We start from the raw sequence: 128,390 nt of genomic DNA on the forward strand, positions 1-128,390 counted from the left end.
GAGGAACAACCCCATGTAGCAGCACAGGCTGGGGGAACCTGCTGGAGCAGCTCTGTGGAGAAGGATGTGGGGATCCTGGGGGACAAGGAGCTGTCCCTGAGCCAGCAGAGTGTCCTGGTGGAGTCTCCTCCCTGGGGATATTCCAGAGCCCTCTGGACACATCCTGTGCCCTATGCTCTGGGATGGCCCTGCTGGAGTAGGGAGTGGCACCAGTGACTCACTGTGGTCCCTCCCAACCTCCCCCATCCTGGGATTTCATGATCAAGCACTCGTTCGACAACAAAAAACCCCATAAATCTCATCTTTTAATTGTGCTGAAGAAACCCCAATGATTTTACCAGATTTGACAGAAAGCTCCCACGCTAAAAACGTGACAAAAAGGCACAGGAACAGTTAAAAATAACAATGGAGCCAGCTCAGACAGGACAGGGCAAGGGAGAGCCACCACCACGCAGAGGATGGACACAGGGCTGGCAGCAGGACATGAGACAGCTCGTGACAAAATCCAGTTTTCCCTGCAAACATTCGGTGGGTGAGCCCGGCACTGAGGGAGGGGGTGGTGGCAGCACCTCTGTCCCCACGCTGGGCACGGGGACAGTCCCTGCCAGCACGGAGTGACACAGCTCCCCCAGCACCCCGTGCTCCACCACCCACCTGCGGGGGTTTACACCTTATTTTTATTTATTTTTACTGCACAGACAAGTCACAGCAAAAAAAATCAAGTGATTTTTTTTCTACCCGTTACACAATTCCCCCACACTGTGCTCCAGTAACACATAAATTATTTTGTAAACGGGTCAGATCTGCTGACCAATGGGACCTGTTCCAGTCTTGAGGTCCTGTTTGGTTCAACTGATTCTCCAACAAACTCCAGGCACAGTTTGCCATTTTGTTTGTTCTGCAGAGGATTATTTGCAACCATCTAAAATTATTCTGAATTTTAAATTATTCAAAAAATCATCCCCCAGAACGTACCAAGGCACTAGAGACGGTCAGGAACATGAGACTAAAGACTCAAAGCATCATGTGCTTGTCAGAAAAAATAAGATTTCACCTCTCCTTAACCATGTCTCAGCTGCTCTTCAAATATACATAAAACTGACTTCTTTAAGTAAAAAATCAGACATAAAAAATTGGACCCAAGTTCAACAAAATGCTTCCTACCTCCGTGTGGAGTCTTTAAACCCTTTGGGATCTGGACTAAGTGCTTTCAGAGCTGGAATTCAAATATTTTAGCAGGGATTTCACCTCAATGGAAATTTGATTCTCTGTCCAATGCTGAAATACTTTATTAATTTGCACATCAAAGAATACCATTATGCCTTAGCTGACAGAACCTCTAGAAAATAAAATAGACAGGTGCAATTATGCTATGAACTAAATATATATATATATATATATTAAATATTTGCCATTTTACCCAACCAGAGGCCTTGCTTTTAGCACTGCAATGATCACAAAGGAAAAAGCAAGGCTCAGAATTATTTCCACTTCAGATAGAATTTGTCTGAAATTGTAAAGATCAGGTTGATTTTCACACGAGCAGTCGATCCTACAAAGGCTTATGAAGATGATGACCCAGTGTAATTAATTCTTGGGACTTAACGAGGTCATTCCCAGTACAAAGCCTGCACTGAAGACAGGACTCCTCTTGTCTGTGCCAGCAGGGAAGTGCAAACCCTTCTAGTGTGGAGAAACACACCAATACTGGAGTTACATCCCTACTGGAGTCCCACAACATCATCCTACACCCAGCAGGACAAATTCAACCACGAAGATACAAAGCCCCTGCAGGGCAAGAGCAGCACAGGAGTATTTGCATCCCAGCTTCAGCAGCTTAGCCATGGTACTTAAAAAAAAAAACCACTTAAAAAATGTGAATTACCTCAAGCATTGAATCACTTTTCCAAAGCAGGTGGAAAAAACCCAACCCCCAGCAGAAGATAATGCCCTGAAACAGATTTTTGCCTGAAGAGTTTCACCTAGGACTGAGCACAGGCTGAGTTCACCAACCTCAGCACAAGGAAGGCTCTGGGCATGGACTGGCTTAAAGCCAGGATGTTTTCCTGCCTGCAATTCCCACCTCTGCTCTTCAGCCCCACCAGCAGCAGGTTTTAACCTCGTGGCAAAAGGAAGGCAGCAGCAGCAGAAGTGAGCAGAGACAAAAGGGTGGCTGTGATTTCTCCCAGGAGGGAGCACCCTCCATGGCTGCAGCTCTGCTGGCCTGGCTGGGACAGCCAGGTGTGGACTGAGATTAAAATTAGACAAAAACAAACAACCACAACCCCAGAAATCCCCGGCACACAGAGCTCAGCACAGTGGCTTGTGCCACACTCACTGTGGACAAAGGCACGACACCCTAAAGTCACAGTAACCCCTTAACAAAAACACCTCCAGGTTCATCGGCGGCTCCTGGGCAGCACCAACTCCTCCACAAACCCTCTGAACCCTCTGCCAGCCCCAAACCTGGCTGAGGCTCCTGGGGGGCCCCCTCACCCAGCAGAGCCCCCAGCCCTTGTTCTCCCAGAGGACTGGGGGGAGTTTGGGTTGTTTAACACTCGCTTTACTGCCCAGGAGCTTTGGCCTTATCAAAGCACGGTGGAAACGGAGCAGCAGGTCACCTGGAACACCAACACACACAAATCCTTCTGTTTACAGTCCCTATTCTGTGCCTTGCAGCAAAACACAAAAAAGAAGCATCAGGAAGGCAGAGGTTGGCCCTGCAGTGAACTGGGAACAGGTGGAGCTGCAATGGCTTAAAGGAAATCAGCATCACTAAATCACAGGTTGGCAATGTCAGTACAAACCCCAAATAAGCACCGCGTGCCCACTGCCCCCTGTCCCTGTTCTGGGAAGTGGACTGAAAGTGGTTTCCATGTCAAAGCACTCAGACAAGTGAAACATTTATCAGGGCAGCTGCCACGTCAGGAGGAGCTGCCACTGCTCAGCCACAGCAGCAACACACGAGGAAAAAAACAGAGCCTGGCATTCAGCAGGAGAGCGCTCAAGATTTTCATCCCAGCTGAGACTGAGAGTGTTCATTTCCATAACGCTCTGCTGCTGTCATTAATGAACGTGCTAATGATCTCTTAGTTCTTCATTTAGTCTGATATTTGCTGGTTGGGACGTTTGGGAATAGAGATGAACTGATTTACACCATCTTCCAGTCTGGCCTGGGGTGCTGAAGGAAGACAGATGAATAACCCAAACCCAGTTGTTCTGAGGGCCCCTCTTCCCATAGTTTACAAATTCAGGGGATGAGGGAAGGCACAGAGAGCAGTGAGTATGGCAGACTTCCCCTTAAAAAACCTGGCACGTGCTTTCCACTGCTCATTTAAAACAGCAGAAGGCAGGAGAGCCCTTTGCAGGACAGTACAAGAATATCACAAAAGCATAAATGGATTTATTCAGCTGCTGCATCCATTACACAGCAATGTAATGTATATGAATATATGGAATTCCTTTAGAAAACAAATCCTTTGGAGCAAAAGCTTCCAAGCAGTGATCTCCAGTCCCTAAAGATAAAACTGGAGTGCTTTAAGGGGTCCATAAAGAAATTCAAGCAAAACGTGCCTCTTGCCAGTGGGCTCAAATCAGATTCATGTCACTGCTAAAAAATGGTTCCAGTTCTAGAAGGGAAAGGGCTGGAACCCTCTGCTTTAAGAAATTCCAGCCATAACAAGCTCTAATCTCCAGTTAATTCCCAAGAACTCCCTATTGCACTGAACTCTGGCAAATGGCATTTATTTCAGCTCCCTTTTAACCAGGGCAGTGCATTAATACAGACTTATTAATGCTGTGACCCCTGGATGTTACTTTAAATAAGAACATTGAAAGTATTTCTTTTGGTTGCCTGGCTGCTTTTGCTGTTGCATTTTAACAGTTTCTTGTGTTTTGCCTGAAATGGAATTTGGAGGCTGCACAAACAGCGCTGAGGCCGAATGCAACGTGCTCCAGGTAAACATAAATCACTGCACTACATCTTTTAGCTATAATCTAATTTAATTACCTGAAAAATCATTTTATGGCTGTTTTATTGTGCTTTTATGTAATTAAACCCCCAGGAGCCACAAATAAACATCCCGCTAGCTGTGGGAAGAGTATCCTCCTTGTGGTTACCATTGCTACTCCTCCCTCCATTCCTGGCACAGGCAGGAATGGATCTGCAAAGCCATCTTTTAATAAACAAAGGTTTAGAATTTGGGTACACAAACCTGTGCATGGTCACAGCTGAAAAAAAAAAATCTCCACCCGGGCAGCACGGAAAGAGGAAAGAATCACCCGGAGCAGTTTTTATTCGACTTTGGTCCCACTCGTGGCTGACCTGCCCTGAAGTCTCCTGGCCAGCTGCTCCTTCCTCCTCTCCCTGTGTCCTGCCCATGCCTCAGGGGCGAAGGAGTGAGAACAAGTCGCTGCAGGAAGGCAGGAACATTTTCGATAACAAAAACAACATTTGCAACAACCACGTGCTGTCGGTTTTCATCAGCACTTTCAGTGCTCCTCGCACTGCTCTGCCCTCTGGCAAAACAGGAGTTAAAAACCAGCGTTTCAAAAACTCCATCGAGGCTTCTGTTCAAAGTTCCAGAGATTCTTTCTGATGCTGTGAACAAAGTGTGCTGCACAGGGACTCCCCCAGGCCATGGCACTGCCATCCCCGTGGGGACAAACCTTCCCCCCAAGGGCTCCGAGTGGGAACTCCACACAAAACAGGTTTGGTTAAAAATTACAGCAGAACTTCCACCCTGCCCTCCCCACACGGGCACTGCCCCCGCTCACTGCTTTTATACAGCTCAGCCCAGTCCTCCCTGGCAATGCCAGTTCAGTGCTTTCCACTCCCCGGACTGCACAGAGGATCCTCAGCCCAGAATAAAAACGTTCCTGCAGGAGGTAAGGGCAGCAAAGGAGAAATTCAGCAGAATTTGGGATTCATCCCCTGGCATAAACAAGCCTCAAGGCTGAGACAGAACAGTATTTGTGGGGTTTGAGTATGACAGACTTTTCTCTGTGACACACAGAGGCTCCTTTCCTCACCAGTGCCAGTTCTAGGACACGGAATGGGCGGATCTCAGTGAGGTTCTCCTTTCCAAGATGTGCTACAGCCACCCCTCACCTCCCCCAGTACTTCTATGCTGCTCTGGCGTCCTAAAAATGTAGTGAAAGTTCAGTCAGCACAGAAAGGACTCATCCTCCTGCTGCCTCGTCCTTCTTTGAGGTTCCCAGAATGAAGTGATGCATGACATTCAGCTTTCACAGAAAGAAGAGAATAGTTACTGGCCCTTGCTCAGAAAAAACACCCAAACAAAACATATCTTAGAAATATGCTAGAAAATTTTGAGATACCTCAAAATATCTATTTAGTAAACATGTCACGATTCCTATTGAATTGTATGCCTTTTTTGACTCCCGACTCATTATTTTTCAATTATTAAGGATGAGAATATTGTCTGTACACAGCACCTTTCCCTTTTAAAAGCTGTGAAGCACCTGCGAGATTCAGACTGTAAACTCCTCTGGGAGGAAAGCACGCTCTTCCAGGGATGTGTGCTATGTATAGCTGGTACTCAGGAAAACCTGTTCATCTCTCAGTTCTGCCTTCACAATTGTATTCTACTGCTGTGAGGAAAGAGAACCTCTTCCTACCCTTCTATTTCAGCATGAAGAACAGGCACTCTTCACTTCCACATAATTTAAAATCGAAGTAAAAAGTTCTATTTACACTGACCTGGTGAAATAAAGTTCGGCAAAGAATTTTCCTGCCTCCTTTTCCAATTGGTCTGTGCACTCCCATTGTATAAAGTCCAGGACAGAGCAAAGGGTTTATAGCCAATAAATCCTGCATTCATGCACAAAGTCTGTGTGACATGGACACATCTGGGCAGATGTTGGATAATCTGTTTGTCCCTTTTCACTTTGGTGCCTGTGATTCCATCTGCCTGGCATAAGAAACTGCCTAGAAGGGACTTTTTTTGGTTAAAATTAAAGAACTAGATATTTTCCATATCTAATGTTCACAATTCTAAAGAGCTCCTAAATATTAGGAAAACAACGGACTGCCCATAAGCATGAATCAGACTTCTAGAGAGTCATCTCTGGAAAAAAAAGAAATCATTAAAATCAAGCTGGAGAGGCAACATTTCCATGGGCACAGGGCAGTAAAGGCCTGAGGAGAAATGAGATAACCATGCCCTTGTGGCCTGGCTGAATTAAGAGGCAGTGCCAAAACCTCTGGAGGTGAGAGGTGCTTGGTTAGAAGATACTCATTAAGGTATCTTCCTGCATGTTTAGATTTGATTTCTCTACCTGTCTCAGGTTCAGGGAGGTTGCAAAACCAAACACTGCCCAGTAAAGACCAGAGCAAACAGTCCCTGGCAGCCATTCCTTGGCAAACACAAGGGTGTGGTGATGGAAAGGCAACACCAGAATGAGGGGTGAGAAATGAGTTGCCTCATTCTTCAGCCGGACAGGATGTCCAGAATACTCCAAAATCCCACCCCATCCACCAGGACAGGGTTGCAAAAAAGACCTGATCACAACTTAAGAGCAGAACTGAGACACAGAAAGTTCCAGAGAGGAGACATGAGATGAACGACCCTGTGAAAACTCAGATCCACAGATTGGCCACAATCAGATTGAGAACTGCCTTCATTCAGTACCTCCTATGGAATCACTACACCTGGCAGGAAAATCCAGAGAGAATGGCCAGTACCAGTGTGCTGACACCAGCCTGCCCTGCAGTCTGAGCACACAGGTACCACTGAGCACGCAGATTGCATAGACACACACACACGTTTTCCCAGCATTTTTTCCAGCTCCTATCTTCCCAAGTTAGTTCTTAGAAGCACCGTGCCCCTGCGTGCCCAGGGCGAAGTCCACGGCCTGGTGCACGCTGTGGAAGAGCAGGTGGTCCTCCCCCTCCTTGAAGAACTCCCCTCGGAGCAGGGAGCTCCTGACGGAAGGGTTGCACTGGGCCAGCAGCACGTGGACACCGATGTCCTCGTAGTCCTTGCAGACCTCCTTGAGCGTGCGGATCCCGGCCGTGTCCAGGAACTGCACTGCACAGCAGTCGATCACTATGGTGTGAAACCCCACAGGTCCCGACCCAAAATCCACAGGGACGCTGCTCTGGTTGTCCCCAGACCCCACCTCCTTCTCCCTGAGCATTCTTTTCGCTGCTTTCTTCTCGGCTGCCTTCACCCCCACGGGGTTGACCCCAGTTTGCTTGTAGAGGGTGGATTTGAAGCACTCCTTGTTGATGTAGTAGAGGGGGGCTTCAAAGCGAAACACCACGACCCCGGGCTTGGTTTGCAGGTTCTTGTAGGCAGAGAGGGACTCGTAGGTCTCTGACTCAGCCACCCAGCCCAGCAGCGGCGCCTCCGGCCGCTGGGTGCGGAAGATCACGCAGAGCATGGAGAAGCAAACCCCCACCAGGAGCCCGATCTCGGTGCTGATGAGCGCCGTGGCTGCCATGGTGACCCCCCAGATCACCGTGTCCACCCTGCTCAGGTGCCACATTTTGGGCAGGTCCCTGAACTTCCGCAGGGCTCCGCGGAGGTTGACGATGGTTATGACGGCGAGGACGCATTTCTGCAGGGAGTAGAACAAAGGTGCGATCACAAGGAGGACTAAGAGGATCACCAAACTGGTCACAATGCCGGACACTTGGGTCCTACAGCCCGTGGACTCCTTGACCAGGGTTTTGGCAAGAGCTGCGCTGGTTGTGAAGCAGTGGAAGAAGGAGGGGATGATGTTGCAGAAGCCAATGGCGTACATCTCCTGGTTGGCCCTCACGGAGTATCCGTGCTTCTTGGCAAACATCTCCGACAGGGACACGGTGATGGCAAAGCCAATAATGGCAATGGGGATGGCATCCAACGCCACGTTGGGAATCAGGGCCCAGTCTGGAGGGCGCGGCGGCAGAAACCCCGTTGGGATGTGCCCGGAAACGCTGGAGCCGTAAGTCTCCCTCAGCTTCCCAAAGTGAGACGCCAGAGTGGCTGCCACAACCACGAAGAGTTCCACTGGAATTGGAGCCTTGAGCTTGGATTTGAAGCGCTCGTTGAGCTCTTTGCTTGGGATGAGCACCAGGAAGCACAAGGAGCTGGTGATGAGGTCACAGATGTTGGTCCTGTGGATGTTTCTGAAGATGTTTATCCAGGTGGTGATGAAGGAGCCGACGCCCCCGCTCCGAGGAATGTCCAGGCCCAGCAGGTACTTGACTTGTGAGGTCAGGACAGTGAAAGAGGCCCCTGTGACAAATCCACTGAGCAGCGAATCCGAGAGGTACACGGAGACAAAGCCCACTTGGAATAAACCCATGGCCACCTGGAAGGAATCAACCACACACAGCACATCAGGGCACAAATCCCACGGGTTTTGTCAGCTGGGATAAAAACCCCAACATTGTGCATGGCCCTGGAGGACAAGGCATGGTCTGAGCATGGAGAAAAGTCTCCAGTATTCAAATCAGGCTTTTTGGGGGTCTCAATCCCCTGAACAAATGTTTATTGTTTGCTCTGCTAATTACCCTGGTGAGGAAAAAAGAAAAGAAGAAAACCGGGGGGGGAAAAACCCCAAAACCCACGTTTGAAATACTGTCTGCTTTTGCCATTTCTCTCTCAGTTCCTATAAACTCTGTGAACTTTGCAGGCATCTAAAACGTTTCTGGTGGCCTTTGTCTGCCTTACACTGGAGTTCAGAACCTGCAATAAACCCACAGCTTGGGTGTACCAACTGTCCTCTGCACGGCAGAGTTTGGTGCCTCTGACTCAGTCTGTGAGCTGCAAACTCCTGGGCTGCAGATCATAGAAACAGAGAGAACTGGGAACTCCATGAGAATCTCAAAGTATTACTGAAGAGAGGGAAGGTTTAGGATCTGGACTGGCTGAAATCAGCCCAGAGCTCTACAAAAGGCTCCCTCACAGCCTTGGTAATTAATTCAAGGTTGTTCTAAGTGTAAAACATTAACGAGCTTACCTCGTTAGGCTGTATTAACTGGTGTGAGAAGATTTGCTTTTTAGGATTTTATGGTAAAGTTTATGATACAAAGAACACGTGATTCTGATTGAAAAAAATAAGTTTGAGGGTGTTGGCCTGTAAAGAATATGCCTAATATTCAGAGGGACTGAAGATAAATTGATTTCTTCATACAAAGAAACTTAATTAAGTATTTGTACTTGCAAGGAATATGAAGTGCAATTCACAACTCCAAAACTGCATCCATCCAACAGGGATGAAACTCAAAACCCAGGGTACCTTGGGAGGCCCAGAATATTTCGGAAATAACTCAATATGAACTTGCAGTACAAAAAGTTCCAGCTTGTGTCTGAAACCCGTGTTTTAAAGTATCACAAATATGTTTTTTTTCCCCTCCTATAAATTTTGTCCAGGGTTGTCACCCTGGACAGATGAGAACAAATGAATGTGAACTCACAAACTCAAATACCACAGCTCTGCAGTACTGCTAAAAATCATCCCACTCTGGTTAATGCATGACACTCTAAAACATGGATACCTGCTTTAATTTAGGCAGGCAGTGACTTCTAGAGAATATGTAGAGATATATAAAATGTATTTTATCCTCAGTAGTATCCTTTCCATACAATGGCATTGTTTTGGCTTGAAATGGGCCAACAGCAAATTTTAAAAGTACAGTTACGAATAAAAAGAAACTGGGGATACTTTTACCGTCTAAATTTTTCTTTGTTAAAGGCAAATGATTAAAGACTGGAATTAGGAGCTGAGGCGCCGCATTTTGGCCCAATGAAATGGGGTCTAGTGCAAAAAAAATAAACAGAGCTTCAGACCACAGTGAGGAAGGTGGTGAGCAGACCTCGAGAGCTGGAGGTGGATGTGCAGGTCCTTACAGTCCCCAAGAGAGAAGCAACGCAGGCAGGAAAAGCTGTTAAAAAATAGGGAGAGCACCCAGAGGAGTTTCCTGCCCCACAGTGCCCTGAGGTGCAGATTGAGGACATGTGCAAGCCCAGCAGGATGGGGACAGTCCCCCCCAGAAGAATTACAACTATTTGCACACCACAGCTGTCTGTCCATCCCCCCTCACCTGGTAAACTCCAGAGATGAAGGTCATGGTGGCAGCCACGGCCATGGCATAGCAGCTTTTGTCACAGAGCGGCTGCGGTGCCGTCCCGTTGCCGGTGCTGTTCCCATCCCCTCCCGGGCCTGGCAGGGCACTGAGCACAGCTGGCTCCAGGTCATAGCCAGCTCTCTCCACTTCCCGATCCACCACCTGCCCCACCATCAGGCAAACCACCCCGAAGATGCCAACGGAGATGTGGCGGGAGGTGCCAAAGATGCAGTAAATGATGCAGGCGAAAAAGGACGTGTAAAGGCCATAAATGGGCTCCAGCCCAGCCAAGAGAGAGTAGGCAATGGACTGTGGGACCAGCAGGACCCCCACGATCACACCAGACATTATATCCCCCAGGAGATACTCCCCGAGTTTGTATTTAGGGAGCCACTGTAAGATGGGGAAAAACCCCAAAACACAATCTTTAATTTTGGCTGGGGTGCAGCTGCAAGTTTTCTTTGCTTGCTTAAGCAGCAGAGCCTTCATGCTCTTCTTCTCCTCTTGGGGTTCCAGGAACATCCTGTGACGGAAACCGCACTTGGCATCATCTCCTTCTGGCCCTCCTGTCACTGCGTGGATGTTGCTGGTCTCTGTCATTACTGCCATCACAAGGACTCACTAAAAACACAAAGAAATACCATTAAACCAAAAATGAATGTACAGTGTGAGACTTGAACACAGCATTTATGAAAAGCAAGGGCTGAAAGTCTCAGTTCAGCAGAGACGAAGCAATTTCCAGGCAAACTGGGAACGAGCCTCCCCTCTGTATCCCTGTCAAGCAAGGAATGACCTTTCCCAGGAGGGAAGCTGACGCCCTGTGGCATACACCTGCTGCTGGCAGCGTTGGCAAGTGGAAAGGAACGCAGCAGCACTGCCTTCCTGGGAGGCTTCCCTGAGAAAATCTCTGCCTGCAGCCTGTTCCACCTTGCAAAGCCAGACAGAGGGTTTATTGTAGAGCAGCAGCCATTCCAGTGGGACATTTCCAGGCAAGTGCAGCTCAGTTTACATCTCTTGTGGGTTATTCTTTTTCTAATGCCGTGATTGCACCTGCCAAATACCGCAAAGGTTTGTTACCTACGAAGTGGCTTTTTTACAGCCAATGACACACTGCAAAAAAATGCATCTCACACTTTGAAAAGCTGGTTTTACAAGGAAATTGCGCCTGATCAAAACAATGTATGCAAGTGGAAAACACACTGATGGGCATAAGGAAAGGTAGGTGGGACACTTCTGCTGGAACTTGTGCTCTAGTCCAAGCTGTCCACAGACAGTAAAGCAGGGTGATTATACCAATAATTTAACACTGGGAACATATTGCCTGACTGGGAAGGAGCAAAGTCTTGATGAGACAAACCCTAATGGAACTTGAGCATACCAAGTGACTGCCAGCACTTCCACTTTCAGAAAACATCCAGAATCCTCCAGAAAACTCCTTCAGCCCCAACAGCTGCTACTACCAGCACAGTGAGGCTGTTTCAGCCAGAAACTCACTGGTCTGGGGTGAGACGCAGCAAGAGAACCCTGAGAAGTGTCACTGCCAGGCTTCCCTTTCTGGCACTGCAGTCCCAGAGTGCCAGTGACAACATGGATTTTATGTGCTGCTCACGTCTTTTCCATGCAGTGCAAACATCAGCCAGACTTCTGTCCATGGAATGCTCACCACTGAATTAATTGCCCAATTAATTGTCCAATTGATCTGAATTAACTGTACCAATTAATAAATTGCTACTGGAACTGGCGGTGCTGAGGATGCCACTTGAGTTTGCCTCAGAATGTGTTCACTTAATCACCATTTCACAAGCAGCTACAACATCACAGAGCTGTGGAGTCATTCAGGTTGGAAAATCCCTCTGAGATCATCGAGTCCAACCGTTCCCAGCAGTGCCAAGGCCACCATGTCCCCAAGTGCCACATCTCCAAGTTTTAAATCCCTCCAGGGATGGGGACTTCAGCACTTCCCTGGGCAGCTGTGCCAGGGCTGGACAACCCTATTGGTAAAGAAGTATTTCCTAATTAAAACACTCACTGCTACCACCCCTTCAGTTAGAGTCTCCCAAAAACACGGGAGAGAGAAGTGAGAGAAGTGACTTTGTGTGGTACCTACTGTCTTAGGACAGCCTGAGCTGAAGGAACCCACAAGAGTTGAAGCAACTACAGAACTTAATATTCAGAATGGCTTCTTCAGAGACTTCTATAACCAATCAGAAGGTAATTCCACCCAATGAATCCAACTGTCCCACCTCACACCGTGGTGTCTTGTCCCTGGAGCTGCAGACCTATCAACACCCAGCAGATGCTGACAGAAAATACCAGGTGAGGAGTTTCTATTTTATCTCCTGCTCCATGCTGGGACTCCCAAAGGTGTTTCCACTCACCCCAGACCTAGACAGGGAGCGTCTCTTTGGTGGGTGAGCTCCTGCACCCTCCCAAATAACCAAACCCAGCCACTCTTTGCCAGCCTGAACTGAACTGGTACTGAAAAGAGGGTTTCAAATGCAGACCCCAAACCACGGACAGCCTGATGGATCAGCAGGGATGGGTTTTCTGTGTGACAGGGGCTGTATCCCTCCCTGCTGTAATATCCCAGGATCCCTGAGGCTGGAAAAGCCCTTCAGGACCATCGGGTCCAAGCTGTGACCAATCCCCACCTTGTCCCCAGCCCAGAGCACTGAGTGCCACCTCCAGCCCTTCCTTGGACACCTCCAGGGATGGGCACTCCAAACCTCCCTGGGCAGTTCCAAGGCCTGAGCACCCTTTCCATGGGGAAATTCCTCCTGAATCATGACCTATCACAACCACAGAGCTTGTGCTCTGTTACATGCTAGGGCAGACACCTGGTAACGATGAGCTTCCCTTGGCTAATCCTTTCCAACTCAGTTTCTTTAATGTGCTTTAGAACAATTATGGGCTCAGAAGAGCCACATGAAGAATTAGGATCTTTAAATGAAGAAACTGCACTGCAAGAAGTGGTAACCCCAAGATGATCCAGTGATCACACTTGGAGGAGACCCCCATTTCTCCCTTCCAGGTCTCCAATCTCACCCACCTGTACAGGACTACAAAGTGTGCTCAGGGACAATTTACAGCCCTCACAACCCCCCCGAAATACACAGTGAGGACCAAGTGACTATTACAAAAGCCTGTGTCAGCTCTAATTTTGCAAAAGCACTTTTTAGAGCTGTATTTGCTCACGAAGTTTTATTCATTTTACCAGCACAGAGTTACAAATCAAAAGGCTTCTCACCCACCCAAAGCTCAGCAAATCAACGCTGTGAAAGCTGAGGGGAAAAAAATCGACCCAGACTACTTTTTATGTGTAGCAATGAGTTTGTTCTCTGAGATTTTAGTGAAAATTTCAGTAGGGAAAATCCTTCTGATTCCTTCTGTCCCTCATCCAGGACTTGCAGGCAGCTCCCTCAATCCTGGGAATTTTCTTAAATGTGCCAAGACAAACCCCAGACAGCTCAGCTGACTGCTGCTGTAAAACATCTGCATGGGAGGGGGTGCCTGGGTTTCAGTTGTGTCCAGACAGTAGGGAAATGTTCTAAGTAAAAACCTTTTTGGCTCCAGAACTCCAAGCACATACTGGGTCTTTGTGCTGACTTGCATGACAGCTTTCTCTCCATGGCATGAAAAGGACCTTTCACCACACAGTTCCTGCCCCTTGCCATGTCAGGATAGTAGGAAATGACACAATTTCCAACACTCATTTCACCCTTTTCTGCCTCAAAATGCTGCCCTGTATTAATTTTGTAACCGTTAGCCCAGGCTTGTCTAATAAAACTGGATTTTGTTCTTAAACATAAAAAAAACCCCAAACCAACCCTGAGAAAACCCCCTTTGGTTCATGGCTTGGACACTGAAGGACGGTCTGTACATTTAGCTTAGAAAAGGAGCTGCTGTGGTTTTTATTCTGACAGCTGCTATTTACACACAACCTAGAATTCACTTTTATCACTCCTTTTGGCCTTTCAGGCGTGTCTCCTTGCCACAAACTCCGCTTCAGATAAAAAAAGTACAAGACAGAGCTGAGGAAATTTCCAGTATCTGTTATCAACCGACTGCCATAAAATAAAGATATGGGGAGGTCCTGCAGTCTGTAAAAGTCATCAGACCTCCAGACTATTTCTGGAGTCCATCTGGGCCTTTCTCTCTGATCCCATGATGTGGCAGCATCTGCCTGGCTTCTGTTTTTGGGGGAGCACTCCCTGCAGCCCAGGGCTGGCTTGGACTTCATTCCTCCGTGGCAGATCAGAGTCACCTTGAGAATAAGAGAAAAATGGATTGTGAAGCTCACTCACCTGCTGAAACAACTACTTCAAGTTGAAACTTTGGATGTGAGCATTTCAGAGTAGAAACTAAATCAAAAGTATTCTTTCTGTAAGACCCATCTCAGTTTTCCTTATTTTTCTACATTTAAATTGTCACTGCATGTGATCACCCCCCACCCTCAGGTACCCTTTGCTAGACAGGAGAACTTACATGCACTAAAAACTAAATCCATGATCTAAAAAGACATGAACAATTTCTGGAGAACTGTAAAGGAGAAGCAGGTGAATCAGAAATCCAAGTTCCACACAAACTGAACCAGAGCTGGGCCCTTAGAAAATGGCCCCACGAAGAATATAAAAGGAAAGTATATCACAGCATTTTGACAACTATATCTTTGGCCTTTCCCTTGTTGGACAACAGCCTTTTTCAAATAATGTCTTTATTGTTGTGGAGCAACAAGGAAATTCAATATTACCGTGATAACACCCAGATAAGCACTGGAACAACACTGCCTGCACCTTGGAATTTGACAAAATCCTTCATATCCTCCAACAAAACATTCAAGCCACAAACATTTACTTCCACAAAAGACTGAAAATAATGTGAATAATGAAAACCACGTTTAAGGAACCCATCTGGGGACAGAGCTGCCTCATTTTTGGCACAGTAACCAGCAGCCATCTGCTCATGAGGGAAAACCCACAAAGCCAGACAATAAAACCTCGCTTGTGTGATCTCCTCCTACTCCAAATGTCACTTCTCCCGAGCAGCAGCACTTTTGGGGAAGATCCCATGGAATCGGCTCCCTGCTGGCAGCCAGATATTCCAGGGAAGTTGTGTCACCTCCCAAGGGCAGCTGAGTGTGTTGGCTGCTCTGCCCTGCCCTGGCTGAAGCAGATCCCTCCAGCAGGTTCCCTCCCACCCGGATTTCTTACGGAGAGTTTGCCAAGAGGTCCTTTCAGCAAGTTATTCCTGTGTTCGGGCCCCTCTCCCACCCTTTCTGATAGCAGGGAAAGGTGGAGCACTGAGGAGCTGTGTTGGGCAGTGGGGATGGGCTGAGGAAGGGCAGCAGCTGCCAGCTCAGCCCAGGGCATCCCACACTGCCCACCCCGGCCCGGGCTGCATCCGCAGGGCTGGGAGAGACCCTCCGATCCCGATGGAAACCCACCGGCATTGCGCCGGACAACGCAATTGCCTTGGTTGTTGTGTTTTAATTAATAAAAATAAATAAAATTACTAAAAACCTGCAAGAAGAACTCCACACGCTGTGTACCTCCTGCAGCTGCGGGGTTTTGCTGAGCGCTTTGGAAGCCAAACCAACGCTTACACTCCCGGGAGAGCCGAAGGGAAGTCAGAGCAATAATTTAGCTTTAACGCTAGCTTTTAACATTCACTTTCACCCTCGGGGTCCCACTGCCTTCCTACCCAGCCTCCTTACGGCTTCCATGTGCATTCTCCTCTCCTCCTGCGGGCTCCTGCGAGCCGCTCCCGGGGGTGCGAGCGGCAGCCGAGGAGGCTCCGAGCCGGACCCCGCTGCCCCCCGAGCCCCTGCCCGCCCCCTTCCCTCGGCACTCACCGCCCGCGGCTCCCCGGGCACCTGGGGCAGCTGGGACCGACCGACCGACGGACGGACAGACAGACAGACAGACAGACGGACGGACGGACGGACGGAGGGACCGCCTGCCCGCAGCGGGCCCCAGCAGCACCGCCCCGCTCCGGGCAGGGAGGGCCGGGCAGAGCCGCGCCCCTTCCACCCCCCGGCCCGGGTCACTTCCGAATGATTCCGCGGGACCGCTCGTGGTCCTTTACTTGGCACTGAACCCTTTTAAATTGAAAGTATAGGGTTGATAATCTGCGGTGAAGTGAGATTAAACTTTGTGCAGGTGGGGAACCGTAACAATTTCTGGCCCTTTTTTGCTCTGGGGTACCACTGGGATTCATTAAAAGTCCTTGAAAGTCCCTCAGTGTTCTTTGCTCCAGGGTCCGGGTCTGTCTGGGCGGTACTTCCAGCTGGGAAGGATGAAGGATCTTTGACAACGTGGATTAAGAATCCCAGGTTTCTGTTCAGTGCTCTGCTCTTGTCTCTGGGCTGGAGGTTCAAGGCCGGAGGGGCCATGCCCAGCCTCGTCTGCCTTCCCTTCCCCGCTTGCACAGAAAAGCAGACATTCCATCTGAAGTCAAACATTGCCCAATATTTGCATTCCAGGTGGAACCCTGAGCTGTCAAAAAACCCCATTAATACACAGCCGGAGCAAAAAAAGCCAACTTCCATCCTGCAGAATTCATGCTCTTGTCTTTCAGTGTTAAGCAAATGCTGTAAATCTTACTGTAGAAATATTGAATATTTCCATAGAACACATTTCCCTTCTCCATGAGGGTTTATTAGATGTCATGGTAACAAAACAGGCAATTGCAAAGGAAATAGAAGAGCTCCCTCCCTCTCCCCTGACTGTCCATTGTTAAAAGCATCAGTGAGTGTGACTTCCCAATCCCTTTAGGGACTTCCACAGGAGTTTTAATTGAGTTTGAAGTATATGGTGCCTCCAAGACAACCAGAGCAAATCCTGGGGAGGAGTGACATCTATGACAAAAGCATTCAAAGCCTTTTGTGGGGGGACTCTACAGAATCCTAATAAGAAATCACAAACCCAAGCAACAGGTGCTCCAGCATTTTCATTCTTGTTCTAGAAGCACAGGCTGTGGAAAACTCGGATCATACAATACATCATGTCTTTATGGAAGAAACAGGGAAATAATATCTTCTTGGAACATGATATTAAAAGAAAAAAATCCCAAGCATTTTTTTTTCTGGACCTAAAAAACTAGGCTTTTTTCTTCTTATTTTTAGACTGGTTTTCTAAAAAATGGGTGGAAAAAATCCAAGCAATTATTTAAGATAATTAAATCATTTCACTTCCAACTGCTTTCCTCTTCTCGAGGTATATTAAGCTTTATGGTTGATATATCTCTGTGATGAGGCAACCTTTGGCCTGGGAGAAATGTGCCTCTGGGCTCCTCATGCTCCAGAATCTCCTGCCAAGGAGCTGGGGTTTGCTGACACACAAGTGCCAGTGTGTGCCATCTGCCCATCCCACTGAGCCTGCCTGGCAAACCTGCTGCTTCTCCAGATCACCACATCATCTCTGGAATAGCAAATCGCCACAGACCAGTTTGTCAGACTGCAAAATAATCCTGGAAAATGCTTTGTTCCACCGAGCAGGTACTCCTGGGCGGCCCTGGGAGCCCTCCCTCCTTGCCTTTTGCCCAGCAGCTCCTGTCCTGCCTCGCCGTGCCCTGCTGCCACCTGGCACATTGCTCTGTGGGCTGTGATGGTGTTATCAGCCTTCTGTCCATGAACCCCACAGGCAGTGGCTCTCCCTGGCTCTTCCCAGTCTTTCCCAGGTTCCCAGCTCTGTGTTATCACTCAGAAGATAAAGTCAGCCTGTGATTTCCCCTGGCTCTCAGCTTTGTGCCATCTGGCTCCCAGCCTTGTGTAAGGAGCCTCCTGCCCTCAGTCCCACCCTCCCTGGGCACCTCCCTGCCCCGTGCCCTGCTCCAGCTGGTACAGCTCCGTGGGAGGATGGCTGGGTTATGCTGAAAGTGGCTAAAAATGAATTATTTTCTCTCCTTGCCCTTCCCTCCCTCTACAACGGGTAGCGCACTGAGATTCAGGCCTTCCATTAAGTTTGGAGATGGAGAAGATGGAACTGCCTGGTTCCCATCTGTGAGTTCTATCAGAGCTGGGCCAAACCTTCCTCCTCACCCTGACCTGCTGGGCTTGGAAGGCCCTAATTAATGTCACACACACACAGAGGTCTACGTGTGGCACGTCTGACTTACTCAGAAACCCCATCAGACTAAGTAACAGAAAGAGGCCCATCCTAATGCTTGAAATGCATTTAACTGAATTCAGTAACATCATTCAGTGCTCGGCAAAACCAAAAGTTAAAATGAGCTGCTTTACTCTAAAGGCTTCCATCAAGGATGAGACAAATGCCAAGTAAAAATTGAGTGGTTGGAGGGGAGAGGGTGTAATTAGAAAAGGAAAGATGCAATGAAGCAGAGTTCGTATATAATCAAAATAATTAAGCCATAAAGATACCAAAAAGAAATAAGCTCTATCCGTATCTCAGGACTGTGCATGTCACAATTACATTGCTATCAAGAAAGAGTGTTCTCCACAAACATCTGTGCAGAACTGCTGCTCTCTCAGTGTGTGTCACGGTCCAAGATTGTCACCTAGAGTCAAAAAGTAATTAGGTGGTAAAATTTTCAGAGTGCTGATGTCTATTAGAAGGCTTAGTTAAATAATTGCTGGACTCTGCTTGTTTCCTTACGCTGCTTTCATCCAGTCTTTCAGCTCTTTGCTTCCTCAAGGCTAAGGCACAGAACATTAAAACAAGTCTCAGATTCCCAGCAGTCTCTTTGCAAACAAGCAAATGTATGGGGGAATTAAACTGCACCACCAGCATAGCATCTAACTCAGAAATCCCACCTTCCTAGACACCCATTTTCATCCAAAAGCTTTGTGAGGCTGCAGCAGGATTACAAATCCCACGTTTGAGTGAGGGTTGCTGTCTGCAGGGATTTGCAGCACTGCAGGAACTCTGCAGCAGCAGCAGCACTGACCTGCACTGGCTGCTCCCAGCTCCTTCAGCTGGCAGCCAGAGAGAAGCCCAGGTCAGGAAAGTGCTGAAGGACAGGCTCATTTCTTTTGCCTCATCTGAGGGGCTGAGAGCAGCTGCCCTTTGTGCCTTGCTGCCTTCGAGGAGGAAGGAATATTTGCAAGGTCCTCTGGAGCAACCACTGAGCTCCCAAAATTTGGCCACGCTCTTTCTGTTAGGCTGACAACTGATGGGTGCAGCAGAGCCAGGGCTGAGCACACAGCACAGCTTGGAGAGTCCATTGAAACCAGGAGGAGAGCTGTTACTCTAAATCTGAGATGGATTTCTGAGTTTATTTTCAATCCCTGAAGCCAGGTACGTGTTGATTATCACGAGTGACAGAACAGAGCTGTAGCCACAAGTCCTGTAAAAGCACAGAGAACTTTAGCCTTGATTTCCTGCGAGTCTACCCACAAACAGTGCTCTCCACAGCTGATTCCTGGTGATGGTATGAAATCCTGCAGCCATGGTTATGAGTAGCTAAAGCCCTGTATTTGGTTATCCAGCCACATAGTGACAACAGAGTCAGCACAAATCACAGTGCAAAAGCACAATTAGACCCATGAGATGATAGAGGCCACAGCTTGCAAGGCAGCAGCAGTTAGGAGATTGTATTATGTTCATGTTAATTCTTTGCACTTTTAAGAACAATTTTCATATGTTACAGAATTGATTTGAATGCAAGATAGGAGGGGAGGTCAAAACACTTGGCAGGTTGTCAGTATTAGAGGTAATTCTGAAAATTAAGTTTTTCTTTCCATCTCACTTCTGACATCTGTTTTTCACCTCTCCCTTACGTCTGGGCTTATGGGGGATGAGAAATTACTTTTTGCACTTCTGATTGAGCAGGTGCTGCTGTTTCCTTATGGTCTGGCGGAGCAATTCCAACGGATCTTTTTCAGGTACTGTAAAATAAAAAAATATCATCAGCATAGCAATAAAATATACTTGACAAGTTGCTTCCAAGTAGAGCTTTGCCTTGTCTCAGAAAAAAGTATTTCTTTTCCCTGACCTGTTTTGAGTGACTGACTGGTTCTGTATAGAGCACAGCCACTGACTGAGCTCACAAGACAAATAAATGGACACATACACTGATTAAAAAATGTACCTCTAGATTTGCTCCAGAAGTTAAAAAGCAGTGAAGAAACAAAGATTTTCTTTTGAATTTACAAATTAAGAAGAAAATCATTTGCAAACTGAACTTCAGTTGCAGCAATTAAAAGAACAATCTAAAAAAAATCTTTCATAGAACTTCTAAATAACCTTTATTTAAAGAGCTTGTAGAAGTGATGCCCTGCTGTGCCCAGCAGATACATATCTGAGCACTGGACTAGTGCAATCTGCAGAGAAACACTGTTCACACTTTGCCTATCTCCTGCAGCATTTGCATTTGTCTGGGAATCCTTTCAGGTACTGTGTTTGCTCCAGCTCCTGCTCTGTTGCTGGGAACCCCTCCGTGGTGTTTCCCTGGAACAGGCTCCGAGTTTTCCTGAGTGCCAAAGCAAACCCAGTGTCTCCCTCAGGCTGAGAAGAAATGATTTCCCCAGTGAGTTCCCAGAGATTTCTGCCCAGTGCAGACTCCGAGAGCTGTGCCCTGAGGCTGCACACTCTGGCAAGGACAGGAGATACATGCAACAAAACGCTGATCACATTTTTACGTGGGAGATCTTCTCTGCAAGACTCACAGCCCCAAGGCAGAGTCCTGAGGAATAACTGGTATTTTTGAACACTTACATCTGGTATTAGTAGCTGAAGTCCGACTGTAAAGAGACAGTGTTGAATGTTAGAGCCTTGTAAAACACAAATCACAGAACAAGAGATGTGAATAGATCTGCCTCCCTTCTTTTGAGATGAAGGACAGCCTTTGACACTCTGCTTAAGTCTCCTTGAACCTGAAGCAGGAAAGTGCAGGACACACAGTCCTTAAATGAACAACTGGAGAAATTTGCAGGGAACGTTTTGGAAGCAAAGAAAACGATTTACCTGCGCAGCTCCATTTGGTTGGCGAGTTTAACTAAAAAACAAAAAAAAATAGAGAAGAATGGTTAACAAAGCTGGCAATGAACTCAAGTTTAGGGCTCGGTACTGTCCCCCTGGATCTCATGGTCAGAGGGAAACCAGGAGGGGATGGGGCTGGGCAAACACAGAGGATGTTTCTTGACGGCGGGACCGAGCGGCCAGAATTTGGGAAGTTGATGGGAGCAGGAAACCACATCAGCCAGAGGAGAAATTGGCCTTACGCTGCTTAGGAGCAGACCTCTTCCTTGTTACCCACAGAAACCTGCCCCCTGCCCCCTCCCCAGCACTCCCAAGACCCCACATCAGCCCTCACGCCCCAGTGGAAGGAGCTGCCCCAGCCAGGATTGAGCTCCCTGTTTCCCACCGCGTCAGCGGGGCCGGGTCGGGGCCGCTCACCGCACACGTCCTGCAGCAGAGAGTCCAGCTGCAACATTAACTTCTCTCTCAGGGTCTGGCACTGGGTAATCATGCTCTGATCCAGCTGCACTTCCTCCACGTCCACCCTCTCAGTGTCCAGGTCCAGACTCGCAATCCTAGGGCACAGAGAGACATTGCACCAAGGAAAACCATCCAGCATCCAAAGGTAACAGAATTCTTCGCTAGGACAGAGTCTGCAAAGAGGAGAGGGCTTTGGCAACATCAGTGACTGGGTTAACAGCCCTCTGTGAAGGTTGAGTTCCAATTGTTACATACTGTTAGTTATTTGGCAATGCCTTTTGCTTACCAACCTGCACTGGAACTTTCCCACACTGACAGTGAGAGAGGAGGAGGTGTTTTGATAATCCCCGTGTGTGAATGGGGCCTTGACTTGCTGCAGGCAGGCGCTTACTGTTGTAGTGGTGACAGAACAAGAATGCCAAAGATCAAATGGGGTCCAGGTTTCTGGAAAATTACCTTGGTCCCACAGGACAGGATGTGACCCGTGGCACAGCTGTGAGTGACAGCCTGTGCTGCAGCCCTGAGGCACACGGTGATTCCAAGGTATCCTTACAATCCAAGTTTGAACTCAGCTCTAATCTGTTCAAGTTACAGAGGTGACATCCCAAATTCCAGGTAGATGTTTGAGGCAGCCCTTGGTGCAGCTGGGGCCTCCAGTGCTGCCGCAAAGCCTCTCGTGCATCTGGAACGGTTGGGGTGGCGTTGCAGCACTGAGTTACACCTGACACCCAGGCACCACACAGGAAGCAGTGAGTTATAAATTAAACGTATCACTTGCAAGAGAAGTGATAATAAATCTTTCTAGCTACCAAGCTTCTCCACAACCCAAAACCTTGGTGGGAAAGGAGCTGGTTACCTCTGCTGACAAAGGCAGAGGAACTGCCTTTGGGAACTCATCTGAGGGAGAGTCACCAGTGTGCATCCAAGACAGCGTTATTCTAAACACAACCCTAGGGGCTGCCGCTCTGATAAAAAACAGCATTCTGGTAGGAAAAGCCAGTGGTTTTCATCAGAATCCAGCCAGGAAACCAAAACTGAAAGGCACCAGTGCAACAGCAGGCAGGGGTCTCTCCACCCCTGTTCATTGTGTGGATGTGGTGCCCTCTGGCTCAGCCGGAATAGGGAGCAGCTTTGCAGCACAGGGTGGTGGCACAGAGGGGCACAGGCAGTGGGGTTTGATCCCAGTTATCAACACTGTGTTTTTTCAAAGAAGGAAACAAGCGGTATCAAGTGGAACATACCTGTCTGTGACCAGTTTCAATTCCTACCAGGAGGATTGCAAAAAAAAAAGAAAAGAAAAAAGAAAACAAAAAGGAAAAATATCATTAGTGTGATTTTCAGAAAGGTCACCTGGCTGAGAAATAGGCAGATCCATGAAGAAAAGCAGAATACCACTGCTTACTTTAAAGAAGAGGAAAGTATCTGGTTGCTCTTTTATCTTCTGGAGAGCCTGAAGATTCCATTCAGCCTGGTGTCTCTTCTGTTCCATTTTCTTCCTTGCTTTGGCAATGTCTGCCAGTTGGTTGTCCTTATTAGACTTAATGTCACTCAGGATCTTCTTCTCTTTCTGAACAAGCTCTGTCTTTATATCTTTAAACAGCTCTTCTAGCTGAGAAGTCACTGCTTTGGTATTGGTCTAAATGAAGAGATAAGAAAAAGGGGCACTCGAACTCCACCTTTCAGTTTAGTGCCTCTGCTGTCAATTAATATGGTATCTATCCTTTGCACTGCCTTCAGAAGGAAGCAGACAACAAACATTTGCTTAGAATATCTGACTGAACAGAGGCTTTGGAAAATTAATCCTGATATAGTAACAAAGTCAGATGAATTTCAGCTACAAATGTGAGAACTGAGTGGCACACACTGGAAATCCCACTCGTAGCTTTAAATTGCTTTTCTTTTATTAAACAGGTAGAAAACTTTAAAAATACATCATCTTATGTACAATCTGTGGGCTGCCAGTCCTGCAACCCGGTCTGTGCAGCCACAATAAAGGGTGGAATCCCCCAGCTGGTTCCTCCTGTGGAGGAGCTGGAAGGCTGCGATAAACCTTGGCTTCTGGCAGTTTCTCAAACCACTCTTTTCTCTTTCTATTCTTCTGCTTCTAACGGTACAGTTACCATCACTTACTGCCGGGAAACTGTGAAGGAAAGATGCTCTGAATTGGTCATAATCTGGATACCAACCTTGACCTGATTCTTGCTTTCCTGAAGCTCTTCTAGGGCAGTATCTAAATCACGTTTAGAGTCCTGCAGCTCTGTCATGGGGTCAGAGAGTTTAACCTGGCAGAAGGAAAGACAGCAGTGAACTTCCCAGCAGGAACAGCTTCAAAGCAGACTGGCAGTTTGTGGAGCTGGTGAAATGGCCACTGTCCCACACATCCCACTTCTGCTTGGCAGCCCTGCAATTCTGATATGTAACTTGGGAGAGGAAGTTAGTTTGCAATTCATGTAACTGCAAAGGATGCTTCTGCTAACTCCTGAGGAGGCTGTGACCTGTCCTGAGGTCCAGAGGGAGCCATTTCCTGCCCATGCTCTGGCTTCCTGCAGGCTTTTTGCTTGGGCTCCAAACTGAGCCCAGCCATTTCAAATGCAAGGCAGTGAGTGAGCATAGGAAATGCATTTTATCCCCTCAGCCGATTCTGGAGCATTTCAAGGACAGCAGCTGCACTCAGAGGCAGGAACACGGAGGCCCCATGTCTCTTGTATCTGCTGGGACACTGGCTCCACAAAATTTGGGGCAGAGGGAGGAATTCCCAAATCACTGAGGTTGGAAAAGACCTCCAAGGTCATCGAATTCAACCTGTGACCAATCCCCACCTTGTCCCCAGCCCAGAGCACTGAGTGCCGCATCCAGTCATTCCTTGGACACCTCCAGGCATGGCACTGCAGCACCTCCCTGGGCAGCTCCTTCCAAGGTCTAACAACATTTCCGTGAAGAAATTCCTCCTCATGTCCAAGCGGAACCTCCCCTGGCACAGCTTGCGGCCGTGTCCCCTCAGCCTGGCACGGGTTACTCGGGAGCACAGCCCGATCCCCACCGCGCTACAACACGGACAGAGCCCAAGGGAAGGAACTCGAGTGGGAAACCCCCTTCCCCACCCGAAGCTCAGCAGCAGTGGCATCCCCGGGACTCTGTGGAGGAAGGGATTTTCTAATCCCTGCAGGAATACTTCTCAATCCCAGCCAGGAGCACCCCGGCGAGGGCGGCTGGCAGGCCCGGGGCTGCACCTCACTGCTGTGGGACAGCGGAGCCTCTCGCTGGCTCTGCCACGTCCCACACCCTGACGGACGGACCCACTCTTGTCCCGGCCAGCCCCAAACACCTTTCTCCGCTCTCCTCCCTCTGCTTAGCTGTCCACACTGCTCCGGCAACACACAGGAGGCAATGAAAAGCAAGTTCCAGCCCTTGCTGGGGCGGAGAGGAAATCCCCGGAGCTGCTACCGGGCTGCCCCCACACCCTTCCCCATTCCTGTGAAAGCCCTTCCTGCGGCTTTCCCCCTTCCCCGCGGCCAGGCCAGGGGCCATGGGGAGGGAAGAGCTCCTTACCAGCTGTTTGTCACGTTCCTCCTTCATGGTGATGACCTCGTGGCCCTTGTGGGCCCCGGCGATGGAGCAGAGCACGCAGATGCACTTCTCCTCTTCCTGGCAGTAGCATTCCAGCAGCTTGCCGTGCTCCGGGCACCTCCTCTCCTCCGCCTCACCTGCTCCCACCTCCACCAGGATGTGTTCCTGCTGGAAACCCTTGGCGTTGTGCTTGCTCAGGTGGGCCTGGCACAGGGACGCCTCGCAGACCACGCAGGTTTTCACGGCCGGCTTGGGGCGATCCAGGCAGTACTCACAGGGAACCGCACCCGCCTTCCACTCATCGGAGCCTTCGTCCTCTTGTCTTTTGGAAATGGTTGCCAGAAATGCCTCCACGATGTTGCCCAGCTGGAAATTGCTCTGCAGGTTCAGAGGGTACGGTAGGTGGGCTCTGCACTTGGGACAGTAGCAGTTACTGTAATACCATTCATTTCCCAGCCTGTTCTTGATGCACTGCCGACAGAAGTTGTGACCGCAGTTCAGCGACACCGGATCCCGGTAGAAACCCAGGCAGATGGGGCAGGTGAGCTCGGCCTCCAGGCTGTCAGCCCCTCCGCATCCCTCCCAAGCTTTTGCCATGGCTGCAGGGACAGCGCCTCAGCGAGCAGAAACGAAACTAAACCCAGCAGCAGGACACCCAGCCCCGAGGCTGCAAGCTCCTCCCCTGCGAGCCCTTCCCCCGTCCCACGCCGGGCAGACGAATGTTCCCTCCCGGGCCCGCCCTTCCCTACGCCGTGGCAGCCACTTGGGGAAGGTTCCCCTCAGTCTCCAGCAGAGAGCAGGGAATGCTGGCGAGGGCCTGAGATGGGACAATTCTCTTCCAGCCCAGAACAAATTCTCCGCTCCACGGCAGGGGTACTAAATTAAAGATGAATCCTGGATGGGAAGAGTGTGAGCTAAGAATTTCCTCTGCTTTGCCTCCAGCTCCACAACAGCCACGGATGCTCCCGAGAGGTAAAATAGGAAGAACCCCGAGGAAGGTTTTCCTGGGACTTCAGACAGATCTGTCTGCAGGCAGCTGACAGGAAAGTAGGGGTTGCTAAAAGCTCTCAGAAACAGGAATGGCCCTGTGTGATGCCTTGCTTCCCTCACTTTGTGCCTGCACCGCCTGAGACCAGTCACTGCAGGGCCACTTGGGAGGCCCGACTCTACCTGCATGGTTTTCAATATCGTATCAAAATAAAGATGCCAAAAAGAAATAAGCTCTGTCCATATCTCAGGACTGTGCATGTCAAAATTACATTGCTATCAAGAAAGAGTGTTCTCCACAAACATCTGTGCAGAACTGCTGCTCTCTCAGTGTGTGTCACGGTCCAAGATTGTCACCTAGAGTCAAAAAGTAATTAGGTGGTAAAATTTTCAGAGTGCTGATGTCTATTAGAAGGCTTAGTTAAATAATTGCTGGACTCTGCTTGTTTCCTTACGCTGCTTTCATCCAGTCTTTCAGCTCTTTGCTTCCTCAAGGCTAAGGCACAGAACATTAAAACAAGTCTCAGATTCCCAGCAGTCTCTTTGCAAACAAGCAAATGTATGGGGGAATTAAACTGCACCACCAGTTTAGCATCTAACTCAGAAATCCCACCTTCCTAGACACCCATTTTCATCCAAAAGCTTTGTGAGGCTGCAGCAGGATTACAAATCCCACGTTTGAGTGAGGGTTGCTGTCTGCAGGGATTTGCAGCACTGCAGGAACTCTGCAGCAGCAGCAGCAGCAGCACTGACCTGCACTGGCTGCTCCCAGCTCCTTCAGCCGGCAGCCAGAGAGAAGCCCAGGTCAGGAAAGTGCTGAAGGACAGGCTCATTTCTTTTGCCTCATCTGAGGGGCTGAGAGCAGCTGCCCTTTGTGCCTTGCTGCCTTCGAGGAGGAAGGAATATTTGCAAGGTCCTCTGGAGCAACCACTGAGCTCCCAAAATTTGGCCACGCTCTTTCTGTTAGGCTGACAACTGATGGGTGCAGCAGAGCCAGGGCTGAGCACACAGCACAGCTTGGAGAGTCCATTGAAACCAGGAGGAGAGCTGTTACTCCAAATCTGAGATGGATTTCTGAGTTTATTTTCAATCCCTGAAGCCAGGTACGTGTTGATTATCACGAGTGACAGAACAGAGCTGTAGCCACAAGTCCTGTAAAAGCACAGAGAACTTTAGCCTTGATTTCCTGCGAGTCTACCCACAAACAGTGCTCTCCACAGCTGATTCCTGGTGATGGCATGAAATCCTGCAGCCATGGTTATGAGTAGCTAAAGCCCTGTATTTGGTTATCCAGCCACATAGTGACAACAGAGTCAGCACAAATCACAATGCAAAAGCACAATTAGACCCATGAGATGATAGAGGCCACAGCTTGCAAGGCAGCAGCAGTTAGGAGATTGTATTATGTTCATGTTAATTCTTTGCACTTTTAAGAACAATTTTCATACGTTACAGAATTGATTTGAATGCAAGATAGGAGGGGAGGTCAAAACACTTGGCAGGTTGTCAGTATTAGAGGTAATTCTGAAAATTATTTAAGTTTTTCTTTCCATCTCACTTCTGACATCTGTTTTTCACCTCTCCCTTACGTCTGGGCTTATGGGGGATGAGAAACTACTTTTTGCACTTCTGATTGAGCAGGTGCTGCTGTTTCCTTATGGTCTGGCGGAGCAATTCCAACGGATCTTTTTCAGGTACTGTAAAATAAAAAAATATCATCAGCATAGCAATAAAATATACTTGACAAGTTGCTTCCAAGTAGAGCTTTGCCTTGTCTCAGAAAAAAGTATTTCTTTGCCCTGACCTGTTTTGAGTGACTGTCTGGTTCTGTATAGAGCACAGCCACTGACTGAGCTCACAAGACAAATAAATGGACATATACACTGATTAAAAATGTACCTCTAGATTTGCTCCAGAAGTTAAAAAGCGGTGAAGAAACAAAGATTTTCTTTTGAATTTACAAATTAAGAAGAAAATCATTTGCAAACTGAACTTCAGTTGCAGCAATTAAAAGAACAATCTAAAAAAATCTTTCACAGAACATCTAAATAACCTTTATTTAAAGAGCTTGTAGAAGTGATGCCCTGCTGTGCCCAGCAGATACATATCTGAGCACTGGACTAGTGCAATCTGCAGAGAAACACTGTTCACACTTTGCCTATCTCCTGCAGCATTTGCATTTGTCTGGGAATCCTTTCAGGTACTGTGTTTGCTCCAGCTCCTGCTCTGTTGCTGGGAACCCCTCCGTGGTGTTTCCCTGGAACAGGCTCCGAGTTTTCCTGAGTGCCAAAGCAAACCCAGTGTCTCCCTCAGGCTGAGAAGAAATGATTTCCCCAGTGAGTTCCCAGAGATTTCTGCCCAGTGCAGACTCCGAGAGCTGTGCCCTGAGGCTGCACACTCTGGCAAGGACAGGAGATACATGCAACAAAACGCTGATCACATTTTTAGGTGGGAGATCTTCTCTGCAAGACTCACAGCCCCAAGGCAGAGTCCTGAGGAATAACTGGTATTTTTAACACATTCTGGACGGTATTTTGAACACTTACATCTGGTATTCGTAGCTGAAGAGGTACCAGTAGTAGCTGAAGTCTGACTGTAAAGAGACGGTGTTGAATATTAGAGCCTTGTAAAACACAAATCACATCTTGTTAACAGCAGAACAAGAGATGTGAATAGATCTGCCTCCCTTCTTTTGAGATGAAGGACAGCCTTTGACACTCTGCTTAGGTCTCCTTGAACCTGAAGCAGAAAAGTGCAGGACACACAGTCCTTAAATGAACAACTGGAGAAATTTGCAGGGAACATTTTGGAAGCAAAGAAAACGATTTACCTGCACAGCTCCATTTGGTTGGCGAGTTTAACTAAAAAAAAAAAAAAAAAAAAGAGAAGAATGGTTAACAAAGCTGGCAATGAACTCAAGTTTAGGGCTCGGTACTGTCCCTCTGGATCTCATGGTCAGAGGGAAACCAGGAGGGGATGGGGCTGGGCAAACACAGAGGATGTTTCTTGACGGCGGGACCGAGCGGCCAGAATTTGGGAAGTTGATGGGAGCAGGAAACCACATCAGCCAGAGGAGAAATTGGCCTTACGCTGCTTAGGAGCAGACCTCTTCCTTGTTACCCACAGAAACCTGCCCCCTGCCCCCTCCCCAGCACTCCCAAGACCCCACATCAGCCCTCACGCCCCAGTGGAAGGAGCTGCCCCAGCCAGGACTGAGCTCCCTGTTTCCCACCGCGTCAGCGGGGCCGGGTCGGGGCCGCTCACCGCACACGTCCTGCAGCAGAGAGTCCAGCTGCAACATTAACTTCTCTCTCAGGGTCTGGCACTGGGTAATCATGCTCTGATCCAGCTGCTCTTCCTCCACGTCCACCCTCTCAGTGTCCAGGTCCAGACTCGCAATCCTAGGGCACAGAGAGACATTGCACCAAGGAAAACCATCCAGCATCCAAAGGTAACAGAATTCTTCGCTAGGACAGAGTCTGCAAAGAGGAGAGGGCTTTGGCAACATCAGTGACTGGGTTAACAGCCCTCTGTGAAGGTTGAGTTCCAATTGTTACATACTGTTAGTTATTTGGCAATGCCTTTTGCTTACCAACCTGCACTGGAACTTTCCCACACTGACAGTGAGAGAGGAGGAGGTGTTTTGATAATCCCCGTGTGTGAACGGGGCCTTGACTTGCTGCAGGCAGGCGCTTACTGTTGTAGTGGTGACAGAACAAGAATGCCAAAGATCAAATGGGGTCCAGGTTTCTGGAAAATTACCTTGGTCCCACAGGACAGGATGTGACCTGTGGCACAGCTGTGAGTGACAGCCTGTGCTGCAGCCCTGAGGCACACGGTGATTCCAAGGTATCCTTACAATCCAAGTTTGAACTCAGCTCTAATCTGTTCAAGTTACAGAGGTGACATCCCAAATTCCAGGTAGATGTTTGAGGCAGCCCTTGGTGCAGCTGGGGCCTCCAGTGCTGCCGCAAAGCCTCTCGTGCATCTGGAACGGTTGGGGTGGCGTTGCAGCACTGAGTTACACCTGACACCCAGGCACCACACAGGAAGCAGTGAGTTATAAATTAAACGTATCACTTGCAAGAGAAGTGATAATAAATCTTTCTAGCTACCAAGCTTCTCCACAACCCAAAACCTTGGTGGGAAAGGAGCTGGTTACCTCTGCTGACAAAGGCAGAGGAACTGCCTTTGCGAACTCATCTGAGGGAGAGTCACCAATGTGCATCCAAGACAGCGTTATTCTAAACACAACCCTAGGGGCTGCCGCTCTGATAAAAAACAGCATTCTGGTAGGAAAAGCCAGTGGTTTTCATCAGAATCCAGCCAGGAAACTAAAACTGAAAGGCACCAGTGCAACAGCAGGCAGGGGTCTCTCCATCCCTGTTCATTGTGTGGATGTGGTGCCCTCTGGCTCAGCCGGAATAGGGAGCAGCTTTGCAGCACAGGGTGGTGGCACAGAGGGGCACAGGCAGTGGGGTTTGATCCCAGTTATCAACACTGTGTTTTTTCAAAGAAGGAAACAAGCGGTATCAAGTGGAACATACCTGTCTGTGACCAGTTTCAGTTCCTACCAGGAGGATTGCAAAAAAAAAAAGAAAAGAAAAGAGAAAACAAAAAGGAAAAATATCATTAGTGTGATTTTCAGAAAGGTCACCTGGCTGAGAAATAGGCAGATCCATGAAGAAAAGCAGAATACCACTGCTTACTTTGAGGAAGAGGAAAATATCTGGTTGCTCTTTTATCTTCTGGAGAGCCTGAAGATTCTGCTCAGCCTGGTCTCTCTTCTGCTCCATTTTCTTCCTTGCTTTGGCAATGTCTGCCAGTTGGTTTTCCTCAATAGTCTTAATGCATCTCAGGATCTTCTTCTCTTTCTGAACAAGCTGTGTCCTCATATCTTTAAGCTGCGCTTCTAGCTGAGAAGTCACTGCTTTGGTATTGGTCTAAATGAAGAGATAAGAAAAAGGGGCACTGGAACTCCACCTTTCAGTTTAGTGCCTCTGCTGTCAATTAATATGGTATCTATCCTTTGCACTGGCTTCGGAAGGAAGCAGACAACAAACATTTGCTTAGAATATCTGACTGAACAGAGGCTTTTGAAAATTAATCCTGATATAGTAACCAAGTCAGATGAATTTCAGCTACAAATGTGAGAACTGAGTGGCACACACTGGAAATCCCACTCGTAGCTTTAAATTGCTTTTCTTTTCTTAAACAGGTAGAAAACTTTAAAAATACATCATCTTATGTACAATCTGTGGGCTGCCAGTCCTGCAACCCGGTCTGTGCAGCCACAATAAAGGGTGGAATCCCCCAGCTGGTTCCTCCTGTGGAGGAGCTGGAAGGCTGCGATAAACCTTGGCTTCTGGCAGTTTCTCAAACCACTCTTTTCTCTTTCTATTCTTCTGCTTCTAACGGTACAGTTACCGTCACTTACTGCCGGGAAACTGTGAAGGAAAGATGCTCTGAATTGGTCATAATCTGGATACCAACCTTGATCTGATTCTCACATTTCTGAAGCTCTTCTAGGGCAGTATCTAAATCACTTTTAGAGTCCTGCAGCTCTGTCATGGTGCCAGGGAGTTTAACCTGGCAGAAGGAAAGACAGCAGTGAACTTCCCAGCAGGAACAGCTTCAAAGCAGACTGGCAGTTTGTGGAGCTGGTGAAATGGCCACTGTCCCACACATCCCACTTCTGCTTGGCAGCCCTGCAATTCTGATATGTAACTTGGGAGAGGAAGTTAGTTTGCAATTCATGTAACTGCAAAGGATGCTTCTGCTAACTCCTGAGGAGGCTGTGACCTGTCCTGAGGTCCAGAGGGAGCCATTTCCTGCCCATGCTCTGGCTTCCTGCAGGCTTTTTGCTTGGGCTCCAAACTGAGCCCAGCCATTTCAAATGCAAGGCAGTGAGTGAGCATAGGAAATGCATTTTATCCCCTCAGCCGATTCTGGAGCATTTCAAGGACAGCAGCTGCACTCAGAGGCAGGAACACGGAGGCCCCATGTCTCTTGTATCTGCTGGGACACTGGCTCCACAAAATTTGGGGCAGAGGGAGGAATTCCCGAATCACTGAGGTTGGAAAAGACCTCCAAGGTCATCGAATTCAACCTGTGACCAATCCCCACCTTGTCCCCAGCCCAGAGCACTGAGTGCCGCATCCAGTCATTCCTTGGACACCTCCAGGCATGGCACTGCAGCACCTCCCTGGGCAGCTCCTTCCAAGGTCTAACAACATTTCCGTGAAGAAATTCCTCCTCATGTCCAAGCGGAACCTCCCCTGGCACAGCTTGCGGCCGTGTCCCCTCAGCCTGGCACGGGTTACTCGGGAGCACAGCCCGATCCCCACCGCGCTACAACACGGACAGAGCCCAAGGGAAGGAACTCGAGTGGGAAACCCCCTTCCCCACCCGAAGCTCAGTAGCAGTGGCATCCCCGGGACTCTGTGGAGGAAGGGATTTTCTAATTCCTGCAGGAATACTTCTCAATCCCAGCCAGGAGCACCCCGGCGAGGGCGGCTGGCAGGCCCGGGGCTGCACCTCACTGCTGTGGGACAGCGGAGCCTCTCGCTGGCTCTGCCACGTCCCACACCCTGACGGACGGACCCACTCTTGTCCCGGCCAGCCCCAAACACCTTTCTCCGCTCTCCTCCCTCTGCTTAGCTGTCCACACTGCTCCGGCAACACACAGGAGGCAATGAAAAGCAAGTTCCAGCCCTTGCTGGGGCGGAGAGGAAATCCCCGGAGCTGCTGCCGGGCTGCCCCCACACCCTTCCCCATTCCTGTGAAAGTCCTTCCTGCAGCTTTCCCCCTTCCCCGCGGCCAGGCCAGGGGCCATGGGGAGGGAAGAGCTCCTTACCAGCTGTTTGTCACGTTCCTCCTTCATGGTGATGACCTCGTGGCCCTTGTGGGCCCCGGCGATGGAGCAGAGCACGCAGATGCACTTCTCCTCTTCCTGGCAGTAGCATTCCAGCAGCTTGCCGTGCTCCGGGCACCTCCTCTCCTCCGCCTCACCTGCTCCCACCTCCACCAGGATATGTTCCTGCTGGGAAGCCTTGGCGTTGTGCTTGCTCAGGTGGGCCTGGCACAGGGACACATTGCAGACCACGCAGGTTTTCACGGCCTCCTGGAACCCATCCAGGCAGTACTCACAGGGAACCACCCTCGTCTTCCCCTTCTCGGAGCCTTCGTCCTCTTGTCTTTTGGAAGCGGAGGCCTGAAATGCCTCCACGATGTTGCCCAGCTGGAAGTTGTTCTGCAGCTCCACGGTGGGCCCCAGGTGGATCCTGCACATGGGGCAGGTGTAGGGGCCCTGGGAATGCTGCTGGGCTCCCAGCATGTTCTTGATGCACTGCCGACAGAAGCTGTGACCGCAGTTCAGCGACACCGGATCCCGGTAGAGACCCAGGCAGATGGGGCAGGTGAGCTCGGCCTCCAGGCTGCCAGCCCCTCCGCATCCCTCCCAAGCTTTTGCCATGGCTGCAGGGACAGCGCCTCAGCGAGCAGAAACGAAACTAAACCCAGCAGCAGGACACCCAGCCCCGAGGCTGCAAGCTCCTCCCCTGCGAGCCCTTCCCCCGTCCCACGCCGGGCAGACGAATGTTCCCTCCCGGGCCCGCCCTTCCCTACGCCGTGGCAGCCACTTGGGGAAGGTTCCCCTCAGTCTCCAGCAGGGAATGCTGCCCCAGTCTCTCCTCACCTCCCAGGGCAGCTTTGCTTCTGCACTGGATGTGCAGGATGGAAAGAGGCGGCAGAGGCAAAAGCTGCTGCTTTAGATCAAAGATCAGCATTGCTGCTGGCTAGTTCTGTAGCAGTTAATGCTGTGCTGTCAACTTACAGATAAAATAAATTGCCATTGAGTTTTGCAAGCAAGTAACGTAACTTTAATAGCGTGAAGCCAACACAGTATTTGATACAGCTGAACAAAACTGAGCAACTTAATGGTATTTCCATTACGATAAACAGAACAAAAAAAGTGGAGCTCGTGCCGTAAGAAGCAGGGTGCTGTGATATACCCCCTGTCACAGCAGCCCACAATCTAATTTCTGATATGCCAGTTTAGCATAGGCCCCGTGCAATGATCACAATTCCTCGGCCTGGAAATACACAGCAACACCTTGTCCCCACATCACTACAGGAGCTTCAGCATGCTGATGGCAGCATGGATGGGATACTTCAAAGGGATGGTTCCTGTCTCTATAAGCCTGAAGTTCTTAGCAGGACCTCCAGCCTTGACAGACACATCATGAAAAGTGAGAGAGCCACTGTCCACTTCTTCGACCTAGGAACACACAGAGGTAACTGTGAGGCATTTGCAGGCAGCATCCAAGCCAGGCACAATTCCAAGCTTCCATCAGCTCTCGTTGCTGGTGTCCTCCTCCCAGCAGCTCTGGTTGCCCTGCACGTCTGGGATGGCACTGTGCATATTGGAGTCCTGTCCTGGTTTGGGCTGGGATAGAATTAATTCTCTTCTCAGCAGCTGGTACAGTTTTGGGTTCAGTAGAGAATAATGTTGAGAACACACCGATGGTTTGGCTGTTGCTGAACAGTGCTTAACCTGAGCCAAGGACCTTTCAGTGCCTCATGCTCTGCCAGTGAGGAGGTGCATGAAAAGCTGGGAAGGAGCATAGCTGGGGCAGGTGACCCAAACTGGCCAAAGGGACATTCCACACCATAGAACACCACGCCCAGTATATAAACTGAGGGGAGATGGCCAGAAGGAACCAATTGATGCTTGGGGACAGTGGCTGGACATCAGCGAGCAGGTGATGGGGGAGCAATTGCATGCTGTGCATTGTTAGTTTTGGTTGGGTTTTCTCTTTCTCTTCCTGCCTTTCTATGATTGTTAACATTATGATTGCCACTGACTTTGTATTTCATTAGGCTACTTGAAAGAAAGCCAAGGGGAAGATCCAAACGCAAACGCAGGTCCATGGTATTGTGTATTATTATAATGGAAACCTAAAGAGAAAAAACACATTATGATTAACAGGTAATTGTGGAGATTTGGGGTCTGCCTCTGTCCTGACCTGAGGCTCGCTGCCAGCAAGGGCTGAAGCACCATCCAGAGAGCAGCACCCAGGGAACCCTAATTTCATCAATTCAGTTAGATAAGTGTCCCCCTGTGCACAGCTCTGGGACTGTAGGCTGAGCTTACAAAGCATTGCAAAAGAGTAGAAGTATTTACACAGAAAGAGCAGGTTATTTATGTCCTAAGCAAACTCCACCCTGCTGCTGCTGTGATGAGTTCTCAACTTTCCCCTTGAAATAAAGGGATAGCACAGAGGTGTTGCTATTATCTTTTCTTAATCCTCCCAGAAAACTCCTGGGACTTCCAAGCCTCTTTGTCCATAGCCTGCTTTAACAAGGTGTATTCAGGGCGTGCCCCAAAGCCCTGAATCCCAGGACAAGCTCCCTTTGCTGCACACACACGTGCAAATAAGCACACAGTGTAAGGAATTAGCACTTCTAGAGGTACTCAGTGTACTTGGTGTCTCATTACAGTCCTTTCTTAAAGATGTTTTATCGACTTCTCCATCTCGCTTTTGACAAAGTCAAATGAGCACTTACCACTAGATGCTGTGAGCATAGGTGTAGGTGCAGGTGGTGGTGGCGTTGAAGGTGGCGAAGGTGGTGGTGGCGGCTTGTTAAAGGAGTACCCCAAAGGTGGCAGTGGTGGCTTAAAGGAGAACTCCACATTTAGGAGGAATTGCTGGAAAAGCTTCAGAATACCAGTTGTTGTTGATTTATCCAAACTAATGGGTGGCTTTGGCACCATCAAACCATCTATTCCTGGAAGTGGCTTGCGTTGCCTAAACCACGCAGCAAGAATCACAGAACCATGGAATCACTGAGGTGGGAAAAGACCTCCAAGGCCATCGAGTCCGAGCTGTGCCCCAGCCCCACCTTGTCCCCAGCCCAGAGCTCTGAGTGCCACCTCCAGCCCTTCCTTGGGCACCTCCAGGAATGGGCACTCCAAACCTCCCTGGGCAGCCCCTGCCAAGGCCTGAGCGCCCTTTCCATGGGGAAATTCCTGCTGCTGTCCACCCTGAGCCTGCCCTGGCCCAGCCTGAGGCCGTTCCCTCTCCTCCTGTCCCTGTTCCCTGCGAGCAGAGCCCGACCCCCCCGGCTGCCCCCTCCTGTCAGGGACTTGTGCAGAGCCACAAGGTCCCCCCTGAGCCTCCTTTGCTCCAGGCTGAGCCCCTTTCCCAGCTCCCTCAGCCACTCCTGGGGCTCCAGCCCCTTCCCAGCTCCGTTTCTTTCTCTGGACACGCTCCAGCCCCTCCATGTCCATCTTGCACTGAGGGCCCAGAACTGGACACAGCACTCACGGTGTGACCTCAGCAGTGCCCAGCACAGGGGACAGGCACTGCGCTGCTCCTGCTGGCCACACTACTGCTGAGACAGGCCAGGTACCACTGGCCTTCTTGCCCACCTGGACACACCTGGGCTCATGTTCAGCCAATGTTGAACAGCAATCCCAGGTTCCTTCCCACCAGGCAGCTTTCCAGTCACTGTTCCCCCAGCCTGGAACTGCACAAGACTGTTGTGACCACAGTGCAGGACCTGGCACTTTGCCTCACTGAACCTCACACTGCTGGCCTTGGCCTATGGATCCAGCCTGTCCTGATCCCTCTGCAGAGCTTCCTGCCCTCCAGCACATCCACACTAAGCCCAACTTAGTGCTGTGAACTTACTGAGAGTGCACTCCATCCCCATGTCCAGATCATCAATAAAGATATTAAAACTGAGGAAGAGCTTACCTGGCTTTAATTGTTGCAAAAGCCTGTAAAGACATTTTGAAAGCAGAATTAGCACAGTGCAGGCACAGGCCAGCCATGGAGCTGTGTGTCTCTGGGAAGGGAGATGCTGATAGATACCTTGGTGAAAAGAAGCATGTCCTTCTGATTTCTCAGAGCCTCCAGCTGACGAACATCATGGCTGGCCAAATCCTTCTCCCTTTTGTGATTATTCATCTCTGCCTGAATCCGAGAAAGTTGTTGCTCCTCGTATTCCCTGAGAACTTTCAGGACCTCTCCTTTTTTCTTCTCTAGCTGCAGATGCATCTCCATGAGCAGGCTCTCCAGCCGTCCCCTCCGCAGGCTCTCTTCAGTCTATTAAGAGAACAATTTCAAAATTGTAAGGAACATTTTCCACATGAGCTCTCACTCAGAAAAAAATCTGGCTTTGATCTGGGATAAGAGAAGTAACTAAAAGTTGAAGGTTGGAAAAATAAAAAAAAGCCACACATCAGCCACTCATCAGGAGGCACAGACTTCCAAGCTTAACTAAGAATGTACCTCCCAGACTGATAAGAAAGTTCCTCAAAGAAAAAAACCTCAAAAATACATGAGAAACCACCCAGGAACTAAAAAAGCTTCAGAATCCCTGATCTGGGGAAGGGTAAAATAAAACTTTATCTCCTCAGTTACCAGCATGCAACCATCCCTGAGGTGATATGGGACCTTGAAACAAACCTTCAGACCCTCCTTCTGTTTCAGTAGGTTTGCTATGACATTATCCAACGCAGCTTCGTGGTTTCTCAGGGCTTCCAGAGTTCCAGGAGAAGATATCTACAAATATAACCGGAAGGAGATATCAGGATAGGACTGGCATAATGCATGAGATCAGCTTATAGACATGGGTTGAGCTAGACTTGCAGAAGGTTTACTCATTGCATGCTCTTGTTGGAAAACATACCAGTTTAAAAATTTTATATATGTGACTTTAGCCACGTTTGTTCACCTTTGCCCCGGGGAAGGGAACTGAAGCCTCTTTCCAGGGCATTGTTTCTCTAGGTGGGCTCAGCATTTCCACAGACTGGGAGTAGCCCCAAAGGGATAACAGAACATCAACAGAACATCAACAGAACATCAACAGAACATCAACAGAACATCAACGGCCATCCACCAACATCTACCCCAGACTCTGCCTCTGGCAGAGTTGGAGACATCTCCTCCGGAAAAGACTGATAAGAAAACCAAGCGAAGAAATCCGGATCCAATAGGGGACCAAATACTAAGAACTACACAACTTGGGACCAATGAACACTGACCCAGTTAGTTTCTATGAGTTTTGATTGTATAAAAGATCTGAAAAATCTAGTAAATGTCCTGTGTTATGGAATGATTCTCTCTGCACACCCGGGCTATGTGTGGATGAGATGGTCTCTGTGGTACATCCTGGCCAGAACAACATCCTGGCCAGATAATAAAGTAACGCCTTGACTCGCTAACATTAAAAATGTTGTTGGAGGGTTTTTGTTTTCCCCGCAGTTTCGGTGACACTCCCAGGACAAATCAGTAGATAAAGGTTTACTGGAAGGTTTTATCCCTGAACGAATGCCACAATTACAAGCACAAAAAAGACAAATTGAAGCTGAAAACTATTCATGTGCAATAGCCACATATAAAGCCATTTTCCCTGTTGGCAGCTTTCCTTCTGTTACTCTGTCATTAATTTTCTTTGCATAAGTGCAGCTCAGGCTCATCTTCAGCTTGGAAGTGCACCAAGGATTAAAACCATAGCCACGAGCAGTCAGCCCCACCAGTTTGGCCAAACTCTTCCTTCAGGATGGGGAAAAAGCGTTTGTAACGTCTTGTTTTATATCTCAAGGGCCAAACCCAGAGAGAAACTGGGACAAAACTAAGAATAAAAGCCCAAGATTGCAATTTAGCCCCCACCCTGCGTTTGCAGTTCTGAAACTCGGGAGCTGCTCCAGCCCTGTGCCATGGGCAGCACATGGGATTTTCCTGGTGCAACCCACGCCTGTCCCACTGTCCCTGCAGCCTCTTACCTGAGCTTGGTCAAAAGCCTCCTCCAAGCTGATGATTCTGTGGTTCTTGTGGGAGAGGACGGAGCACAGGATGCAGATGCAGTTCCAGTCCGTCTCACAGAAGCACTCCAGCAGTTTGCCGTGCTTGGGGCACCTCCTCTCAGCCAAAACCTGGGCACCGCAGGGCTCCACCAGCACGTGGCTCTTCTGGGCCTTCTTAGCGTTGTGCTTGCTCAGATGGGCTTGGCACAGGGAAGCCTCGCAGCTCAGGCACGTCTTCACTGCTGGCTGCGGCTCCTGGAGGCAGGAATCGCACAGGATCACCTCCTCCGGCTGGCCCGAGCTTTCCCCCTTCCCCTTGCATTGCGCTTCCCGCTTCTCCTCCTGCCGGTGCGCAGGAACATCCATAAACTTCTGCACTATGTTGCGGAGGTGGAAGTTGGGCTGCAGCTCCCCGGCGGGGGAATGGCAGAGCGGGCACCGGGCAGCGCTCTGCTGGCACCGGAGCGCCTGCCTGATGCACTCCGTGCAGAAGCTGTGGCTGCAGCCCAGGGACGCGGGGTCCCTGTAAATGTCCAGGCAGATGGGACAGGTCAGCTCTTCCCTCAGCCCGGCCACTGCCTCTGCCCCGGCCTCTGCCCCGGCCTCTGCCCCGGCCATGGCGCTGCGGCTGCGGGGGAAGCCGGAAGCCCGGAGGGAAGGGAACAAAACAAAAAGCGGCCGTGACAAAAACAACCTTCGCCCCGTTAAAAGGTGCTGCCTCCTCCCCCTCGCAAGGGAGGGTCATCCCTCGCCTCTCTCCAGCTTCCTGCCTCTCGCTGCCACGTGGGCAGGGGCCGCGGCCGTCTCGGTGTTGAGAATAAAATTGTACCAAGTCGTGTTTAAGTCTCGGGAATTCCTTTCGCTTTAGCCGACTTTGCTTTGTCCTGTGTGCGAGTGGTTATCTCAGCCTTAAAGGCTGTGAGCCTGAGCAATGGTGATAAGAAGGGATATCCTGGCCAGGCCACGTCTCAGGGGTGCATTCAAAGAGAAGAAAGGCTTTTGGAGGCCTGTGACCAAAAAAGAATAATTTGAGGAATGGGATGTTCCCCAAACGACCACCCCAGACCCTCAAAAGAACTCTGCTCCAATGAAAATAAGCTCTGAGGAGTGATTTAAATATGCAGAAAATTCAGGGAGTGTTTAGCATATAGGTATGAGTTTTGGGAAATGCATTGAATATGTAAAAGTTACATGGATTTAAGCTGGTCTGTTAGCAAGGTGTTGTGTGTGTAATAGGGAGTTATCCCCCACATGCTGAAATAAAGTAATGCCACTTTGTAATATTGAAATTACAGTGTTAGAGAGTTTAACTCCCCATTTTCAGTGGCAACAGGACAAACTCCATGCAGCAGCTTGAAGCTGAGAGCTTGGACACTTCAAGGGGAACATGGCAGAAGGTCCAGCCCTGCTTTGATGGGGCTGCAGGGGTCAGGAAATGAGGCAGGAAGGAAAGCTGGGAAGAATCCTTGTGGGCAGGGAGGCTGGGAGAGCTGGACCAGCAGCCAGAGAGCAAAGGAACCAAACCTGTTCCTCTCTGCAAAGACACCTGGATGGACCTGGACAACAACCTGGGACTGATAAATGCTGGGAGTGGGCAAATGCACGTGTTACTTGAAGGGAGCTCCTGTGCCAGCAGAGCCCAGGGCCGGATTTGGTGTCAGATGCCACTGCTCAGGGCACAGGTGGGAGTTGAAACTCCAGACAGCAGCCCAGGACAGCTCAGCAGGCAGTGAAACGAAGTCCAAACAGTGGGCATTCCACACTGGTCAGGAGCTGGAGCCTGGGGTGTGCTGCCCACACTGCCCACACTGCCAGGTGCCAGCCAGCCCAGCCCAGGGCAGTGATCAAAACTGTCCCCCCTCACAAAAGCTCCTGACTGAGTGATTTTCCCCTCCCACGAGGCACACTGTGCCCAGTCCAGGAGATAAAGAACACTGCCTCCCTCCTCTCCAGCAGCCACATGAGCTACTCCAAAACCAGCGCCTGCCTGTGTGAAAAGGAGTTGTTTTATCACAAAGTTATGCCAAAATAAAAACGGTCCAGCTGGGATTTTTCCCAGATGGTTGGAAGTAATTGCTGGGACCAACGGAGCTGCTGAACTGATGTCAACATTCACCAACAGCTCGCTTCAGACTCAAGGTCTGCTTTCAGGAATTATCCTCAGTAAACAACTGTATTCAGCAACAGTATCAGTGCTTTATTTTCCAGGAGGCTGCCTGGGAATGCAGTGTTGGGAGGCACAGGTTGGGCTGGGAGGACAAACCTCAGCTGTGGCTCTGTTCCTCCCCGCAGACCCTTCCTTCGTGTGCCCCTCTCCCTCCTGGGAGCCCACTCCTGTGTCTCTGCTCCACATGTGCCCACCCTGGGCACCCCATCACTGGCTGTCCCGGCTGCATTCCCACATTTCCCCCCTCCAAGTTCATGTTTTCATCTGTCCTGGCACTGTTGGCATCGCTGTTCCTGATGTATCTCAGGAAAACATTCCTCCTTGGTGGCCTTGAAGCCTGCTGGTTTTGGAAAGCAGCAGGGAACGGGCTTCCCATCAGCTCTGCACTCAGGGTGCAGCAGTGGCAGGGATGAGGGGCTGGGTTTGGGGTGGGAGGCTGGTTGTGGCTGGGCTGGGGGACCCACACTGGGCTCCCACAGATGTGCTGGAGACAGGCAGGTGTAGAGCTGCTGCCTAAATCGCCACAAATCAGCAAAAACCAGCAGCTGGCACAGCTCAGCACCTTGCAGAGCTGCTTCTTTCAGGCTGCTGGGATCCTCCAGCCCGGCAGCATCACTGATCCATGTTCTGCATAAAATCAGTGCAACCTCTCTGGCCCGGTGAGCCCTCACAGGGCCATGGCTGGCGTGGGGCTCCCGAGCTGTGACCGTGGTGGCCCTGCCCAGGCCTTCCAAACACTCCCTCCACAGCCTGGGACAGCAGTTTGGCTCCCAGGGCCTGCTGCCCTGCTTCCAGGGGCTCTCCAGGTGCCATCCTGCGCTGCATGGCTGCTGCATCACCACCTGCAGTCTTTTCCACATTTTTTCCTGCTCTCTTGCTCCACTCCAGAAAATTCGAGGGGCGTGCCCTGCTTCATTTTTCACCCACTCCATCTGGGGAGTTTCTTTGGCGAGGGGTCCTGTGGCAGCGGCACCACTCGAAGTCCAGAGTGCAGAGCCCAGTTTTTTCCTGCATGAGTTAAACTGGAAGAAGCCACACTTAAAATAGCAACACACAGGGATATTGCCAGGCAGGAGCTGCATCCCTGGCAGCTGGGAGGCTCTGCCACCCCCTTGGCCCTGGCACAGCCCCGCTGCCAGCCACGCAGACACAGGAGAGCACCTGCAGCAGAGCAAAGCACCTCATCCCCGAGCAGACTGGCACTAAAAACTAAAGTATAGCAGCAGAAATGTGTTCCTTTTTTTGTTCTTTCCACTTTATAGTATATATGTTATCGTTTATTTATAGGCAGATCACTTCACTATTTACAGTACATGAGCGTAGAGATTCTACAGTCTTTTTGATGTAAACAAGAAACTCCACGGCAGGGGAGTCTGGAAAAAGAAGCCAGTTCTGAAGTATTTACACAATTTAAAATAGAACTTTTATACCCACTGGATAGATATAGAGAATACATTGAGCGATTTGGTTAAATTATCTATGAAACTATAGAATCTGACAATGTAAAAATACAAGAAAACGTTCTCTCATTTTAGAAGGTAGACAGTTAAATCACACTAGAAATAAATCTCTTTTGTTTTTTAAAAATAATAACAATAATAATAATAAAGGAAAGGCATAAGAATCCATGCCATCTCTTAAGGTTAAAGTATATTACATAAATAAGGACACAACAGAATGGAACTGGGGGAAAAAATTAAGTGAAATATAAAAAAACTGCTGCCAATTAAAAAAAAACCATACTAAAAACTTGATTCTTAATCATAGAGGGATCAATTCCGCTGCTTTTACTTACACTGCAAGTAGAAAATTGCAGAGTTAAGTAGTACTTACTCAGCATGAGCAAGGGAGGCAGAATTGGCCCCTAATAATTATGAGCAGTGTCCTTTCACTTAAAAAAAAAAAAAGAAAAAGACAGAATTTAGCTTTTTTTTTATAAATAACAAAGCAAATGTGCCCCTTTTTAGGTGAAATTCTTACACCTTTCTCAAGAAATGCATCAATTGAACCGTTCTCTCTCTTTCTCACATGCATTCACACACTCCCTCCCCGCATCCTGCTGCTGCCCCTGGCCCCGGGGAGGGTGAGGGAAGAGGAATGAAACCCCAGAATGAAACCCCAAGGCTGCATTTGGCTCTATATTGCTTGAGATTGTCAGGGATGGACTTGGAACAGAAAGGGTGTCGGGTTCAGCTCTAAGACCGATGTACCTCAGGACTCAGCAGACGTCCAGAAAGAAAAAAATCCCCCCAAAAAAGGAGAAAACCGTGTTGATCTGCAGTTGCAAAACTCACTTGCATGACCCAGAGCTGGGATCAGACACTCAGGACTGTAACATGGTGACTGAGCTGCTGCTTCCTGAAACATGTGCAGGCAGCTGCGCTGAGGAATTGGGAGAAACCTTTGCTTTGGGGCAGCATCCAACCTAAAACCTAAAACCTGGGATTGTCCTCTGCATTCAGCCCACACACTCAGAAACGTTTGCTCCTCCCTGCGGAGCCTCAGGGACACGCTGGATTCCAGCCAGAAACCTGCTGCCCCCCTGAACAACGAGTTTTTCTGGGGCAAACCTGTGCAAAACAAGCAAAGGGGCATTTTATCAGAAACTCTTCACATTCAGCATTTCCCCACAGCACCTGCAGGAAACGGCTGGGGGACGTTCTAGACTTACACAGTTTTAAAAAAATAAATCTCCTCCTGACTTATTGCCTACCAGAATAAACCCTTTTGCTCCCAGTTTCTCCTGCCCATCCCACAGCCTCGCAGAGGGCTGGGGTGTGAGGGGTCCCTTTTTGAGGGGCACCCACGGCGATGCCACAGGGGTGTAAAGGCAATCCTTGGAAAAGGGGGGGATCCCCAGTCCCTGGCAGCTCCTGCAAAGCTCTGGGCACCTCTGGCTTCCCTGGCAGCAGTGCCTGGGCATTGCTTTGCTCCTGCCCCATTTCCCTGTCAGCATCCAAACCATGGGCAGCTCAAGAGGGAGCTCTCACCTGCCCCTGTGCCCGACTCACCTCCCTGCCAACTCAATCACTGTGAGCTAAAGACACCTTTAGAGTAAAAAAACCCCACAAAAATTAGAAAAAAAAAAAATTCAAGTGGAAATTTCTTTTTCACCCAGTCCTAAAAGGTGGGGGAAGTGCCCAGGGCAGGCAGCACACAGCCCAAGGGGCTCTAAGCATAGTGCATAAGTCCTGGAAAAGAAAGAGTTTTTGGGGAGGAGGAAAAACAAACCATCCTCATTGAATGGAAAAAAAAGTAAAAACCCAAACCAAAAAAAGAAAACCCAACCCCACTTATAGGCTTCAGGCACCACAAAGACCACTTATTGCATCTCTTCCTACCCTAGGGCTGCAGTACTGATGAGCTCTGTGCAGGACCAGCCCTCCCCTTCCCCAGCACCGGCCTCGGGACCCAGCAGCTGGGCTGGGGCCGACCCAGGGCACCCAGCCACAGGGAAACACTGGGAAATTTTATACCTGGGCACGCCAAAACCAGTGCTTGGGAAGCGACTGAGTGATCCCCAGGAGTGGGCTGGAGCCCCCCCAGCTCTGCACTAACCCTTCTGCTCCACCACCCTTGATGCATCCCCAGCGGGGCCCGGCCATGGGTGCCCCTGGCTGAGTGGGAGATGGAAGAATTCCACTTACTTTGCTTTTCTTTTTGTTTTTCTTTCTTTTTTTTTTTTTTTTTTTTTTTTTTTTTTTTTTTGGATTGATCGTTTTCTGAAAAACATCAGCACAGCACAGGACAGTACTACCCACCCTAAATGTGTCGCTATATACATTCTACATAAGCTCTATAGCAATCACATGTAAACATCATCATCGTGAGGAAATACTAGGACAGAAAAAGGCAAAGCTACAATGAGGCAATTGCCAATAGCAGATGCTCAGTCTCGGCCAGAGCTGCTCGTGTTCGCTAAGGTGGGATGAGAACCGGGGGGGTTTTGGGCTGGGAGAGATGCCCGATTCCACTGCTGAGGCTGAAATGGCACAAGGACTGTTCCCTGGCAGTGATCGTCACCGGCGGCGGGGTGGGGACCCCGCCGGGGCCTCCGGGCCCTGGCGCTGCCGGGTGTTGTCAGAACCGCGGCTCTCCCGAAGGGAATAGCCAGGGAACTGTGCTGGTGTCGGCGCTGCCGGCATTCCTGCTCCTGCCAGAGCCCAGCTGCACTCCGGGCCCCCGGGCCAGGGGCATCCTGGCAGGGCTCTGGCTCTTGGCATCGCATCTCGTGCCATTTCCGAGGCTTTGGTCACTCTCCCTGCAGGACGGAACATATCCAGGGAACCGGGGATAAACCCACAAGTCATGTGGAGGGGAGACCCCAGGAGACTCTAATCTATCTATTGGCAGAGTTAAGGCTATAATATTCTATCTACAGAGGATGGCTGAATCCCTAGTGGTCTCTGGGGCTCAAAAGTAAAAGGAGACAGTGGCAATGGCTTGAGGAGCAGCGAGATTCCCGCTCCCTCGGGAAACAGTGCCTCTGGCCGGCTGGTGGTGGGCTTTGCTGCGGCTGGTGCAGGGCTGTGTCCCCATCCCACCTCACCCACACATGGAGGGCAAGTCCACAAGCAAATTCTATGCTTGAGCATCCCTTAAATCCAGCCCCGAGGGCCCTTGGCCAGAGGCAGAGCTGTGCCCCGGGGCGCTGGCGGGCACGGGACAGATCCAGGGTGCGGGTGGGTGCTGGGACGTGTATGGCTTATCAGCTACAGGGCAGGGTGCTGGATGGGTGGGTGTTCAGTGCGGGTGCTGTGCCCCCCTGCCTCTCTGGATTTGGGGCTGGACTTTGGGCTGGATCTGGGGCTGCATTTTGGGCTGCCTGCCCAGCGGGGAGCACAGACAGGTCTTCTCGCCCCGCTTGCTTTGCAGGGCGTGGAAGCGAGTGTGGATCAAGCCACAGGGCCTGGCCAGTCTTCCAGCCACCCGAGGAGCTGGAGAGGAGCCAGCTCCTCCACACGGACCGGAGACATCCATCCCCCAGGCTGTGCCAGCAGGACCCAGCAGATGAGGCTGCAGCCCCCCAGCCCCTCTCTCCTGGCTCCAAAGGCAGCAGAGGCCGCAGCAGCGCTGGCTGCAGGCAGTGCATCCCTCTCCCACCCTCTGCAGCCTGCACAGCTGCCTGGCCCTGGCTCCATCACCCACCAGGACCCAGCTCAGCATGGGGGTGATGCTGGGGGGCTCGGGCCACGCCAGCACGAAGAATGGCTTTGACAGCAAAGTGGGTGACCCCGGGGCAAGCACCGAGCACCCCGGTTTGCCAGCAGGGGAGGCAGGGGAATGTCAGCTCCATGACTGCTCTGACCCCCCATTTGCTGAGTGGCAAGTGCCTCATTACAGTGCATAGTTAAAAATCAAGGAAGCGGTACAATAAATCTGAATTACAGTACATCTGAGCCATAAATACATTTTTTTTTTAAGTATATACTTTTTTTTTTTCTTCTCTTCTTCTATTAAAAATTAGTTTATAATCCTGATTCTATTCACAATGAACAATTTCATCATCACACACTACGGACAAAAAAATGTTATGGTGAACACAGCTGCAACTCCACGGCGGGAGCACGGGGAGGGCCAGGAGGGGGAAGAAGGGCCGGGGGGCTCCTAGGCTCACCCTAAAACAACCAGTCAGAAGCAGAGGGGAGACTAACGTGTGGCAGTGAGACATCAACACCATGGGGACTCACAGACAGAAGCAGCTTTGTTCAATGTAAACATCGATCAGGGGACAGCAGTCTCTCTCTCGCGGGCGTGCTCTCGCTCTCTCTCGCTCTCTCGCTTGCCATAGACTGAATAATTTCTTTGAAAACGTAAACATATTGGAAGTGCCTTGACTGAGGTATTGAGGTATTCCTCCAAGGTTAAGGCTGTTACCGATGCAGGCTGAGCTGGGCCTCCTGCAGCAAGCTGTCGAAATCCATGGTCTCGTACTTGCTTTTCACCGGAGCCGGGGAGGACTCGTCCGTGCTGCAGTCTGGGGATGGCAGGGACAGAAGGCAGCCGGGTCAGGGAGGGGGGGATCAGCATCCTCTCTGCCTCGTGGGGAGGGAAACTGAGGCACAGCAGGGCACTGCTCACTACCCTGCTACTGCACACAGCCAGGCTGGACACAGCAGTGATGGTGACAGCACTGGGGACACTGAAAAGAGCTGGGCCAGAGGGGCTGCTGCAGCCAGGCCCAGCTGGGCAGGTCACACACCGCTGACATTCCCTGCCAGGGGTGAAAACATCTGCTGGGTGCAGCTGAATTTGGAGGGGCTGACACAGGGCCATCCCATGGGAGCTGTGCCAGTGGCAGAGCTGGCCTGCTCCACTGCCAGCCCTGTGCCAGGAGTGCCCCTGGAAAGCCCAGGGGATTGAGCACACAGCAGAACTGAGGCTGCCTAATCTCACAGCAGCTTAACATTTTGGGTGTATGTTTTTGAATGGCGTGGTTGCATTTCACCTTTGCCTGGGGACTCCTCATCCTGTATCGGGACGAGCAGGATTTTAGGAACGAGCAGGGCTGTGCAGGAAGGGGGTGACTGGTGGCTCTGCAGAAATCAGGTAAGGAGCACTGAGGGGGCTTCTCTTAGGCAGGGGGGCAGCTCTGGCCCCACTCCCTACAGCACTGCACAGTCAACGTCTTCCTCATGGGGTGCCATCTGCTTCCTAATTTCTCTGTGCCCAAAATGGGAGGCTCTGGGATTTATTTTGATGAACAATGGACATTTGTGCCCACAGTCAAAGTCAAGGGATGGTGGCTCTAAGCAGAGCAGGCACTGCAAGGTGCTAAAAAATCAGGGAGTACTTGTATCAGACTGGGCATCTGGAGGTCAGTCAAGACTTGGGGCTTTATTTTCTGGACCTCAGTCTTTCACTCATCAAGTGGGATCCAGAACCCTTCAGCCCCTGCAGAGGGTACAGAAATAAACATGCAGTGTTGGTGAAACACCTGAAGCGAGGAGAGCTGAGCAAAGCCTGGGACATATTTCTCATGCAGGACTAGCAGAGGGTTTGGCTCCTGGCCCTCAGCTCAGGCTGCAGCCCTGCACCCTGGTGACACAGTCCCCGAGACCTTGCTGAAGCACTGAAAGGATTAATGCGACCACAGCACATTTCAGCACTGCCACTTTGGCTCCAGAGTGCATGTGCAGCGTGGTGAATCTGTCCTGCAGAGCAGCAAACCACCCACATCACCTCTTGGGCTAATGAGATGTTGCTGACTGCCTTCTCTAATGCCTGGAAAGGGAGTTTTCTGCTGGAAAGCCTCCAGCACCGTGCAGAAACTCAGCAGAGGCAGGATGGGCTGCGCTCAGCTGAGACCCAGCTGCCCTGGGGCTGTGATGCTACATTTTGCAGCCAATACACCCTAAGGCCTCACACCAGTTTTTTTTCTTCTCCCCAGTTTCCCAATCCACCTGTCTGAGCCATGAGCAGCTCCATAGCCATAGGAAAGCCAGGGGGCTTTTCCTGCAGGCTCTGAAGGGATTTGGGATCCCTGCGTGAGCAGGGCTCAGCGGTGCAGTGTGCTGTAACAGCTCTGTGCTGATAAAAGAGACAAAGCAGCTGCTGCTTTCTCACCCAGGTCAGCATATCTGGTCCAGAAGAAGCGCCCCAGGCCACCAGAGCTGAGCTGGAAGGAGGGCTCGTTCCTCTTCCTTAGCGAGGGGCCGTTCTTCAGCGATAAGGCGGCATGCTCGGAATACCGGTACGTGATGAAGCCGTACTTCTCCCCCCTGAGCAACCAGAGAAAGAATTCAAGATGTGATGAGCCCCACAGCCCTTGTGATGCAGCACTGCACCCCTGGCCCATCATTCTTCCACTCCTCCATCCCACAGATGCCTTTGGATCCCTGGACACACTGAATCTCCTCGACAAAAGCACCAAGAGTGTGGGCTCAGCTACCCAGGGGGTTGATGGGGCACCTCCTGGCAGTGCTGGTGGGGCCTGGGGAGAGGGGCTGTGTGCAGCTGCTGGAGCCCTGGACCACAGCTCACTGCCCACTCACCTGTTAGTCCTGGACAGGACCTGACACTCCACGATTTCACCAAACACCTCGAAGCGTTTCTTCAGCTCGCTGGAGCTCATGCTGCTGGAGAGGTTTCTGATGTACACCACCCGGCCTTCCCCCTGCCAAAGCAACCAAAAGCTTTCAGGCTTGGACTCTGCACCTCCGTGCTGCTGATGGGCTGTGGAGGAGCCCCTGCAAGCCAGCACTGGGAAACACTGCCATGGACACAGCCTGACATCTCCAGGATCTGGCTGTCTCTGCTCCAGCCAGGTCACAGCAACCCCCTCAGGACAGCCACAACCAGCCACCACCCCCTTCTTCTCTTTTAAAATTCTCCTGCATTCTTGCAGCTCTTTCAGCTTTTTCTGGGATGTATTCCCAAGAATTGCTAGGGGCAAAATCCAATTGCATTGCAGGAAAAAGTGCCAAAGCAGCATGTGTGAGTGTGTGTGTGTGTGTGTGTGCACACGTGCCCACTCCTCTCCCAGCTCCCAGTGTGTGCCCACGAGTTCCTGGTGCATGAGGATGCAGCAGGGCCACATCTGTGACAGCTGAGCAGCTTCAGGGATTCCCCAGTTCACCCCACAAACTGCCAGTGCCAAAGTGCACTGAGGCACCAGCGTAGGATGCTCTGGGCATCCCCGTGCCAAGGACTCCGTGTGTTGCCAATTGCTGGCGGCTTCCCCTGCTCGTTGGGTTTTCCTCTCCCCTCCACCCCCATGTCCTTGTTTAACACTGGCCTCGCACCAAGGCACGCTGAAGCCAGGGCTAATGGGCTCCACTGCTGCTTTTTGGAGCAGGAGATGAGCTGAGGGCTGGGGCTGCTTTGTCCCCGCGGGGTCCCCGCTCACTTACGATGGCCTTTTCCCGCCTCTTCTCCAGCTGGCCCCGGTGCCCGCTCCCGCCCTGACACTGCTCGCCGTTCTCACACCTGCAAGGGAGGGACAGGAGGTCAGCCCGGGGCTGGGGGAGCTGCTGGGGAAAGCTTCAAACACCAGTGAGAAGCTGAGACACTCACACAGCAGCAGGTGGGCACTCGGGGGCACTGGCAGCCAAGGACGGACTGGGGTCTGGAAGCACTGGGAAGGACTCTGGGGTTTTTTCTCAGATGCCAGGGTGTTCCCAGCCAGCACTCATCCCTTCCCGTGCCCAGCTCAGGTCCCTGCCCATGCCCTGTCACCCATGGAACCCTCTGGCTGCTTTGCTCTGCTGCTGCTTCCTCAGGCCGTGGCTGATGTTTGCAGCAGTGGCTGATGCAGCACCAATTATTTTCATAGGTTTTTTTCATTAATTAGCATCTTTACTACGTGGGCCAGCAGAGCAGAGAGCACTGGGGCTTTGCCCTGCACCATGGCAAAAATTCAGGGGGCAAAACCAGTCCCAACGTCCCCGTGCCCCTGTACCTGAAGGTGCGTCTGCTGGCAGGTGACCGCGACCGGCAGCACGAGGAGCCCGAGCTGGACCTGCTCCGGGAGCAGTAATGCAAACTGGTCCTGGAAAGAGGGTTTCTCCGCAGGCACAGCGTGGTGTTGCCATGCTCCTCCTCTTCCTCCTCCTCTTCCTCCTCCTCATCCTCCTCCTCCACGGGGGAGCCGCTCTCACTGCAGCTGTCCTCAAAGACGGTGTCATACTCAGGGGTCTTGCAGAAGACCATGTCCTCGTCATCGAGGGCACTGTCCAGAAAGCCAAAGTGCTTTGTTAAGCTGGCTCTGATCTCCTGGTCTCTCAGCTGCTTAACGCCGTCCTTCCACAGCATCTCAGTGCCCGTGTCCTTGCCGAGCTCCAGTCCCTGGTAGTGGGCGGCCGGGACCCTCCTCTTGTGCTCCGTCTCCACCTGGCTCGGGGGCTCCCACGACTTGAGCACCTTCCTCTGCAGGGTGGCCTCGGGTTTCAGCACCTGGCAGTAGTCATGGTCCCCGAAGGAGCGGGAGAAGGGCCGCTTGAGCAAGCCCTGCTGCTCGGGGAGCGGGCGCCCGCCCGCCCGGCTCAGGTGGGCGAACAGCTCCGTCCTCTCCGGGTGCTTCCTGGGGGCTTTCCGTGAGGCTGCCGCGTCCCCGGCGCCCCCGGGGCTGGGGGCCATCCCATCTTCCTTGCCTGGCTCCTGGGGGATGTCTGGCTTGTACAGGTCCTCCTCGGCGGGTTTATACGGAGGAGTGGTGGGCGGTGTGAGACCTGCACCCCCCAAAGAAAGGGCAGGAGTCAGCTCTGCCCCCTCTGTCATGCCCTGTCCCACCCCAATCCTGGGCTGCACCCTCGGCCCCCACGGCCTCATCCAGTGGCACTTGGGGGAACAAGAAGGATGCCTTGATCCCAGCAGGGACCAGAGGACTCTCCCTTCCCTCCTGGCTCATGCAGGGCCCCCCTGAACAGCTCCTCCCACCCCAAACACACTCCCCTGAGCTGCTCATGGTGCTCGGATGTGGCAGCACACGGGAGTCTCCCGCGTTTGCAGTGTGAAGGGGATGAAGGTGCCCCACCTTGGCTGGGTGGGCTGGAACTGATGACTCCAGGCTGAATTTATGGTAAATGAGCCCCCTCCTAGAGGAGGTTTTTGCAAAACTAAAAAATTCAAAGCCTGTTCTACCTGCTGTCCCACACAGCTCCACAGTCAGCATGGGCTCAAAGTTTCTCTTCCCAAAGGTTGGGTCACTGGAGAAGAGCAGAAAATCAGGAGAGAGGAAGTGTTCAGGTGAACCACAGCCCCAAAACCCAAAAGAAAGCTGAGAAAACATTGCCCACAAGTGAACCCTCCCGCTTTGGCTGGTGCCTGACAGAATAATCCCACAAGGGCAGTGGGGTGAGCAGCCCCAGAGCACACACAAAATCGCCTGCCCTGGGGACTCTCCCAGCTCCTTGCACCCTGTGGCTCCCCACAGCCCCATGCCCAGCAGTGCAGCAGCTCACTCTGCCCTGCAAGCACAGCTCCCTGTGCTGCCTGCAGAGGCTCTGCCCAGCCACACAACCCCAGGCACTTTCCAGCCCCAGACTGGTTCCTTCAGCCCCATCTGAACTTACGTTTGTGCCAAGGACAGCGTGAGACACCTGGGGGTTTCTGAAAGGCAGGAGAGAAGCAGGTTACCAGTGCAGCTGTACCCCTGCAGTGCCCACTGAGGGCTTTGCCCACCTGAGAGGGATGGCTCACGCTGCCAGGGCTGAGCCATTCCTGCACCTGCGCCTTGCTGTGGTTTTGGGGCACCGCTGCAGCTGAACCCCGGAGCTCAGGCTGAGGGTGAACCCATGGGGAAGGACCTGGAGGGATGGGACAACCTGGTCCCTGCTGGGTTATGGCCACACCAACTCCTTCACCTCATTATAAGGACAGGGAAACTGAGGCAGAAGATACCCATGGATTGAAAAAGCACCCCAAAAGAAAACAGACCCCAGCTCCCCATGCATGGGGCCCCACAGCCAGGCAGCACAGGGGCTGCTCACAGCTCTCCTGCCAGCTGAGTGCCCAGCACCCGGCCAGCATCGCTCGCCCACGGCAGGGACGGCACGGGCACGCTGGGGAGGGTGAGCAGAGTGACAGCCCCCAGCCCCCCTCACCTGTTTGCTCCAGGAGGGCACAGCGCTGGCTCTCAGTGCCCACCTCGCCATCCCCCAGCGAGCCCAGGCAGAGGGGCTGGGGCTCCGCCGATGGGGCTGTGCCCCCCACCTCCACTTCGGCCGCCGGCTCTTCGGCAGAGAAGCCCTCCAGCACTGGGCATGGAGCGGGCTCCCTGCAGCCCAGGGGCACAGAGGACTCGGGGGGGGCTCGTCAAGGAACGAGAGCCAGTGCCCGAGCTCGGGGTTGAGTCTCTTGGACCGGCGCACGGCGTAAACAGCGCTGTCCTGCTTGCGGGCCGCCTTCCCCGCGCCCGGGCTGCCCTCCTGCTTCCCGGCATCGACCTCAAGGCCACCCAGCTCCCGCGGCGCCTCCGCCTCGGCCCCGGGGCTCTGCCGGGGCTCGCCCTTCTCCGCGGCCGCTTTCGCTCTGGGTGTGCAAGTCCCGCTGGCATCGTCCCCCTCGGGTGGCACGGGCGAGCAGGAGCCGGGCGGCCGCGCCAGGGCCGCGTACACGGGCTTGCCCAGGCGGTATGGCTTGCTCACGTCGCACAGCAGGTCCCGCGCCAGCAGCTCCTTCAGGATGGAGAAGGATGCTCCGGGCTTCTTGCAGCCGCCGGCCGCCTGCCAGGCGCAGCCCGGCCGGCTCTGGGCGCTGCCCGGCGTGGGGGCACAGTCCGGTTTGGCTCTCTTGAAGGGGCTGCTGCAGGGCTGGGGCTTGGTGTCGGCGGGGTCGCGGGCGGGCAGCTTGCGAGGGGGCAGGCAGTAGGTGTGCATGTAGCGGATCAGCTCCACCACCGAGTGCAGCTCGCCCTCGCACGAGAACTGGCTGCCTGTGCCATCCTCCGCCGAGGACAGCGCGGCCACCGAGTCGCCGGAGCTCAGCGAGTCCTCGCTGGAGTCACTGTCGTCCTCGTGGTGGGCGCAGTCGGCCGGGGACGGGTGGTGGCCGCTGCCGGGGCACTCCTCGGGTGCCTGGGGGGCTTTGGTCTGGGAGCAGGAGGTGCTGGAGGTGAGGTGCCGGTGCAGCTCGGTGCAGCTGCGGCTCTGTGCCTGCGGGACGCTCGCCCTCCTGTCCCGGGGACCCTCCACCTTCCGAGAGGAGACAGGAGAAAATCAGCCCTGAGCCCTGCGGGGAGGCTGGCAGAGCCACCCCACACCCTCACACCCTGACCCCCAGTCCCGGCACCCCGACCTCCCTGGGGTCAGCCCCATGGCCCGAGTGCTGCCCCTCCTGCCTGCAGTGATGCTCCTTCTCCCCGGGAGGGATCCGCTGCTCTTCCCAGCCAATCTAATTTGCCCGGCCTAATGCACCGCACAATGAGCATTAGCAAAGTAGGAAAATCTCGGACGGCACCCTCTGCTGGGTTTCCGATCAGCTGAAGTGTTGGGGTGGGCTCTGCAGTGTGACAGGCAGGGACTCCTGGCCAAAGGCCTTGGCTTGGGCTGAGAGTCACCAGGGAGGGGGGTGAGGGGGTGACCAGGGAGCACTTGGGGCTTTCCCAATGGGCGCTCAGGGAAGTCGGGAGAGGCCAAACCCCCTCTGGGCTCAAGTGAGATCAAGGTATTTCTTAACTCAGGGTTCAAGTGAGATCAAGGTATTTCTTAACTCAGCACAAAGTCTGAAGTTCTGCAGAGCCCAGACTGCAGCAGACAGGGATGGAGCACCACAGGTGACAGTCCCTGCCTGTTCCCGACCCCTTGACCAGCCCAGAGGCTGCCCACACTCCCCAACCCATCCTTTGGGACAGCTCCCAGGAGGTGGGTGCTGCACGGGCTTGAGGAAGTACCTTTGTGCAGGGCCGTGCGGGCCGGCACTTTGGGGTCCCCGGGCGCCGGGCGCTCCCGTCCCGCTGGGCCTCACAGCTCAGAGGCGACGGAGAGAGGAGCAGCTTCTTCAGCTGCAAAGAGAAGGGGCAAGAAAAGGAGTCGGCATCGCAGCGAGGGCAGGAGAAAACGCCCGGGGGGCCACAGCCCCTTGGCTCACGCGTGAGCACATCCATCACCGAACATCCGACCCAAAAATGGGGCACAAAATACCAGGCAGGGAGGGTTAGGGTTAGTATTTCCTGCCTCTTCGTGGCTGTGGGGCAGGTGCCTGGCTGTGTGCAGCCCTGTCCCCACAGCATTCAGCCCAGGGACCCCCAGGCAGGTCAGGGCAGTGAGGACAGGAGGGAATTTACTTCCCAGGGGCAACCCCACTCGTGTCAGACACACAGGAGCTGCCGTGGCATCCCAGCCTCTCACTCCATCACTGCTGCCCTGAGGTGACAGAGGCTTTTCACTGGTGTGAGTGATGGGTTTGGACAGCTCGCTCGGTCCCCGTGCAAGGCTCATTTAGCCAAAACACCCAGAGAGGGCCTGGACTCATTAACGAGCTTTCAAGGCGTTTTGCTGATGCAAATCCCTGTGGGATCTGTCGAGGATCTCCCCAATGCTCTGTGTCAAGCCCACGGACGCTGGGAGCGGGGTTTTCCCCAGGTCACCCGCAGTGCCATCACTTCTGACGGCTGGGTCAGCGTAACATTTTCCTTCTACTCAACCCCAGTTTTGGTCAGGGGGAGGGGAAAAAAGCCCAAGCCCCACACCCAGCAACAACATGTGAGATTCTGCCCGTGGGGCGCTAACAACCGGAGGCAACAACAGCTCAACAGCAAGACGACTGCGTAGGCACCGGGGACTGCAGGAGAGACAGATCTGGGGCTCCCGTGCTGCCCGGAGCCCTGGGGGGTTAGGGAGTGATAGAAATGGGGTGCCCGGGTCAGGGTCCGCCAGGAAATGCCAGCCGGGACACCCGCAGCTTTAGGAGTGAGGCTCCTGTTGGGGGAAGCGCCCAGCACCCTTTCCCCCCCGCCCCTGCAACGTATACATCCTATATATACACATACAGGTCATGTGTGATATATACCCCTGCGGGGCGTGGGCGGTGGAAATGCACGCTGTCACCACTGGATGTCACTCCTCCCCTTTGCTGGCTTTTTGGGGACACCCCCGGGACCGGGCTGGGGGGCTCTGGGGGGGACTCTGAGCCGCAGGAGGGAGCAGGCTGGGTGTCCTGTCCCAAGGAACCTGCCGGGGATGGCAGGAAACGCTGCCAGTTAATCCTGGCCAGGAAGGGGAGCGGGGCTGGAGCGCCAATATTGCAGGGGACCAAGAGGGATGCTCCAGCCACCAAATCTGGAGGGACTGGAGGCCACACAGTCCCTGAGGGGGTTTGGTGGAAGGCACAGGGAGGGTGAAACCCTCCCACTGAAAGCCGAGGGCAGGGGCTGACACTCAGGCAAGCCCCTCTTGTGCCAGCAGGGAGCTCAGCCAGGGCAGAGCCGGGGGGACAACCACCACTGCCCGTGGGCACAGGGCCGGGATGAGCCAGGGAGAGCCCCGGGCAGCCCCACACCTGCACATCGGGTTAAAAGCAGGTGTGGGTGCTGCCAAAGCAGCCCCCAGCCCTCTGCCACCCGCCCCCACCCCATCCATAGATAGATTTGTATACACACAGCTTGTTCCCGTGAGGATGGTGATGGAGGTGACAGCAATGATGCAGAACATGTATACGTATACAATACAAGTATATGCTTTGGTATTGACGGTTAAAGAGAGTTTTAAGCCTAGAATGAAAAAATTCAGACCTTGGCTTCCTATCATACCCATGCAGCCGGCTTATCTGGGGCTCATCCAAATCCACCTTAAACAGTAGGAAGTGGGTTCTTACTAGAGACAGCTCATCACACTCGGGGGCCGGGGGCGGCCCCCCCGTGACCGGGGCGGTGGGTTTGGGGGAGGGGGCAGGTGAGGTGGTGGCAGGGTTGAGCGTGTCCCCCTCTTCCATAGTTCGGAAGGCAGCGAGGCCCATGTCATCTCCCTGTATATCATCCAAAGTCTCCGTGAGGGCTGCCAGCAGCGCTTCGTTCTCGCTGTCTATTATCTGAAAGGAGCAGGCAGAGAAGAAAGGGGGTGTTAGGTTGGGCAGAGGGTCCCCAGGATGTTCAAGAGGGACCAGCAGAGCCCCAGCAGCTCCCACGCTTCCCAGTGACCCCACAGTGAGAGCTTTTCCCCAGCACAGCACCAGGATGGGATGAGGAGAGACCCAGAAAAGGAGGATCAGTCTGTCCACCTGCACCCCAGCAGGACAAGAATGAATCAGAGCATCTTCTCTCCCAACAGTCCCTCACCCCACCACGAGGCAAACGGCAGCAGATACAGGATCTGTGATGAAAAGGCTCCTGGCCCAAATTCTCCTGACACTGGGCTGCAAGTGCAAGAGCTGTGAGCTCAGCCAGGACTGCCCAATGGACAAGAGGGCACAGGGGAAGCTCAGCCCAGGCTGCACCACTGGCCAGATGCCACAGCTTGTGGCAACAACCACGCTGAGTTTTGTGTTCACTAAAAGCCCCCAAACACAGGGGGGCTCCCCAGGGCTCTCAGTCCTCACACTTAGAGCTGGTGCACCCAGTGCTCTGTGAGGGACCCTGTCCAGAGCACAGCCCCAGTCACTCCCCAGTCTCCCATCAGCATCCCCAGATCATGCTGTTCACCCAAAAACTGGCTCAGGGGAGCTGTTGTGCACGGCCCATCTCACTCTGGGCCAGGCAGGGCCAGGGGCTGCTCCTGCCTCCTCCCTGCCCACTGCTCCAGCTTGACTCGGGTCCCTCGTTTCATCAGGGCTTTGGCTTTGCTGATGCACCTCCAGCCTTCCCAGTGCCCTCCCAGTCCCACACAGCCCCAGGAGTTCCCTTCCAGTCTGGCAATACAGTGCTGAAGCCCAGAAGAGGATGCAGAAGCTGAGGAATGGCTGGAGAAGGCCAGGAGTTCCTTCTTTTTGGTCCTCCTCCATCACAGTCTGAATGTAAACCATGTCCAACGGGAAGCAGGCTACCATCAGCGATAAAATTAGCACGGGGGTAAAGCCAGGCTCAGAGGCAGGACTGCTGCCTGCACACAGCCTCCTGTGTTTTTCTCCTCTTGTTGGAAAATTAAACATCTTTTGTTCCATGCCCTAACCTTGCTCGCAGTTACTAGAGCAGGCTCCAGGGAAAGGCAGCAGGATGCTCCATTTTTGGCTCCGTTTCTTTTCCTCCTGTTATTGGCACGAGATTGCTGTGCATACAAGTTCAGTGGGATACATTTCATCATACTCCACTGCTCCTCATCGGCCTGGCTTTTGCATTTCTTTTCTGTTTATCTTTTCCCCGGGAAGTTCACGGAAAATATGCGTCTCGTGATGAAGGTCCCTCAGCTGGACTGGACCATTTTCAAGCACAGCATCAGCCCAGCATAAAAGCCAGAGGGTTGTTATTACAGGCAGGTTAGAAAATATTGAGGCTCTTTTTCATCTCCTTGTTTAAATAGAAATCCTCTTCCTCCCAAAACGTAACCCAGGGTTGGTGATTAGCTGGTACCAGTGGGTCACAGCCTCCGCGTCCGAGGGGGTAAAGGCCTGGGTGCTGCTCAGGAGTGCACAGAGACTCCAGCCCCAAGGATGGGCACATCCAGGGCATGGCATGAGCTTTGGGCAAGGTGAGGAGGCTGCCCAGCCTGCTCTGTGCCCAGTCCCCTCTGCATCTCCCTGGCTCCAACGTGCCTGTGCCGTGCCCACAGCCCTGCCTGTCCTCACAGCTCCAGGAGATGAAAGAGAGACAGGAGCAGAGGGACATGGAACAGCCCTGCCTGTGCCCAGGAGCATCCCCTGCCCCAGCATTTCACTGTGCGGGCCCAGCCATGGATCCATCCCAGCCCAGAGCCGAGGACAGGAACCAGCCCCTCTGCCAAAGGGACCCCAGCCCCACACAGAGGGGGCTGCCAGAGCTGGGAAGCCAAAGGAAGGGGCTGCTTCCTGCTCCCGGGAAGGGAATTTTTCCAGTGCTGGGACCCCCGCACTGCCGCCCTGGCATTCCAGGAATGGAACAGGACACGCTGCACCCCGGCTGCAGCTCCCTGTGAATAATCCAGCTCAGGAGGGCTGGCTCAGCAGCCTCCTCTGCTCCTCCTCCAGCTCCTCGTTAGCCCTACTCCGCTTGCCCCATTTAGAGCCGGTGCACCAATTAATGGAGCACTAATCAGCTGGGGAGGAGATATTAATAGTTGTGTGTGTTCCCTCCTCCCACCCTCCTTCTCCCCCTGCCTCCATCCTTGGGGGATGGGGGTACCTGGAAGAGCTCGGAGTCGTCGGTGCTGTACTGGCTGGAGTCGGTCTCCGAGTGCTCCCCGCCCCACTGCAGCTCGCTGAAGCAGCCGGCAGAGTCCAGGTCGCCGGCGTCCAGCTGGGACAGATCGATCTCGGGGAAGTCGGAGTAGAGGTGCTCCTCGCCAGACACCTCATACTGCGCACAGGAAAGGAGAGAAACGGCGTGAGGCCAGAGGTGCGGGCAGCAAAGGCAGCAGCATCCCCGTGCGGGCAGCCAGTGCTCCCACCGCAGCCCCAGCCCCGCTTCCCACACGGCTCCGGGAGCGAGGACACGGCACTGGCAGGGTGTGGCGGGCACCTCTTCACCCAATAGCCCTGCACAGCCTGGCACTGGCCACTGTGAACAGCCCTGCACTTGCCAGCAAGCCCCCTCCGGTGTCCCAGCGCTGGGAACAGCAGGACCTGCATGGGAAGAGCCTCGTCTCTCCAGAGTGCAGATGCTCTGGGCACAGCACAGCCACCCGGGCTGCTGGGGCTCCTAGGGGCAATTCCTGCCCTTGGTGCCCTAAAAGTGACATCCAGCTTACCCAGGAGGCCTGGGGATCAGCACTAGAGACTTGGGACAGCAGCACACAGGGCCAGCCTCACACCCTGTCCCCACCACATGGCCCTGAACCACTTGGGGACATCCCTCCGGGAAAGCTGCACATCCCAAAGCACTGCCAAGGCAATCCAGACCCTGCTCCCTGCACCACGCAGGACGAGAAGAACAGCACGGAAATGAATGGAAGTCTGAGAGCACACGGGGTGATGGGAGCTCCAGGAACCGAGCTAAAAATCTCCATTTAACCACAGAAAGGAGCTGGCACCTGCCCCACTTGGGCCTGGCTTCCAGCCACGAAACCCCAGGCGGCACCAAGCACCCGAGGGAGCCAGGGCTGGCACCAGCACCCGCTGCCTGCCCTGGCATTTGGACCGTGCCTGGTTTTGCCTCGGTGTCCAGGTTAGAACACGGAGGGGAAAGGTCTGGTGCGACTCCTCCCAGCATTGGCTGCCCAAGGGGAGTTTTCTGGCAGTGAGGGAAGCAAGTTTATTTACAGAGCAAATGGATTTTGGAGCAGGCAAACATCTGAGCATGTGAGAGAGGCTGCGGGGGAACGTGGGGGCCCCTCCTCCTGAAGCACCCTGGAAGGGTCTCCTCCGTCACTCAGTGGGAAGGAAAAGGGATTTCAAACCCAGCCACAGGAATGGAAAAGACAGCTTTTCTCTCCTTCTCTCCTCATTTTTTGTTTTTCAAATTGGGATAATCTGGGATTATTGACTGTGCTCCCCCAGGCTGAGGAGCCTGCCTGCCACACTCCAAAGGATGATCCCGTGCACACACTCACTCCCATTTTGCATTTCTCACCTGCTTCCCACCCTGACCAATCCCAGGGGAGGTGGAACACAGGGAGAGCTCCTTGGAGGGCACAGCAAGGGCAGGGGAGAGTGGTTTTATGGCCTGATGGCGAACCCGTGCCACGTCCCAGCCATGCCCAGGGCCACAGTGGGGCTGGGGGCTGCAGGGAGGTGCCCCCACTCTGGGGGATGCTCTCCCTGCACCCTCCCTTCACCTTTTTGCTGGAGAGTGGTGTATCAGGTAAATACCACAAGCGTGGTGCCACAAAGTGTTACCAGGCAACTCTGAGTGCCTCTGGGAGCTGATACTCCTCACTGGGCCTCCAGGGATGAGGCTTTTCTAACCTGCCCTGCAAAAACCTGTGTTCCCAGGTGTCAGAGCACATGCAGCAGGTCACTGCCAGCTCTGGGGGGCACAGATACTGCCTTTCCCCTTGTTCTGTCCCCTCTGCTCAGGGGCAGCTGGGACTGCAGTGGGATCAGATGTCCTTTGGCCTTTCAGATGTGTTCCTTACCTGCTGTGGCTTGTCCCTGCCTTCCTGTCCCTGCTCTAGCGCCTGCTCCAGAAAAAAGTCTTCCAACAACTTTGTCTCCCCCTTCTCCCCCAATCTTCCCATGGGAACACAGGCAGAGGCTTTTATTTTTAGCCCAGCCATACATACACAGATATACGTGTGTCTCTGTGTGTGCGTGTGTGCGTGCAATTAAAAATAGCAGAGCAGTCAAATTCTCCTGCTCCTTTTGATATGCCACAAGGGAAAAGATCCTGGTGCTGAGATCACAAGGAGCAGCTGACACCAGTGCTCGGGATGTCTTTTGATCCACTCCACAGATGTGACATGTCCCCATTGGCAACAGGGCTGGGTAAAAATAAACCCCTGCAATCTAACGCTGCTGAGCTGCCCTCTCTGCGCACTCCGGGGCAGGACTGCCCGGCCACTGCCACGCTGGGGATGCTCCCAGGTTCCTGCCTACCACAGGTCAGGAATGCCCAAAAACTCAGCTCTGTCTGTGTTGAGCCTCCTCTTCCTTGAAAAACATGGGGAGAGCCTTTGCTCAGTGGGGTCACCCCCATGGGCACTGGGATGGGCACTCCAGCACTCCAACCAGTCCCCTCTGCCAGACAGGGTCATTTACCCAGCCCAGCCACCATGGAGCTGGGGCTCCAGAGGGAATCCATCACTCCCAGCTCAGAATCCATCACCCTGAGCAGCACTGAGAGCAGAGTCCCTCTGGGCTGGCCACAGGGGTGGGGACGGGCCCAGCCCCCTGCCCGGGGCAGGGGTGGCAGCAGCGATGGGGAGGCTGCCTGTGGGCACAGGACCTCATCTGCTCTGACTCTCCCTTTTCCCACCCTTTGCACTTCCTGCTGCCTTGGGAGAGGAGTGAACTTTTGTTCTAATTTTACTCGGGACTTTGTAGGAAGATCAGCCATGGGTTCTTGGTGTGCAGCCAGCAAACACCCATGGAGACATGCTCAGAAATTCGGAGGCATCCTCCAGCCCAGACACCTGGCCCGGGTGTGCTGCAGCAAGGCTGCGACCACAGAGCTGCTGGCAGTGCCTGACGAATCCCTGCTCCAGGGGAGGAGATGCCCAGGCAGCTACACAGGTGCTCCCATGCCAACCCCTCCGTCCTTTGGGGGAGCAGGAGCCCCAGCCTGGGCACTCCCTCCAGCAGCTGCTCCTGGAAGCCAAAGCTGGAAGGTGGAGGTCATTTGGGAAAGGCCTCCACTCAGAGACATTTCCCTCAGCTTTCTTTAAAGCATGAACCAGGTCTGACCTGAGCCCAGCAGAGGTGTGTTCACAATTCCCAGGCATAGGCTGATCCTCGGATGCTGCACGGAGCTTCCCCTGCAGAGGCTTTTATTCACCTGCTGCAGAGCTGGGACAGTCCTGCCCGCTGTGAGGGGTTTGTCACTTCAATCATGGCAGCAGAACTTCCCCAGGGAGGCCATAAGGGACCCTCACACTGAGGGTCTGTGCTCATTTCACGCCCCTGCTGAGGCTGCTGGACCTGGGACAGCTGGAGAGCAGGAGAACCCCGTGCCCACCCCAGTGCCAGCCCCTGTCCATGCTCACGGCAGAGCGGGCAGTAGCGAGAAAGCACAAGGGACGGTCTCCAAACTGTCTGACAAGGACATCAGAGGTCACCCTGCCAACCCTCCTGTGCCAGGACTGCCCCTAAACACTCCCAGAGCAGTGCCAGCGGGGCCCCTCCCTGAGCACGGCGCGTGAGGAGGGACCAGCTCCCCCCAGCCCCTAAACCTTCTCCTGGAAACCCGTGAGCAGATCAGTCCAAGAGCTCCTGGTATCTCCTTGTGCAGCATCCCTTTGTCTCCCGGCAGTGGAAGAGCTCCTGGCTGCTCGGGTGGGTGCCCCAGCTGCTCCCACTCCCTGTCCCTTTGCAATGTCCCCAGTCTGTCCTTCCCGGGGCAGTGGCAGGCGAGGCAGCACGAGGAGCTGGCACACGGGTTAGCTCCATCTCCCTGCCCCATTGTGAGGGTGGTCAATGCAGGCCACTGTCACCAGTGTCCCCAGAAGCTCTGGCACGTGTCTTGGGCTGGACCTGCAGCCACTGGCTGCAGCCACATCCAAGGATGCCCCGGCTCAGTGCTGGCTCCCGACACCCTGGGGACAGCAGGTGGGACATGTCCCTTCCAGTTCTGCTTTGGAGCAGTGTGAACTCTGGCACATGACGTCTTATCTCTGAAGAGACACGAGACTCCTCTGCAAGCCCAGCTCTAATTCAAACACTGGATTAACGAGACAGGAAATGTTTTCCTCTTTTTCAGTGTCAGCTTGGGCTCCCCAAACGAAACCCCCCCAGTCAGCAGGACTGGAGAGGCTGGCTAGGGTCAGGCTGCTGGCTGTATCCATGAGCCCAGGGAGGGCAGGAACAGCATCCTAAACCAGGGCAAGCAAGGGCTCAGCTCATTGTCTGCTCTGCTTAGCTGGCTCAGGGAGCTGGGCACAGCGCAGTGACCGTGACAGAGAGACCTGCAGGTGCTCTCCTCTGTCTCACTCCAACAGCAGCACCGGCAGAAATTACCCTTATCTGCAGAACCCCTGGGCCCAACCCCTTGAAGTGGTGGCCAAGTATTTTGGCGTGAGCTGCGGGCACAGCGGGTGATGGCACACGCACCGCTCGTGCTTAGTCAGCCTGCACGAGTGGCAGCCTCTGAAGTGCCGGCGTGCCAGCGCTGCTGGCCATGGGCAAGCACCTCCTGGAGCCTCATCCTGCCTGAGCCTGCCAGGGCAGCCAGGCACGGCCTGCACACCAGCCCTGGGGTGCCCTGCGGTGGCCCTGTCACTCAGGGGCCAAAGGAAGGAAAGAGGCAGCACCTCGGAGGGGCCAAAGGAAGCAGCCAGGAACAGGCAGCCCACTCCTCGCTGGGGAGCAAATGGTGACTCAGCTCCTCCCTCCACAGCCAAGAGCCTACCCAAAGCATGAAGGGATAAATATATATCCACACGTGCTGCACACACAGCCCCAAATCAGCCAGGGGCGTTCAGGCTGTGACCCAAAGCAGCAGAAGGTGAGAAATGCCGAGAACACCAAGTGCTGCTCCCACCAGCCCTCCCTGGGCCCCACGGGGAGTTCCTCCCTCCTCACCCTCACCCGAGCCTGACTCGAAACAGGAAAGAAAATCCTTGGGCAGGGGTTTTGCAGAGTCGTTTGGGCTTACCAGGGAAATCTGTAATCACAGACTACCTCAAACGGGGCTCACAGCCCTGCAGGGAGACGGGACACAGGCACTGTGGGGCTGTTCAGCGGGACAGGCTCTCACCGGGCAGGTGGCACTGGGACGGCTGGTGGGGCACTGGCTGGTGTGACACTGGGATAACTGGTGTGGCACTGGGACAGCTGGTGTGGCACTGGCTGGTGTGGCACTGGGATAGCTGGCGTGGCACTGGGACGGCTGGTGGGGCACTGGCTGGTGTGGCACTGGGATAACTGGTGTGGCACTGGGACAGCTGGTGTGGCACGGGGCACGGCCATTCACCCCTTTTAGGGGGGCAGGGCTGGGTGCCTGCAGACCCCCAGCACCCTCCTGAGCTGCCCCAGAACTGGAGCGAGGAGGCTTTGGGGGCATGAGCCACACTGGGACCAAACGCAGGGGTGCACCCTGCTGTCCCTGCAGCTCCCAGCACACAGTCCCCGTGGGGTCAGGCCATCAGCAGCCAGGCTGGGTGCTGCCAGCCCCTCCTCATCCCCAGCTGCATCCCAGCCCAGAGGGATGGGCGATGTGTGGGGTGGGCAGCCTGGCTCCAGCACCAGGGAGGAGGGCAGAGGTGGCAATGGAGGAGAGAGCTATAAATAAGTGTAAATACAGCAAGGAGGCACCTGGCCAGAGCTGTGAAGGTCATCAGAGTGTGTGCCAGCAGATAAGCAACCCCCCTCCCCAGTGGCATTTGACAAAATGTCACTGTGAATGAGGGAGAGGTGGTGTCGGGTTGTGCCTTGGCCCTGTTGCCCCTCGACACCCCAGATATTTATAGCCTGAGAGCCCTGCAGTGAAGGACGAGTGGTCCGTGGAGCTGACCCTGCCTGCACTCACAGCGAGTGACACGGCACAGGGGAGCACATCCCCCTGCCAGGTTTGGGGCAGAGGCACACAGGAACCTCCCAGGCTGCACGGAGCATGCAGCACCTCGCTGTCCTGCCAGGCGTTTTGCCCTCTGCCCCCGGTTAATTTTTAATTACTTTTTTTAACTTTCTGCTAGTCTGTTTTAACGATTCAGCCCAGCCAGCAAGAGGCAATACCTCATTTAAAGCCTGGACTAAGCAAATAGCAGCTCTTTCTTCCTCCTGAGCTACTCCAAACCAACTTCTGCTGGTCCATCTTGCTGCAGCACGTGGGAGCTGCTGGGCCCCACGCCGGGCACGCTGTGCCAACACAGCTTGGACTCAGAGGTTGGACTCAAAGGTTAGACCTGATCATCTCAGAAGTCTTTTCCAACCTAAATGGTTCTGTGATTCTGTGACAACACCCTCCCAACACAGCCTGAGACATGCTGAGTAGGAAAAGGTGTTCTGAGGGGGAAAAAGGGGTTCTGAGTGGGAAAAGGGGTGCCCAGTGCCAGGCTCTGAGCCCCAGCCCCAGCCTGAGCACGGTCTTGCTCGCTGACTTTTGTCTTACATTAGAAGGGTGTAATTAAGATCAACCAGGAGATGCCAGTAATGGGAAATATTAAACATTAACCGCAAACAATAAACATGAACTCGCCAGGATAACTTTGATATGGAGGAGAGATGGAAGAAATCGCACTTAACTGTCCTTGAGTCACAGGACAGAAAAAAGGAGCCTGAGATACTGGTAATAATGCCCTGGATAAACAACATTCTGCTGGAATACTTCAAACAAAGGTGTGTCGGGATTAGGAAGAAGGGCAGCACCAAAGTGTATCACAGGTTACAGAGCTGCACGTTCACACTGCGCTCAGCTCGTTTCCTCAGGCTCCAAATTACAGAGTCCACTTTGGGTCTGCCTGAGCACCCACCAGGGAGACCCTGCTGCATCCTAAATCACCCCCCCACTGCTGCCAGGCACAGGCAAGGGCAGGTGGTGGCTGTGCCCCGTGCACAGAGCAGGCAGAGCAGGGAACAGGCTGTTCCCAAGGAGCCACCTCCTCTCTCAACACCACCTGATGGAAACAGCCCTGTCTGGCCGTGCTGCGTCCCTGCAGTCTGCCAGGACTGGCTGGGCAGTGCCAGCACACCTGGGCACTCAGAACTGTGCCTCCCCAGGTGTGACAGCTTCATCCTGCACCCCTGGGGCCAAACAGCAGCACCCCAGGACAACCAACCCTGCCAGCAGCCAGCCTGGCAAACACCACGCACCACCCGCTGATCCAGCACCCCAAACACCCATGTGCCAGTGGCTGCTGCCAGCCCTGTCCCTGTCACCACTCCATGGCATCAGCCAGGCAGGGCACAGGCCCCAGGCCTGAACACTGCTTGGGGTTTCTAAGAAATTCCTTGTTATCTCCCCCAAACCAAAGGCAGGACCAACAGACAGCAGCTGGCACGTGCTTAGCCGGGCACAAAGCACAGTGGGGACAAATGTCCCATCAGCTCGGAGCTCTCCAGCCCTGCCATGTGATCCCCTGGCCGTGGGGACAGGCGGGGAAGGAGCAGGAGCAGGCAGGGTTCCCCCAGCAGCATCCCACCTCCTTCCTGCTGCCCCTCTGTGAGCAGCGCAGCCTGTGCGGTGGGACAAGGGCAGAGCAAGAGGTGGCACAAGCCCTGCCACCCCAAGAAGATGCCCAGTGGGACTGGGAGCAGTGGGGACCGTGGTTGAGGCCAGCAGGGCATTGAGACAGTGAAATTCTTGGGATTGCTTCCACTCACACACACCACTGGAGGTGGCAGGGAAGGCTGTGGCTCCAGACAAGCTGGGGAGCCCCAGGAGCCAGGCTGGCAGCACAGGGGACCAGGCTGTGCCATGGCAGGGGACAAGCCCTGACTCACTGAGGAGCTGACTGTTAGCCAGCTCTGCTGGTCACAAAAATTCCCCACAGTGGCAACTCTCTCCTGTTGTAAGGAAAACATGAGGGGGCGATTATTTTCAGACCTTCCTCTTCCGACGTCCCTGCAGCCAGCAGCCACATGACTGCTGTGGGCACAGGGACACCAGCGAGGAGGAGCAGCCCTGTCCCTGCCCTGCTCTCCCCACCAGCCCCTTTGCAGGTTTGGTGCCCAGCTCAGAGGCTGACAGAGCTCCACAAGGCCCTTTCTGCACAGAGGACATTGTGAACATCCTCCCATGGCACAGCCAGCACCAGCTCAGCTCCACGGGCACTGCTCACCCTGGCACTGGCAGCTCTTCCCCCCTCGCAGCCGGCTCCAACAGCAAATCCCTGCCTGGAAGCAGCAACCATCCCTCCAGCTGCCCACACCACCGAGTCAGACCTGTGGTGGCACTCAGAGGCAGATGCCCATGGGGACATCACCACCTCGTGCCACGTTCTCTGGTGGCTGTGCCACCAAGCCCATCCACAGCCGTGCTCCCTACCCACAGCCACAGCCTTGGGATCCTCCAAGCTCCCAAAAGCTCCCCTCAGCTTTCCAGGAGCCACAGCCACACCCTGCAGTCCTGGCAATCCCTGAACTACTTCAGCCTGGCTCTGCCCAGCTCGGCGAGGGCTGAATTCCCAGCAGACTCTGCCGCTCGGTGTCATCCACGGCTGTGAAATGGAGCTGAGATCACACCTGGCCCAAGTCCTGCCCGAATCCTGCCCCTTTACACCTGACAAGCAGCTGGACAGAACCTGCTGCCTGCCAGCCACCCACCCAGCCCGGTGTGACCCCTCTGCCAGCTCTGTCACCACCACCTGCAGCATGCCCTTCACCTCCCCAAGCCACAGGCGCCTTTTCACACCTCGCTGATGCTCTGGTGAGGAGCAGGGACTGCCTGGACAACCTGTCCCCTGCTGGGAGCACTCCCAGCCCCTCCTGTGGGGAGGTGGCAGCAGGGCAGGGAGGAAAGCACAGCTCCTGCCCGCCTTGCTGCTGCAGCTCTGGCTCTGAGGCTCACAGAGGGGCTCACGGAAGACACCGAGGAACACACCACAGGGCTGGCACTGCTCGGAGTTGCTCGTACCCTCAGCAGCCTCTTAAGTGCTAATCAGGCCAAGGCAGGAGACGGGGAAGGTTCAAGCTGGGGTTAAGAAGGCACAAGGAGGATCTTCCTGAATTAGCCTGACCTGCCGGCTGGTCCAGCCCCAGCACGCTCCAGGGACGGCTCTGCACTGCTGGGGGTGTCAGGCCACCACCACCAAACCCTCACTGTGATCCTCCAGGAGCCTTTCTCCTGCTGGACACAGGCTGTGCTGGCTCTCCTGCCAGGGGAGACTGTGGGAGTCCTCGCCATGCCCGGCTCCCACATGAAAATGAAGTTTTCAGCTGGAGGCACGAGGTCTCAGAGGATGCAAACCACCGTGCCAAGGGCAAAGCCACTCAGATCTGTCCTTACCCTCCTGCCCAGCCTGCCCATGCCCATATTCCAGTGCAGGTAGAAGCCCCAGCCTGGCCAGGTTCCCTCACTGCTGCAGGGAATGGGCAGCACTGCCCGTGCCAGCTCCTGCTTCTGCCCTGCACAGCACTGGCACTGGGGACAGCAAGAGGGGCCTCCCCCCACTTCTCCTCCTGAACCAGGGGCTCCCTCTCCTCCCCCACCCTGCTACACCCAAATAAATCATTGCCCATTTTCTGCACAGCGCCTGGGGGTGTCCTGGCCAGAGGGGATGGTCACCACCAGTGTGGTCACCTCATGCCTCTGCCCAGAAAGCCGCTGGGGAAGGGGAATGCTGGCAGCTGGGTATTTTCCAGGTGGGCGTCAGGGAGTCACTAGGATAAAGTGAGTATCAGTATTGATACCACTCCAATTCTGTGGGAAAACTGAGGCAGGGGAAGGTGAGAGGAGAGCAGGTCCCAGCAGGTCTGTGGAGGCATGGACACGCTCACAGGTGGATGGTGGAGGTGAGAACCCTCTGGGGAGGCCGGGCAGGCGCTTCCAGCAGCACAACCTGTTTGCTCTGGGGATTTCCTGGGGCTGCACAAGGCTTTGCTGTGTCCGGGTCTGCACCCAGGCACTATCGGGTGTCCTGGCCAGGCCACTGCCCCCAGGGCTGGGCTCTGTCCCTGCTTTTTGGCTCTGCAGGAAACATTTCTGGGAGCCACAGCCTGGAGCTGCCAACCTGCTTTCCTCGGGCTTCCTACTCTGCAAACAACTGACTCACCCTGGAAAGAAACTGCTCCAAGATCTCCAGATAGAAAAATCCCTAGGAGGTCAAGAAGCTCTTTCAGGAGCACATGCAAACCCACAAACACAAAGCTTTGTGCTGTTTCAAACTCTCCTGTGAGGGACCACACCTTTCCCCTCCCCAAAACCCCAGGCAGGCTCCAACAGGGCACGAGAGGAGGGGTCTGGCCGTTCCCTGCGGCAGCATCTGAGGGCTGGGGCCCCTCTCCTCCTCCCAAACCAGTTGGGGGCCCTTCAGCTCCTCCCAAACCAGTTGGGGTGAAGCCCACAAGCATGATCTCTTACACTTAAATCAGATCCTTTAACTGCTCTATGTGCTGTGCCAGCTCCCTCACCACCCTGCCCTGAGCCTGCCTGCCCCCAAGCCTCGTCCCCCCATTTTTGACCCCAGCTAATCCAGGGATCAGCAGAAAGCCAGAGACCCCAGGGTGGGCTGGCCTGAGATCCAGACCTGAGCTCTGCATCTGACAGGAACCGCTCTGACCCAGCAGCCACCTCTGGGTTGGGAGCATCAGAGCCACCCTGGCAGTGCCACATCCCACCTGGTCTGAAACCCCTCGCAGGGCTGGCGGGGGTTCAGGCTCCTCATCCCCGCCTTGCTGTGCCACCTTGCCGCACTTTGCACGGCCCCAGTGCCTGGCAGCAGCTCCCCAGCCATGTGAGCAGCTCCAGTTCCCAGCACTGCGCCTCGCTCTCACCCACCAGCTCTTATCCATCCCTCTCCCTCTGCTGCCTCCGTGTCAGGGGCTGCCGTGTGGGAGCCTGGCCAGGTGTCCTTGCCAGAGCCTCCAGTGTCACCTTGGAGGGGGTCCTGCAGGGAGGCAGGGCAGCAGGGCAGGGCTGCGCTCGGTGTGGCACCGCGGGGGGACCCGCAGGGACACTGCTGGGCCACCCCACAGGCTGAGCAGCTCGGGCCGGAGCTGGGTGAGAACTGCCAGCCCTGCACCTCCCAGCCTGGCAGCAGGACACGGAGGGCATGGTGGGCATGGCACCAGAGCAGGAGCCCCTCAGCCTGTCCAGCCAGCACCACTCCCAGCCCAGTGACCAGGTGACGCGGTGAGAGCCAGGCTTGGTTATGCAAACCAACATGGGAGCTGCTTCAACCAGCTGGACTCCTGCCTGGCAGCCAGGTGCCTTCCTCCTCCTCCTCCCAAATGGCTGCCAGCCCCCTGGGCAGCTGCCCAGGCTCTGTGGGTGCCTCTGTCCCCACGCTGAACACGCCACGCCTGCTGTGGGCGAGGGGCTGTCCCTCCCTGGGGTGCCCCGGGACGTGGGGGGCAGGCAGGGGGCTCGCTGACCCCCAGCACCATGTGCTGCTCTCCCCCAGCTCAGCTGAGAACCAGCTCTGCCAGTGGGGTGTCCTTGGGGTGTCCTCAAGTGTCCCCGTACTGCCAAGGCAGAGCTGGCACCATGGGCGGGCACAGGGAAGGTTGTCCATGCCCTGCACCCTTCACAGAATCACGGAATGGGCTGGGTTGGGAGGGAACCTTAAAGAAAATCCAGTCCCACCCCCTGCCATGGGCAGGGACACCTTCTGCTATCCCAGCTTGCTCCAAGCCCTGTCCAACACGGCCTTGGGCACTTCCAGGGATCCAGAGGCAGCCACAGCTTCCATCGTGCCCGTTTGGGAGCAGAGAGCTGGGGCTGTGCAGCAGTGGGGAGGGGCTGTTTGCCCCATTGCTGAGGAGTTTTACCCAGCATTGTGCCCACATTGGCACTTCCCATCCCTGGGAGGTGCAGGAACCCAAGCAAAAAACTTCCTGTGGAAGGAAGGATGCAGGAAGAAAGTGCTGGTGCTGTGAGCCACAAAGGAAGGCTTAGGCAGAGCTGGTCACCATTCCTGTCACCAGCTGCCTCTGCCACACTCACAGCTCAAGGCAATGGCTCAGTGTTTGGATTTGCATGGAGAAACTCTCCCCAGGCTAGGAGGAGCCAGCAGTGGACAGCATCTGTTCCCAGCATCCTCTGACATTGCAAAATCCAGGGAAAAACCCAGATCCGAGCACCAGGAATCTTCATGCAAATCTCCTCGTTCCCAAGCCAGTACCAGCTTCACACTGTGGGATGCCAGGAAAGCCACCCTGGCTCTGCACAGGGCTCTGCAGCCTTTGCACAACCCTCCAGCCTTGAATTTCAGCAGGGATTACCAGGCACTGTCACCAACTGAGCCAGCGGAGGCTCGGCAGCCCCAGCTCCACCAGGGAACTGTCGCCTCCCCACCACCAGCTGCTCCTGGCAGCTGCAGTGGCACAGCCAGGGCAGCCAGGCTGCTGTGGGGGTTTAGGGACCGCACGGATCAGCAGCTCCATGGGGCGAGAGCTGTGCTGGATGCACCAGCAGCAGGAGCTGACATTGGGCTGGGGTGGCACAAGGGATGGCTCCATCCCTGTTTTCTTTGCTACAAACTTCCGTGCAACAAAATAAAGCCTTTGCCAAATGAAACGGGCCCCAAGCCAGCTCCTTCCAAGGCTCCCTGGAATGCTCTGCTCTGTCATCCCTCGGTGGGAGCTGAGATTTTGTGCAGGTATCAGTTTTTCTGTTCGGGAGGCTCTTCCAGCTGGATGTCTTTGATGGGTTTTTCTGCAGAGGTGGCACGGAGCTGGAGGAGCAGGGAAACCTGCCTGTGGTGAATGGTAAAACCCTCTGGCAACGCCGTGACGCTGCTCCAGACACGGTGTCTAAATATAGACTCCTCATTTATTACCCTGCAGCTGCTGGGTTTGGTGTGAGAGGAGCCAGGGGCTGCACTGATGCTCTCCTCACCCACAGCTGGGACTGCCTGGACACATCCAGAGGCTCACACTGGCCCAAACAGGGTGCACAGCATAAAATAATCCATAAATATTTTCTCTGGGTGTCTCCTGAGAGATGAGACTGGGTCCAAATCCCCCACCCTGCATCCCATAAGGGTTTAGATGTGCTGGCATGAGTGGGCCCAGCCTGGGTGGGAAGGGGTTCCCCTGCTCCTGGTGAGAGCAGAGGTGGTGCCCAGGCCTCTGGTAAAGGATGGGTGGCTTTCCTGTGGCTTCCCCATTGCCAGAATCCAGGGATCTTCCTCACCCAAACCAGCCACAGATGGAGCAGAGGGGCAGGAGGGGCAGGGAGCCATGGGTGCCATCGAGCCCCAGGCCTCCCTCTCCTTCCCTCTGGGATATGCAAGAGAGATAAATCCTGGTGTGACCCCAGTTCTTGGCAAAGGATCCCCTTCCTGTAGTGCCAGGGAGACGGCAAGTGCATCCAGGTTGAGCACTGGCACGCGTGGCTGGCTTGGGTGAGGGAGCATCCCGGGGTTTTGGCGGCAGGGAAGCCACAGGAAAGCCACCCATCCTTTGGCAGGAGGCCTGGGTGCTTCCATCAGCACATCTGGGGAAAAAGGGGTGAAAAGGAGGGATGCCCTGCACGGCTGGGCAGCCAGGCTGGGCTGTGGCACTGCTGGGACTCGCCGCAGCCATCCCCCGACTCCTGGCACCGAGTCCCATTGAGACGGGGCCAAGCGGGACGGAACTCCAGGCATCCCTCCTGCCTCCCGCTGCTGCCGGGGCTCCCGGCCGGGTCACGCTGGGACACCCTGCTCCCTGGGTGGCCAGGGCCCTGCTGCCAGCACTGCCAGCCACCTGCCCCAGCAGCACAGCCCTGGCCAAAGCAAACAGCCCCCAGCTCCCCAGCCTTCCCCCCACAGCCACCCCACCGGCCAAGCGGGAGGCTGGGGAGTGCCAGGAGAGGGTTAAGCCATTAATTGTCCCTGCTGGAGTGCAGTCCTGCACCCCACATGCTGGTACTGGGACCACTCAAGGGTCTCACAAGCTGTGGGGTCTGTTGGGGCTGCCTGGTCGCACCGGCAGCAAACGCTCCTTGGGGACAATCGGATGGAGGGGTGGCAGCAGCAGAGGCAGCCTGGTGCCCGCTGTGCCTGTGCCACCTGCTCAGGAGGGGACTGGGAACCTGCCTGGCACTCCTGCTCACACCCACCCTTGCTCACCCACCCTCACACACCCGGGCGCTGGGAGGGACGGTGGGACACAGCCCCCCTGAGCACGGCCCCGGCAGGGACAGAGGGGACAGTCCCTGCCCCGAGCACCCCAGCCCCTGCTGGACGCTGAGCCTGGTGGCTGCAGAAGCAGCCAATGCCCAGGGACACAAAGGATCTCGTACCCCAGGCTGCTGTCCCTGTACAGGGAGAGGCACGGGGCTCGTGAAAAAGCCACTCTCATGGAATGACGGGTCCTTGGCCACCCCCAGAGTGTCCCCACTCCATGGGGGCCACAGAGAGGCTGCTTCTGCCAGTGACCCACGGGACCCGCAGCACCAAAGACCTCCTTGTGCCTTCTGGGGCTGCTGCCCCTTCTCCCCTCCTTCCCTTTCCAGGCACCATCCCATGCGCGGACTTTCAGCAACCCAAAAAATCCCCAGATGTGACCCCTGGGTGGCCTCCTCCTCCTCCCTGTGCTGACATCTGCTGAAGCAGCACAGAGGGGACACGGGGACGCCCTGTTTCTGCCTCCCTCCTCAGCCCCAGAGGCCTTTCCCCTGCTTTCCCCCGGTTCAGGAGGGGCATAAACCCTTGGGCAGTGGCTGGTATTTGGGTAAGAGGCCGCATTGGGGTACAGAGCCAGGAGCACGTGCTGCTGCTGTCCTGACCCACAGAGGGCTGGGGCTGTGCACAGGCTCCAGCAACTCTCCCACGGCCGCCAGCAACACCCCCGGGACCCCCGAGCCCAGCTGTGAGGGGTGACAGGCAGGGGAAGAGCCTGGGGAGCAGAGCCCGCCTGCCTGAGCCTCTGCCCTCCCTGCCTGCGGCTCCCTGGCCTGGAGGGCTTCCCACTGCTTTTTCCCCACTCCAGGACTGCTGCTGTCCTGCTGGGAAGAGCCCTGTGCCCATCCTTGATGGGGTACTCTGCCACAAGGCTCCTTCCCCCTCTGCCACCCTGCTCACCCTCCTTTGGCTCCCAGCTGTGACCCTCTCCCACCTTTCCCGCGGGAGGATTTTCCTGACGCCCGCCAAGGGATTTGCAGGCATAAAGTGCTCACTCAGTGCCATCAGTGCCCGGGAGCCACTGGCATCCACCTTGGCAGACACCCAGCGCTGTCCTGGAGAAACCTGGGCAAAAATCTCGCCCTGGGACTGCTGAGCCCAGCCCCGGGCAGCCCCTGGGCCCGGCCATCGCCCCTCGCCAGGGGCACGGGTCCCGTGGGAGGGAGGCAGTGCCCGTGCAGCCAGAACAGGGGACATCCAAAGAAGGAAAAGAGTTGGACGGATGAGGAGCCGGCCGGGCTCCCTGGCCAGCCAGCCCATACTGTAAAAGGAGTGGGAGCAGGGAAGTGCACAGCTCTGGCTCCAGCGGTTTTAAGATGGCTGTGAAGCTGAGAGGAGAAGGAGGAGAAGAAGGAGGAGGAGGAGGACATTAACCCTCCCAGCACTGCGCTGCAGCCAGGAGCACTGCAGGGAGATGAATGGCAGCTTTCCAGAGGCTCCACTTCCCAGTAGATGGATTGGGGACCACTCAGCTCCCACCCAGTAAAATCCAGCTGGTGATGCTTTCAGGCCCTGGCAGGACCGAGCCAGGAGACGCTGACCTCAGACAGGCTGAGGGAAGGAGGAGGCACATGGCAAACAAAGGAGGTGACCCACCACGGGACAGGACACCCAGCAGGACCTTAAAGACCCCTTGAACATGGACTCCCTGGAAAGGTGCCCTTCCACTCGTGCTGCCCCTGGGGGCTCAGCACACCGGAGGGGCAGGAAAGGGGCACCCCTGGGTGCCAGCCCTCATTGCCATCCCTTGCTGGCTGCTCAGCAGGGAGCAGCAGAGCCAAGTGACTGCTCAGCTTCCCTCCTCTTGTCCCTGCGGACACTCACGTGAATGTTCACGTTTTTCCTGCTTAATGTTTTTCTTTAAAAACATCGGGCTTGGCCTTCCCGGTACTTTTCTGCAGGATTCATCAGAGCTGCAGCGACTGGAGGAGCAAAGGTATCGGGCACTTAACAACTTCCCTTCTCCAAAGTTTTAATTGGTCATTGACGTCAAGTGATTATTGAGAGATATTAATTAAGAAAGCATTTAAGAGCCTGGCTTTTGTTGAGGTTTTGCCATTACAATTAGTTTATCGGCCAACAGGAGAAACATCAGCCTTTGCAGTCACTTGGAGTGCAGCAAAGTGCCCATAATTAATTTCCCTTTCCGCAGCAAGTGCTTTGCTCTGACCTGCCTCAGGGACTCGCTTTTCTCCAGGTGTGCCAACCACAGCAGCCCTTGGAAACACCCAGCCACAGGGACACCAGCATGGGAACACCATGTCCCCTCCAGCCCCTCACCGGCAACCACGCAGGGACAGCGGCTCTTTTCGGGAAAGCATCCTGGCCACACGCCCTGATCCTGGGGAGGAGGCCACCCTGCCTTTGAAAGAGATTTTCTTTTTATCTCCTTCCTGCCCTGGGGAAGCAGCTGCCTCACAGGTTCTTGGCACTGAGAGGATGTGTTTTGGCAGCCCAACGCTTTCCAGGAGTTCCCTCAAGCCCCTCATATACCGGCAGCACCCACTGCAGACAGCAGCAGGATGCTGGCGGGGTGAGCTGAGGCTGGAGAGGCAGGATAACCCCACGTGATGCCTCTAGGAACGGGGCTTGAGCACTGCCTGATTCTGCCTCAGCCTGTGCACAACCTCAGACTGGTCCCTCCAGCAGCAATTGCTGCCTCTCCATCTCTGCTGGGACACCAGCGGCTCCTCCTTCCCTAGGGGATCTGGGGTGCTGGTGGACTGGGGAGGCTGGCAGGGGTGCTGAGGGGCTGGCAGGCTGCTCAGCACAGCCCAGCCCTTCCAGAGCAGGCTGCAGGGATGCAGGGTTGCAGGGATGCAGGGTGCAGGGATGCAGGACACGCTCCCAGCCGAATGTCACTGCTGCTGCTGCATCCCCTCGCAGCACCCCAAGTGCAGCACCAGGAGGGGCCGGCAGCCCCGCTCAGCAACTGGGTCAGCTATATATAAACGGAGCAGCCCCAGTGCCAGGCACCTTCCTGCCTTGCATCATTGCCACCCTAAAACCCACGGCCTGGGGACAGGGGCTGTGGCAGCCGTGAGGCGCTGCCGCCTTGCCAGAGGCTCTGCTGAAGCTGCTCCTTCGTGGCCATCGCTCCAAGGGCTCCCACCCTTCGCCCTGCCTGCCCAGGGCAGCCACCACGGAGGTGGGGGACCAGGTGGGACAGATGCCTAAAGGACAAGGGGACCAGGTGGGAGCAATACCTGCAGGACGGACGCTCCCAGGAGGCCACGGCTTCGAGCTGTGTGTGCTCTCCTCCACACAGAGCAGGCCCCCGGGAGGGAGATTTCCACTTCCATTTATCCAAACCAGCCAGATCAGCTCCCAGGCACCAAGGCAAGCAGCTCAAACCCCCTCACTAGGGCTGGGCAGATGCCTCCCAGCCTGAGGGGTGCAGGCGTGCACCCACAGGTTCGGCTCCCGGGGTGACGTCGAGCAGCCCCAGTGCTGCACATCCCTGGGGAAGAACATTTCGTAGGAAGACTCTGCAGCAGGATGGTTTAGTCCCAGTATCCCCAGTTTGCTGCACCCCAAGGGCAGACGCCATCCCCAGTGCAGCCTGCCCTATAGTTTGTGGGTGCAGCAAATCAGGTGGGAGAACCCAGGAGAGACGAGTTTGGGGTGCTTTGGGCTGCTCCCTTCCCAGCCTTCTTGGCACCGTGTGGGAGAAGAGGGATGGTGCTCCTCCTGCACCCCACACGCAGCCTGAACAGCCCTTTGCAGCCTGCAGGTCTCCAGTTGTCTGCAGCTGAACATCACCCAGCCCGGAGGGTTGGTTATTAGGGAAAAACACTTTAATGAGGCAGCTCATTAAAGGCAGGAACAGATTAACCCAGGAACCTGAGGAACTCGGTGACTGCCGAGTTCAAGAATAGGAGAAATAGGCCTTTCCCTGGCAACGGTGCGAGAGGCTGCCTCAAAGCAGTGGGATGAGCCCTTGAATCCTCAAAGCCCTTTCAAACCCCTGCACCCTCCCAGGAGCTGTGTGAGCTCTGGAGATGAAAGATGCTGGGAAGGGTGGACCACAGCTTGAAACCTATGAAAACACCCACTGAAATACAAGCAGAAAATATTCCATCCCCAACAGTCAAGTTCAGGCACTGCCTCCTCCACTGATCAAGCAAAATCCCAGCACCAGCGTGGACTTCCAGCAGGGATGCTCCAGGGAGAAAGCCTTTGGCAAGACATGGCCCTGCTGCACAGGAGCGACATGGGAGGAGAGGCAAAGGCAAGCAGAGTTCACAGTTACGGTCACCACACAAAAATGAACCCTGGAAAAAAACTCCAGCTCCACTTCCCACCACGGGGAAGGGTTTGCAGCCCATCCCTTTCCACAGGCAAAGGAAAGGCTGGTGAGTGCTGGAAGCCCAAGCGAGGGGGGCACCTGGGGAGGCCGGGGTTGCCTCAAAGCCACTCCAGCAGCAGGGCGAGGAGTCAGGCTCGTGCCGTGGCTGTTATGAATGAAGGTGGGAGCAGTGCAGCTAAAGATAACTTCGTGAGCAGGTACTAAAAATAGCAATACTATCGGGCTCTTGCTCTGTGCTTCCCGCGAGGCTCTGCAGGATGGAGGAGCGCTAACGGGCCGGGCCCTGCCACGGCGCTTGGAAGGACCCTGTGTGCATCCCCGAGCCCAGCAGCGGCACTGACGCCCTCGAGGAACGGGCATCAGCAGCGGTGGCCGAGCCTGCCGCCGGCCGCCCGCCACTGGTCACCCGCCACTGGTCACCCGCCACTGGTCGCCCGCCACCAGCACGGCACCGGCCGGGCGCTTGGAGCTCGGATGCCGTGGAGCTGCTGGCGAGGCTGCTGCCATGCCGGTTTCCATGGCGACTTCAGCACTTGGCGCGAGATGGAGATGACGGGATCAGCCAGCGAAGTCACTGAGCGGAGCTGGCGTCCTCCGTCTGCCGTGGCCGGCAGCACAGCCCTGCCAGCTCTGCGAGAGCGAGCGGCTGGCACAGGGCGAAGCCCCAGCAGCCTCGGGGCATCTGGGTCCCCCTCGCTTTACAGGGCTCGTGTGGCTGCCAGCTGTCCTGGTGATGCAGAGCCTGCCCATCACATCTGCCCCTCCCTGGCACCTCCGGGAAAGCCTGTCCAGGTCCTGACCCCAGCCCTGTGCCGGCCACCCAGCACAGCCAGCACTGGAGCACCCATGCAGGTCTGTGCCCCAGGCTCTACCCCCAGCACTGCATTCCCATTCCCAGTGGGGCTGTCTCCCCGGCAGCAGGACACACATCCCAGCTTGTGGCATCGGGGCCCACCAGCACAGCCTGGCAGCGTGGTACCCAGCTCCTCTTTCCAGCTGAAGGAGATGCTGCAGGCTGGGGCCGAGCTGGCACCGGGACAGCCCTGATCCTCACTGGCCCTTGGCCCCGCGGAGGCTTTTCCTGGCTTACAGGTAATCTAAGATCAAGCGCTCCAGCCAGACATGCCCGGTCAGACACACAGGGACACCATGGAGCTCTGGGGAACCGAACACCTGCAGCATGTGACTCCCCAGCTGGCTCAGCCTCCCTGGCCCCGAAAGAGCCCTCCCTGGGGACCCCAGCCCTTGCCAAGCTGCCACGTGTGGCCGTGGCATTCCCGGGCTGCTGGCAGGGAGCACACGGGGCTGGGGCAGCGGGTGAGGGGCCGGGACCCCCGGCACCCCTTCCCGCCTGCGCGCAGCATCCTCGCCGCGCACCCTTTTATTCCAGCAGTGCAATTAGCCTTGCTGACCCCTGAAATCCTCAGCCTCTTCAAGCAGCCATGCATTAAATCCCGGATCCAAGAGTGGAAATAGACTTTGTAAAAGGCTTATGGCCCTATTTATTACATTTTACGCATGACGGAGCCGGACAGCGCGGCAGCAGCGCTGGGGCCGGCACCGGCGCTGCCTCCACACCGAGGCAGCCGGACACACGGATGGGCAGCGGCTGCAGCGGGCAGCAGAGCCTCGGCAGGTGTCTGCTCCCGGCCAGGCTTGTGCTGCCAGCTGAGTGCTCCCACAGACGCAGGCCAGCAGGGATATTGATCTAGATGAAAGCCAACACCGCTGCCAGGGCCGGGTAACCGTATCTGCCGCACATTTGTATTCCTCAGAGCAGGGCGGGAGGGCAGCAGCCATCTGCCAGGGAGCTCGGGATCCTGGGGACACTGTGAGCCCTCCGCACGGAGCCCCGCTGCACCGCCTCCTCCCCTTCCACTGCACGGCCTCTGCCTTCTCCATTTCACCTGCACCCTGCTAGGGCCGAGTAACACAGACCTGAGCAGGGCATCACCCAAACAGGACCTGCCTGGTCCCTGCTGTGCAGTGGGAGCTGAGGGGACGCCGCACCGGGGTTCGCAAGGTTGTCCAAGGGCACCGCGTGAAGCCGGCATGCAGGTGTTCACTGACACGTCCCTGGGGTCCCACGGTTTAGCCAGGTGGCTCCTGCCCTGGGAGGGATGGCGGGGGCGGCAGAGGAGCCTGCACACCACAGGCTGCACAGCTCTGAGCTGGGCACAGGGCACAGTGAGGGGCAGGGATGGGCACGAGGTGTGCAGGGAGGCAGAGCCACTGTGTGCAAAGGAAGCAACACAAGAAGCACAGACACAGTGCTCAGACAGCTGAAGGACCCTCTGGTTGCCTGCAGGAAACACCAGTGTATCGCCAAATCCCAGGGAACCCCTGCAGCAGCACGAGGCCAGGAGCTGCTCTCGTGTCAGCGCTGCAAAGCAGGAGGGGAACACAAGGGTGTCCTCTCTTGTAACGAGCCAGCTGCAGAGACTCCTGCAGCGTGTGTCCCCAAGTCCCTGCGACACCAGCACACACACACACACACTAAAGCTGCTGCCCACTCCCTTGGGAGGGACACATGGCACCCTCGCTGCAGGGCAGCTGGAAATGGTAAGAGACAAAAGCAAAGGTCACCCTGCACACCTGGAGAAACTCAGTTTCCGTCAACGCTTGGTGCAAGGTGCAAGCCTGGCTGATCCCAGGGGTGTACGAGAGGCCCCCCACACCACGTGGTCAGACCCATCTCCTGAGCTCACTCCAAAGGCCAAGAGCTCTGGTGCGAGAAGAAGCAGAAGTGGGTCCATGGGATGTGCACAGTGCCTGGATCCTGCCAACACCTGCATCTCGGAGGAGTGCACAGGCCCTGCTGCCCAGGAGAGTGGGTGTCCCTGAATGTCCATGAACATCCCTGGCAAAGGGAAATGGCACCTGTGGGGTGTCCCTGAGCTTGGCACTTCAAAGCCTTGGTCCCACACCTTTCCCTAAAGGAGCTCAAAGGCTTTGCTGCATGAGGTGCACCTACGGGCAGAAGGACCCTTGCACTTCCCTGCCTTTCCACCCAGCCCCACACTGTGGGGGTGATTCCACCCCAGCAGCCCTGCCTGATCACTCCGAGGTGCTGCAGCCCCACAGGGCCCTTCGGCAGGGCTGGATGTGGAGGTTTCACCCCATAGCACAGCTCTGCCTCAGTGCTTTGGAGCATGGATCCTCCCTCCAAGGGGAGGTGATGGCACAACAACAAACAGCGTGTTTGGGCATAGATGGGCTCCGGCCTCAAAAGGCATTGAGACATTTAGAAGAAACCCTGCAGTCTGCATCTCCACAGGTTTGTGCTTCCCAACCCGGTCACTGCCGTGAGCTCCCCGCTGACCCGGAACACTGCAAGCCCATCCTGATAATGGCAAGGGGAATAATCCCCCCAGGCCCCACTGAGTGAGGTTTAAAGTCCCCATAACACCCATGCACAAAGGTCCCATACCCGCCAGGGCACTCACAGGCTAATCCTCCCTCCAGAGCGGCTGCTATATTTAGGTATCTAAATGAGACAGAGTGGCTCTTTCCAAAAAAGAGTTCGTTTGGGTTACATAAATACAGAGAGAAACTTGAAAGCTGTATTTCCAGGTCCTTGCACTGCCATAAATGAGTGGCAGAGATGAGGACAGTCTCCCCCGATAATCTGCCTTTCATGTATTTTCAACTCAGCTGGATGTGCAGACGGGTTTCCAGCTCCTCTGGGCAGACGGGCAGTGGGCAGGAGGTGGACACTGAGAGGAGGCAGCCAGGGCAAGCAGACCCTCATGGGCAGCCCTGTTCTCCACAGGGAAACCGCTCTGCATCCCAGATGCCCTGGCAGAGGAATGGAGAAGCCAGCACTGTGTGCAGGCCAGGCAGCACCACCCGAAGCATGGGCAGGAGGAGTCAACAGGAATAAATCAAGTGAGCAGCTCCAGCCCTTCCCGTCGGTGCTGTCCCAACATCCCCCCACGACAACGCTCCCCTCTCAGCTGCCAACTTCCTTCCTGCTGCATCCACTTCCACATCCCGAAGCCTCTGGTCCCATGGAGAATTCCCAAGAGAACGTCCTGCCCACCTACCACGGCTCACCCCAAGCTCCAGGGGCTGCTCCCCAGTTCAGCTGCTGGGGAGGGCTGGGGGGTGGTCACCAGCAAAGCAGTGTCCCCCCCAGAGCTGGGTGACAGCACGTACCGTGAGGGTTTCTGGGGACATGGGCCACGTGCTTTCATTTTCAAAATATATATAAATAGACATACTTATTCCTTCTTAAAAGAACACGGCAACAAGAAAAAAAAAAAGCAGCTCAAATACCATCCAACCTTTCAGCCTGAGAAAACCACACAGTTCTCACAGGCTTGAGTTCTGTTACCTGGGAAATGGGTTCTAGCACTCCAAACCCGCATGCGCCAGCCTCCCTGTGGGGCCCACACAGAAACAGAAACTTCCTTTTTAAGAAAAAAAATTGCCGTTTTTTTTTCTTTTCATTATCAGCACGGTTTGGTCGTGACTGTGTGCGAGCCTGCTCGAAAGGAGAAACGATGCTGGTGGTTTAAATCTGCAGCTCTGCAGAGCTCTGGGGTTTATGCTGTTCCAGGGGAGGTTTGAAAACCCTCCTGTCATTAAGACGAGGGAAGGTGGCTCTGAGCCACACACACCTGGCACGGGCAAAGCCGCAGGTCCCCGAGCCCGGGGGGCAAAGGGAAGCAGCTCAGCAGTCGTGGTTTGCAGGGAGCCAACGGGAATGCAAACTTTAATAAGCTGGAAGCCAAGGGCCATGGAAGTTGCAAACATTTGCACCGAGGCAGGGAAAGTGCCGAGAAATCAGGACAGAGGACTAAAGCTGGACAAAGGACGGAGGACTAAAGCTGGACAAAGTTCAGCCCCGCTGTGCTGGTGCCCGGTGAGCGCCCTGTGTGTGGCAGGAGCGGGCGCTGGCAGCTCACCTGGCACGAACCCCTGCCCTGCTCTGCCCGCAAGCCCCGATCCCACACGCGGGCAGTGGGATCTCGTCCCGTTCCCAGCCCAGGAGTGTTCCCAGCACGTGGAGCAAAGGACCATGGCCACCATCTCTGTGCCCACCAGTGTCACCACACCGTGCTGGCAGAGGGACTGGCCTCTGCAGGGGAAAGAGAGCCAGAGCCTGTCCCGGCTTCATCCTCCCAGGAGAGCTGTGAGTGCCACGTTTGTCACCTCCAGCTCCTCGCTGTCACCCCGGCTCAGCCGTGGACAAGTGTGACCAGCGCTGGTCTCAGCTCCAACCCAGCCCTGCCAGTCCTGTGTGCATGCAGAGGGTCGTGGCAGTCTCCTGAACACCCTGCAGCTACAGATGCACTTTCGTCATGAAAAAATAATAACGCGACTCCCTCCTACCCAGGAATTTGGCTAAAAAATGAAAGAAAGGCTCAGCAAAAACACTGCTCGGCAGCTCCCCTGCACCCCAGGACAGCTGGGGCTGCTCCAGCCGTGGGTCACCTCGTGGCAGGACAGCCAGGTCCCCCAGCTGTCACTTGTGAAAGCCACATCCCCCCTCCACGGCGCAGGAGGGAGGAGAACAAACGTGAAGAGAGGCAGCTGGGCTTCCTTCCGTCCCCACTGCGCCGCCGGCTGCCCCAGCTCGGGCTCCGAGCCCCGGCTCAGGACGCTCGGCCCTCGCCACAGGATTTCCTTGCTCTTGACGTCCATGAAAATTAGGAAATGAGGGTTCCTCAGGGAATAGGTGGAGAAGGCAGCTTGTGGCGGCAGGGGGAAAGGATGACACTGCCCACACCGCTCCCCCCGTACGCCGGGGACAAACCGGGTGCTGCAGCCTCCCCAGACAAAGGCGGGGAGCAGAAGTGACAGCAGAGAGGAGCTTCTGTTCTCTGAGTGAAACTCGCAGCAAACTGGAACAGGAACCGAGGGGCCTGGCCGTGCGCTGGCTCAGCAGAGGGGCTGCTGCTGGCCTGGCCTGGCCGCAGGGCCACAGGAAGAATTCAGAAAATGCATCTCAGTAAAGATATGCTGCTGCCCTGCAACTGTAGTCCCTGCAAGAGCTTGAGGCGCCACCTCAGCACAAAAACATCCATATAAAGCATGTACTGCTCTTCCCAGGGGAGGGGAGAAGTGTCACATCAGCCCTCTGATGGTCTCTCCAGCCTTTGTCCCCACCGCCAGGCTGGGTGGGCAGGGGGCCTGGGGGGCAGTGGGGACACAGATGTAAAAAGCTCCTGGCACGCTTCAGCATCATCATGCTCCCCCAAGGAAGCTCCTGGTGCTGGGGTGCCCATCCAGCTCCCAGTGCCTGCCAGCTTTGCCTCGGGACAGAGGGATGTGAGAGATAAGGGAAGTATTTTCCCTAAGCTCCACATTGCAGCCCGGAGCCCGCAGAGATCAAAGGTGACTCTGGCTACTGGATGGGGCCGTGTCCCCAGGGCTGCCACAGCCTCTCCACATCCCCCACCAGCAGATACCACACTCGACACATGAAGAACCCCTCCCCCGGGGGGTTTCCAGATCTTCCAGGGCCAAAGGAGATTTCCAGCTTTTACTTTTCCCTGTGTTAATTCAGCAGTGAGCTGGTTTAATGCAGCAGCTCGGCCTTGGCTGTTGCCTCCACGTGGGGAAGTGCAGTGAGACAGGGCTGGATAAGGACAGGGCTGACAAGACCCTGAGCACAGCCAGAGCTGTGCAAAGTCCTTCGGCGTTTCTTGGAAGCTCCCGTCATTGAAAGAAAAAGAAAAAAAAAAAAAAAAACCAACAAAACCCAACCGCCATAAATAAATAAATAATATTTTGTGAGCCAGAGTTCAGGAAAAGTGCTGAAAAGCAGAACGGCCGAGCGATAAGGGAAGGGAAACACATTGGCTGGACCATCACTCAGTGCCTACGGTGCCGGTGCCCCTGGAAGTAGGTCACTACCTCACCTGACCACCTGCCCCATTAACTCCAACCTTTAGTCCCTGGCTCGTTACTACAAGCACAGGCAGCTTAAAACGTCCTTGTCCAGGCACTGGCGAGAAGGTGGCTCTGCAGGCAGCAGGAGGTGGTGGGATCCTGCCCGTCCACGCTGCCCACTCCTGGGCTGTGGGAAGGGGGTGCCCCGGGAGCTGGAGCGCCGCAGGGCCGGGAGCGTGGCGGTCACCCCAGCACGGCCGCGCTGGCGGCGGCTCCGGCGCGTACAGAGATCCCCCCTGCTAAATCACTCCAGGCTGCCAAGCAGTCACGAGAAATATAAGCCCGCGGCGGGTTGCCATGGAGCAGGGCTCAGCTGCGGGAGCCTGAAGCCGATTCCTCCGGCAAACGTGTCTGCAGCCGAGGCCCTGCCAGCACCTCGCGTCCCCGGCTCCGCGGTGGCGGCCAACGAGTGCCACACGCGTGGTCCCGGTGGAGCCGCATCTCTGGGGACAGCACTTCCCTTCCCCGGCACAGCCAGAGCTGCAGAGCCCCACGGGGACACGGTGCCCCTCGCCCTGGTGACACCATCTCCCCGAGGCCATGGGCACGCAGAAGTGCTGGCTTCGGTGGTGGCATTTGGCAGCAATCTGGCCCTGCTCAATGCCTCTGCCCCAGCCCAGTGATGTCCCCAAGCTCCCACGGTGCTGGCACATGCTGGCCAGGGGGAATCGTGTCCTTCATGGAATCATAAAATGGTTTGGGTTGGAAGAGAACTTAAAGCGCATCCAGTGCCACCCCTGCCACGGGCAGGGACACCTTCCACTGTCCCAGGCTGCTCCAAGCTCCATCCAGCCTGGCCTCGGACACTGCCAGGGATCCAGGGGCAACCACAGCTGCTCTGGGCACCCTGTGCCAGGGCCTCTCCACCCTCACAGGGAAGAATTTTTTTCCTAATATCCACTCTAACCATTCTCTCTGTCAGTTTGAATCCATTTTTCTTGTCCTGTCACTACAGCACTGCAGCTCCCACGCTCTGCCACAGCCCCCAGCCCCACCAAAGGGGATCTCAAAGCCTTGTGGGCTCCTGCCCTTGGCACCAGTGGCTGGCAGCACAACAAACCATCTGCCAGGAGCCAGCCTGTAGCATCCCTGTCCCCAGCCCTGCACTGGGGATGTGGGACCCATTCCCCAAATCCAGGGGTTTGGGGCTGCAAGGGGCATTCCCCGAGCATTTTTAATTAGACAACCAAGCATGCCAAACAGCTTGTGGCAGTGGAGTTCCTCCCTACAAAAAGGCTTTTGACATTGGAAAGGTTAATGTGAGAGAGATCCCTCTTCCCTTACAAAGCTCCCTTTGCTGGAGGCCCTCGGTTGAGCCCTTAATTATTCACCTGTTGGAGAGGTGCCTTTCCATTACGGCATGAGAGCGGGGCAGGGATGTGCAGGCAGGTGGGGGAAAACCCGCGGTGTGGGGCAGCCCTGGGGCACTGCCAGGGTGGGGAACACCGGTCAGAATCACGGGGGGAAGGCAGGCAGGTGTGTGGGGAGGCTCTCTGAGGGGCAGCTTCCAGCCCAGCCCTCCTCTCTCCGCCTGCTGCCGGCTGCTCTCTCTCCTGGCTCAACTCAGACTCTGCTGTGCTCGCCAGCTTCCACAGCCTCTGCTGTGGTGGGGACAGCCACCAGCACCCCCAGCACCCTCCAGGCCCTGCTCCAACACGGCAACAGCCACCAGGACACAGCCAGCCTGCTTCCCAGACAACTTCAGCCTTCTCCAGCCCTGGCACTGCAGCAGCCCTTCGACCCACGCTGCAGCAATGCAGCTGAGGATGCATTTTGCACAGGCCCTCGGGCTGTCTGTCGTCCAAACCCACCCCAAATCTTCAAGAGAAAAGCCACAGAAAAAGCAGGGTATCGCTCAGCTCAGTGAGGACTATCAGAAATTAGGGATGCACCCCCAGTTCATCACTAGAAATGCCAACCCAGCGCAGGCTCACTGTGCCTCCTGCACTCATCGATGGATTAAGCTTCTAGCAGGAGGCTGGGAAGTTAAAGAGGGAATATTGTATTTCAGTTCATGTGATCTTTAAGCATCCCTCCGAGAAGCAGCCTGGGGTTTTTTTTATTTATTCCTCCCCCCACCCCCCCACTGCACTTTCTTTGGGGTTTTTAAACAAATTGAAGCTGTAAGAGCCACAGCGCTCCAGCCTCTCGCAGGGATGCTGAGAGCTGCTGGCTGCTCCGTGGTGCTCTCGGCAGAGCTGCCTGGCTGGCATTTCCCAGTGCCCGGTGCCAGCAGATGAACCAGCTACAACCAGCTCCATACCTCTGAGCAGCACAGTTGCACAAAATGGATTAAGCAGGCCCAGAAATGACACATTTTGAGGTGCAGCAGAATAAAATCACTTTTTTTTTTTTTCCCCAAAAAAAAAAAGGAAAAAAGGAGCTGGCAGGAGAAAGGCAGATATCAAGTGAAAAACCCTGATTTTCTTTCTGTAGCAATGCAGGTACCACGTGAATCATCGCTGTCCTCGATATGTAAATAGAGGTTAGCAGGCACCCTCAGCACAAACCCTTATGATTAAGGGACTGATGCAGATACCCATGGCAAACCTTCCCCGCGCATCTCCCCGAGAGCCTTGCTCAGGATTCCTCCCCTGGAGAGGAAGGGATCACCCGGCACCTGCACCAACTGTGCCTTTCTCAAAACCTACTGCAAAAGCAAGGACTGGGGAGGAGCATGGGCGAGAGAGGAGGAGAGTCCCAGTTCCTCAAAATTTCCACGAAGGAAACAGCTACTATTCATCATCTCGTGGCCTCCTGACACCGTAGCCTCTCAGGATAACCCGCTCTCGTGCTGGAGCACTGGGGTCTTTGGGGAAGTGGTTTTGGGGCTCCACTGAGAAGTCAGCAACCCAGTTGTAAGCAGAGGCCTGTACAGTAGTAATGGGGAGAGACGTCAGCGCCAGCCCGGCCCGCCTCCCGCTCCCAGTTAGAAGGCAGCATGTGACAGAGCCAGGGCTGGAGCCTTCCCCCAGTTTCATCAGAGGTTAAGGTACAAGCACAACACATGCTTACAACTTCAGGCCGTTCTTAGGCAAATGCATGCAAATCATAGCTGGGGGGGGGCTGTTTTTTCTTCCTTTTTCCTTCTTCTCTTTTCTTCCCATCCCAGCCCTGAGCCCCTCAGCGCACATGGGGACAGAAGAGGAAATGGAATTATCAAAAGCAGGCGCCGGATGGGAGAGCACAGAGGGGCTGCACGGGAGCTGCAGCGAGCTGCAACGCTGCCCTCGCTGCTCCTCTCCTCCCACACCTGCAGACTTCGGACCAGCACTACCTGTGCTGCTCCCTCCAGCAGAGAGCAAGCCGGGGACAGAGAGAGAAAACAGGGGACACAGCCAGCCACGTTTCATAAACACGGTCTCATTTCAGCACAGGCCATTTCACAGTTCCAAATTTTCCAGGGAATGCTCACAACATGGTGGGCTTGCACCAGAGAAGGATGACAATTCATAGGATTTTTTTTTCCTTCCCCCTCCCTTAGCAGTCCCTTTTTGGAATAAGATTCCTAAATTGGCACATCAAATGCTGACTAAAAAGCAAAGAAAAAGAGAAACAAGGCTCCGGGAGCGTGCTGCAATCATAGGGGCTCTTCTTGTCGTGGTTAACACGCGGAGAACAGGAGGGTTATTACAGGGAAGTGAAGCCAGGAACTTTCACCTGCTCAGGGAGCAAAGGGGCTGGTGGGAGCTGCAGCCTTGCTGCTGTACTTGCAGGGGATGGCATCCCACACAAGCAGCCCACTCCGAGGGACAGCATCCCACACAATCAGCCTCCTCACCTCCAAGCCGACGGTTCCCTCAGCAATAATAAAATGGAAAAAAACCACACAAACTGCTTACAAAACCTCGGCCCACTTCTCACCTTTCCTGACCCTTCTGCTGTAATCAACCTGTCAGCAGCTCTTGGTTAAGAACCCAGGCTGCCTCCCCCCTGCTCTGCCCCCAGAAGCCGCCCGGTCCCGTGCCAAGCCGGAGCGCTCTGGCGCTGGTGCATGCGAGGAGAGGTGCCGGGACTACATCAGTCTGGCTGGTGGCAAGACCTGCCTGGTTCTGTCTGGCACACGCACCGCGGGCAAATCTGATTTACCAGTTCTCGAGCTCTTGTTTGTTTTGAACCCAAACGGCGGCAGGATTAGTGCCCGTCCTGTTCCCCACAAACACACACGCTCCTGCTGTTTGCAATCCCGGGGCTGAACTGGTGAGAGAGCAAGGGTTGGGATGAATGTGCTCGCTTCACAATCAGAGCTATTTTGTAATCCGTGGTTATGAAAGTGAAGGGTCGGGGGGATGATACATAACTACAGAAAACTCTTCCCACTTGCAGCAGCCTCATCAAGCCGACTGCGAAATGCGCGGCGGTGCTCGGGCTCCTGCCCGGTTTATTGTATAGCGCCTCTCTTGCAGCCCCCAAAATGGAAAAGCATGCGAGCCCTATAGCCAGCACGGCTCGCTCTCGTGATCCCGCCGGAGCTGCCAAGGAGCCTTAATCTGATTTTAATACCCAGCTCCGTCCAAAACACAGCTCATCCATATTTTGGAGCCGGCGACTCGCGGCACCGAGCCCCCTCTCGCTGTCGCACCCCTCCCTCCCCCCAAACCTCCATCCCCCAAGATCCCAGCCCGTATGCGTGGAATTGACGCTCGGCATGACTCATCCCACAGCCCGGCTCCGATCAGCCCCCACCGCGCAGCCCCCTGCGGAGCCCCCCCCCACCCCACCCCCTGCACCGCGCCGCCCCCTCCCCACCTTTGGGGGGGCCGTAACAACCGGGGGGGGGGGGGGTGGTTCTGTGCCGAAACCCATCAACCCATCAACTTGTCCCCTGTCCCCCCCAAATTCCCGGCCGATGGGGGAATGGGGGGCCGCGGGAGTCCACGTGCGAGTGGTGCTGAAAGCGCCGGCGGGGCTGCGGGGCTGCGGCCGCCCGGGAGCCCCGGGAGGGGCGCGCACAGCCCCGCGGCGGCTCCGCGCCCGCCGAGAGAACGGCACCGCCGCAGCCCCGCGGGACACCCGCCGGACGAGCCGGTCCCCGCACCCCCGCTCCGCCAGCACCGGCTCTTCTTCCCCGCGGTGCCCCGGCAAGCAGCGGGGGGGTCTGTCCGTTCCCCCCCCTCCGGCTGCAGCGCGCCGGGGACCCGCGCAGCAGAGCCCCCCTCCCCCGCGCTCCCTACCTGGCTGTCAGCGAGGTAACTGAAGACGAAGGAGGAAAGATCCTCATCGAGCAGAGAGCTGCAATCCGGCCCCGGCTCCGCCATCTTCCACCTCCGGCTGGGGCTGAGCACCGAGCATGCAGCAGGCGCGGCGGCGGGAGCCGGGCGGCCGGCGGGGCGGGGAGCGCGGAGCGCCGGGGCGGAGCCGCCCGCAGCCCCCGCCCGCAGCCCCCGCCCGCGGCTGCGGGAGCCGGGCACGGGGGGATCACGGCGAGGGAGCGCCCCGGGGGGCTTTGCAGACACGCGTGGGACACCACTTTGTGTGTCCATTGGAAGTGCCAGCCCGCCAAAGGGGGGGGGTGCTCGGCATCCCCGGTGCCGCTGGGTCACTCCGAGTTGAGATATGTAAGTGCTGGGTGCAGCGTGTCAGAGCAGGGGCCGTATCCAGGCTTTCCGGGGCTTTTTAAGTGGCCCGTGGTTCTCGCAGGAGCACCTTCCCGAGGGAACCCACTTTGAGCAGTGCCACCACGCACACCTTAAAATTGCCGGCGTTTAAAAGTGGGAGCACCCAGCGCCGCCAGGCACCTCTCAACAGTCCCCAGATCACCTCATGTGGAGATACATAAGCCCTGAGAGCAGCGGTTGGGGCAAGGGTCACTTCCAGGCTCGGTGGGTCTGCACTGAAGTGGGACCAGGTGACTGCAGTGAAGGAGCAAAAAGATCTTCAGATTTTTCTTGTTTTCGTTTCAGCTGCTGCTGCGAGCATCTTGATGTCACGCACGTCATCTTTCTGTCTGGGGTTTTGAGGCGTATCCTAAAAGGCCTTTCAGAAATAATTAATGATGGGACCAAAAATCTCATGAATGTTCTATTTACTTACCCGTAGCAATTACATGGCAAAGAGCAGGGCTTGGCACTGCAGCCTGAATTAGCTGATACACAACCAACCAAGTGGCAACACCTGCAGCCTAATGGCTCCAGATCCTTGAATCCCCTCAGACTGCCTAGACAGGCCTGCAGGGTCACTGTAAAGCGCTGATGGAGCAAAGTGATGTGGCGCTATGGGGGTGGGGAGCTCTGTGCCAGGCTCTGAGGGGTGAACAGAAAGTGCTTCTTCCTCTGGCAGGAAAGGCCCACTGCCCATCCGTGTTCTCTTAGCTGTTGTTTCAAAGGCAGAGCTGTTTCCAGCCACTCTTTAATTCCCTCTGGCCTCCCTTGGTTCAGGACATGTTGTGAACATCATGCAATGTAGCAACACTGGGTTTTCCCTGATGATCCCAAGCCTTGCACCGAAGGGAGATGTCAGGGACAGCGAGTGTTATGCCACAGTGGTGGGAGTCGGAGGCCAGGGTGGCCTGGCTGCTGGGATGGGACAAAGCAACTCTTCCTCATTGCTGTGCGCTCTAGTACTAATTACTGTTATCAAGTGCCAAAACCCTTACCCAAGGTGCTTTTCCAGCTGCCCTGCCAGCAGTGAAACTTCTCTTCCCATGGGTGGGAGGCCTGGGCCCAGGAATGCCCTGCCAGGATTCACAGCTGTACTCACAGCAGGCACGGCACAGTCAGGAGGGCAAGGAAGGAAATTGCCCCGCTCTGGGGCATGTGCAACTCCTTGAAGATCAAGAGTCAAATTCCCAGGTGACCCTGCTGACCAGTGATGCGAAGTGCATTCCTTTCTTTGCAGAAGATAGGAGTGATGAAGATGAGCTGAGAACAGGAGGGATGTTTGCCCCATCAGGGCAAAAAGCAGGGCTGGAAGGCCTCACCACAAAAGTAGTCCTTTGGGAGGAATTTGTTGCACAAAAAGCGAGGTTCTCACTCGAGTATCTCGTGATTTCCTTTACACCAGCTGCACTCAAGTAGGAAGTAACATTTGTGGGAATTACTTGAGAATCATTCTAAAAGCAAGTTGCGCAGAGCTGAGTTTTTCAGAAATACCTTTTCTCTTCTGGTCTGTGTGCAAGCACAGTTCCTCCTCCCTGGCAGCAAACACCCCCAGGCACGGAGGAACACGAGGAAAGCAAAGCCCAGCCTGCACTGCCCCATTTCTCCTCTGAACAGACAGGTTAGGGCTTCTTCCAGCCCTGCAGGCAAAACTGGACGTGACATTGGGGTCAGGCTGCCCTTGTGGCGGGAGGGGGACAGAGCAGCAAAATGGGGACATCTTGGCAAAGTGGACTTGCTGCTGCTTCTGGGTTTCAGTGGGATCCTGCAGGATGAAGTACAGTTGCTCATGTGGCTGCAAGATGATGTTAACCTGCCCAACTTCAGCTCCTGACTGCTCTGGACTTTTGCACAGTCCAAGCATTTTTCTGTGCCTTTTGGTTCTTTTCACCTATGAAATGGAGATCACACCACTTCCCTGTGCCCTGGAGTTTCTGGAGGAATTGATTGAATAACACTCATAAAAAAAAAGGGCTTTGGAAGCACCAGGAGAGAGGTGAAGGAGGACAAGATGTTATAAGCGGTGTTGTCTCCACCTTCTTAGAAGTCGGTCATGTGGCAGCCTCAGAAGCACCTGCGGTGGGTAGAGGTGGTGTCTGAGGCACAGGACGGGAGCGCAGTGGTGTGAGTGGGGCATCGCACTGCCCGTGTCACACACCGTGCCCTGTGCACGGAGCCGGGCAGCTCTGCCGTGTGCTCACAGCTTTCCTCCTCAACCAGACCCCGAGCTTTGAGAGCGGGGCAGCTGCCAGAGCTCCAGCTTCTGCTGCTCTCCGTATTTATGTACCCAAAGAGGTGCCAGCCACTCTCGAGCAGAATTAAGCCCCCTGTGCCCACCCTGGCCTGGCAGCCACGGCTGAGCTGGAGCACCCCGTGGCACCGCGCCGCTGCTGCAGCAGCAACTCGATGCTAAGCCCGGAGGGGCTGGGGATAACATTACCGAGGTAAAATATAACAGGAAAAGCTTGCAAATGTCCTTTCAAAACAGCAGCGAGAGAGTAATGTCATTGGGCCAGCGGTCAGCAGGGGACAGGGTTTGAAGGTACCCGGAGCCTGCCAAAGGCCAGCCGTGGGACAGGGGCCGGAGCCAATGAGCGCCGGCTGGGCAGGAGCCCCCCGCGCCGGGCGACCGCCCGCCCTGGCTCTCACGTTGCAGCTGCCTCTGTTTGTGGATGGCAAATTGTTGTACGGACCGGGCAGTGAGAGGCAGCGGCAAATGGGGCTCCTCCGAGTTACAACATCCCCAGCCGGCTGCGGGTCCCCGCCAGCCCCCCGCCTGGTGACACTCTCTGCTTGGCACTCGCATGAAATGCAGCCCCGGGGGCATTGGCGTGGTGGCCGCTGTCGCTGGGGACCCGGGAAAGGCGCTCTGCAGGAGCTGGCAGGAGCTCTGAAAGCCGGTGGCTGGGCGAGCTGGGGGCAGCTGAAGGGGAAGGTGTCCCCAGGCTTCCCCAGAGCCCTCCCCTGGAGCACTCCCCATTCGTGCAGGCTGCTCGCTGGGGCCCCGCTCCCCGCGGGGCTCAGTGGTTGGCAGTGCCATGCCCCGAGTTTCGCTGAGTTTCTCTGCTTGGCTCCCTTCCACGAGCTCTGCTTTCCCTTCCCTACAGCCCTGCTCAGCGCTCGGCTCAGCCTTATCCTTCACCTGAAGTCACGAGCACAGGGACAGAATGTTGCTTTCCCTGCACACTTTCTGTGCCTCATTAGCTGTGTGCACCTGGGAGCTCCTGTCTCCTCCTCCTCCTCCTCCTCCTCCTCCTCGTCTGGCGACAGGAGGGCTCTGTTATGCTTCATGGTCAGCAAGGAGGAGAAAGTCTGATGTCCTCTCTGCCACAGGGCTGAGGGACTCTGCCCCTGGGGCTGGAGGGGACCTGGGAAACAAAAGTGGATTCTGAGGACAGAATGGGTCTGGGTGGGCTCCTGGCTCTGAGATCTGGCTTGACCAGGGAGCAGGGCTGAGCCTCTGGTAGTTCAGAGGGTGCCATTCCTGCTCCAGATTCCCTCGGCATCACTGAGGAGTGATGTCCCACTGTGCCAGCAAACCCCTCATGCAGGCACACATGGACACCATGGACACTGTCCCTGTGCCGTGGCAGAGCCCCCCAGGCCCCTCTCTGGAGTGCACCTGGCCGAGGGTCCCTCCCCACCCTGTGCCACCTGCCAGGCTTTCTGCAGCTCTTTCCCTGGAGCAGAGGCTGCTCCAGCTCTGTCAGAGGAGCCTGTGGCCAGCACTGAGGGCAGGAGGGATGCACCCCTGCAGGGGACTGTTGTACAGGGCCCCAGCCTGCCCCATCCTGCAGCCTGCTCCTCTCCCAGACTGCAGCCTGGAGCGTGCTGCGCAGGTAAATCCACACACTTATTGCCGAGAAAACCTCTGAGGAGACAAATGTGATGGCAAAGGCCCAAGAAGGGGGTTTTGTGGATGCATTGTTGAAACAGATGGGAATTTCCCGGAGCAAGTGGCAGAGCCCAGACAGCAGAGGGTAGGGAAGGCTCCTGCACGATGGCTCACGATGCCCACCAGCTGTGTGGGATGAGCAGGGGACCAGGATGCCCATTGACTCCTTATGGCATTTTCAGTGACTCATTTGTCCATGGAAGCAGCACACCCACAGCAGCTGAAGCAGCCTGTCCTCCTCCCCAGGCTGCTCTGGCACAGCAGGGCCAGCCGGCCCCTTCTGCCTGGGGATGAGAGGCTGGCAGCAGCCCAGGGCACTCAGCTCATCCTGTACCTCACTTCATCTGGGGGAAGGAACACACTGCCAGAGACCTTGCACTGCTCTTTCTGCACTGCCTGCCATCCCAGCCTGCAGCCCAAGCTTTCCCCTTGCTGTTCCAGGCTCGGTGTCCCCCCGTGCTGCCCCAGAGCAGCCGGGCACAGGGCACCAGCCAGCCAGGGACCGGCAGGAGCTGCACCATGCCGTGTCCCTCATGCTCAGCCTTTCGCTCTGGCCGAGCTCAGCTTTCCCACAGCACTGGCAGCTCTCACACGGTGCTGGCAGCGTCTGTCACAGCCCATCCATATCACCCCACTGGCCTCTCGCTGCCCCACCTGCCTCATCCCTGCCTGTCGAGCTGCCTCCAGTCCTGGTGGTGCTGCCTGGGCTCCCTTCACTGCCTGTTCCTGCCTGGCAGGACAGCACCAGGAGCTGGGGTACCTCCTGTAACCCCACCTCCTGCCGCCAGCTGCTCCCAGAAGGAGCAAGGGGCATTGAGGGGGTGGCTGAGACCAAGGCTGGCCTCATCCTCCTCTGCTGATGGCTCCTAGCAGGGCAACTCCTCCTGCCTCTCCCTGGAGGCTGCTCAGAGTCTGAGTGCCTCTCTTCCTCTCTCTCTTTTAACTGCCTCATCCCAGAGATGTGCCTTGATCACCAGAGCAGGTCCTGATCCTCCTGCACCAGCAGAGCTGGCCAAGGGAGTGAGCAGCGAAGGGAGACGCTTTGGATCTGCAGCACTGCTGAGCAAGGACTTGCTGTTCCTCAAGCAGCTGTTGCTGGCAGGGATGTCCACGGGCATCTCCCTGGCTCGTGACTCCCAGCCTGCCAGGCTGGCTCCATCTCTCCCCAGGCCCCCATCTCGCAGCACCCCCTCCTCCCTTGTCACCAGCTCTCCTCTGAGCATCCCCCAGAGTGGCTGGCCACCACTGTCCCCAGCTCCTGCAGCCCTGGCTGGGCACAAGTGGTGGGAAGGGGCTGGTGCTCAGCTCCTGGCACCCCCTGAGCACAGACACTGCTGTTAGAGCAGCTGGCGAGCAAAGCCACCCGCAGCACTTTGGGGAGTGGGGGGCTGGGGGCTCAGTGGGGCTGGGTGATGGGGGGTGGGCAGCAGGCACTGGTGCATCTCCCAGCCCTGTGCAGACCCTGCTCTGCTGCTCCCCAGCGCCTCAGCACTGTCTCCCTGGGCAGGAGACACTTCAGCTCCAGCCAGCGCTATAAATAAAACCACATTCTTTTATCCCGCCAAATAGGTTCTCATTGATTTTACCTATTCCTCCTCCTGGCCCCGAATCCCTTTGGAATGTGAAGTCAGCTGTGGAGGAGCTTGGGGACCCGCCAGCCTGGTTGGGGAAATGCCACCCCCTCCAGCCCCTCTTCCTGGGAATAGCTGCTCTCCCCTGGTTTCCCCTCTCTGAACAGGCAGCACCACTGGAGGAGAAGAAACGAAGCTCCCTGGTGGAAGTTTGCTGGCTAATTATTTATTAATGTCCTGACAGTGCAATCGCCGGCAGCGAGGCAGCCCCTGAGCCCCAGGAGGAGGAGGAGGATGGAGAGCTCTGCTGGTGGGGCTTTCTTGCCGAGGAGCTCGGGGTGAGCCGACACCGCTTCGGTCTCCAGCTGCTTCAGTTGCCCATGGCTAAGATAAAGGGGGCCCATCCCAGAGACCCTGGGGAGTGCTGAGGGCTGGTCCCAGGGTGGCCCCCGGTCCCTTGTGGGTGATGGCAGCTGTGGGGCTCAGCCCCCCCCCCTCAGAACAGGCAATGCTTGGATGCTGACTTGCTGCAAGCAGCTCTTCTGCACACAGGAGCTCCCCGTGCAGGGATAGCAACAGAAATAATGCAGCAAATCACAGCTCGCACAGCCTTCCTGGCACTTGAAAGCATCTCGAGAGCTTAAAAAGCTGCAAGATGCTCTCATTCCCATCCTCTCCCTGCTCCTGTGCTTTGGGCCCCCCTTCCCGAGGACGGGGGGAGCATCAATTTCCCCGGCAACGGGGCCCGGGTTTGGCTGGGCGGGCGCTGCCCGCACGGTGCGGGAGGCAGGGCAGCCTCGTGCTGCCCGAGCGGGGCTCCGGCTGACTCATCGCCGTGCAGTCTGCAATTACCACGGCGAGTGCAGGCCCCTGCTGTTCCGCACAGGTATCTGTGTCAGCCAGGGCTATTTCCAGCTCTCCCCGCACTCCCGGCTCCGGCGAGAGGTAAGGAACACAGCCGCCTCGCTCCTCCGCCTGCCGCAGGGACGGGCACGAGTTTCCCAGGAGCGGCGAGCCAGGGGGGCTGGAGATGGCATCCCAACAGCCCCAGTTGCACAACTGGGGGAGGAGGGAGTGCTGTGCCACTCATTGCCCACGCGTTCCGTGGTGTTCGGGGCGCAGGCTCAGCCTCGGAGCGGTGGGACCAGGCTGGCAGGATTTAGGATTTTAGTTGTTGTTAGCGGTGCTGGTGGCGCTGGAAAAGGAGCAGCAGGGATGGGATAAAGCACAGTCTGAGAAATGCTCTGGCCTGGAAAGGCAGGGGAGGGACCGGGATAAGGGGAGTGCAGCAGTGAGCAGCAGCGCTTTCCCTGATGGAGCACACAGCCGGGAGCTCCGCGGGACAGCCACTCTGCCTCCCCATCTGTACACCGAGTGCCTGCCATGCCCCACCAAGCTGTTGAGCCAAACTGCGCTCAGAGAGAGAGAATTTTGGATTCCCAAAATGTTTGCCTAGGATTTTGCTCGTTACTTTTCCCGCTGGTTGCCGTGAGCGGGACGTGGGAAAAGCTCAGGCATTGGGCACGTCTTGGACAAGCTCTGAGCAGGGGATGCAGCCCTTCAGCCACAAGTCTCCATCGTGGCAGGGGTTTTACGGCTGGGGCTGTCCCAGCAGGGCAGGAGCTGCAGCCTCATGCACATGGCCATGAGCGGAGGCAGCTGTACCATCACACGGGAGGATGGGTGCCCCTTCCTGGGAAGCCTGGGCGGGATGAGTCTGCCCAGGGGGAGCAAGCCCAGCCTTGCACAGCCTTTGGGGGCTTCCCCGAGGTGCTGGAGGTTTCCTCACCTTCCTCTGGAGGGTGTGATATGGGAGGAGCCTCCATATGTGATGCAGATGTGCCTGGCATGGGCCTGCCCAGGATGGTGACTCGATGGATGTGTGACATCCCTGGAGCCCCGGGGTGTGGACTGGGTGACAGGGAACGTTGTATGGCCCTTTTCAGTGCCCTGAGGATGAGCAGCGTTCACCACTCCGCTGGGCTCAGATGGCCGGGCCTGCTGGAGAAAGGGGTGGGGGATGATGGAAAAAGGACGGATGGATACATCCAAGGGGCTGGGAGGGCTCTGTGCCTCAGCATCCCTTCGGCCTTTGCCTGACATGTGCCCACCAAACCTGGCCTGAGACAGGGTGAGGCCACAGCCAGATGTGTCTCCAGCATGGGCTGTGCCCCTGCTCCAGGTGCCAGGCTGAGAATGGCACCCAGCACCTTCGTCCTCCCCACACCCATTGGCAGAGCCCTCAGCACGGCAGAACTGCTACAGTATTTCGCTGGAAAAATCACATTAATCATCCTCAGCACCACCTCCCTGGCCTTTGTCACAGTTTGGTGCCCCAGCACCAGCTTTAAAAGCATTATTTATTTTTAATAAAAGCTGATCTAAAGAGCGGCGTTGGCGGGATGATAAAAATAAAAGTGCAGTGGTTGTCACAACTGTCAGCATCCCTGGGAATGGGGTCTGGCAGTGCCTGGCTGCCTTCCCCTCCAGCCTGTGTGGCTGCACAGGAAGGGAGGAAGCAGCCAGCAGCGCGTGCCTTGGGCAGCCTCTGTGCCAGGAAAGCAGCTCCTGCTCCTCATTTTAATACACAGGTGCACTTCTCCAGTGTATTTGTAATCTTCTAAATGTTTAGTAACTTTAATTTCATTTGCTGCACGAATAAATGGGCAAATAGGACATATACGAATGTTGGGATGTAAATTAGCTTAAGTCCCTTCATTAAAAGGACTATGTGTTATTAAAACATCTGTGTTGCGATGTGCTGTTATCACATTAGCAACAGGAATAAGAAATCCTGTTTATTCCTACAAAACTAGATTTTCAGGGCATGGATCTGGCAGCGTGCACCGGGGCTGAGGCTGTAAACCACAGTGCCTGGCAGCATCTCCATTTCCCCAGGGAGCCGTGGAGAGTCACGGGGCAGCATTCCATGTCCCCGGCTCGAGGGCGAGCCGAGAGCGAGAGCTTCATCCCGAGGCTGTCCCTGGAAAATCTGCCTCCACTGCCCAGCCCCAGGGCCGTGTCCCATCAGGCAGCGGGAGAGGGAAGTGTGCAGGAACTGTGCTGGAATTGTGCAGGAAGGATGCAGGAAGCACACCTCACTCACTTCCTGACCATCTCTTCTCTTTCCATCGCTTTTCCCTCTGGCAGACGGGAACAAAGCTTGACCAGAGGCCCCCATCCCAGCTCCTGCACATCCCTGCTGCCGTGGCTCTGCCTGCTCTGGCCATCTCTGCTGGTTTCTCTGCAGAGCAGGGTCAGGGTGCTGCACTGGGGCTCCTCTCCAGCTCAGGTTTCTCCCTGGTTTTTCCAAAGGAGCTCCGTGCACAGAGCCCCGTGAGCAGCAGGGTTTGAATGCTGCCTGGCCCCGGCAGCCATGGCTGGGACAAAACAAAACCAGCATTCACGGGCAGTCATTTAAATTCCCAGCAGCTGTTCCCTCCCAGCACACTCAGGTCTGCCCTCCTTTGCTGTCCGCAGGCACTTCCAGAGACTTTTTCCTGGGTGGTAGGGGAACAATTCACCCATCACCAGAATCCCTCCTCCTCCTCCTGCTCCTGCCTGATAAAAATAAGCCCTGGTGGGGTGGCACTGCCTGGTTCAGTGGGTGCTGGGTGCTCTCCCCTGGCACCCCCTGCCTCATACCTCATGTCCCACAGCCACCTCCTTGGCTCCGGCTCATCCCAATTTCCTCGTGGTGCTGCCTGAGCTCCTGAGGCCGAGCCAGGCTGTGGGGGCGGCTGCCCAGCCTGTCTCCAGCACCTCCCCACAGGGCTGCAGTGGGACAATCCCCCGGGACACCGGGAGAACTCTCAGGGATGGGGCTGCGGGCCAGGCGCAGCCACAGCAGCCTGAGCAGGAGCTGAGCGCTGCCCCAAGCACGGCTCACATGAGGCAGAAATTGCTCGGGCACATGTTTTGGTCTGGTCGGGCTTAACCACAGCCCTGCCTCGCCGTGGGGCGGCTGGCAAGGCACCGGGGGCAGGCAGGAGCACGCCGGGCACGGCAGCAGGAGCCAGCACACTGCGGTTCCCAGCCCGAGCCCGGCAGCCGCTCCGGGGAGCCGGGGCTGAAACGCTGCCTGCAGCCCCAGCACGGCTGCGAGAGCAAATGAGTTTAGTGGCCTCAATTTAATTCCCATTTGGACACGGTGGGGAAAAAAAAAAAAAAAGGAGAAGAACAAAATCCTGGATCAGCGCTGGGATGGGGAGGCGCGAGCCGCAGACATGTGGGAAGCACGAAGCACCAGGGATGAGCCCTGGGGAAAAGGGGGCTGTGCTGGCAGCAGGGATGGGTGTCACAGGCAGAGCAGAGGGGTTGTCACTCCCGCTGGATGTGCCCAGTTCGTGTAGCTGGAGCCACCAGCGTGAGGGTGCACCAAGCACGGAGCTCCCCCATCCCAGGAAATCCATGGACTTCCAGGACAGTGGCCCTGTCTCCCTCCTCTCCTCACCCGGGGTGTCTGTGGGGCTGCAGCAGACCCAGCCAAGGGAAGCTGGCAGAGGGGAGGTGCCACTTCAAGCCCTCAGGAGCCAGGGCTCCAATTTCAAAAAATAAAGTGAGGTTTTCGTCTGTATTTGCTTAGCGAGGTAATGGCTTTGTTTGTGATTTGATGCTCTTGTCCCTGATGACTCAGGCACGAAAAGGGACAGCTGATAAGAGCGAAGAGGCCCGGCCAGAGTGATGCTGGTGGCTGCTCTGCGCCTGGCATTGCCCACCTGGATCCCTTCCAGGGGATTCCAGAAATGCTGTCAGCTCTGGGAGCGGGACTGTGGGCATGGGGAGGGCAGCAGCTTGAGGAGGTGAAAGCAGCAGCAGCAGCCAGCCCTGATAAGAGCTGGGCTCTGCCCCGTTATGGCTGTGGGGAAGGCACTGAGAGGAGCACAAGGTATTCCATACTTGGCATGACCTGCCCGCATCACGCTGTGCTTCTGGTCTCATCCTCTTTGGGAGAAACAAACCTCTCTGGGGGGGAGGAGAGGAGACATTCCCCTTCCCTGACATCCCTCTATGCCCACCCCATGCCCCTGGGTGACTGCTGAGGCCTGGTAGGCAGCTGGGAATGCTCCCAGCCTGGGGGATTTAATCAGCCCCAGAGCAACGCAGCTCTATTTCTCCATCACAAGAAACGAACTGATGTGTTTTGTTTGAGGTAACTGGTTTAGATTGGGAGGGCAACCCCAACCCCACTGCACCCAGTTCCCCCCAGCCTGAACAAGAAGCTGGGCAAAAGGTGCATTTTCTTTGTGGAGGAGGAGGTTTCTCCTCCCCCCCATCACTTGTTCCAGGTTTGCCAGTCCCACAGAGACATGAGCAGAGCTCTGTGCAGCTGGAGGGTTAACATCTCAGCTCTTCCAAATAAATAGAAAATGACCCAGTTTCTTTATTTTCCTCTTTTCCCAAAGTCCAAACACCCAAAAAATTAGATGGTAAGTGGAAGCCACAAATAGATTTCATGTATCCTGGCAGAGCTGGGAGATGAAAGCAGGGAAAGCAGCTCCTGCCTCCCCTGCTCAGACCTGGGAATGGTGCAACACATCTTGCCAGGGGTTAGAATCCCTGGGTCAACAAAGCTGGAGAGGCTTTGGGTCTGATCCCAGCTCAAATCCTCATCCCTGGGGGACCAGGCTCTTCCCAAGCTCTCCCCAGTGCTGCTCCCATCTGCCGTGCTCCCAGCATTAAGGTGAGTGGCAGAACGTGCCCAGCCTTCAACTATTCCTATCACGTCCCATCTGGAGACAGAAATCTGCCTGCTGGCTTTACAATTAAAATTGAAATGATTTGATTATGGGGCTTCATTAGTAAAAACAAACACCAGGCAGCCTCCCTCCCTCTCCCCCCACATCCCCGCCCAGCCGTTCCTCCCTGGGGCTGTTTTAGGTAAATCCCAGCCGGGATGCGGTCGGGCTCACAAAAGGGTTCGTGTCTGCAGCTTGTAGCTCCCGTCGGGAGCAGCCTAAGAGAGGCAGATTTTAGACCCACAAATCCCCTCCTTCGGGCAGAGATGCAGGAACAGCCCCGATGCCTTGATGGGCTGCGTGGAGTGCCCGACCCAGCGAGAGCTTGAGAGGAGCAGAGGATGTTCTCCAGCCCCTCTGGATGCTTGCAGACCTTACCAAGGGCTTCCCACCGCCCTTGGGGCTCCTGACTGGACTCCATCCCCTTCATTCCTGAATCTTTGCAACGGGGGCGTTTGCACCTCCACACCACCCTGGCCTTGTCATTGCTCGCTTTGTTTTCCTTGCCCGCAGCTGGCGCATCCCACGGGAAGGCACGGAGCAGGCACGGAGCAGGCACGGAGCAGGCACGGAGCAGGCTGCCCGTGGTGTGTGCAGATGCTCCAGTCCCTAAAGCATTGGCAGTTCTGGGGGAAGTAATTCAATTAACACTTGGGGCGTTGGGAACAGGCTGTGCAGGCTGGGAGAGGAGGAATGCCAATGAAGGAGGGCTCGGGAATGCTCCTGGGTTAGGGTGCACTCGCCTGGCTGCTCCCAGGGACTGGTTTTCTCCAGTAGTGACAGGACGAGGGGGAATGGTTTCAAACTGGCAGAGGGTAGCGTTGGATTAGATATTAGGAAAAAACTGAAGTGTCACCAAGCCGGTGGCACTAACAGCATTGCTGTCCTAGCCAGGCTTGCCTTGTGGGCTAAATCTTTAACCAGATCAAGGATTAAACTTTATCAGTAGCTGGAAAAACGTGGCACCAATTCCCCGGGGCAAAGTATCGAGCACTGCAGAAATCCCTTTTCCTGGGCCTCACTCAGCAGCTCCTTTGGCACAAGGACCCGTGGGACCCTCTGGAGCAGGGAGCACCCTGTGTCCCATGCCAGACCTGGGCTCCCAGCTGCTTTTCCGTCCAAAATCACGATTTGCACAGCCCCGAGGAGCTGGCGCTTCCCCTGGCAGGGTGTACCTGTCATGGATTGCCCTCCTGGTGGGCAGTGCAGGAGGGAAGCCACCAGCCGAGCAGAGACTTCTGTGTCCCCTCAGGGGAGCCCCCCGACCACAATCCCCCCACCAGCCCCGCCAGCCCCGCCAGCTCCCCAGCCCTGGAAAACCTTGCACATCCCCTGCCCAGAGCAGGATGATTGATTATTGTTATTAGAGGTGGAGAACAGTTTCTGTGCACAGCCAGGTGCTTCAGGAGCAATTCGTCACCCACCGGCGAGGGGGGGCCGGGCTGTCCCTCTGTCCCTGCCAAGGTGGGAGCTCTCTGCTGCCTCGGCAGGCTCCGAGGCGGCTCCGGGCACGGCCGGATGGAGCCCTATCTGATGGGCAAGGGCAGGGCTTTGGCAGCGGCACAGCCGCAGGGCAGGGCTCGGACCTGAGCTGATCCCTGCACCCCCAAGGCATCCCGTGGGATGAGGAAGCGGGACGGCAGCCCCAGCCCCACGGCAGAGACCCACCCGCAGCCCCCGGCAGAGACCCTACCCATCCCGGTGATGCTCCCGCAGCGGTTTGTGCTGTCACACGGCGTGGGCACAGCGGAGGGGCTGAGAGGGCCGGAGGGGACGCTGGGCACCAGCCGCAGCCCCCGGCACAGGGGTCCTGCGGGGCTGTGCCAGGCACGGCTGCGGCCCGGGGCTCGTCTGACAGCGGGACACGGCGGCAGCCGGTGCGGGCGGCGAGGGGGGGCCGTAATGACGGTCCAGCACAGCAAAGGTAGCAGAGCATGAAAGCAATTTCACACTTTATTAGACAATTCAGGTGCCAGCTGCACCAGCCTGGAGCGAGCGCTGCTGCTCACACCTCGCCTCCTGCTCCGCAGCCCCAGGTTTGCTCAGCCCTTCCTCGGGCCACGCTGGTCCCGGCTGGCACACGAGGGGCCAGCGAGGGTGCCCGGGGGCTCGGGGGCCGCTTGCTCCTGCACACGGGCAGGTGGCTGGAACAGTGCAGCTCTGCTCGGAGCCAGCTCAGCCTGGCGGGGGGGGAACTCGAGCTCCGTGCCCAAAGCCACTCGGGCTGGCCGTGCCCTTCAGCCCAGGGCAGCCACTCTGCTCCTCCTGGCTCCCCACTCCTCCCCTTTCCTGCCCTCTCCCCTTCTGCACCCCGTGGTGAGGGGACAGGCCCGGGATTGGGAGCCTGGGCTTGGGGCTCGCCTGGCAGCTGCTTTTTCTCACACCTCTCTGGTGCCGGGGTGTCCCAGCAGAGCCAACGGGCACACGGACACCTGGGCACTCAGCCAGCCTCCTGCCATCCCGGGGTCTCCACCTGGGATGTGCTTCGTGGCCCTGCCGTGTCCCCAGGGAGCAGCAGCCACGAAGAGCTGCCCCGTCCTGCTCCTGGCACGTGGCCGGGCTGGCACCCCGCGCCCTGGGGACACAGCCGTGCGCTGTCACACCCCGCGGGTGGACAATATCCAAATGCCTGCACGTCCAGGATATGAATCAGCCCGGACAGGAGTGCAGCAGCCGCTCCGGGACAACCGGAGCTGCCCCGGAGGCTGCTCCGGCAGCCAGGCTGTGCCGGTGCCAAATTCCGTGCGGGCTGGCGGGCAGGTCGCAGGCAGCAACGCCTGCCTGGCTCCGCTGCCACCTCCAGATCAGCCCCGGGCACGGCAAAACCCTGGCCTGGCATTCATTTCCCTGTTTGCACAGCTCTGCTTCCCCGGTGCCAAGCCGTGGCACGGTGGCACCGGGCCAGGGCCATGCCTAACCTTGACCTGCCCTCGTGGCGAGCAGCCGGCCCTGCCCAGCTGTCCCCCCGTGCCCCCAGCCACAGGCATGTTCCACCGGGCCAGCCAGAGCATTCCTCCTGGGAGAGCCTGTCCTTGACAGGCTATTTAAAGGCACGCTCGTGCCCTTTATCCCCCCTCATGTTTGGGCTGGAAGAGCCCCGTGCCCTCCGGTGACTCCAAGAGGGCACTTCCAGGCTCAGGGCAGCAGCAGTGCAGTGAGTTTGGAATAGAGTCTCGACAAGATAGAGGCCTTGTCAAGCCTCTAAAGGGGGTCAAATGATGCCTCAGGTTTTAACTTTTCTATTTTTCAAATCCTGCACTGCCCAGTGTGTGACTCTGGAGTCTCTCGTAGCCTGTTCATTTCTGCTCTCTGTGCTGGGCAGACATAACAAAGCCTGTCTGGGTCTGCTCTCCGAGGTCACCCAGACTGTCCTAGGCCCAAAAGGTATAAACTAAAGAGCCTCTAAAGGGGGGCAAGCTTGGGGAAATTACATCATTAACTGAAGCTTTAATTGGAGAATTAACCCTGCTATGCAAATGAACCAAACCTATAAAAGTGTGAAGAACTCGTGACCTGGGGTCCACCTTGGGGTCCATCTGGGCAGTGGCCTCTGGCCCCCAGGGGTACCTTTGAAAGCCTTTCAAATAAATCCCTGCCTGTATTCCCTTACTCCTGTCCAGTCTCTGTGTCTAGGAGGCCTCTTAAGGCATCAAATTCAAGGGAGAAGGGAGGGATGCAGGCACCCATGTCCTGCAGTCAAGCACTAGCCATGTCCTGGGGACAGAGCCCCTGGGGAAGGTCCCCTGGCCACCGAGGTTGGCAGCAGGACTGGGGGGAACTGCAGATCCTATCTCACTCCTTCGGATCTGAAGAGTGGAGGAGCCCCATGCGCTCATTTCCCTCTTCCTGGCAGGGATCACCCGCTGCTGGATCTCCAGGCAAGTCCTGACCACCCCAGATCTCCTTCCAGGGGGAGGATCAGGCCGCAGGCAGCAGCAGTCTCTCAGCTCTCCTTGTCCCACTGTCACCTTTAACCCCCTGAAGGGTCTCGGGCACCTGAGGGCTGTGGAGCAGGGCAGGGCTGCCCGGCACAGGGCTGATTGCTCGTGCACCCCTCTGAGCTGGCAGGAAGGTGACTCGGGAGGGAAACCCGACCTGGTGTGATTTGACTAGGAACGGAAAAATCCAGAGGAGCCATCTGCAGGGAGCTGGAGGGGTGAGCCCTGTGGGCAAGCACAGACACACAGCCCCTGCTCGATGACCCTCGGCCCCCAGCCTGCCCATTTTCCCTTTCTGAGGAACCCATCAGCCTTTCCCAGGCTCGGAGCATCCCCAGGACACGTCCCCAGCTCTGGCACTGCTGTCCCCTCGCAGGTTTCGTGTGGGTGACCATTTCCTCGGGGCTTTCGGGGGCACCTGGGCAGAGGTGGCTGCCCCCAGCCACTCCACAGGTACAGGTACACAGGAGGGTGAGCCCCACCTGCCTCAAACCAGACCCCCAGCCCCACGTGGGACGCACAGAGCAGTGCCTGGGGCCTGTCCCCACCCGCCTGGCACCTGCTCAAGGCTGGGTACAGACACGCCAGCCCTGCCCCGCTGCCCAGCCCGCAGCCACGGCCGCACCGGGGAGCCCGCGGCGAGCCCGTGGGTGGCCGGGCGTGCTGCAGCCCCCGGGCAGGGCAGGGCAGGGCGAAGGGCCCGGCGTGCCAGCGCTCGCCAGCCGGCACGGGGCACCTTTGATGCGGGCAGCGCCGGGAGCCCAGGGCAGCCGGGACGACGCCAGCCGGGTGCTCCACTGCCCGCGGCGGGTGAGGGATGGGCAGCGTGCGGCGCCAGTGCCGGGGGGCTCCTGAAATCCCCTCTGACACCACGGCACGGCTCCCCACCTCAGCCCCATCAGCACCTCCTAACAGCGCAGCCACGGGGAAACTGAGGCACGGGGCTGGGATACCTCGGCAATGGTGGGAGGGAAGGAGGGAGGGAGTGCTGTCTCCATTCTCAAGCCGAGTCTCAAGTCAGGACCGACACGGATTGATTCTCCCAAAAAAACCTCCTCCATGGGACCTGTGTCAGCCCGCCGGGGATCTGTGCGGGTCGCAGGGGCCCCGGGAGTCCCGGGAGTGGGGATCTCTGCCCCCTGAGCGGGGCGCACCCCCCGGGCTGTCCCCCCGCGCTCCCCGCACCAGTGCTCCCAGTACGAGCCGAGCGGGCACTGGGCGCTGGCGCGGCGCTCCCTCTGGCGACCGCGAGGCGCGGCACAGCCCAGCGCGGCCACAGGGACAGGGCACGCAGGTGCCCAGTACCCATCTGCCCAGCGCCCAAGTGCCCAGGTACTCAGGTACCCAAAGTGCCCAGGTGCTCAGTGCCCAGGTGCTCAGCGCCCAGGTACTCAGGTACCCAAAGTGCCCAGGTACTCAGTGCCCAGGTGCCCCAGTGCCCAGGTACTCAGGTACCCAAAGTGCCCAGGTGCTCAGTGCCCAGGTGCCCCAGTGCCCAGGTACTCAGGTACCCAAAGTGCCCAGGTGCTCAGTGCCCAGGTGCCCCAGTGCCCAGGTACTCAGGTACCCAAAGTGCCCAGGTGCTCAGTGCCCAGGTACCCAAGTGCTCAGCGCCCAGGTGCCCCATGCCCTGCTGAGGATCCCTCTGCAGCGCTGCACCTTCGCTGCTCGATCCTGCTCTAACCAGGGGCAGTGCAGCCTCACGACCCCCAGGACGCATTCGTCACTTGCAGGGATTTCAGCAAATCCCTGGATAACTGCAGCCACCTGCCCTCACTCCCTGGTGCTGCTTTGCTTTGTGCCAACACACACACACGGGACCTGGCACCCTCACGCCTCCCGTCAAAAGGTGCCTCCCAAGTGCCACCCTCGTGCCCATGTCCCTGGGCCGTGTCCCCCGGGTGCCTCCCACCACCTTCCCAGCCGGGGGCTGCCTCCCTCCAGCATCTCCTGTGAGGTGTCCTCAGGTGCCAAGCTGGCTGCTCCCATCCTGTGCCCTTGGTGTGGGCCGGCCACGCTCACACGGGCAAGCTCCAGCCCGCGGGGTCCTGCACGGGGACGGTCACCAGGTAGCTGGAGGGCACGTAGCCCCTCTGGCCGTTCACCTCCACCAGGCTCCACTCCGTGCTCCCCTTCTTGTCATGGGGCTCCAGCACCACCACGGGCTGCCCTGCCTGCAGGGTCACCTCCTGCGGGCTCCTGGCTGCGAAGGAGAAGCCGGCGACCACCTGGGGATGGCAGGGAAGGAAGGAGGAAGCCCTTGCTGGAGCTGGGAGTCAAGGGGGGAAGAACATGGCAGGACAGGCAATTCCAAGAGGGCAGCGCAGCAGTGCCATGGGTGGAGGGACTGGGGACCCACCAAGGACAGTTCTCTTGCCCTGTCCACCCTGGTCCCAGCAAGGGGGACACCTGGAAAAGCAGGTCCACCTTCCCACCCACACAAGGACCAGCAGGGAGCTGGTGGGGTTGCTGGGAATGGCCCCGGGGATGTCCCCCACTCTCACCTGGAACGTTGGGGTGAAGGTGGCCACCTGTGGCCTGGGAGCCTCAGGGGATGCGTAGGAATGTCTCCTTCTCTCTGTGCCACTGTCCAGGGTCAGCAGCTGCATCCCAGGCTGCTGGACTTGTACGGGGCTGTAGGGCCGGAGTTTTGCAGCAGGAACAAACCCTCGGGGACCTGCAGGACACGGACACACACAGGTCATGGGGCCCTGCTGCTTGGCATATATAGGGCTGGCTGGAGGAGACAGAAATGACATTTTGGCTGTTGCCTGGCATGGCACAGCAGCCCTGCTCAAACTAGTCCATCACTAGGGGATATCCAGGAGAAATCTCCAAAAAAAAAGGCATTCCATGTTTCCATGTGCATGGATTCTCCTTTCCCAGCCATGACACTTCACGAGTGCTCCCCTGGGGAATCAGTCAGGACACCTGAACCTCACAGCTGATGGCAAAGCTGAGGTGGGCTCGGGCTGAGCACAGCCCAGAAGGAGACCATGGCCTGCTGTTCCATCCAGGATAAGGAGAGGATTCAGGTGACTCTGGCCCTGGTGCCAAGGCAGGGAGAGGTTGCCCATAGTGCTCACAGTACCTCCAGCATCCACCAGCCACCTGCTCGTGTTGCCCTTGGTGTCTGCGCCCTGCAGCAGAGCCACGATCTGTCCCCTCAGCAAGGTCAGGTCCAAGTCCTTGCTGCCACTGATGTTGCTGGTCACTTGGTAAAGCTTGTCTGGGCCGTGCTTGCTCACGAGGGAAAGGACCTTCCTCTCCTCAGCAGGGGTCAGAGGCTGGTGGGGAGCAAGAGACATGGGAGCATTTGATGAGACACAGGAGACTGAGGCCCTCCACGTGCACCTGCTCTCCTTCCTGCAGGATCACATCCCAGGGGCAGGGTAAGAGGAGAAACTCCTTCACACTCCCTGCTCGACCCCCAGGTTTGGAGATGAGTGTCCAGAACCAGCAGAGCTGAGCTGTTTCATCTCAGGGGCTTGAGGGAAATACTTTGGCCATCCCCTGGGCCACGTTCTGAGCCAGCCTCCCCACCGAGGGGATTTTCTGCACTGGGAAGCCGCAGTTCAATTTCTCTCTTTACCCAGCTGGCCCAAGACATGCCCTGCCCAGCCCCTACCTGTGCCCCAGGGCTCGGTGTGACGGTCTCAAAGGCCTGGCAGAAGGCACGGAGCTGAGCACCCGACTGCTGCAGGCTGTCTTCCACCACCTTCCAGAAGCTGGGCAGGGGCATGTGGCCATGGGGCAGCTGTGGAGACAGACTGAGATCAGAGATCAGGGAGGACCCTGAGAGAGGAAGAGCTCTGGGTAGGGCCAGAAGGGAAGCAGGAGGAAAGAGAGGGGTGAGAAAGCAAGAGACCAGACCTGGCCACTAAATTCACTTTGCACATGGCATCAAAGCTGCTCCTCTCTGGCTTTGAGCAGCACATTGCTCCCATCCTGCCCCTGGCTCAGGCCAGGGCTGTTGGCTCACCCCAAGGCTTTTGGCAGCCCTCACTCCCCATATTTACACCCATCAGGCTCAGAGTCCCGAGCAGTGAGGAGTCCAGGGAGGCACCTCCCAGGGGATGGGGTTGAGGGAGGCTGTTCCCCAGGCCAGGAACTGCCTTTCTCCTCCTTGCCTTGCTGGCACAGAGCTCTCAGGAGCTCAGAGTTCACGCTGATCTCTCAGGCAGCAGCACTTCAATAAATTACCAGTAGTGTCCACAAACGGAAAGCAGGACAGTGCAGAAGAGAAAATTTGGCTTTCTCCAGGCAGGGAGGAGGAGAGAACCTTACAAATGCTCCACAGGGAGCTGTGTATCTGCAAGGGCAGCTGGGCCACAGCAAACCTGCAGTGCCCTGATGTCTGAGAGATCTCCCAAGCCTGAAGAAGGCAGGTCTGGCTCAGCTCATGTGCCTGAGGGGTCCCACTCACCTGCTCCAGCTCCTTTTCTGCCTGGTGCAGGACCTGGGCAGCCAAGTCCAGCTGCAGGGAGCTGAAGGAGCGCAGGATCTGCTCCAGGAGCTGCACAGCCACCTGGTTAAACTGGGGGAGCTCGGCCACCAGCAGGTCATTGATGGCCAGGTAGGTGTTCATGGCTGCCTCCTCGTCGTAGCTCACGCTGCCCATCTCGCTCTTCCTCTCCTGGATCTCCTCATAGTCCAGCAGCTTGTCCAGGCGCTTCTTGACCAGCTGCTGGGGCCCCTCCAGCATGTCCGAGAGGCTGCAGAGGGGCTGCCACACCAGCCTGTCCACACGCTGCTTCTGAGACGTGAGAGAACCCCAATTTGCACGTGAGCCCCCCAGACAGGACCAGCTGCCAGCACAGGGGCAGGGGGGAAGGGGCCTGGGGCACTGTGGAGGGGCTTGTGTGGAGTGGGCAGCACCTGGGACATCTTTCCCTGAGGGCACATAGGATGCCAAACCCTTGGGAGGGTGCACTCAGGCCCACCACAATTCCAAACTTGCGCTCCATGGAAAGAGCTGGGCAGGACCCTCTAATGGCTCAGACCAATCTCAGCTGAGTCTCTCCTGCCCAGAGCCCATTTAAGGGCCCTCTGCCCCTGCCTTGGGGTGTTCTGGTCTCCTCTCCCGTCTCCCTGTGGGCAGCCCAGCTCCCGGATGCACCCAGCAGGCAGAAACTGCAGCTCATTCCAGCCCTGGGTGGGCTCAGGAGCTGTGCTGGGGTTCTGTCTCTGTCCCTGCCCTTCCTTCTTCCCTGGAGCTGCTCCCTCACTTCATGTGTCGGGGACTGCAGATGAGCTGGGCTCTGGGGGGCTGTGGGGACACTGGGGTGCCCCCAGCTCCTGGCTGCCAGCCCCACTGTGCCCCGGCAGGAGGTGGGAGAGCTGATGGAGATGTGCAGGGAAGGAGCACTCACAAACTCTGGGAAAACGGCGCTCTGGAGGCGCTCTGAGAGGCGGCGATACTGCTGGGCAGGGCCCTCGTCCACCTGCAGGTCACTCTGGTGTGGGGTGGGCAGCAGGAACGCCTGGAAAGGAGGAGCATCGCACTCCTTTACCTCCTCCCCGGTCCTGTGTGGGCAGCCCTTGTCAATCTTTTCCTGCAAGGTCTTCCCAGCCCAGGAATTGCTGCTGGACCCTCGGCCATCTCCCGAGGCTTTCCTGATAGTGCTGTGTCTGGGGATTGCGTGTTCTGCCAGCACTCAGACTTTCATCTCCCTCAGATGCCCCAAGGGATTTCCATGAGAAAATCGTAGCAGCTGCTGACCCAGGTGATTTCAGAAGGGAAATTTGTTGTCAGGGCTGATCTGGGGACGTTTCTGCCTCATACACATTATTAAAGCAAGAATTCCCAGGCTGAACAACACTCGGCCTCTTCAATCACTTAAGACCTTGAAATAATGATAAGTTTAAGGACAGATTATTCTCAAATGACACCAGCTCAGCCAGTGCTGTCAAAGCCTCAGCTTTGGTGTAAACTCCCCTGGACCTGAGCAATCCTTGGATGTTGTACAACTCCCTGACACAACAGCACACTTCAGCTGAGCTGCAAATCCCTGAACATCCCCAACAGCCACTGGTTTCCACAGGGCTTGAAAGTATTCCACAATCCCAAGGAGGAACAGCTCCTGAGGCCTGGATGGGGAAAGCCAACCCCTGGTCAAGGTTTTTACCTCTAAATGGCCCAGGTAGGATGCCATGTTCTCCTTCAGTGTGGCCACACTGGATGCCACACACTGGAACTTCTCTTCCAGGTCGTCATATTCCTTGTCCTCTGTCTGCAAGGCAAGGGCCAGCTTGTCACCTGTGTGGGCAGGGCTGCTGCCCATCACTGGGGGCTGAAACAGCAGCCAGGCACCTGCCTGAGGCTCACAGGGTGGGGACAGGCAGGAGAGACCCTGAGGGGCTCTGTGAATCTGGAAAGGGGTCAAAACACTGGTGCAGGGGTGCAGGCGGCAGCAAGGCTCTTGGTGTGGTCGTGGTGCTGGGGAACACTGGGGTGTCTTTCCTTTTGCTGGGGGGCCTGAGGATCCTGTGGGTCCTTTGGGGGCCGAAGTGCTGCCCTGCAATGCTCTGGGGTGGGGAGTGAGGCGTGTCCCTGCATCCTTCCTGGTCCTTGGGATGATGGAGGACCAGGAGGCAGCATCAGCCACCCCACCTCCTGCTGGCCCCATGCTCCCAATAATGCTATCGAGGCACTTCAGGAGTAGCAAAAAGCCCCAGAAATGACCCAAGGAGGGGCAGCAGGTGCCGGGGTGCAGGTAGGGGGTGAGGGCTGCCCACCTTGGCCACGATGCCAGCCTCGTGCATGAGGAGCCGGCTGAGGCGCGTGGTTTTCTTGGCGATGGAGTGGGTGTTGAGGCGCGCCAGGCGGTCCCGCAGCGTCAGGTGCTCGGCCTTGTTGTATTTGGTTGCTGCCCCGGATGGGAGGACACAAAAGACGGGGAAAAGAGATCAGAAGAGGAGACTTCATGGCTGAGCAGGCAATGAAGGTGAGCAGCACAGGGGCTGATCAGCAGGATAAGCACAAGACACATCAAAGAAGGAAAGGACTAGGAAAACCAAAAAGAAGAGCGAACTCCATCTGTGGGGAGCCTGATTTCTCCTATCCCAAGGGCAGGACTGTCATTCCCCAGCCCCAGGAATGCGGACAGACTGGTTTTGTCCTCAGCCCCCCCATGCCACCCTTCTCCTGCAGCCTTCAGGTCTTGCCCAGAGTGGCATTGACAGGACCAGAGCAGTTCCAGGAGAGTTCCAGGAATCTGCAGCTCCACCAGGCAGGATTAAGTGGAGGGCAGGAGAGCTTTGAACTGATTTAAGTGGGAATTAATGCCCAGGAGACCCCTGGGGTTGGGCTGGGTGCTGTGCCCCCCACTTGCACCAAGCCCCCCTGGCCACTCACCCACTTCCCGGCGCCGTTTGTACTCGTTGATGTTGGCATTGACCTGGGCCATGGCACGAGCCGCTGCCTCCAGGGCTGAGTGGGCACTGGCACTGCTCGGGGTGTTCTCCAGGATCTTCCCCAGCAGCAGAGGGTATTTGGTGACCCTCTGCACCGGCATCACCAGGAAGAAGCTGAGGTCTGACGCGCCTGTGTGAGGCCTGACGGAGAAGGGATTGCTCAGGGTTGGTGTGCAGGGCTGCCTTCCTGCCCTGCTGCTCTCCACAGCTTCTCTGGGAGAGAGCAGCCCAGAACTCATGGGGCATTTCTGACTGTGCACTCCTACTCCCCTGCCAGCCCCGAGGGCAGTGCCAGCCCTGGGTGGGTGTCCTGCCTCCCAGAACAGTGCTGTGCTTGTCCAGCCATGGGACACGGGATCAGTGCTTGCTCCGTGGGCAGCAGGGAGGGAGGGTGTTGGCAGAGTGTCTCCCTTTCCACCCACAGGGAAGGAATCACAAAGTCTCTCCTTTGGGAATCACATCGCCTGTGCCCTAAGCAGCAAATCCCAGGAGCTCCTCCAGTGCCACTCCTGCTTCTCCTGGCTCTGACATTTTTTGTCACCCCACTGATAGCTCAGGAGGGGTTTGGCAGGTCCCCTGGGGCCAGCCTGTGTCTCTCTGCTCAGTCTGGGCATTGGGAAGGCAGCAGCTGTGGATGCCACCTGTCCCTTATTTTTGGTCCACCATAAAATATATGGACTAAGTGGCCCCAAGAGTCCAGGACAGGCTGCCAGGGATTACACCAGGAAATGCCACAAAGGTGGTGGCCATGATATGACACCCAGCCTGGTGACACGGATCCAGGCAGCCAGCTTGTCCAGAGAGGAGAAGGGCAAAGCCAGGATGTGAAACAGGGCCAGGGAGGTGGTGGCTCAGCAGCAGGGACCTACACGGTGGCATTCAGGGTGTCCAGGATCTCCTCCTGCAGCCGAGGGTCCCTGCGGTAGCTCTCCACCAGCTGCAGGGCGTGGTCGTAGCTGGCACAGTAGACCTTGTAGACAGTCTCCATCTCTTCCTTGAACTCCTGGAACAGGGTGCCTGGGGAAGGAGAGCGGGGCTGGAGAGGAGGGCCCTTCCCCGTGGGCTCAGAGGGAGGTTTCTCCCCAGCCTGCTGGAAGGGTGAAGCCAGCGGAGCAGTGCCAAGTCTGCCAGGGCAGTGCTCTTCCCCCCAGGCACCCTGCTAAGCTGGGCCTGGTGCTGTCCCCATCACTGTCTGCAGGCTGGGCAGGTCAGCCTTGCCCCGTGGGTGGACATTGGTGTGGTGGCACCAGCGCTTCCCAGAGCCGAGGCAGGGGCAGGAGGTGTCGGGGCAGGGGGCTGGGCTGGCACACCCCCCACACATGGGTGGGCACGGGGCAGCCATTGGCACTGCACCACTTACTGATGCAGAGCAGCTGCTCCTGCCCCGAGCCGGCCGTGGCCTCAAGACCCTTCAGAAACCGTCTGGAGACATGGAGGATGTCGTTGGTGTTAGAGAAGAGTCCTTCCAGGTCAAGCTCGGGCAGCTGAAGGGAACAAAGATGCCCCAGGCTAAGCCAAATACATCAGAGATGGACCACATGTTTTAGAGGCACTCCTGGTGACCTTCTATCTGCCCCGTGGGACACCCCAGCAGCTGCAGTGATGTTCTGTTTCAGGAGCTTTGGGCATGCTGAGACCTCTCTGGGCTCCCAAGTAGGACAGGGTTAAAGTCACAGGGTGGCTGTACTGGGTCAGACCCAATGTCCATCCATCCCCAGACCCTGGCTGGTCAGGGGGAGCACAGCAGGGTGGAAGGTGAGCACCTGGTGACCTCCCTGCACTGATTTGGGCATCTCACAGCTCTCGACAGATTCACCCTCCAGTCCCCAGTGCCTGGGCAGGGGGGGATACCCCGTGTCACCTGCTTCTTCTGGAGGTGTGCCCGGATGTCGGACACGCAGAGCTGGATGTTGTGGACGTAGCTGGCCTCGGTGGTGATGAGCTCCTCTACGGCCAGGCGCTGGCTCAGCTCCATCCTGTCACAGGGCAGCACCTCATAGACGGCCTCTTCAGCCTCGGCTGCATCCTCAGCGTTGGGCTCTGCACTTGCCATCTCAGCGGGACACTGCAGGGGTGGCAAAGGCAGCTCTGGGACTGGTGCTCTGGTGCCCAACCCAGCTCAGTGCCCGTGCTCCCTCCCCTGTGTCCATGGCACCCCACAGGACATCCCCAAGGACACTCAACCCAACCACATTTCCAGGCATGGCACAGATGACACTCCAAAACCATAAAACCATAAAGAGCTGCGAGGCAGGAGCAGGCTGGCTGCAGACACCCACGTGTGGCAGGCAGGGACTTGCCACACACACGTGCCCACACTCCGGTGACCACGTGTGGGGCTGGGGTGCGGGCAAGAGGGCCCCCAGGTGCCAGTAGGGGCCTGGCAGCTGCCACCCAGCTCTGGGACTGTGCAGGGACCAGTCACCACGGGCAGAGCAGGGTTTGCCACCTCCACTCCAGCTCCTTGCTGCCGGGGCCTGTTGTTCCCTCCCTGCCCTGGCTGTCGGCGCCTGGCGCCTTGCCTGGCGTTCAAGGGTCCTGTTCAAAGTACAAAGACTGGTTCTGCAGTGCTCGAACAAGAGATGTTTCTGTGACAGCGAGAGCTGCTTTAAAAGCCACTGGGACGGGGGGAGAAGTGGGCAGAGCTGCCGATGCCTCTGCCAGATGCACTGGCGGCCCCTGGTATGCAATGCCAGTGCCCTGCGTGGCACGGCACGCTCCCCTCTCCTCTCTGCTGTGGAAAATTTGAGCTGATTCCTGACGTTTTCCTCTCGGGAAACATGCTCTGCTCTGATACCAGAGAGGATGGAGCAACTCCCAGAGCATCACGAACAGTGCTTGGCTCTTGGCAGGAAGGCCTTGAGAGACGGGGAGGTGGGGCACAGCCCACAGCAGCGCAGGCACAGCTGGGCTGGATCCAGACCCCGGCCGGGGGCAGGAATGCTGCCAGGCCTCCCGCCTGCCTGCGGAGGAGGAGGTGAAGAGCAAAGGCAAGGCAGAGGTGGCCTGGCAGGATAAAAGCCAGATGGCACAAGCAGCAGCACAGGCTTTGCCCTGCCCAGCCTGCCCAGCCAGTGCCAACCTCCACAGCCGGACTGCAACATGCCAGGTGCCCACTTCGGAGGCTGCAGCCCCTCTCCCTGTTCCCACCAGGTCCAGCTAACAAGTGGCTGATGCAGCTGCGAGCTGCGAGCAGGGCCAGTGTCCCTTCCTGGCACATGCCCACTGTTGGGCTGGAGGAGAGCTGGGCTTGGCACAGCAAGTGAAGTGGGATGGCATTGGACCTCCACCTGCCCGACAGGGGTACGTCACCCTGCCAGCTGTCATCCCTGCCCTCTGGGATCTGGCTGCCTCCCCTGCCTGCGGTATGGCATTGGCTGCTATGGGGCATGCGGAGGAGGAGACTTTTCTGCACCCCTCTGGGTGCTCCCGAGGTGTCCAGGCAGAAGGGCTCCCATCAAGAACTGTTGGACAAACTCAGTGTCCTCTGCCTGGGGGTGACAGCAGAACCCCAATTCAGTGGAGGCAGGTGGAAAACCCTGATCTGAGACTTTTCCCCGAGCCCTGGAGGGGTGCCCTGCAGCTCAGGGCACGCCAGTATGGGGGTGTCCCTGGAGCAGCATCCCCAGAGCACACAGCTGCTCTGGGGCGTTTGCCAGGCTGGCGAAACCTCGCTGCCTCCCCTCACCCCGCTGGCCTGAGACCTGAGTGGGACAAGGGAATTGTGCAAAACTAAAACGCGACATTTCTGGGCAGCGTTGGAGCAGGCAGACAGCGCAGGAGCAGGTTTCGTTTTCCCAGCCCCCCTCCCAGGCAGTTTCCCGCATCTGAGCTGTCACTGCTGCCTCGGCGGCTACCAGCATCCCTGTCCGTAACGGGGGGGCTCCGAGCACCCCTGTCCGTAACGGGGGGCCTTCGAGCATCCCTGTCCCTAAGGGGGGCTCCGGGCACCCCTGTCCATAACGCGGGGCTCCCAACATCCCTGTCCGTAACGCGGGGACCGGCCCGGCCCTCCCCGACACCCGCGCACAGGGGCCGCCGGCTCCGGGCCCGCAGCTCCCCCCGCGCCCCAGGGGTGTCACCCCCGCTCCTCAGCCAGCCCAACCTCGCCTCTGCCCCCCGAAACCCCCGGCCCCGGCTCTCACCTGCGGAGCGGGCGGGGTTGCGCAGGTCGCCGTGCCCGGCCGCGGCCGCGCTGCCGCTGCTGCGGGCGGTGACACCGCACGGGCCGGGCCGGCACGGCGGGATCCCGAGCAGGGGATGATCCCGAGCAGGGGATGATCCCGAGCAGGGGATGATCCCGAGCGGGGGGATGATCCCGAGAGGGGCTGATCCCGCCCGGGGGGGCCCGGCCCCGGCCCGCGGCAGCCGCAGCCGGTCGGTCGCAGGCTCAGCGGGGCGGTCCCTGCGCACGCCCGGCGGGCGGGGGGGGCTGGCGGCCGGCCCGGCTGGCACCGGCTGGCCCCGAGAGCACCGCCCCCGTCGGCGCCGGCACCGGCACCCGGGACGGGCTCCCATCCGCCAGAGCAGCCGATGGATGCCCCGGTCTGTGCCGGCCCCCGGCTGCCGCCCTCCCTGTGTCCCCCGCTCCATCGCAGCCCCGGTGCGCTGTGCCGGCAGCAGCTGCGGATGGACAGCAGGGCACACACGGGCAGAGCAGAGGACACACCGCCTGCCGTGAATAACGGGGACAGGTCCCCGGTGTGTCCGTGGCCTTGGTGCGGCTCCGATGTACAGCCCCGGGGATGCCCTGGTGTTCCCACAGCCCGTCCGCAAACACACAGGATTCCCGCCGTGTTATCCCAAGGTGAGGCATGTCCCGGCACTGCCCCTCTGCTCTGCCGTCCCTGACCAGCTGCTCAGGCATGGGAAAGGGGACAGAGAAAACAGAAATGAAAATATAACCGAGGAAGCAGTTGTCAAGATTAGGGCATGGGGAACCAGTGGCTACTCGGCATGAAGTTGGTTTTTTCGCTTGGTGAGGTGTTTGCATCCTTATAAACAAGCTATTGAGAAGAGAGAGGCTGATCCCTGGCCAGCTCCCACTGGGAGCTCAGCCTTGTCCTGACCACAGCGAGGGGATGGCAGCACCTGGGTTTTTCCAGGCTGACCCGCAGTGTGCAAAAAGTGTCACTGAAAAAGGACTCTCAGTCTTTCAGTGACTCATGCAGGTCACAGGCAGCATCTGTGACTGGATCCAAAACTCCCCATGGGCCAGGACAAGCTCTCTGGCACTTCCAGCCCTTCTCTCTGGGTCCCTTTGTGGGATCCTTTCTGATACAGGCTGGACAGGGCAGCACAGGAACCCACATGCACTTGCTCCACTGGCTCCCAGCCAGTGCTGGTGCCACAAAGGCCATCCTGTCCCCCTGCCTGCCCTGCCTGCATCCCATCCTGCCCACGGAGAGGCAGAACTCATGAAACTGGCTGGGTGGGTGGCTGGGGTAAAGCCACCCCAGGAGATTCCTTCCCAGGCTGGTCTGTGCCATATGGGCTTAGGGAGTGACATGGACACAGGAGGGACCCGCACACGGCTGGGCAGCGAGGGCATTACCTGGCTCTGGCCTTGGGCACACAGATGTCCTTCCTCCCTTGTGGGTGGCAGCAGGGGTTCAGTCCTTGCCCAGGTGCTTTTTGAAGGAGAAAAGGGCCCTTTGGGCTGGTATTGCTCCACCATCAGGAGTTCTCAGCCCCATCCTTGGGCAGGAACTCTTATTGCCACATCCAACAAAGCCATGGAGACACATCACAGCTGCTTTGCTCCCATCAGCACATTGTGGATGATCCAGGCCAGGAACCATGCTCCAGTGGCTGCCAAGGGAATCCCGGCAGGGCAGAGCTCCCTCCTCCCCCAGCACCTTCATCCCATGGGCAGGACCAGCATCCCCAGCCCCAACTCCTCCCTGCCAGCTCACACCACGGGTGTTCCCTCAGGCATATTTCCCATTCCAGTCCGGTTTTTCAGACGCTGGGTAGCCTGGCTCCATCGAGTTCCTTGCAGGATGGGCTTGTCCTCCTTCCTGACAGCTCCTTCCCTCAGCACAAGCTGTTTCCTTCCTGCCCTTCTGCTGGCACCCCGCACCTCCCATCCAGCCCTGGGCTGGGGCTACGGCTCCGCTCGCCTCACCTGGGTGGCTCAGGGAGCACCGGGAGCAGTGTGACAGTGCTGTCCCCACCCCAGGGCTCCCCAGGAGGTGTAAGAGTAGGCTGGGTGCCCTGGCCCGGCTCTCCTTACATGAGGAAAACAAACAGGCGCCGGCTGGTCGGGCACAAGTGTTTGTGTCCCAGGGCTGTGCTCAGGCGAAGCCAAGCTGGAGTGTTCCAGCAGGGTGGGCTGTCCCCTGGCACCCTGCTGGGTGTGCTCCCACCCTGCCAACACAAACCTGGCAAGCCGTGGCAGGGAGTGGAATCTCGCGTGGGACCGTGTGTGGGACTGTCCGTGGAGGGAGGGAGGGAGGCAGGACTGGCTTCTCCTGCAGCAGGAGTTGTGCAACCCCGTTGCAGAACTTTCTCAGGGAGCAAGGGTGAGCCACCTGCACAGCATTGCCCAGCCCTCTTCATACCCACTGCCACAAGCGGGAGTGCTCTGCCAGCCCTTTTCTGGGAGCGTTTAAGGAAAAACCCAACCCCCTGAGGCTGGTGGGATTAGATCCCCTGTGACACTCCTTGTGTGATGAGCACAGCCTCAGCCCAGGGGCTGGAGAAATACCTGGTGATGGTTCTGGGCTCTGGCTCCAAATAGGATGTGGTGAAAGCCTCAGGAAGAGGGAGGTGCATGGGAAGCAGGAACATCTGGCTGCCCAGCAGCCATCCCGGCAGAAGGAAAGGGGTTCTTTCCACCCTACATCTCGCCCTGAACTTGCGGGCTCCTGCAAAGCCTTTTGCTGTTTTGCCTTTTCCCAGCTACTCCAAACATTAATGCTCAGGATATTGGGATGAAAGCTAAAGCCATCAGGGGGCTCTCTGGGAACGCTCCAGACAAGCTTTGAGTTAAACAGGGCTTGCTCAGAAAATAAACACAGCTCCCAGCCATGCAAAGCACGACAGTTCAGGCTCTGCCTAATAACAGCAGGCGGGGGTTCCTCTCCCAGCAGCAGGTTTGGACAGGAAAGTTACATTTCCTCTATTTAATCTCCTCCATTATTTCTGTTCTTTGGATTTCTTTCCCGTCTAGAAAGGACCTGGTGACCACAGGCTGTTATCAGCCATTCACGATGGAAAGGAAAACACGGGGAGAAAAATAGCAGCTGAAGAATGTGCTCACAGGTGCGTCCTAATCACAAAACTTCCTCCCACATGGCAGGGCTCGGAAGCGGACTTTGCCTGCAGCCCCACTGCCTGCGTGTGCTGTGCAAGGCAGGGCAGCTCCAGCCGCTGCAAAGGAGGACAAAGCCTGTGAAATGGAAGGTTTTCATTCTGCTGAGCTCGCCACCAGCACGAGCAGCTCCTGAAAAACCACAGAGATGTCATGCCTTCCTCCTCCTTCTTCCCTTCCCGGCTGATGTGCTTAAGAGGGAAGGAAGGCTGTGCCTGCCTGGGATAATCCCATCCAGGTACTCGGCCAGGGCTCCCAGGCAGGTGGGAACGGTGTCAGCTCCGGGGGTCTGGATGGAGCTGCAGGCTCCAGCCACATGCCTGCACCATGAGGCAGAGCACAGCCTAAAAATAAGCAGAAAGGATTTGATCCAGGCAGAATAAATGAAGAGTCAGCTCTTTATGCCCAAGAGGGTTATTTATGGGCCTTGCACAGGCCTCCTTCATGGAGGAGGCTTCAGCCCCTCTTGGCCTCTCTGAGGCTGCAGCAGCACAAACCTCCTGTATCCAGGTTTTTGTGGTTGAAGCTTCACATCCACCAGCCTCTGTGATCCTTTCCTCTCCCTTCTGCTGCCTTGCCCTGCTTTTCCTACCCCAAGATCTCTGTTTCTCTCCCAGGGCTGGTGACTCTGGCCCTTTCACCCATTTGTCCCAAGCCCCTGTTGCCAGCTGAGGCAGCTGGTGGTGACAACAGCTCAAGGAGAGAGCCAGAGGCTGGTGTGAGGGCACTGAATTCCGAGATATCCATATTTGTGCCCTGACAGAGGAACCCGCTCTCTCGGGACCAGCGTGGAGGATGCAGAGGTGTGCACAGTCCATGGGCACCTGGGCAGGAATGCAGGGAGAGATAGAGGTGTCTGCAGCATCCTGCAGCTCTGGGAGGAAGGACAAATGTCTCCAGGCCTGTCCAGCCCCAGACAGGGCTACCCACACCCCACCACGGGGCAATGCCAGTGATAACACTCCTTGCCCAAAGCATCCCAAAGGGCCCCCACTGAGGACTTTCTGCCTGCAGCAGCAGAAAAGTAAGAAGAGTTCAGAAAATTCTGGTGGCTTCTGCTGATTACTCATTTCCACGGATCCAACCGACATCTCCCTGCCTGACTTTGTAGGATTTCTGCTCCTGCCGCATCATCACAACCACCCACCCTCGGAGCTGGAGCTCCACGTGAGCTCCTCCTCCTCCTCCCTGTGGGCACCCCACATGCCCGGGTACCCCGGGCACCCCCTGCCCACGGCCACCCCCGGGTGCTGCCGCTCTCCTGCTCAAAGTGATGGCGCGAGGAGCCAAGCGGAGGCGCATCCGCTGGAGAGTCACCTTCTCCTTTGGGATCAGACACCTCTGGAGTCCCACCCGCTCCTCCAGGCAAATTCCTGCAGGAGTGGTTATTCTGGAGTCACAGCAGGAGCTGCTGCCTGCGCAGGAGGAACTGCAGGAGCTGACTTCTCTTGCTTCAGAGAGAAATGAGGGGTGGCAGGGAGGCGAGAGCCCCTTCAAGCTGCCAAGCCAGTCCCTGTGCAATCTCCCCCTCCCTTTTTCCACTGACGAACCCAGGAATGCCTGTGCCGTGATGGGGCTCGTGTCTCTGCCACTGGCAAGACACAGCTGCCCCTTGAGAGGATCACTGGGTGCTTGTTTCACTGCTGGAGGCAGAAACGCAGCCCAGGGGCTCAGCTGGGTCTCGCAGCACGGCGAGGACACCTAAAGCAAAGACCTCGCAGGTCACCAGCTCCAGGCTCTGCTGGGAATGAGGGCAGGACTGGGCAGCCCTGAGCTTTGTGCTTCAGGCTGGGGAAGTTCATGGCCAAGAGCTTTTTCATGGGAGCAGCCTAATGCCTGGGTCCCCCTTCATTTTGGGAGAAATAATCACCAGAGGCTTCAGAGAGCTGGGACTGGTGGGGCTGCCAGGTGCCAAGGCTGAGAAAACAGGGAGATGTGGCTGAACAAAGCCAGAAGGGATGAAAAGAGGTTGAGGTGGAAGGAGAGATGCAGAGGTCCCTGGAGCCTCAGCAACAGCAGAGAGGCTGCAGGGCCAGCTCATGATGTTGCCCACACGTCCTCCTCTCCGCAGCACATCACGTCACAGCAGGGAGGATTCACCGGGGAGGAGTTTGTTGTGGAAAAACCCCAGCAGCTCGTGCCATGGAATATAAAACGATGGCCAGGAATCCCAGGTCTGGTGGCACTGAGGTCTGGCAGCTCAGCCTGGGTGCCAGGGAACCCATATAGCTCAGTGTTCCCCATAGCCGTGGGGTTATCCCAGCTCTGGCAATGTGGAGCTTCCTGCCAAAGTGGCAGCGCCCAGCTGAGGTTGCTCTGCCCATCCACTGCTTCTGCTGACAGCGGAGCTCCCCTGTGTGTCAGCAGCCATTGCTTCATCCTCTTCCCTCCAGCCACAGGATGAGTGCAGCGTCACAGGGACGTCTCCATTATTAATGGCTCTCCATTATTAATGGGTCTCCATTATTAATGAGATCCCAGCGCTTGCAGCCGCCCCGACTCACCGGCCCACACCCCAGCTCCAGGCCTCCTCCCCAGGCCATGCTGGTGAGAGCCACCAGCCTTGACACCCTCTGCCAAGCCTGGCTTTGGCCAAGGGGGATCACGGGGCCATCCTGCAAGGATTGGGGAAGGAAACCGGGTTTGTGAGATGTGTGGCCAGGCCTCCCTCCAGAGCCCCTCAGGGACATGGGAGGGAGAGAGGAAAAACCTGCCAGGCAGAGCAGTTGTTACAGGCAGGGCTGAAATGAAGGGATTGTTTTCACAGCAAAGGGATGTTACCTGTGGGGAGCCATTGAGTGTGTCCCCAAATTATCTGGAGAAGGGCAGGGCCAGCGAAGTGACCACGTTTGGCTCCAGCACCGAGCTCTTCAGGAGCTGCTGGGTCCATGTCCCTGAGCAGTGGGACTGCAAGGCAGCCAAGGAAGTCAGGAAAAGGCAGGGAAAACACACAAAAACCACTCCTAACACTGGTAGCCCAGTGATGGACTGACTGGTGCATCCCTTCCCAGGAAGGGAATCTTGGGGGTCGTGCTAGATGGTGCTTCCAAAACGCCTGGAGCAGAGAAAGCAGCAAACTGCATGTTGGAAGTGAGCAGGGAAGAAGCAGAGGATGAGAAAGGAAGCACGGGCACTGTGTGAGCTGGTGATGTGCCCACGCTGAGGATGCTGCCTGCAGCTCTCCCCGCTTCCTTGTCTCCAGAGGGATGTGGAAGAGGCTCAGAGAAGGGAAGCAGGAATGCCCCAAGCTCTGCAGCAGCCTCTGCGTGAGGAATGGCAGCGTGGCGTGGAGAAGGGATGAGGGAGAGGGGTGTGATGCAGATCTGCCCTGCCTTGGGAGGCGTGTGGGGGCATGGAGGGCGATTACTCACCAGCTCTGCCACTGCAGGAGTACCAGCTCCAAACGAAACTACCTGGAGGGAAGTTTGGAACAAGGAAAAGGAAGTGGTTCTCGGTGCAATGTGTAGTTAAACCATGGAGCTCCTCGCCACAGGATGTGACAGATGCACTTAAACAGGAACTGGATGAATTCATGGAAGAAAAATCCTCTGGGTTATTAAACACAAAGAACCACCGCTTCTTCCTAAGGCTGAAGGTCTGGGGGGAGCTCAGGGGCTATTCTTGGGACAAGAATGCTGCAAACATCTGCTGAGGGCCACAGCTGGAGCCAGAGGATGGGTGAGCTCTCACATGGCTCTCACATGTTGTCCTGAGATGGAACCAGAGACCAGGAGCTCCCCGGGAATGTGGCACACCACTTCCTCACCCAAGGAATGCCATCACCTTCTGCACCCCGAGGCTGCAGCACCTTGTGTGAGCAGAGAGCATTCCTTCCTTCCTTCCCTTCTGCACGGAGACCATTTTTGTCTCTCTGCAGAGGGGAGGCAGTTCCCACATGTCTGAATTTTCTTGAGAAGCTTCAAAGTGAAAAACCACCTCAAGGGATGGCAGGTGGGATCCCAGTCCTAGAAGTGCAGCTCCACCAGCCCAGGGAACACAGGCTTGCTGTTGGGAGCCACTGCTTAGCCACCACACACTCTGGGGACACAGGGCACTCTGTGGGTCACAGGACACCTTGGGACAGCACAGGGACTGCCTCACTTAGGAGAGAGGTCATGAGTCTTGTGCCTGAGTCACATCAGATTTTGATCTGCTCCCCAGGTGCTAGTGGGGTTTGGACTGGGCCAGCAGCACCGTAATCGGGGTGAGGTGTCCTTGCTGGGTGACATTTCTGTGCCAGGCATCAGCCACCACCTCACAGACCCACAGGAGCTGCTCAGGAAGGAGTGTGGGTACAAGAGCAAATAGTTCTGTCTGTATTTTCAGCCAGTCTCAGTGCCAACGAGAGCAGGCACAGGGCAGTGACCAGCAGAGCTGTGCTCCCATCATGAAGCCACTCTGCAGCCACTCTGAACCTTCCAGCTCTGTAGCAGAGACCAGTCCCTGCTAGGACCTGCTCCCCCTTGGCAGAGGATGATGCAGAGGGAGCCTGTGCCGTGTGCTGGAGCTGCAGTCAGTGCAGAGCAGAAGGGAGGTTCATCCTCAGCTGGTGCTGCTCCCAGATTGGCATCCTGGGTGTCCATGGAGCACCCTGCTCTTCAAGGCACCCAGCTGCTTCCCAGGGCTGTCCCTCTGAGCAGCAGTTCAGTCCACAAGCTGCCTTGTGTCACAGAGCCCCATGCCAGCTGTCCCCACAGGGTCTCAGAGCCACCCAGCTCTGGGGCTGAAGTTGGAGCGTCCTTGTCTGGTTCCCAGCTGCCCATGAGACCCTGCAGAGCCTCTCCTGGGGTGCTTAAATATTGGCTGGAGTGTCCAACACAGACAAGAGCTGCAAAATAGGCCCCTGCTCTGTGCTGAGCTGCTGACCATTAGTGCTGAAATTCGCTGAGGGCCCATCAGTGAAGGAGCCCTTGACAGAGCTCGTTCCCAAGTGCATCCAAGCAGGACAGCCTGTTCCCTTTCCATCTGCTTGTTCTGCTCCTCAGGCCCTGAAGTGGGGCTCACATGTCCTGGCTGCTGCTCCAGAGGGGATGTGGGGCATGCTTGTGCGTGAAGGGGCTGATTGATTGGTTAGTGATATTTCCAGTGCTGTGCTGACAATAACATGTGATGAGCCTTTCCCCTTATCTGGCACTTTCCACCCTGTGCTCTTCCCAAACGCAGATGAACCGGAGCTCATGATGATCTTTGGAGGAGGGGAGAGAAAAAATTCAGGCATAATCAAACAGCATCTCTCAGCCCATTGTTGGGCTTTTTTTAATCTCAGCAAGCATCAGCTTTTGAATGGCCTGAAAAGCTCATCTGTTGAGTAGAGAAGATGTTCAGGCCTGCAGGGGACTGTTGGAAGGGACAAAATACGAGTGGATCTTATCCCTGGGAGGTCACAAAGGGGCTGGAATCCCAGGTTCCCAGTCACAATTTGTCTGGAATCAGCTCCTCCAGCCTGAGTCCAAATCCTGGGATACTTTGCTTAGTAGCTTCCTGATGCCATGCCCTTGGGCCAGCACCCAGCACCCAGCAGAGCTTGTCTTCTGCCAATCTCACCCAGGATTTAGAAATCAGGAGGGTGGCTTAGGAAAGATCATGTTTAAAAATCACACAGACATTTACAAAAAAGCCCCAGGAGGGATGGGGCTCCTTTCCTCTGCCCTGTACTCTGGGGTACTCTCAAAAAGGTTTTTCTTGGGAGGAAGCAACCTGCTTTAAAATAAAATGGAAGGGACTATAGTGTCCTGGCACGGGAACTCAGCCTCTGCCCCAGCTCCACGTCATTTCTCACCCAATGTGTAAAGAGATGCAGAGCGCCCCTAAAAGAGGGTGATGGGGCCACTGGGACAGACTGTGGCTCTTGCCACTGGAGAGCAGCAATGTCCAGCAAGCACAGCCAGAGCCTGCACTGGGACCAGCAGCAGACACTGCACCAGCTGCTTTTGTTCCTCTTATCCTCCCTGGCATCCTAAACCACAGCACAGGACATGTGTAAAACCCATGTTCCCTAAAATGGTTCAAGCAACTGTACTTAGGAGGAAGATTTACTCCCAGGTGTATCGGCTGTCATCCACCAGCTGAATTATTTTGTGTTAGAGCAGACTCACCTCAGTGATCTGAACCTGACTGATTTAAGCAGCCACAGAGGAAATGTGCCTTGGCTGCCAAATACCAGAACTCTGCACACCAGCAGGGTAATTAATTCAAAAGCACCACAGAAGCTGCTGCTGAAGAGTTCTCCACAGCACTCGACATGCAGTGAATCAGCTGTGCTGCCATTTACAGCTTTTTTGGCCCATGACTTCTTCAGGGTCTCTTGCCTCACCTCCCAGTGGGTCCACTCAAGAACTCAAAGCAATTTCAACCCTGACATCACTGGAAAGTCTGGGCCTCAGCTTCACACGCTCTGAGGGAAAGTCTTGCTGGAGCTTCAGCTGTGCACTAACAACATTTCCTGTGAATCATCCAGATAACTTGAAAATCCCCCTTTTCCTCCAGTACTTAAGAAAAAATAAAAATAATCCTCTCTCCAAACAGCCAAGAACGTCCCAGACTGCAGAAGTCCCCTCTAACTTCTTACAAGGTTTGGGAGTGGCACTGTTGGCTCCTGGACACCTTCTCCCTGGACACAAACACCTTTGGTTCAATCCAAGCACTGCAAGGATGAGATTTGTGCCACCATCCCAGCCTGCTCCAGGCTCTGTCCCAAAGCCACGTCCCATCTCCAGAGCCTGTTCCCGTGTCCTTTCCCTGCTGGAGGACGAGCAAGGCACAGTGGCCGTGGATGCTGGGATCTGCTTGGGACACGATGAGGTCAGGTATAAAGGTTTGGCATTAGTGGGGGAGTGTTATCCCAGCCTTGTCCCCGCTGTCCTCCCCTGCAGCAGTGCTGGAGATGAAATCCCATGATTTCATGGCTGCTCACATCCCTGCTGAGGCAAAAAGGCATTGCCTGTGCTGGCTGTAACTACAGGGGCTGACAACTTTCTGAGGGTTGCGTGCAAACACTTAAAGCAGCCGCCCTTGCCAAAAATAATGGTGCCTCTTGCCTCGTGCCAGCACTGGCATTGAAGCTTTGCACTGAGATCCAGCCTGGCAAAGGCTGCCAGTGTCAGACTGTTCCGGAAAAACTGAGTTATTTTCAACCTGGAGCAGTTCCCTGGGCTGGCTCCCCACAGCCCTGTGCCAGTGCAGGGGAGGGAGCCACAGGAGGGCAGGGACAAGTGGCTCTGGCAGTGGTGGCCAGCAGCACCTCTTTGGTGCCTCTGGGTGCCCTTGGCGTGGGTGGGTGTCAGGCAGGACGCTGCCCAAGGAATGTGGAGGGACTGGATCCCTCCTGCCACACTGCAATGCCCTGGTGAGCCCCATGTCACCCTGCCCTGCAAGAGGAACCTGAGGGACAGGAGGGCTTGGCCAGATGGGTGGCAAAGCCACCTGTCCTTGGGCAGGAGTGTCTGAAGGTGAGCTGCCTCACACAGGGTCCCAGAACAAGCCCAGTTTGGTTCCTGCTGGCACAAGCTGCTCCTTGCCAGCCGTTTTCCCAAACACCGTAAGCTCTGCTAAAAATAGCTGCATGGAGGATGAGCTGAGGTCAGCTCAGAGCTGAAGGCAGGGGCTCAATAGGGAGGGCAGAGGTCCTTGTGTGAAGGACACGCTGCTGGTGTGAGGTGTGGGCAGATGCCAGAGCAGAGAGGGTGTCCCAGACCAGGACCTGCTGGGACTGCAAACCTGCAACCAGGTCTGACTGACACACACATCCCTCAGTCGTGCAGAAGCTCACTTGCCCCTCCTGGCAAAGAGCAAAGGGATTCTGAGGTGATTTTGGCAGCCCAGGACTCAGTGACACTCATTGGTGGTGTCTTGGTTCCGTCTGCACCTGGGTTTTGTCCACTTACAGGGAAAATGGGGTAAAACTGCCTTGGGTTCTCCGTCTCTCTGAGACAATAAACACTTCAGAGAGCAGATCAGACCTTGGGCTGCTCATACTGGAGGCTTGGCCATGCAGCAGGACTTCTGGCCTGCCTTTTGGGAAAGGGAAGAGAGAGGATTTATTCCTTTCACTCTCTCAAGTGATGCAGATATAAAGATGTTTTCATTGTCTCAGTGGCCCTGAAAGACGTGAAAAATAATAATGGGCAGGAGGCTGGTGTTCTCCTTGTCAGCAGGGAATTCACAGATTCTCATGCTCTCTCCTGGTGTCTGCAGAGCTCCTTTCCAGGCAGTGGGGGATGTTCCTTCAGTTTTCCATCTGACACCTCCTGTGTGTTGTTCTGCCATGTCGTTGCCAACCTGGGACCACCCTTGTACTGTCCCCTGGAGCTCCATCAGAGTCAGCAGCCTGGCAGAACATTAACCCAGAGAAAGCAACAGGAGAAACCGTTTGGAAAATTTTCTGTAGGTTTGGAGAGCTGAGCTGACCACGGAGAGTGTGATGAGCTGCCAGGGCTGGGCAGTGCGAGGGGTGAGCAGGAGGGAAAGAGGATGAAGACGAGAGACCACCCTGTATGAACAGCAGTGAGACCTCGGGTCAGCTCAGCCTGAAATTCCCCTCCCAACTTACATCTTCAGTGCTGTTTAATCGGAATTTTAAAGCCAGTCTCTGGACACGGAGATATGCCCTGGGCACGGAGCTGTCCCCTGGACAAGGAGGCATCACACGGACACAGAGCTGTCCCCGGCAGGCAGGAGGTGGCAGCATTGCCCAGCCCAGCCGATCCTGCTCTCCTGCATACCCAGGCGTGCGGCTCTTTCCTCGGCCAGGAGCTCCAGACCTGTTTTTCCAGCTCCTCCAAGGATACGTGACTCAAGCCAAACGCCTCCCAGCCGCTCAAATCCCATCCAGAGCGACC

General features: G+C 56.1%; 5 protein-coding genes across 13 annotated transcripts; all 5 read right to left on the minus strand.

Annotated features, from left to right (window-relative positions):
• Positions 1-287: 287 nt before the first annotated feature.
• On the minus strand, positions 288-16,916 carry SLC26A2 (solute carrier family 26 member 2). The gene is made up of 3 exons (XM_010399624.4): positions 15,933-16,916; positions 10,058-10,702; positions 288-8,322 (listed from the first exon to the last, which is right to left on the minus strand). The coding sequence occupies exons 2-3, from the start codon at positions 10,688-10,690 to the stop codon at positions 6,826-6,828; spliced, it is 2,130 nt and encodes a 709-aa protein (XP_010397926.1). The 5' UTR covers positions 10,691-10,702; positions 15,933-16,916; the 3' UTR covers positions 288-6,825.
• A 2,370-nt stretch (positions 16,917-19,286) lies between these two features.
• On the minus strand, positions 19,287-33,628 carry LOC104689638 (E3 ubiquitin-protein ligase Midline-1-like). 8 transcript variants are annotated; one of them, XM_039559764.1, is made up of 8 exons: positions 32,888-33,628; positions 31,525-31,620; positions 30,741-30,974; positions 22,719-22,741; positions 21,436-21,572; positions 21,004-21,034; positions 20,755-20,780; positions 19,287-19,925 (listed from the first exon to the last, which is right to left on the minus strand). In XM_039559764.1, exons 1-8 carry the CDS (start codon positions 33,503-33,505, stop codon positions 19,843-19,845), a joined length of 1,248 nt encoding a protein of 415 aa, XP_039415698.1. In that variant the 5' UTR covers positions 33,506-33,628; the 3' UTR covers positions 19,287-19,842. The 8 variants fall into 8 exon arrangements, 7 of the variants coding, with proteins under 7 accessions (XP_039415698.1, XP_039415696.1, XP_039415700.1 ...); XM_039559762.1 differs by lacking the exon at positions 22,719-22,741 and adding an exon at positions 30,579-30,601; XM_039559765.1 differs by lacking the exons at positions 30,741-30,974; positions 31,525-31,620; positions 32,888-33,628 and adding exons at positions 22,880-23,113; positions 23,664-23,759; positions 25,027-27,650 and having other exon boundaries at positions 19,295-19,925.
• Positions 33,629-33,883: 255 nt separating this feature from the next.
• LOC120410738 (probable E3 ubiquitin-protein ligase MID2) lies at positions 33,884-40,716 on the minus strand. Its single transcript, XM_039559761.1, has 6 exons — positions 38,825-40,716; positions 37,506-37,601; positions 36,909-37,142; positions 36,792-36,814; positions 35,599-35,840; positions 33,884-34,989 (listed from the first exon to the last, which is right to left on the minus strand). Exons 1-6 carry the CDS (start codon positions 39,461-39,463, stop codon positions 34,913-34,915), a joined length of 1,311 nt encoding a protein of 436 aa, XP_039415695.1. The 5' UTR covers positions 39,464-40,716; the 3' UTR covers positions 33,884-34,912.
• A 305-nt stretch (positions 40,717-41,021) lies between these two features.
• On the minus strand, positions 41,022-89,412 carry PPARGC1B (PPARG coactivator 1 beta). Its single transcript, XM_039559760.1, is given in 13 exon segments — positions 41,022-46,989; positions 48,579-48,733; positions 49,007-49,128; positions 49,865-49,940; positions 50,413-51,181; positions 51,594-51,658; positions 52,025-52,061; positions 52,556-52,759; positions 52,762-53,644; positions 54,343-54,453; positions 56,265-56,477; positions 58,699-58,872; positions 89,258-89,412. Coding segments are annotated over 13 exon segments (2,997 nt in total). The 5' UTR covers positions 89,342-89,412; the 3' UTR covers positions 41,022-46,885.
• Positions 89,413-104,895: 15,483 nt separating this feature from the next.
• Positions 104,896-118,053, minus strand: ARHGEF37 (Rho guanine nucleotide exchange factor 37). Of its 2 annotated transcripts, none has more exons than XM_019286010.3 (13): positions 117,793-118,053; positions 114,100-114,303; positions 113,599-113,722; positions 113,108-113,255; positions 112,180-112,379; positions 111,561-111,691; positions 110,951-111,055; positions 110,195-110,305; positions 109,249-109,578; positions 108,451-108,579; positions 107,914-108,109; positions 107,327-107,499; positions 104,896-107,050 (listed from the first exon to the last, which is right to left on the minus strand). In XM_019286010.3, the coding sequence occupies exons 1-13, from the start codon at positions 117,913-117,915 to the stop codon at positions 106,841-106,843; spliced, it is 2,184 nt and encodes a 727-aa protein (XP_019141555.3). In that variant the 5' UTR covers positions 117,916-118,053; the 3' UTR covers positions 104,896-106,840. The 2 variants fall into 2 exon arrangements, with proteins under 2 accessions (XP_019141555.3, XP_039415603.1); XM_039559669.1 differs by lacking the exon at positions 117,793-118,053 and adding an exon at positions 116,384-116,637.
• Between the last annotated feature and the right edge of the window lie 10,337 nt (positions 118,054-128,390).

The sequence above is a fragment of the Corvus cornix genome, chromosome 13 (assembly GCF_000738735.6).
Source record: "Corvus cornix cornix isolate S_Up_H32 chromosome 13, ASM73873v5, whole genome shotgun sequence".
In the NCBI taxonomy this organism is placed as follows: Eukaryota; Metazoa; Chordata; class Aves; order Passeriformes; family Corvidae; genus Corvus; species Corvus cornix.

Excerpts from the sequence above, each read along its gene's own strand:
- ARHGEF37 (XM_019286010.3), bottom strand. The coding sequence starts at position 117,915 with ATGGTGGAGCAATACCAGCCCAAAGGGCCCTTTTCTCCTTCAAAAAGC. Across the intron at positions 113,256-113,598 it reads GGAGCAGCTGCTCTGCATCA|GCACCCTGTTCCAGGAGTTC; the intron begins GTAAGTGGTGCA and ends CTCCTTCCCCAG. Across the intron at positions 108,110-108,450 it reads CACCGAGCCCTGGGGCACAG|CCTCTGACCCCTGCTGAGGA; the intron begins GTAGGGGCTGGG and ends GCTCCCCACCAG.
- LOC120410738 (XM_039559761.1), bottom strand. The coding sequence starts at position 39,463 with ATGGCCGGGGCAGAGGCCGGGGCAGAGGCCGGGGCAGAGGCAGTGGCC. Across the intron at positions 37,143-37,505 it reads AACAGAAGGAGGGTCTGAAG|ACTGAAGAGAGCCTGCGGAG; the intron begins GTTTGTTTCAAG and ends TTCTCTTAATAG. Across the intron at positions 35,841-36,791 it reads TTTGCAACAATTAAAGCCAG|GCAACGCAAGCCACTTCCAG; the intron begins GTAAGCTCTTCC and ends TGCGTGGTTTAG.
- LOC104689638 (XM_020583499.2), bottom strand. The coding sequence starts at position 33,505 with ATGGCAAAAGCTTGGGAGGGATGCGGAGGGGCTGGCAGCCTGGAGGCC. Across the intron at positions 30,602-30,740 it reads ATATTTTCCTCTTCCTCAAA|GAACTGAAACTGGTCACAGA; the intron begins GTAAGCAGTGGT and ends TCCTCCTGGTAG. Across the intron at positions 28,893-29,295 it reads TCTGCTGCAGGACGTGTGCG|TTAAACTCGCCAACCAAATG; the intron begins GTGAGCGGCCCC and ends TTTTTTTTTTAG.
- SLC26A2 (XM_010399624.4), bottom strand. The coding sequence starts at position 10,690 with ATGGCAGTAATGACAGAGACCAGCAACATCCACGCAGTGACAGGAGGG. Across the intron at positions 8,323-10,057 it reads TCATCTCTGGAGTTTACCAG|GTGGCCATGGGTTTATTCCA; the intron begins GTGAGGGGGGAT and ends GATTCCTTCCAG.